The sequence below is a fragment of the Thunnus maccoyii genome, chromosome 16 (genome assembly GCF_910596095.1).
Source record: "Thunnus maccoyii chromosome 16, fThuMac1.1, whole genome shotgun sequence".
NCBI classification, from domain to species: Eukaryota; Metazoa; Chordata; class Actinopteri; order Scombriformes; family Scombridae; genus Thunnus; species Thunnus maccoyii.
Genome location: NC_056548.1, coordinates 28,547,675 through 28,669,570, shown reverse-complemented (window position 1 = coordinate 28,669,570; position 121,896 = coordinate 28,547,675). Strand labels below are relative to the sequence as shown.

The window sequence follows — 121,896 nt, the reverse complement described above, 5'->3', positions numbered from 1 at the left end:
AGTCCTTTTGGTTAACTGCCTTGGGCCCCGCACAGACTATCCCACAGGGGGGCCTGTGTCGGCATTCTGTGGGCAAGCCCACAGTAGCTATCCCAAGGGAAACCCTCATGGTGGCCCCAAAGGGCAAAACTGTTTTTGGGCCCTGCACAGGCTATCCCAAAGGGGGATCTATGTGGGCATTCTGTGGGCAAGCCCACAGTGGGTTTCCCACAGAAAACCCTCATTGGGGCCTGAAGAAGTAAAACTGCTATGGGCCCTGCATGGGCTATCCTACAGAGGGACCCGTGTGGGCTTTCTGTGGGCAAGCCCACAGTGGGTATTCCACAGGAAACCCTCATGGTGGCCCCAAAGGTCAAAACTGCTGTGGGCCTTGCATGAGCCATCCAACAGTGGGGCCCATGTTGGATTTCTGTGGGTAAGCCCACAGTGGGTTTCCCACAGAAAATCATGATGGGGGCCAAAAAGGGCAAGACTACTGTAGGCCCTGCATGGGCTATCCCACAGGGGGCCCATGTGGGTTTTTATATGGGCAAGTCCAACTGTGGGCTTGCCCACAGAAAGCCCACAGAGGGGCCCCAAAGGGCAAGACTGCTGTGGGCCCCGCATAGGCTTACCCACATGGGGTCCACGTGGGATTAGTGTGGTTTTGCCTTGCCCACACTTCCCCACAGTAAACCCACACATACCCACAGTGGGCCCACATGGGCATGTTTGCTGGGAGTGTTCAAGGATCTTTGGTGTTATTTTTACATTTGTTATCAGACACCTGTTTAATTCTCATACAGCAGTTCAGTGACCTGTTTTACATATATATAAAGACAGAAGCTGAACGAGACGTTCATTCACAAAATGCTAAACAGATTCATGCAGTTTTCACATATTACACTTTTTAATGTCACTTTATGCTTACTGTTGATTGTCTGTAAACCTTTCATAATAGTAACTAGAAATGTGTTCACAGATTTGAAGGCCAGATTGAACACTGCTGAAAATGTGGTGGAGGAGTTCAAGAGGGAAAACACCGGTAAGCTGCAAAACACACAGCTGCCAGTTTATTAGATACACATACAGGTATTTCGAGAAGCTGGAGCAAGAGAATACAGGTTCATTTACATAGTGCTCAACAGATTCATGCAATTTTTACATATTATAGATTTTAATGTAATTTTACACTTGCTTTACACTGAAAGACCTATCAACACCAACAGCCATTCTATCAAAGACCTTAACCAGGGTGCTGTCACTCGTCATATCTTACTAAAGTTAACGTAGCCTCACTGAAACACTGTAACCTAACTAAACACGGTGTGGTTCAGCACAGACATTGCAACTACATTAGTAAGAGTACACTACTAATAAGATGTGAAGTGCTTTGTGACTTTTACCCACCTGAAAGAATAAATGACAAATATAAAGGATGAGGTGGCTGATAACTGCTAACTGAAGAAGCAGCCAAACCACCACTTTAGAGAGCTGAACGTCGCCCACAAGCATCCTGATGTCTTTCATACTCAAACAGAAATGTATATGAAAGTGTGTGCCAGATAACATACGTAAAACCAGTAAACACACACTAATACTCACTGTATGGTATTGGCATAAAACAATGAATGCACGTTACTTATCACTGAAAAAAAACAAAAACAAGGAACAGCTCATAGAAAGACTACGTGCTCTTACTTTGAAATGCGGAAATGACATCATCAGCAGGCGATCACGTGCTATCCGAAAATGGCCGAGTGATACCAGTGGATTTTCGTTTGGACTGGCGGAAAATTTGTTTCAAAACTCTGTGTGTGTAAAAAGCAAATCCACACGCATAGAACTGAGATCCACAAATATTTTTTAGATTCACAAATAAATACTGAGTTCACAAATGCCTGTTGGACAGTTGTAAATATTAGGAAGATATTCACAAATGTGTTTCATTTATTTGCAAATTAATTTAGTGTATTCACAGATTTTTTTTTATTTGTGGAATTTGTTTGTGTATTTACAGATCCGTTTTATATTTGCAAAATATATTTTTGTTTTTTGAGTTTCCAAATCTTTTTTAGTATTTGTGGAAGGTGTTTATAATTACAGATTACACATTTACACACAGATTGTCGATCTGCTCACACAAATCATTATGAAACAAATCTATCTCCATACAAAGTCAGCCACTCTATTCATTTGTAACCCATCTGTATACAAACTGTCACTACTGGAGCAAGTGCAGACCTGAGGCTGGCTCCTCCATACACTGGCATGTACAAACATTACCTTTCCTGTGCTTCCTTTCCACATGGAGAACAGGTCCATGCACACAACCTTTCCTGATGTGACAGAGTATTTATTTCTTTAAGTATTAAAGTGAATATAAAAAGTGGTCAAGGAAATATTGGAACATAATTAATAATAATAATCATGTCTGTGATGTCAACCGTAGTTTTCTGAAGGAATGTTTAGAAGCCAGAGGTTGGGTTTTCTGCTTACCACCATCATTTGAAGCAAGAAAGAACACATTTGGGTTGAGCCATTCAGTTTGTATACATGGATTCTAGCTGCCCAGTTGTGACTGCATATTTTTGTCCCCGTTTGTGTGGTATTTTGGTGCCCAGCACACGGTGCACAGGTGGGCGGATAGACACAAACAGGTGGGAGGTTTATTCAAATGAAGCAGTGCAAAGCAAGAGAAGCTGAGAGCAGACCTCTCAGAATCACAACTGTTTCTTGTGGAACATCAATAAAATGCTGATCTGATTTTGTCACTGAGAGCAAACAAACTTAATTGGAGCAATTGTGCTGCAATAATAGAATAATGCTCATAATGCAGATAACCTATTATTGTATGTTTTATTAAACACTCCCCAGCCAGTAGATGTGTTTAAATTGGCAACAAAAATAACGTTTAATGTGGTTAAAGCAGGAAAGTCAGTAACATAGTTGATTCTTACAGTATCTCCTGTCCACAGCTGCTTTATGCTGTATGAAAAGCTTCTCCTTCAGTTCATTAAATCCTTGCAGCATCTGAAGGCAGCAAGACTGATATGTTGATAAATCTGCAGCCTCTGATTGCCTCTGAAGTGCTGCACCAGAGCGCGGTGCCATTGTGCATAGTCTGTGTTTACCTTAATTAAATCACATGCAAATAACACCAGAATAACCATGCACACATCTCTACACACATCTGGTTGATTATAACTTTGTATTTTTTTTTTTTAATGCAATCATATGAACAGCTTCAGCAACATTTTTATTGTTTATTTCTATCATCTTTCAACTATAGTTAACTGTTAAAAATCCACACCTGCCTATGATCTATATTCACCTTCACCCAGCCCTTTTGTACTTTTTTCTGCTGCACACATATGAACCAAAATAGCAGGTTTGCTTGGAGATGCCCTTTATCTTTACATTTCATTACATTCATCTGGTAGACAGCTTTGTCTGACTGTTTTGACAGTTTTGTGATTTTTGTGATATTGGGCTATATAAAGTTAAACACTGGCCAATATGCTTAGTCCCCTCTCTCTTCTTCTCAGCAGACATTCACCCTGCATCACCTTTTTTGCTTTTGAACTTCCACATCCCACACATGCATGCATGTTTTCAATTCTGATGTTACTGGCCTACACACACTATTGTTTTTTTGTGTTTGTGACTTTAGTTTTTAATGAATTACTTAGGTTTGAAGTATAACTTCTGTATGAACTCCCTCCTTGTGACCCTCCTCCCTCCAGTGCGACACCAGTAGTGGAAGAAGAAAAATGGCAGAAAAAAAATGGAGAAGAAAATATGAAGGTAATTATTTTTTGTTTATTTACAAACAGTAGTACTTGGACTATAAAAGAATGATAAAAATACATGATGTAAACAACAAAAAGACTAGGCTGCTAAGTCAAACAATATTTAAGAGTTTCCCTCATCCTTACATGTGACAATTACAGAATAACAGCGTATTGAGTTGAGAGGGAAGCTGTGTCCAAAATCACTATATTTACTTTCAGCCATTTTGTTGAGTTGTTAAAATTATCAGTATAAAGTTTATGCACTAAACAGTCCCTCCAAATATGTCCACAATAGATGGAAAAAGTAGTGTCCATAGCATGTGCACCACTTAAAGTCTGCTTTTGATAGCTGTGAAAATTACAATTATGTTCCATTACAACATTCCAATGATGACACAAAATGATTATGATATATAAGTGTCTGTAATATCAATTTATTACTTACTATTGTGTAAAGTCATGAGTGTTATTTATTATAATGAATGAGGGGAGTGACCACATTTCTGTGATAAATGGATTAGTGTAAAATAGCAGCACTGGAGAGAAGTAATTTCTCTTCTGAGGGACTTAAAATAAAACCTGATGTTTACAGTTGATATTTTAAACCACTGAGACTTGAATGGCATAGTATTCAGGATCATAGTAATTTTGATCCCTAGATCTAATCCACTCTTCCCACCGGTCCTGGTATTCTCTGTTTCTCTTCAAACCCTGTATGTTTGCAGCTATCACACTCTGCTGATCTGGAGAGGTAACACTCCCCATTATCCTGGTATATAGCTGTGGATCAACTGTTGGTGGAGGGCGTGGCTTCTCCTTGACTACAAGGAAAATTGGAAACACAAACAATAACATGTCATTAAAAATACTTTATTCCTGTGTAGTAAGCAGGGATATTGTAAATTGTAAAGTATACTGAGAGGCAGATTTCATGGCCTTTTTGTGCTGCATTTCAGGCACATCACACAACTACAGATGCATGTAGAGTGCAGATATTCTGTGTGGTACTCAGCTTTATGCCTACATATTTATTTATTTTAAAGTACGTTGTGTAGTAAAGAGACTGTACTTTCAATGTATTCTGTATTCAGAAAACACACTTGTTAATACACAGAATCTGACTTAATTAATTTTTGTAATGTGTTTTTTGTATGAGTTTTAAGAATGATAATAAAAATAAGAAGTCTTACCACATTTAAGCAGAAATATCATTCCACAAGAAATCAGAATGATCACAGAAACCGTAGAGCAGTGTGCAGTTATTACAATAAGAATATCCCATTTGTGTGAATCATAAACAAGGTGTCTGCCATCAAGGGTACTCCCATCTGAAAAGAAAGAAGATTCTGAAAACTCATTTTGACCACTGAAGTTAGCCACCATGTCAATGTAGGTATTTACAATCCTTAAAACTGAGATTAAGAGAACTCTAATGCCAAAAATCATACACAATACCACCAGAACAGAGAGTTTGAGGGGAATTCACTTTAAAAAAAAATACAACAAATACAGTGTGTATATATTCCCCCCACACCATCACCAGTTACATCATAAATTGTTGGTTTCACATAGCATCATGTAAATCTATGTTTTGATTTTTCTCAAAATACCATCTAAAGTATTTACATTTTTTGGAATTCTGTGATTAATTTGAGATTGAACAGATTGAACACATCAGGAAAGAAATTACTATCCCCTTCTATCCTACACTCCATTTACATGTTTATTATCATTCCAAATCACATGTTCCAGATCCTATTCCAGGCAACTGCATAAAGGAACAGTTCACTTTGCTGAGAAGTCCTGTTCCCAGGATCATCAACAAGTCTAATTTTTCTGGTATCTCATACTGAAAAGACTGATCCACACACTAAGCAATTCCCCATATCCCCTTCAGTTTGGACATGAAGGGGAGATTGGAAATCAGTCGATAAATCAGATATGAGCTGAAGATATGAACCAGGCAGCACCAGCTTCTGACAGAACACAAAGTGTTGTATATACAATAAAGCTGTTTCCTCCTAAGGTTAAATGCTTAGAAGGATATAGCATTTGAACTTGGAACACTTTTTCTGTGTGTACGTGCTTCCAGTTGATCACAATGTCAGAAAAATACAGCATATATTTTCATTAATTGCTATGCTGACAACAAATCTATCTTTCTTAGAGCTATATAGTAAAGAATTTGAGATCAGTTTTGATTGCTCTTTTACCTTATAGCCACATATCCAGTATGTTACAAAATCTTATGTTACAAAAACTTTTTTCATTTACAGAGCATAACTATAAAATCATTAATCATGATGCTCATCATCTTCCATAGCATACTGATAGAGGGAGCTGATAGTTATCTCACCCAAAACCTTTAAAGAAAAATCACTTCAGAACCTTTATAATGGACTCTTGTAAACCATTATTTTTAAGAGGTCTAACCAGATCTATATTTGATGAATTACCAGTTTATTAGATGCACCTGTAGAATCTATGGCAATTCAATCCAACTGCAATAAATCTAACTTTTTTATGAGTTTTAATAAAGTAGAGAGTATAGTTTTTGCTAACAGTATATGGCTGGTGATATGGTGTATATAAAGTAGGTAGAGTATACTTTTACTTATATATTGCCATTTGTGAAGCCTTAGTATCGGTGCTGAATTACCAGCCTAGCATCCAAAGAAGCATATTTGTATTTAGCTGTGTTCAGACAGAACACAAAGCAGATTTTTTGTGCAACTTTGACCTTGTGTTTATTTGCCCCAAACATCCAAAATACATTATGTGTATTCGCACTCACTCACACCGCCTGGGGCAAATTCTCATCTACTTGTGTCTTTGCATTGACTTTGTATCTAATTGTGCTGCACTTAAAATTTGGTCCTTTAAGTAGCGATGGAAATGGGACCTAAGTTTGCGTCCCGTCATGGACCACGTTTAATGTTTGCTTTTTTATAGCATAACCATAAGCTCTCCCTAATCTTAATCTTATTTTAGTTGCCTAACCCTAACCATATCTTTACCATAGTTTACATGCCATAATCTTTCCCTAACCTAAACCATAGGCTACTATGCCATGCACAGATACCGGTAAAAAAACAAAACAAACAAAAAAAAAAAACGAAGGCACTGAATGCTGGCATGTTGTCACTGAACATAATCCAGGGTTTTGCATATTTGTTCAATATCAATGTTTTATCAGTCATTAGTGTCAGGATTTATAGAATACTGAGAAAATATTAGAGAGATGGAACTTCAGAAACACATGTCTATTCATTTTTAAAATGTTAAAAGGTCTTACCCCAAAAGACAGAGATGTTGTCACTTCCAGTTTGTACTGTGCAGCCGTAGGTGTTGGTGTTTCGGCTCAGTGAGATCCCAGCTGTCAGTCTAATGATCACTGATCCATTTCCAGAAGGCAATGGTCCAGTCACTGTGATCCAACTGGCCCTGGAAACCCCGTCTCCAATCAGATGCACCGAGCTCACTGATTTGTCGATACTCGTCACGTGACATCTCAGTAGTACCTGGTTTGTGTTAGCAGTGGGCTTTGCAAAAACACACAGTTCTGGGGGGAATAAAACAATACATCAGCATTATATTTCATTAAAGAAGTGTGTGTGCGTGTGTGTGTGTGTGTGTGTGTGTGTGTGTACAATACGTCCCTCAAACCAAACAACAAAAAGACCCATATAAGCATTTTCTAGTCTGACACACCTCATCAAGGTTCACTTAGGTTTAGACAAAAAAATGACTTCAGGTCAGAATTAGGGTTAGGGTTAGGGTTAGGGTTAATCCCAAGGATGTTGGGGTTTCCATATGAAACAAAGCACATATACTTTTTAATGATAAAAACACCTAAGTGAAACTCAGAGTCAGATCTGACACAACAATAAGAAGCTAAGCTAGTAGAAAACAAGTGGAAGAAGCAGAAATAATCTGCTACAGTCCAAGAAGTTATATCTGACGGTGGACCATGCTGAAGTTTTATGGATTATCCAAGGTGCACAAAATTGAGTTACCTATCCACTGTCTCCAGCATTGATAGCATCATTTATCAGTCAGCTAAAAGCCTTGCTAGTGTCATTGGGCCCTTGGTGGGATGAACAGGACATCATGTTAAGGATAGTGGGGATTTGTCCAGAAGATCACAGACTTGAAAGTGTTTCCCTCACACAACATGGTATCTCTTGATAACAGTACATTGTTTACCAGCATTTCTCTGAGGAAGTGGTGAAGGTCCCAACCCTTAACTTGGATCAGATCATCAAACTGTTACATTTGTGTCTTGCTTGTCTAGCTCCCTCCATCCCAACAACAATGCAACAGAGGACTGGAGGGGTACGACTGTAGGGGGCATGGCCTGGTGGCTATGTAGTGTGTAACACGGATGGTAAGGGGACACCGACTAAGCACCGCTCAGTGCAGCATGACTTGAGATGTAGCGCTGGCAGTCACAGCTAACAGCCATGAGCAGCTGCTGTCAGACTCTCAGCACAGACACAGTAGCTCTACAGTAGCTCTACAATGAGAGGCTCTCTGGTGTGTGTGTGTGTGTGTGTGTGTGTGTGTGTGTGTCTGTGGGGGAGTGGAAGTATGTCGCCATAGTCCTGCTGTTTATCATGTTAATGTTACCCTTAATATCTTGTGAAGCTCTGAATACAGCACAGTTATGGACAGGAATAAAGGCTTGTGTGGTGTATGACATCACACCAGACCAAAACCACTCAAGAGGTCAAAGGTCATTGACCAGGAGTCAGTGGACGACCAGAGAGAGATCAAGGAGGACATTCACATCTGACACTGGAGACCATGTTTGAACAGAGACAGAGGTTACAATCTCCAACAGTGTCACACTTAGGTCACATGATAACAACTGATCCATCTCCATGACAACTGAGAAAACTCCATCAGCTAAGGAAGAACATGAGATGTGGTTGAAAGCTTGGAAAACAGCTTGGAAGTGGACTCCAAACTAAATGTCAAACTACTTTGTTCATCTCTGAATGTTGTGTATGAGTGTTTTCTGATCTCAGCCCCGATCAGCCAGACAACATTGTTTATTTCAGAAATAAAACAGTTTCTGATGTAATTTTGTTGAGGTTTGGTTGAGTTTAGGAACAAAAACTACTTGTTTAGGATCAAGGAAAGATCATGGTTTGGGTTAAAATTGAAAAAGACTACAGCATCTAGAGGGCTTTGTCTCTTGAACATAAACATATGCTGCTCAAACATCTGATGTCTTCATGTCTGCATTTTATCAGGGCAGCTCTAACCTGCTTTTCTGTTTCTGACAAGAAGTATATACATGTGTTTGTGTACATGTGTATATTTATCTGGATTGCTCCAGCTCTCACCTGTATTTTGCTTTATTGGTCTTAATTTAATCCTCTGAATCATTTCTGGACATTGGTATCTGATGAAGCCTCTAAATATTGAATTCCTTGCTTTTTTATTGTTCCAGAGATGTTCAACAGTTTTTGCAGAGGCAGACTGGGATGTCCATCTCTGAGATTCAGGGTCAAAGCTTATGAAGTCGATCCCATTCACTGCCCAGCTTTCAAAAGCAGAGACAGTCCCATTGGTTGACTGGATGCAGCCACGCCGCCGTTGCACAATATCTAGGAAGTATAAGATTCATTAGTTTTTGTTGCATAATATCTGACACCAAAATGTAATCAACATCTCACAGAAAGTTATTTGGAAAACTTACACACTGAGCTGTTGATGTATTTTGGAATGTCATAGAGTGTTTCTAAAATATCAACAATTGCATTATCACAGCGTGGGGGTAAATGTTTGGATTGCAGGGTTTGTTTGAACTCTTCTTTCTTGGTCAGGCTGTCACAGTGAGAGATTGGGGTTCCATCAAATACAGTTAGTTGCTCAGAAAATGGAGTATCTCCAGTCCTAACACGTCCTGTAGACAAGAACACCAGAGAGTGGGAACCTGAAAAAGAAAAGATATTTGAACAATCAAAACTCAGACACCCTGATTATCTGTGTTAAATGCACGGACACGTTTTGATTGAATTCATTCAGTGATGTTTTTAAGGTCTGGGCTTTATCTTGAGGCCATGACACTGGACTGAATGTTTACCATTGATCATACTGTACACAGGTTTGTAGTCTCTCTGAGGACAGTCCACTGTAGTGAGCAGGACCTCACAAGGCGAGTTGTCTAATCATGTAATGATGTAGTGAGTAGATTGTTATGTAAAAATTGGTAAAATAGTGTAGCTCTGATTGTAAACAAGTTCTTGTGACCTTCCTCCAAATCCATCTAAGCACACAGCACATACTGCTATCACAACAAGAAAGAAACAGCTCTAACTTAGTGATTTAACTAGTTTGACGAGCCATGTGACCTATCAGAATGATGCTTATCAATCAAAAGAAAATTAAACATAGTTCTACAGTCAAGACGTGGGTCATTTAACTCAAACAAACTTCTGTAGTTCCATAAAAAATAACTAAATGTTATGTTGTCTTCACCTCAGTAGGAGGCCAGTAACTTAGTACATGTATATGATGCACTGGCTGTTTGTCAGACTGTACTTTTCTTCCACATTTTACTTGACTGTAAGTTGTAATCAGTCTATGATGTAGCCAATGTTAGACACATAGGCTAATGTTTTGTTTTAATGATGAAGCATAGAAAACGTAGCCCAGTCAGTCACTATTTCACAAATCACCACCCAGGTGTTGCTCAGTTGATACAGGAATGAAATCATGTTACAAAGATGAAACTTTACTGCAGCACCACCTCGCCTTTTTAGCTTATTGGAGGTGTGGAAACTCAACATATGAAAATCTGAGTCTCCACAACTCCACCTTATAAATTTTGAGTAGATAATATGGTTCTGATGTGCAGCCTCTGGTATTCAGTCAGATTTATTTTAAAAAGAAAACAAAGAAAAAAAAGGAAGTTGTGCAACACATTTACTGATGTAGATAAAGAACATTACTGACAGCACTCTTACACTCCACTCCACTGCTGTACTGATCATTTTGCAAAGGTAAAAGACATTAGTCCACCCACCCATCAACCCCCTCTTTTCCTAAAGGGGGCTGAATTGCTGCTGGATATTCAATACATAAACATAAGACAGCAGGATATTGAGATTTTTTCCTTACTTTTCTTTACACCACAGTTAGTTTAGTCCTTAACAGAGCAGAGACAAAAACAATATACTACAGAGGACTGCAACCAAACAGGTTTTCAGAGAAAAGTACATCAGTGGGCAGACTGCCATGATATGTACTGCACTCTGCAGAGCACGAACTCTTTCGATTTGGATGTCTTCATAAGATTCATATCTAGGCCCCAGTCAGACTGTCAACATAATTTTTAAAACACACCCGCATGAAGAACACCATATGTGCTCACTGTCATACCACTCTGAACACAGCCAGCCATCTGATCTATGAAGATAATACAGCCCCACATTTAAGTGAAGTGAAGCACTAATTGTACAATTCTGAGCTTAGCTCATACTTGACTTGAGTGTTTACATTTTCTGCTATTTTATACATCTTCTCCACTACATTACAGAGGAAAAATAGTGTACTCTTTACTCAGCTACATTCATTATGTATTTATAGGCCCTAGTTACCAGTTGTTTTGCAGATTATTATTTTGTATAAAAACATCTGATGACAACAGAGCCATAACATAATGAAACTGATTTCTGCTTCAAAATGAGCACCCAGAGATCAAAATGCAGATCAACTTTTAAAATATTTTAAATCCTGCAGTTTACATCCATCTTGATTCTTTGTCAACACATTAATGTCAAACTGTCGATCAGCGGGACAGTCAGCAGGATGCAAGATTGCAGTACCTTCATGCTCATGTTCACATTTACATTTACATTTACATTTTTCATTTACCAGACGCTTTTATCCAAAGTGACATACATATGAGACTGATACAACACAAGCAGGGATCTAGTCAGGAGACAACAACATGAGAAAGTGCCATAAAGCTTAAGTTTGGGCCCGATAGGATGTAGATGCCAACAGGCAGTGTAAAAAGGAAATGATTAGAGTGCATATAGTGCATAGAAGTATATTTTTTTGTTTGTTTGTTTTGTTTTGTTGTTTTTTTCTCTCCCTACAGTTCATCAAGTGCAGAGGTGTTCGTGAAAGAGCTTGGTCTTTAGTCTTCTCTTAAAGATTGAGAGGGACTCTGCAGATCGAACAGAGTTTGGTAACTCGTTCCCTCACCGAGGAACTACAGAGGAGAAGAGTCTAGCTAGTGACTTAAGACCCTGTTGTGGTACCAGGTGCCTTTCATTGGCAGAGCGTAGTGGGCGGGAGGGAGTGTAGACCTGAATGAGGGAGTTCAGGTAGGCAGGAGCCGCTCTAGTTGCTATTTTGTAAGCAAGTGTCAGGGTTTTGAATTTGATGCGGGCAGCAACTGGGAGCCAGTGGAGGGATATCAACAGCAGGGTGACATGTGCTGTTTTGGGCTGATTGAAGACCAGATGCACTGCCGTGTTCTGGATCATCTGCAGAGGTTTAAGTGTACATGCAGGGAAGCCTGCCAGTAAGGAGTTGCAGTAGTCGATGCGTGATATAACGAGAGCCTGTACCAGGAGTTGTGCTGCATGCTCAGACAGGTAGGGTCTGATCTTCCTGATGTTGTACAGGGCGAAGCGACATGATCAAGCGACTGAGGCCACGTGAACCTTAAACGTTAGTTGGTCATCAATCATGACACCCAAATTTCAGGCAGACTTTGTGGGCATGAGTTGGGTTGATTCGAGCTGGATGCTGATGTTTTGTTGTATGGAAGGACTGGCTGGTATGACAAGGAGCTCGGTCTTAGAGAGGTTAAGCTGAAGGTGGCGTTCTTTCATCCATGCTGATATCTCTGCAAGGCATGAAGAGATCCTAGCAGAGACTGAGTGGTCTTCCGGTGGGAATGACAGGAAAGGCTGGGTGTCGTCAGCATAGCAGTGGTATGAGAAACCATGGGAGTGGATGATTGGGCCAAGTAAGGTGGTGTATAATGAGAAAAGGAGGGGACCAAGCACTGACCCTTGGGGAACCCCTGTGGATAAGCTGTGCAGTTTGGACATTTCTCCATTCCAAGATACTCTATAATATCTCCCTGACAGGTAGGACATGAACCAGCGGAGGGTGGATCCTTAGATATCAAGCTCAGTGAGTGTGGAGAGGAGGAGTTCATGGTTAACTGTATCAAAGGCAGCTGACAGGTCCAGTAGCAAAAGGGCTGAGGACTGACCAGCAGCTCTAGCTGAGCGCAGCAGTAGTGCAGTCTCGGTAGAGTGACCCTGTTTAAAGGTGGACTGTTCACACACTAATAAGAACATTTCTCCTTGGTGGACAAAAACTCCACACAGTACTTTTAATTACAGACCAAAATAATTTCTTCAGTGTTTCTCTAAAATACTAGATATAATTCTTTTTCATCTGAAACTCTATTCTTGGTGCAGCTCAGGGGCCTCCAGCTCATTTATGTCCCTTACTGGATGAATACAGCCCGAGCAGCACAGTACAAGGTAATTTTCATGGCTCATCAAAATGCAACTTCATGCAACAACTTAATGCGATTAAGGCCAGGTCTGTAACAGGCAAATTAAAATTTGGTAAGGTTCTTACTTTCAGCCTTTCAATGTTTAGTTTTAATGTTATGATTAACGAGGGGAATCACATCTCATAAATTAACATCAGAGTCCAACCAGTAATATCATCCACATGTCATTGGATGGATCTGGTGTGATCTGACCTGGGATTTTGCTGAAACATCAATACTTGGTCTGGTCTGTTTTACATACCAGGCTGACAAGCTATTTCCAGGTTTAACAGTCATTCCTCTGTACAGCAGTCATGATACTGTCTGAAGTCCTTGTTCCTGCGTATTTATAGTTTATACTTAATTACCACTGCACCATGAAGTTTCTCATTTGCATGTCGATGTCAATAAATCCAAGAATAACCAAGTTAGTACAGTGTTATCCTTAATGCAAACATCTTCCCACCTACTTCCATACAATTCCAAAATAAACTGATAAAGTGCCACGGATGCTATGTGACATGCAAATTATACACATATCTATTAAATTCACATTCATTTGTGAATTTGCTTTTGTGGATGTAGCTACTACTAGGATTTAAGTTATTGCAGCAAAGTAGTTTGATCTCCATACATCAATCACATCTCAGGACTCTCAGCCAAATATGGTTCTCTTGACAAAATGCAACACAGAAAAAGGTAGCATGATAAAGCATTTGCTTTAGTCAAATCAGCAATACCACAATGTAAAAGAAGACCTGCATTTCTAATTTAAAGATCCTGCTCTGAGATCAGTTTAAGAATTACATTTTCCTCTAAATACAACTTCTACTAAGTCTGAGACAATACAGTCTTGTCTTAAGTTGACTGCTACAGCTCAGTCTTTACACAGTATGCCTCAATTCTGCAGTAGCACTGATGAAATGTCACTCACCACATCCAGCCTTAGGACAGAAAGACAGAGAGAGAAAAGAGTGAATTAAACGTTTAATCCACTTCATCTGCATCCTGTGGCACCATTGTCTTGCTTTTCAAAAAGAGTAAAAGAGCGTAGGAGCAAAAATCAGAGTACGCAGTCAATCTGTCATTTGTTCACCACTGAGTTTAACTGAACAAATAAACAAGGGAGGGAGGAACAGACATGACGTGCTCATGCTGCCACTGTTCAACCTGCTGACAAGCTGGTATGAGGAAATTAAAATATTTTCTCAATACTTGAGCACCTACCAAACTATTACTTTACCCTGTAGGTGTTGAAAGACAGGTTCAGAGTTTTTTAAAGTCTATCTTAATACAACACAGTACACATGCTCTTATGAGAGATAAAAGTGTTAATGGTCACTGTAATCATCTCATTGAGAATTCACAAACAACTGAACATTAATACAGGAAGAGACTGGGAGGTGGAGGGAGTTCTGAAGCAGGCAGCAGTGCAGCAGCGAAGACATAACTCTGCATTGTTGTATGCAGACTGAATGAGCACCAATTGTGAGAGATAGGTCATGGACATACATAGCTGACTTCAGTGCCTGCCTGAACTACTGTGAGGCTCCATTTTCATTTCCTTTCATTTGCATCACTTCGTGGTCAGTATGGACAATCTATCAGTCTGTCCAACACTTTGGTCCAGATCAGGATGTCATTCTTCATCATTCCTTACAATCTAGGTGACTAACTGACCCTTCCTTTAGCATCACCAGTAGATCAATGTTTCTATTTCTGCAAAACAAATATCAAAATCTTGAAAGTTTATTTTCACAGTTCTTATATTACAAGAGTCTGAGAATCTACAGCCATGCTAACATCTCTGTGAGGTTGTATTGAGGCACAGTGGTGTTTGAGCTAACATCTGCATGCCATAACATGTTTGCAATGACAATGCTAACATGCTGATGTCTAGCAGATAATGTTTATCATGTTCGTCATCTTACTTTAAAGGACAAGTTCACAATGTTTCAAGTCTGTCTCAAAACAACAGTCAGGAGCCCAAATGAACATGTAAACATGTTTTTCTTGCTGTAATCATTCATCCTGTTCATACTGACCATTAGAAGATCCCTTCATAAATCCACAGTCCTCCTTCTGTGCAAAAATGTATTTAAAAGTTTATCTGAAGCTAATATGAAGCTTCAGCGTCCAAATGAGTCCAATCAAGTAGATATCTTTCAGTCTTTTTGTCACTATACTTCCACTGCAGCTCAACAGCGAATCACTGTCCGAGGAAACACGAAGAGGGAATCTGATGCTAAAAACACTGTAAATGTGTCAGATATCCACTTGATATGACTAACTCAGACTCAGACTCATATAAGCTTCACATCAACTTTTAAATCCATTTTTGCACAAAATGTGTGGATACACTGTGGATTTTGCCCTGAATCACATTTGAAGAACTTTTGAAGGTTTTTTTTTTTAATATCCAGTATGAACAGGAGGAATGATGACAGTGAGGAAAACCTCTTTCACTGTTCATATGGACACCTGACTGTTGGTTTAACTTGAAAAATTGTGAACCTATCCTTTAAAGTGGACCTATTATGCTTTTCCTTATTTTCAGTCATAAATATATATGTCAGATGTTCATGTTAAAAGTTGCCAAAGTGTCAAATAATGAGTAAACATATGTAGCAGTAATCCCTGTGAGCAGACAGTACCAGCTTCAGACTACTCTGAACACTCAGTTTCCAACAGTTTTTTCTTCTTTCAGCTCGAGCTGACATCAGCTCGTGATTTCTTTATAAGGTCATCTGCTCCATGCACAATGCACAAGTTCACTGCCAGTATAGGATAAATAAGGAGTTTTTAGAACTGTGAATCATGCAAAGCTACTCTAGTGGAGTCCCAGAATAAAATGTAGAGATGGAAATGAGCATAATAGGTCCCCTTTAAACATGTTCCTTACTTTTCTTTTATACACCACAGTTAGTTAGAACTTATTCTTAACAGAGCAGAGGCAAAAACAATATATTACAGAGAAAGACTGCAACCAAACAGGTTTTCAGAAAAAAAAGCACATCAGTGGGAAGACTGCCATGATATGTACTGCACTCTGCAGAGCACAAACTCTTTCGATTTGGATGTCTTCATAAGATTCATATCTAGGCCCCAGTCAGACTGTCAACATAATATTTAAAACACACCCACATGAAGAACACCATATCTGCTCACTGTCATACCACTCTGAACACAGCCAGTCATCTGATCTATGAAGATATGTAGGGTTGGGCCTGGTTATTACATGGATTAGGGGACATTTCCATGTTTTAGTGAAGTGTAGCACAACTACTAACTGCTTTATACATCTTCTCCACTACATTACAGAGCAAAAAAATATTGTACTCTTTACTCAGCTACATTTATTATATAGTTACAGGCACTAGTTACTGGTTATTTTGTTATTTTATAAACATCTGATGATAACAGTGCCACAACATTAAGACACTGATTTCTGCTGCATAATGAGTACTTTACAGCTTTTAAAATATTTTAAATCCTGCATTGTTTACATACATTTTTACCTTTAATTACAGACCAAAATCATTTCTTCAGTGTTTCTCTAAAATACTAAAAAGAATTCTTTTTCATCTGAAACTCTATTCTTGGTGCATTTCAGGGGCCTCCAGCTCATTTTTGTCCCTTACTGGATGAATACAGCCTGAGCAGCACAGTAGAAGGTAATTTTCATGGCTTCAGTTGCCAGAAGCTCAAACACACAGATCCCTCCAGAATCAGAAAGCACTTGTCTGTATATATGCTGAGTTTTGCCTCTTTCATTTTGCTGTACATTTTTTCATCTCCAACAGATTAACAAGTGCATCAAAATGCAACTTCATGCAACAAATTAATGTGATTAAGACCTGGTCTGTAACAGGCAAATTAATATGTGGTAAGTTTAACATTAGAACATAGGATTTGAAAGGTTCAAAGTACGTTTTGAAAGTGTAAACTGTGGTAAACTGAGCTTGGAAGACACAAATTTATAACACTTTAAGAGTTACATTCAAATATTCATTTCAAATGTTTAAATCCTTTTTTCCAATCAGAAATCATATGGGAGATGAGTCCTGAGCTCCATTAAATCTGCCAGAACATTTTTACTATTAGCAAAAGTCCAAACTCTGCTTCATCAGGGGGATAAAAATATTTTTCTGTCAAGATGATTATTAAGTTAATTAAGTGACTTTTCTGGTCTTACACTGGTCTGGCCACTTACAATCATGTCTCTAAATATCTGCAGTAATGGCTTTATTCTGCACATTAAAGCATATCCATACTGAACACACACACAATGCTTAAATAAGACCAAAATAAGACAGGCAGTAACACTGGAAACATCTTTTGTTGTTACACGGTTGCTGTGTCATTGCAGATATGCCTCATTACACACACACACACACACACACACACACACACACACACACACACACACACACACACACACACACACACACACAGGAATTTCAGTGTTTCCTCAAACATAAATTCGGTTTAGGAAAGGATGTTGAAGAGGTTAGCTGGTAATGTTCTGCTGATTGTCTTAAGCAGAATTAATTAACTGTTTCTGGAATTCTGCATCATTCTCCAATTAGATCCATACAGTTTGCAAACTTAATTAATTTATTTAGAGCTAATACTCAGTACCAAGTTTGTAAGCAGTCATACAGTATGTACAAGTCGACCACAGTTTTACTCTTCATGGATATAGTGTAGGTGTGTACTTATCATTCAGAGGGCATATCCTTCCATTGACAAGACAATACTTGGATTCTTTAAAAATCAATGATTGATTCCCCATGCCTGTTTTCAGAATCCTCCAAAGAGGCTCTCAGGGGCACTTCATCCACTTCTTTTAGATAATCATCAGAAGCAGCTATCCTGCTATTGAAATCTCTGCAACATAAATGGTCTCAACTCCTGAACATAAATATATATTTGACTCAGAAGATGATTACAGAAAAACAAAGCTTTCTTTCCCTATAATGATGTCTCTGGTGGCAAGTAACAAGTGAAAACAACAGACATTAAATCCTGATTTCAAATGTAAGAAATATAATACATTCCTGCTTTATTACTCCTGCTCCATAAATAATATGCATATAATAATATTTACATTAGCTCCTCTGTCAGTAGATTAAACTATTCATTATACTTGAGTTCACTTCTGTTACAGAAAGATGTCTTCTAGTAGTTCTAGCAGGCTGCTCTGTATTAATAGGATGATGTAATGTACAGTTTGTTTGTTTTAAAGGGTAAATGTGCTATTAATACACAATTAAGGTATTTTTAGTGAAAATCTGTATTAAAAGTGATAACCAATAATGGAGGGTCATGTGTTTTTATTGATATATGCTTTTATATGCATATTACTTTACAAACACAAAACAGTAATTCAATTAACAGTATTTGAAACACAATAACATCCCCTACCCAACAAACATGACGCTACAAAAAACAAAATACCCACAAGAGCCCAATCTCTCCAGATATGAATAGAAAGGATTCCAAATGTCCAACAATTTGTCTGACTCATGGTTCAGGTTGTATGTCAGTCAAAGGAAGTAGGGAGGTAGTAGATATTGTCAGGGATACCAGAACCTTCACTGCTTAAAATTGTTAGTTTGTAAAATTTCAAACTCCTTGCAGATAACAAATTTAATACATAGTTAATGGTTTAACCCCATTAAACTTGATGAGCCAGATTAGATTTGATCCCTTAATCTCTTAACCACATCCTAATGGTACAGTTTGGTTAAACTTTTCATTTGTGGAATCCTGCAATTAGGTCTGTCAAAAAAAGTGCCAGTCTATCATTTTGCATGATTGTGAACCTTGAGTCTGCTGGGCCTTAAAGGATGAGGCTGGTGATTTTCTTTTGTTTTCTTATTGTCAACCAATCTCATGTGCACAGATAAACCAACAATGAACTGATCTTCTAACAAGTATTGTGTGTGTATCCAAAGCCTGATATATCTTATTCCTCTGTGGTGTACAGCTCTCTTGTTGTCCAAAAACTATTTAAAAAATGTCAATGAGTCAAGCAGTGGTTACTGTAGCTTGTTGACACCTCCAGAGACTAATAACAGTGATAAGGTAGTAACTAGGGATGTGCAGAGAGCCCACTATTCGTATTTGTATCTGTATTTGTATTTGTATTCGAATAAAAGTGGAAAGAGGCTTAAAAATCCAGTTTTTGCTTTTATTACATTTTTAATTTTAGAAAATTAAAGTGTTATAATAAGTGTTTATGAATAAACTACCTTACGAAGGAGGTCCCCAAACTGAGTCTCGAACTGGAGTCTCTCAGATCATAGATGACTGTGCTGACTACTGAGCTAAAACTTTACTCTTCACCTCATTGCAGACAGACCTCTAATTAACAAATATTTTTTAAAAATATTTGTATGACACAAATTTTCGTAAACTATTTGTGCTTTGCCAAATAATGTATTTGTATTTAGGCACACCCCTAGTAGTAACTCTCAGGAGAGAAGATTCTCATACAGCAGACACCACTGAGCATGCACGGAAACACGGTTCAGTTTACAGAGCTTTGCTAGCTTGATGTGCTACATATCACAACCTCTTGACTTTGTACTGAAGTTCTTTGATTAATTTATGATGTAATACAAGGTCAAGTGGTTGTGTTGTGTTGCACAACAAGCTAGCAAAACTTTGTAAATGAAATGTTCCTGCGCATGTTCAGTGGTGTCTGCCGCACAAGGAACCTTTCAACTCTCATAAGGTGAGAGTTATTATTTTAATTGCTGTTTTTACTCTTTGGAGCCATTTCTAAACAAACTACAGCAACCACTGTCTTCAGGGATGAAGGAACATGTCACTCAGTGCAGCAGTGTGGCTCATTGATGTGTTTGACATCAACGGAGATCTACAGCACAGAGGAATTAGATATATTAGGTTTTGGATACACACACATGGAAGGGTGATGGACCAGGGGAAAAATGTGGTGCAGAACTTAAGTTGGAGGAAAAATATCCATGTTTATGCTTCTACTTTCAACCCAATGGATGATTTCACATATCTGGGCATAAAAATTGTCCCTGAGGTGAATAAGATTGCTCAGATAAATCATGACCCATTTCTGGAAGCTCATCAGTAGAACACTGGACATATTTACCTATTTCAATGATTGGCAGGATAAATATTCTAAAAATGAACATGCCCCCTAAATTTCTCTATTTATTCCAGAATATCCCCCTGCCCCCTCCCTCATCTTTGTTTACTAGAATTAAGAAATTGTTTACCAACTTTATTTGGCAAAGTAAAGCAAATCAAAACTTTACAGGTCCAGCTGGAACTTTTCATCAAATATAAGTGTTTGTATTCAGCATCACATTCATAGTGGCAGGGAGATGGACGCCAGTTTTCTTTGTTTGTTCTTCTGCAACATTTGTTGGATGGTGGATACAGACAATGAATAATTTCCTCTCATGCATGTTCAGAATGTTATAGGCATGTTGGTGGTCTGACTCTTTCTTGTGACTCTATCTTCAGCCAGCCTTACTGGGCTTTCACACATCAAGCGCAAGTGCAACATCACATGGAGAAGGCCATCAGCTACGCTCTCCTGGACAGCTGCATGAAAGAGTGTTGCACACTGCTCTGCCAGGTTTAGCAGCCCAAAGTATAACCAATCTGAACTTTGACCTCAAATACGCTGACCCCCAACACACATCCAATGGCATTCCAGAAGTGACAAGGGGCAGAGGTTATAATGGTGAAAATTTCACTGTAGGGCCAAACGGAGAAGGTCTCTGAATTCCCAGAGTTATACAAATTTACTTTGCAATCCTTGGGTGAAAAAACCTCAAGCTCTGCTTAAAATGTCTGAGAGGATGGAGACAACAGGTCAGAAAATTAATATTGTAGCATCATCGATAGCTGTGTCATACTGTAGTATAGCAACATCTGAAAACAATAAATGAACACAATAATACTGCTGATAATTCTTACTTCTTCTAGCTTCCGCCTTCATCATGTAATTCTAAAAAATGGTGCACTATAACATTTTGAGGTCACATTTTTTACCTCTGTTCAAGATAATATTGATGCTGACCTGTATCGTAACCTTTTTCCCCACTTGATGTTTTTAATCTCCCTATACAATAACTTCATGGCCTCTGTGACTCAGTACCTCCTTTAGTTTGCTCTATTTTTTATTCAAATCAAATATTATATACAGCAGCCTATTTGTCATTTTTTCAGAAACATGATTTTAAGATTTCAACTATTTAACTAGCGTGGCTGGTTCTCATAAAATCACTTCAATAAATGTATTGACACCAGCTCACTCTGGTCTCCCCCCACCCCCCACCCCCGGCTGCAGTGTGTCGGACAGGAGGCAGGGGGGGTGGAAGTTCACCAGCATGGCTCTCATATATCAGGTGACAATGTGGGAAAGTTGGACGCTAGAAGCGGCTTAAAAACACCAAAAACAAAACGACAGGAGAAGTGACGAGAACATGACGACTGAGAAGGTGTCCGTGCTGAGCGGGCAGGAGGAGGAGGACACGGCTCTGGGATATTACGACGACGAAGACGATCTGGAGGCGTTTTCAGATGCAGAGTTAGGCTGTGAGGACGGAGGTAGGCGGATATTTATGTTGCCTAGGAAGGTCACACACTAGCGGAGAGCGAGCAGAGACGCCACTTTCACTTCGGCTCTGTTGTATTCACAGCTGAAACGTCTCAGTGCGGAGTACTGCTTCTAACTTCAGCCAGCCTGTTCTCCTGCTAGCTTACTGAAGCTGCATTTCCGACTGTGTTCGTTTCTGCGTTAGCACGGCGTCATTTTTAAAAGTTACTTACCGAGGGGGAGTAACGGAGTACTTTTAGTGCAAGTTTTATACATATAACACTGACACTTAGTGTTTTTCTTGCCTTCTGGGAGACTCGTTTACCTCTCAGAAAGAAATACACATCTTGCTCCACCGACTAGCTAACGTTACATGAATCTGAAAATGACATTTTAGTGTAGTAACGTTAGATTAGCTAACGTTAAGTCAGGTTACTTTCTGCGTAGGTGCTGACATTTTACCTCCTATCAGCTTACAAGATATGAAGTTAGAGTTTAAACTAGATCTATTACGGATTCTTTATGTTGGCTTCAATTTGAGATTATTTACTTACTTAATATTTTCAGTTTTATAGTATTGCAGTTTTGTACATTTGAAGTTGAAGATGAAGTCTTGTGAAATCCTATGCTTTATGATATCCATCAAAATATGTTGCCTGTTAGAGCCATTTATTTCTGTGTGGTAAAAAACTGTAAGCTATAGCCTATTCATTTACAAATTTACTCCAAAAATGTCAAATTTTCAGTTACTTCCCTTTCCAAAAGCTTTAACACCAGCAGTTTATGAAGTAGACCACCTTAGTTACACTGTTAAACCACTAAAGTTCATAAAAAGGAGAAGTTGACAAAAATCTGAGAAACTTTTGAAAAAGTGTTCTGTATGCTGCAGTATTGTACCATTAAATATAAAAACACCTCTGTAGGAGGACATGGTACCAAATTCATTTGAATGGATTGAGAATGTAAATGTTTGTGTGGTGTGATTTGCAAATGACCATTGGCTTTCAAAAATCACAAGAACCTTTTAAAAGCACACACCTGTTGCTGATCATGTGATGAGAGAGCCTGAGGAAGCCACAGTGCCAAACATGTTGTTCACTCACAGATTTGTAATCATATAATCATATGAAGATGATGTAGACATCCTTTGTGTGCGCTGTAATTCCTAGGAGTATTTTTCCATATTATTCCTGCTCCAGATCAGCACCCTGGTAGATGAATGAGCTAGAGCTATGCACAGGATCATTATCTGTTGATTTACTTGGATGACTCTACTGCTGTTTTTAATGACTATTGCTGAATCTCTGTATTTTTGAGCAGGGGTTCACTTGCTGCTCAGTCTGTGAGTGGGTCAGGAGTGCAGAGTGATGAAGTGAGTCTTTGAGACAGAGGTTAGAGAAGTGGGTTGCCAGCAGGATAAATCTGCCCCTTCCTCATTCCCATCACTAAGCAAAGCTGTTAACCTCCAGTAGCTTCAGTGAGGCTGCTCAGTGGCCAACAGGACTACTTTCAGGTGTGACTGAGTGTAAGGGTCAGGTAATGTTAGAAAATAACAGGTTCGTATGACATATGTAGCTGTATGACAGAATGTTACAGAAACAGCCACCCCCAACATTAAGGGAGGGGGTTTCTGAAGCTCTTCAAGCACCCAACAAGCACTTCTGATGAAGCATACTAGCAGCTCAACTATGTGAGTGTGAACAGAGCCTTCCTGAAAAACAGGGCATTGCTCTCAGAGAAACTTCCTACTTGGATAAATAAAACAAGGCTGAAACAAACAATTATTTTTATTAGACACACAAGCGGTGCTGGTCCAGACTGAAATATCTCAACAACTATTGGATGGATTGTCATGAAATTTTGTACAGACATTCATTGTGCCCAGAAGACGTATGACATGACCTTTCTTTTAGTGTCAATATGAAATTAAAACTATTGGATTGCTTACTGACATTTATGTTCCCATCTGGAAGTAAGTTGTGATTATGCTTGATTTTTCATCTAGGGCCATCACATACCATATTAAAAACAAAAGTCCAATACTTTGGTTTATGACTAAATACCAAATCCTCAGTAGACATTTATCAGATTAATCGTTTCAGCTCTGAAATAAAGGTTAATAGGATAAATGGATTAATAGGTTTTATATGATAATTTAAATCCATTGTACTGTATGTAAAAAAAAAAAAAAAAAAAAAAAAGTTTTGTAACTCTTTGTTTTTACCATTTATATGTTGTGATTTTAGTTACAGTTTACTTCATGTTGAAATTCAGAAATGAAAAATGAAAATTGTTTGACTTCCTTTGCATTAGCCTTCAACTGTATTGCATTAGTCCTCTGTGATCGGCTTTTGGACCTTGGATGTGGATTTTTATGATGATAAAAGCAAAAAGCTGTCTGTAGTCTGTAGACTTCTGTCTTCTTCACTTTCCTGCCCTCTTTGCCACTTCCAAGTAAATTCCAGTCAGGAGACACATGGCAGTGAAAGAGGCATGGAAAAGAGTGCGGTAATTATCATGTAAAGTTGAAACTGCTTTTAGTGATCACGGTTACAGTGATCATCTGCTTATATGGATCAAAAATCTCGGGACAGAATCATTCCTATATAAATGCTGTTTAAATAATTTGCTTATAGAAATCAATAGTCCACTTACAGTTCATTTTGGGTCTTTCCATACATGAAAACTTATGGAAAAAAAAAAAATTAAACTACAGTAATTCTATTTTCTTTTTACCTTACTACCATAGTCATCAGGTTTTGCGGTGCTCCTCTGCAGGGTTGTGTGGAGGTGTGGGATGCGGGTGTGATTATTTGTAACCGCTGTGAAACAATCTGAAAATAACGTTTTATTCCTCTCATTCACCGGCTTTCTAGCTACAACTGCTCGCTGTCCTCATCCACTCTCTAACTCGCTTGACCACTGCTTCTCTCTCTGTCTCTCTCTGTCTGTCTCTCTGTCTGTCTCTCTGTCTGTCTCTCTCTCTCTCTCTCTCTCTGTGTTGTCTTTTTTAAAATGAGTCAGGATGCCGTCAGCAAAGCCTAACTTTACTTTTAACGTTATCAAACGAAGAGAAATGTCCTCCCCTCTTCCTAGTAATGTCTTTGTCTTCCCTCATGGCAGGGTTGTACAGTGTTACAGGTTGCATTTCTCCAAAAGTTGATTCTGGTTCAACTTTCTAGCTGCGGCCCCCACCCCAACAGCCTAAATGCATGACCCGTATGCTTTGGGCTTGGAGGCTGGTGCTGCATGCACATTGAAATCATGATGGGGAAAAGAAAAGGAAAAAGTCATTTTCTCTCAGTGAAAAACATAGTCTCCTTGAAGCTTATGACAAAACTGCCAAAAAACGAGCCAACGAGATGCAGCAGTGAAACAACAAGCATTTGAAACAGCTGTACTGTAAATAGCGAAGCTGTCCATTTCATTACTTTATATTCATGTAATAAATATACAGATGTCAATCAGATGTTAATCTGCATGAGAAATTAAGAAAAAGAAAAAAAATTTAGTATAATAATCATCCGCTTATAGTGACCCAGATGGACGTGATGACTATTAAGCGGTTTCCACTGTAGTTGCAGATTCAGTAGCCTGGAGTGCTGCAGTTGTTTTTGTCCAGACTGGAATATAAAATGAGAATAGTGCATTGGTAATGCAAGGGAATCAGCAGGAGTTGAGATACAGTAGGAGCTGTTGTTTAAATCAAACACTGTGTTATTGACTCATTTCACTGTTGGGTGACTAAAGGTTAATCATTTGATACGCAGCTGATAGAGTATGTGTCTTGCTCAGTCATTTACAGCAGAAAGACTTTTTGTTAGAATGCACTTGACATTCTTCAACAGGGAGTGATCAAGGTCACAGTGTCAAAGGAGGAATGTGAGAGACACACACACACAAACACACACACACACATCAGCTCATGGTCACTTTTGGGGACATTACATAGACTTACATTAATTTCCTGGAGACTTACCCTAACTCTTTGTTTTCAATACACCCCCGTTTTCACAGGTAATTGTTAGTCTGTCCCTCCCGCTGCAGGAAATAATGGATTAATCCTGGAAGGCTGTTGATGTAGCACTTTTCTCCTTATGAAAGTAACACGGCAGTTATTCGACCAATGAGAGTCAGACGAAAGCATATTGACCAACTAATTGACCAGTCAACCAGGAGACTACAACCCTATATGCCATGTACACAACTCCTGTCTTTAAGTGGGCACTCATGCAACACATCTTTGGAAAGCTAAGATTCTTGTGATTTGATTTATATAATTCATTTCAAGATACAGTCACAACAGCAGGTAAAATCAACGCCTCTGTCAGACCACTAACAAACAAACAAACAATTACAAAATTCACGCTACTCACCTATGAAGCCTCACATTACTCCACTGACTGACACAACTCCAACAAAAATGGTCTTGTTCCATTGGCAAAGGTCTAGTTGACCCAATCCAGTAAAACATTTAGTCCAAAACACATTATTACATCAATAAATATCCACAAACAGCTGTTGCATCATTTCAAATTAGCCGGCAGATGTCCTAATCTTCCAATGTATTGTCCATCATAACTCACGTTAGCATGTAAGCATTAGCCACATCTTGGTATCAAAAAGGCGGCTCCACTCTGTCCTTTTGATTGACACCTCACTTGACCTAATAGGAGCTTCTATGTCCTGTCCACAGTCTACAATAGCCAACGAGAATCTGCGCTGAAATTATGTAAATATAAATAGTTTGCTGTGATTTACTTTTTATATGAACTGCCCTTCCACCATAGCACTTGTTTTGACTCTATACATACAAAGTTTCAACAGGGGAACAAAGGGCTATAATGTGTTTATGCTTCAGTTACAGGAGTTATTTGGTGTCTCTAAATGGCCTTTTTTTGGAAGACACCTGGACATACCTTTAGAAAAATGTGTAAAATATGAATTTTCTGTGGTATTGTTTGAACTTGGACTAGGTAAGACTCCATGCTGTCGTCCCATTGTGTTTTCCAGCTAATCACAGTCACAGCTATAGACCATCTGCACTGATCTGTTTGCAAAAAAATATTCAGGTGGAAATAAAAACCTTATACTGAAGTGTGTTCAAACTTCTTTCAAACTTTGCACAGTTATGTTTACCAACTCTCTCTCCACCTTCCTACACTCACATTTTGAGTGTAATTCATTTACCAGAAAAGAGGCAAAACACACAATAAAAGAAAGTTAAAGATGATTTGACTGATAGATTTTTTTAAAAAAAAATTCTATAGATATTGCTATAATATCGTTATTGTGAATTCTTTTGGCCACAATAATTGTGTTGTGAAAATCTGAAAAGATCATTAACGAGTAATGTCTTTAATAAAATTCATAAATTGAATCATTTATATCTTGACACTGTTTGGATGCTTTCAACTGTTTGTTTGTCTGAATTCTAAATTCTGCATTCTGCATTTCTAAACAAAATGAAAAAAGTAAATAATAATCATTTTTACCCGGACAAGTGACTTTTGTGCCTGGAGGAGTAAATTTACTTGTCAAGTGCCAAAAAGTTAATGTTGAGTCCCGATATATAATTCATTCATTCATCATACTGTTACAAGAGCTGCCTTCTATTAAAAGGTACAGAATTGGTTGGGTAACTTAATTTCCAAGTAAAGCATGCAGTCAGTTTTCCATGGCCAGACAACTTGAGAGGCTTTTCAGCCACTGATTAGCAATGTGTGCTTTTTCCATTGAAGGGCTGCACTCTTTTGTGAACACAACACTTCAGTAACTCAGGATGTCATTTGTTGGGGAAAAGAGAGACAGATTAAAAGAAGAGGAGTCAAAATTGAAGCTGCAGAGTCTGAGATATCCTGACTCTAAGTCCCTAGTAGAAACAAAGAAAGACTGAAACATACACTATCCATAATGCAACTCAATAGCATATTTTCTCAGACCATTCTTGAGTGGTGAATGGCCAGATCTTTCAACACAACAAAGTATATTTCAATATTTTATCACATTGTCATGAATATTGTTTGACAAAATGCAGCGTTTCCCACAGAATTAGATTTTAAATGTGGTGGTAGCTGACCAGGAAGGAATTAATTATTAAATAATAACTAATTTACTGTCCACACACACAAACACAGCTGTATTCTTACTGTATTAGGTGGTAGCACTGGTGCTAGCAAGCTAAAGATTTCAATAGCACAAAGAAAAATTTAGTAGCACACAGGATGGTTAACCCTTACATACTGTTCATATGCTGACCCTTCATAATATTGAGTGGGTCATTTTAGGTCCGGTTCAAGTATCCCTTTTTAATTAGTTCCTGTACCAAATTTCAACCAAAATTGTATTTTGCATCCATAAATAAGATTTTTGGGGCCAATACAGATAGTAGGGAGTAAAAAAATTCCAATAATGATATATCAGCTGATATTCTTATAATACACAGAATATACATTCACTGGCCACTTCATTAGGAACACCTCTGCAATCTAACGCAGTCCAGTACAACAGCTCTGCCATAAATTCTACTTTTATGAAGCTTATACATTTTCAGTTTTTGTTGACATTGTCAGAAAGGTGATAATTCTACTTTATGTTTATTATTAAGTTCGTAGTGGGTGGCCATGGTGTCCTGCACTGAGTTGCACCAGCTGTGCGTAAGTTCAAACGTAGCCTAGTTTGAACGTAAATTCTTACTTTGGTCAGAGCTTACGCGCTACTAACATTTTATTTTCTGAGACGATCGCAATGTGGTAAATTACAAAGTAATGATAATGAAAAATGTTCAGCACAGATGTAATGTGACAAAGTTACAGTCTATGGACCTAACGAATAGCAATAATGTTATTATTTGGTTAGTGTTAATGAAATATGAAAGCCCTAAATTGTGGTAGGCAACAACCTTATCCCAGATTGTCAGCCTGACTGTTTTGGCCACAGAAAGTGAAACGTCATTTTTTGCAACAAAATTTTGGTTAGTGTGGACTTTACGCCAGTGTAGGTAAGATGAACCTTACGTCTCCATGGTACAACCAAACATTGACACAGATTTGGTATCAACTTTATAACTAACTAGTTTCAACATATCATTTAGTGTGGACTTTACACCCTAACTTAAGAGAGAACTTATGCACAGCTGGAGCAACAGGCTAGTGAGGTGCATTATGTGGAATGGTATTCCTAGTATTTTGTCCACTCCATTAACATACATGAGGAAGGCAAAGCATTAGGAACACTTTTCAACTCCAGTACACCACCCACTACAATCTCAATAATAAACATAAAGTAGAATTATCACCTTTCTGAGAATTCACAGTGAGCAAGTGGGCTACAACTGCTTGCTACCATAAGTTTAACAAAATCCGGCAGTAAGGGAGATGATATGAGCAATTATCAAACAACTGTTGAACAAGCAGAGCATAAACTTAAATACAACGCCTTTGACTTCCAGCAGTCAACTCCTCTCTCATCCTCAGCTGCTATTTTACACCTCCTCTGTTTCACCACGGGTGGGGCTGAGTGCTCCACACACACATGGATCTCAGCGAAGCAGAGGAGAGACAAAGAAGTACTCAAGTTTATGACAACTACACTTGTTACATTACTGTAAGTGCAGCAAAAGTTTTGCGAATAAAAAGCAAATAAGTGTAATTTAATCCAGGTTTTAAGTCTTTTTCCAAAAATGAGTCTCAAAAAAGGGGGAGTCGTATTATAACAAGGGTCGTCTTATATTCAGGTCATTATGGTAATGTTTCTTTTGCTGATTTCTACAGATATGATACCAGCGCAGCCCACTCGCATGTGTGTGGATTATTTCTTTTTGCACAGAATAATTTTTAATAGCGTATGCGATCAAAACAGTCGCTCTGTACAGTCCTGACACACACACGCACACACACACACACACACACACACACACACACACACACACACACACACACAGGCTAACATGCTAACAGGCTCAGAAAGCTGTCCAGAATTGGACTTGTTCGGTTTTTGCTCAGTTTGTCTTTTTTTTCAACTCTCAAATTCTCAAATTCGTCCCCTTGAGCCCTGCATGCTTGTTAATAACTTATTTTAAGAGTTGGGTCTTTGAGATTGTGTTAAGAACATAGAAAGACTAACTTATTAGAGTTCATATGAATGCATCAGTTTTGGGCACATCTGTGCAGAGGTGTTTATGATAGAAAATCAATATGTAGCAGGCAGTGTTGATATTGTGGTGGGCCGCTACAAATAAATGAATGTATGTGAAACCCTGAAATTACCCTGCCATATCATGATGTTATTTTAAGGCACATCAGACATCACTCAACTCTGCTGAATAGAAACCTATAACTAGCAAATTGACTTTGACTTGTAAAATCAATGTCTTGAGTTGCCTAATATAGGAGTTTATTTACAGTAATTTACTGTCCCTCTGTTGTCTAGTGTTGGGCTTCAGTGACTCACTGAATGGAGAGGTCAAACCTCGCATCCTGCTGATGGGCCTGCGGAGGAGTGGGAAGTCCTCAATTCAGAAGGTGGTTTTCCACAAAATGTCCCCTAATGAGACCCTGTTTCTGGAGAGCACCAACAAGATCTGCAGGGAAGACGTCTCCAGCAGCTCCTTCGTCAGCTTCCAGATCTGGGACTTCCCTGGCCAGATCGATTTCTTCGACCCCACCTTCGACTATGAAATGATCTTCAGAGGCACCGGAGCACTGATCTTTGTCATCGACTCACAGGTCAGGCCACAAAGGCTGCCATAGAGAAGTGAATCATCTCCTTAATTATCTACGATGACCCAGCTGCTGTGATACCATTATTACAAAAGTAGTGGGGTTTAGAGGGTGACTACCAGAAATGCTGCTGACATTAGCATTCATGCCAGGTGTAGGTCCAGGAGTGGGACTTTACAAGCAGAACACGGTCCTCAGCAGCAGGAGCTGACAGATGAGGAGGCTTGCCCTTTACAGAAACATACACTTCCTGCACCAAGAAACTTATTGTTGAAAGGGCCTTACGCAAGTGGTGCCCAATAGTTCATGATTGGCAGATCAGCTCCACAATTGATGGTCAATAGATTATTTGGAGTACTTGTGTCTTTTGGCATATGTATGAGTTAAAAGATAAGTTTTAGGGGTACAGTAATGTTTTTTTTTTAGATATAATATTAATGCATCTCTTTTTCAACATTACACATACAGTGTACACAAGATGTATCTAAAGCTGATTTAACAGAGCTGACTAAAGAATTTTGAAATATACAGAGTAGCACTTGGCAGTGTCCCATCCTATCATGGGAATGGTGCGCCTTTGCTGCAGTTAGTACATTATTTTTCGCATTCCACGAAGACCAGCCCTACTCTGCTTCTGATTGGCACGTACTCGTTGCCCTTCAGGTGTCATGTATTGGAATATGCAATCCTGAGGGAAACTGCTAGGGTTGGTTAGGTTTATGTTTAATTATGAGGAGAGGGTTGGTTAGGTTTAGGTATAATTATGAGGAGAGGGTTGGTTAGGTTTAGGTATAATTATGAGGAGAGGGTTGGTTAGGTTTAGGTATAATTATGAGGACAGTGTTGGTTAGGTTTAGGTATAATTATGAGGACAGTGTTGGTTAGGTTTAGGCATAATTATGAGGAGAGGGTAGGTTAGGTTTAGGCATGAAGAGTGAGATAGTCAGGATAGATCTATCAGGGTTAGGGCAATAAACAATGGAAATTGATGTGTTGCGTCTCTCACACCTACACATGAAACATCATCACAAATGCAGGCAGAAGACTGAGCCAATCAGAGGCAGAGTAGGTCGGGCCTTTGTAGAATGCAGGTGGGAGAAAAAATAACATGGGGTTCAAGCACTTGTGCCACAGAATAGCATGTGTTACAGTATGTTGTCAGTAGGGGGCACTCTGCTTACACACAGCTTCATACAGGTAAATAGACTACTGCACTGTGGGTTGGGATGTGATGTCACATCATACTGCATTGAGAGTGTAGCAGCAGTGGTGTCATAAAATCTAGTGGTGTTCCTCTTTCCAAGATGAACCCTTTGTTGCCCATGGTGACAAATATCCTCGGACTGGTTGACTTCTAGCCTGGTGCCGCTGGTTATAACATAATGTTGATGTAGTGATGTGATATACGATCGAGAGTCTGCACACAGTGTTTTATTTTGAAAATTGAGCGGATGCTTTATGCTGTTCCTGTGTCTGACTTCCTGCCTGGCTCGATCTGCTCTGTGCAGCTTGATGCAGCTTCTGTCAAAAATAGACCAGGCGCATATGTTTAGCAGAGCTGCTTCTGGGATGCTTCTGAAACTAGAGTGGCTGCGATCAGCTCTAGTGGCCGTGTCGCACCCGGAATGCGACACAGACACACCCAGTGGGTTCAAGCCGGTAGTTCAACACACTGTCAAAATCGGGATGGCCAGTTTAAATGTAATAAACAGCTGTATTCAGTGTCCTAAAATCTGATGCAAAGTGAGGGAAATATCAAACTCTGTTTATTCATGGAGAAAACATTTGTGCATGACCACCATCAGAGACAAAGAGATTCACATTCACACCTATAGCCAGTCTTTAGTTTTGAAAATGATCAGTGCTGCTTGTAGGGAAGGTCTGGGGGAAGGTCTTAGGAGTAACAGCTGAGATCCAGCTTTCCTCTGATATGTACTCATGATGCGCCATGACACACACTGACGGTCACTTCTCTGTGAACAGTACAGCTGCTGTCATTGACCTTTATTGTTTGGTATGTTAGAGGACTTCATGATATTCAGATACTTGATGATTGTTTCAGTCAGCAGTGTGGGAGTTCAGATCTTTTGACACAAAAAAAGCGTTTTTATTTTTTCATTTCACTAGTTAATGTGAATGAAGAGGCAGTAATGCTCACACTGTAGAGCCCTGCTGTAGGACTCATCTGCTGTACCATGTTGGAACATTCCAGTCTCTCAAATGGAAACGTCCATTTGGTCTAGAGAGATGGAAGGGGATCACATATATGTTGTTATTAAAAAGTTGTAATAATGATATGTAGTGAGTAGGATGCTGAACGGTGTAAAAAGAAAATATGTAATGGAGACAGTTTTTAAAAAACCTCAAACATACATGTCTGCCATTTCTTTACTGACATATCTTGTTACTTCTTGGTCAATATACTCTGATAACAAAATCATACAAATCTAAAATTACCCACAAAAATGAGTGTAGTTCAGATCAAATAACCTGAACTGTAAATGTTACTGTTTTTTTAACAGCATCATTTTTTCCTTTCCCTCCCGCCTGATAGGATGACTATGTGGAGGCTCTGAGTAGACTGCATCTCACAGTGACCAGGGCTTACAAAGTCAATCCAGACATCAACTTCGAGGTGTTCATTCACAAAGTGGACGGCCTGTCAGACGACCATAAGATCGAGAAGCAGAGGGACATTCACAAACGTGCAAATGATGACCTTGCAGATGCAGGTCTGGAACGAATACACCTGAGGTGGGCTTTACTTGCAGCTTTTGGACTGTTTTTGACTTCAGGAAGGATTATAGATTAAATAGATACAGTAATACAAGCTAATTTAAAATGATATAATGAGTCATAAATCTTTACAGTCCTTTAAGCCCAATGGTTCTAAGTATTTTGATGTCATGGAAAATGACAAATAACACTATAGGACCAAAGCCAAAGTTTTAACCTTGAGACCCACATAATCTGGAACAGGCTTAATATTGATTTAGTTCTGAATTGCAGAGCTTTCTTCACTGTACCTGGTGATAGTATAACTTGTGGTTAATGTAGTCATTTCCACACTTTCTTTGGATAAATCATTTGTAGCTAAATTAAACTTCATATTCAGGGGCGGAGCTAGACTCTCAGCACAGAGGTGGCAGAGCATTCTTGAGGAGCCCTTCTGATAAAGTTATTTTAAAATTCACAACTGTAACATAGCTGATATATCCTATCCTATCATATCCATTAACAGAAATTGTCACGTAGTGAGCCAAGCAAGCCTCTGTTTAAGAGAACATACAGTGAAGCCACTTTGTCAGACAAGCTTGCTCTGATGAACAAAAAAAGAAAACAGTTTGCCAGTTGCATGAAATGTTTCACCACCGAGGACAGCAAGCAGAGTCTACATGCATTGATTGACGAACGGTTCAGCACCACCGCCGATAGACAGCGACAGGCCAGGTGCACTGTCTCAGTACCATGTCTTTCTTACATGGGAATAACATAAACATAAAATTTGACAAGGCTTATTCAAATATAAAATAGACACAGTGGTCTACAACACTATACAAGGCCTATTCATTCAAACATAAAGTAGACAAGTCTACAACACCACAGTCAGTGACACTGACAGGTGCCGAGATGCGGCAAGCATGGAGTTAAACAACACATTAAGCTAACATTCTGACTGAAAAGTATCACTACATGTATCAAATACACAACTTACTCACTCTTGTTTCTATATGCATGAATGAATTATGACAAGCAACAAGCAGACAGAGCTTCTGCACAGGCTCATTGTCAAACCACACAGTGAACAGGTGACTGAACCACAGCAAAACTGGGGAAAATCCACCTTATTCAAAGCCTCGGCAAGCTTGTCAGTCCCAGTACAAAATCCAGTTCATAACAGGGCCATACAGTGCGACAGTTTTGATCACATGTGCTATTAAAAACTGTTCTGTGTGATGAAAAATATTGCGCTGGTATCATATCTGTAAAAATCAGTGAAAGAAACGTTACTATTCTGCCCTCTGTTTGAGTGCAAGTAGTTTTTATGTTCTGCAGTGTCCCCTCCTGGTCATTCAACAGAAGTAGTTACACAACAGGGAATTTCCTTCAGCGCTAACCAGACAGAGTAGAGAGCACATGTGCTGGCATCTGCTGCTGCTATTTATTTTTAACATTGTTGCCTTGGACACTATTGGTCCGTTGGTATTGTGTGTTTTGTGATTTCTTTACACTATATGCATGATATATTCACTGTGTATTTGTTTTGTTGCAGATTAGGTCTAGAGGTGACTTAATTGATGGCTAGCATAGCTGCAACCTGTTAGCTAACCTGCTTTACTCGGTGACACAGCGTTTTTTATTTCTTATATAGTTATGTCAGTGTAATGAATATTGTTCAGATTCTGATTCGTGTTTGCATTTTGTGCTTTGTAGCAGTTTTACAGTAAATGTGAGTCTTCATTAAACATGCAAGAAAAGTTACGCCTTGTTTTTAATGGAGGACTGCAGACTGTTGGCTAACTGTCTAGCTTTGGATAAAGACTACTCATTGCGAGGACAGTATAATTACCGTATTGACCCGAATGTAAGACGACCATAAGATGACCATCACTTTTTCAAGACTCATTTTTGGAAACAAGACTTAAAACTTGGATTAAACTACACTTACTTTCATTGCACTTACAGTAACGTAATAAGTGTAGTTGTCATTAACTTGAGTACCTCACCTGGTTCACTGTCTCTCCTCTGCTCCGTTGAGCTGTGTGTGTGTGTGTGGAGCACTCAGCCCCGCCTGTGGTGAAACAGAGGAGAGGTGAGAAACTCAGCATGACCATAAATGATGGTAAAATGCAGTTTATTATGCTATGTTATGTTATTTACCTAATTTCTGTGCACTTGTTTCATTTCAGTTCAGTGTGAGACTCTACTGCATTTTGCTGTCATTTATGGTCGTGCTGAGTTTCTCTCTATAGTGGTGGGCAGCTTTCATAGGACTATAAAAAGCACCTGAGTGCCTATTTCACTGATTTGGTGGATTGGTTAATCTAAGATGGAAAAGGAGACAATGAGTGGAAGAGAAATCAGAGAATCAGTAAATATCAGTAAATATGATCATTAGTCTTCTCCTTATATTAACATATTATCTAGAAGTTTTTCAAAGAATCTGATGACCTTGACATGCTATTGATTGGTGACTGTTCTCTTGTTTTCTGTCCATTTCTGTAAGCAGCTATGAGTGATGGAATTGTAAAGTAGTGGTGCTGTAGTGCTGTACTCATTCTGATTCAGATTATTTCCTCTTACCTTTCTAGCTTCTATTTAACCAGTATATACGATCACTCCATATTTGAGGCTTTCAGTAAAGTGGTCCAGAAGCTCATCCCACAGCTGCCCACGCTGGAGAACCTGCTCAACATCTTCATATCTGTGAGTAATCCTACTGCTGTGGCAAACAGTCAGCCTGGCACTGCAGAATGCATTTAGACTAGTCTACTGTTAAGCGGTGCAAATGTATCTGAATATTGAGACATCCTTTAGTCATATCTCCATGGAAACCTTGCACCAGTGTGCTTCTGTATTTCCCCCACATTTTAATAGTGGGACTATGCACATTATAGTTGTATGCAAAAGTTTGTGCACTTTTTGACAAATAACATATTTTGGTGATTTTTTTTTTTTTGAAAAGATGTGAACACAGCCTTTCTAGTAAATGGAACATAAAACACAATATTTTCAGCAAATATTAATGCATATTTACTTTTTATGTCATAAATTGAACAAAAAAAATAAAAACATCATAGTACATAGTCAATACATAGTAACACCCCCTCAGGCAGATATTGCAGCCTGCCAAATGCTTTTCGTAGCCAGCTAAAAGTCTTTCAGTTCTTGTATTAAGAATTTTCTCCCATTCTTCAAGGCAAAAGGCTTCTAGTTCTGTCATAATCTTGGGCCGTCTTGCATGCACAACTCTTTTAAGATCTACGCACAGATTTTCAGTTAATTTTAAAGTCTGTGTCAAGTAGTAATAAACATGTGTTCTGAGTCTGTCACACCACAGAAAAATATGTAATTAACCACCCAGCCAAATTTGAATGATTGAAAAAGTTGCTAAGTATATAAAGTAAGGTTTCAAAATCGTGGAAAAATAAGCTCTGAAAGGCTGGGGGCGTGTCTGCTGAAGGCGCTGAAAGCACGACCCAACTGAACAGCCTCTGAGTTAACAACGCTCATAATAAACTCCTGTATAGAAGTACACTATTTAAAACAGGCCTTGCTTGTAGGTGTAAGGCAGCAACATGGATGATATTTTAAAAATTAAGTAATGTTAGGAACCACTGTTTAATTCGGCACATATTTTGTATGTAAATGTGGATTTGTTTCAGTAAAAATGTAACTTAAATGACTAGTTAACAAGCAATCCATCACCAACCATTGTTATGTTTCATTACTCACTTCTTTGCTGAAATGTCCTTGACCGTCACCTTTGGAGCAGAAGCCTCTCATGCTGTGCTTTTTAGTGAAGTGCTGCCCAACAAATGGTGTCAGCCACTGCTGCATCAATTGACTCGCCTGTCCTCCCAGCTGAACAGCTGGTGCTGAAGCTGAAGTGATGGGTGGTGGCCAGTGTTGGCTGCTGCCAGCGCCACGTGCGTTGATTCTACCCGTCCTCCCAGCTGAACAGCTGGTGCTGAAGCCGATGCCGCTGGTGGCTCCACCCATTTAAGTCAGGGGACTGTGAAGGCCATTCCAAAACTCTCAGCTGGAGTCTCTTGAGGTAGTCCATGGTGGATTTCGAGGTATGTTTAGGGTGATTATCCTGTTGTAGAAGTCATCCTCTTTTCAGCTTCAGCTTTTTTTCTACAGATGGTGTGATGTTTGCTTCCAGAATTTGCTGGTGTTTAGTGGAATCCATTTCTCCCCCCACTCGTGCAATGTTTCCTCTGGCTACAACACAACCCCAAAGCATGATAGATCCATCCCCATGCTTAACAGTCGGCACAGTGTTCTTTTCATGAAATGCTGCTCCTTTTTTTCTCCAAACATACCTTTACTGATTGTAGTTTACTGAGTGTGATTTACTGATTGCTGACAGTTTTCTTCAACTGACTCTTCCATGAAGGTCTTGTTTATACAATCATCACTGCAGAGTGGAACAGTACACCACCACTCCTGAGTCTGCTAAATCTTCCTGCAGGTTTTTGCAGTTAAATGGGGGTTTTGATTGAGCTGTCTGACCAGCATATGAGCAGTTCTCGCTGAGAGTTTTCTTGATCTTCCAGATCTCATCTTGACCTCCACAGTTCTCCTAAACTGTCATCTCTTAATTACATTTCACACTGTAGGGACTGCAAGCTGGAAACACTTTGCTATCTTCTTGTAGTCTTCCCCTGCTTTGTGGGCATAAATAACTTTCATTTTCAAGAGTCTTACACAGCTGCTTAGAGGAACCCATGGATGCTGAGTGTTCACAAGGTTTGAAGAGTCAGTCAGAGTCTTTGAAACTAGTACCAGCTGACATTTCCTAATGACAGTTGTTGACATGCCTCAGGCCTGATGAAAAAAGAAAGGAGAAAAAAAAGTATCTGAGACTTTGGAACTCTTAGACTGCCCAAACTTTTGCACATGCCACAAAGATGTTTTTATTTATTTATTTATTTATTGTTCATTTTATGACATAAAAACTATCTATGCATTAATGTTTGCTGAAAATATTGTGTTTTATGTTACATGTTCTAGAGAGGCTGTGTTCACATCTTTTCAATTAAAAAAATCACCAAAATATGTTATTTGTCAAGGGGTGCCCAACCTTTTGCATACAACTGTATATTGCATGTGCATGTCCTCCTGCACGCCACAATCCAGTCACTAGGTGGTAGTGACACATAACTAATAAACTGGTCATCCTGCATGAATGCAGACATTGCATGGAACACCGTAATAATCATTCATGAATGAAGGAAAACCAAAGCATCTAAACTAGATTTGCCCATTGACATGCCTGCATCACTGACTGTTACATGCTGTTGGCCACCACATTACCATGATGCCCCAACTCCTGTGGTACATAGTTTTCCAGAATCTCAATGATTCCAATTTTTATTTTCATTCATGTTCTATATGCCATACTGAATGAAATATTTGCAAACCCTTACTGATGCCATTTGTTCAGGCTCTAAATTTTCAGGTGAAATCTTATTAGAGTGTCCATGTAGTATGTATTTGGCTTGGTTTACACTTTGTCTGTGTTGTTTACTCTCCCATGCAAATTCACATAAGTGCCTGTCAGGTCAGTGTCATGTAAATGAGCTGAAATGATAATGAGCTATAACTGTGTCTATTACTGAGATTCTCACTGGGCTTTAAACCAATCCTCAATATACCCATGTAAATTATGTTATGTTATGGAACCTATACAATGTCCTCTTCATGTCACAATAACGTGCCTTGCACAAAAGTTAAAATAAATGAAAAATGTATCTTTTCTTAAAAAATACAGCTGGACAGCCTACAGTAGGCCTTTATTAAAATTATTAGTAAAGTATGTGTAATAGCAGGATAAGTCTACATTAACAAAATACAGCCTGTATCACAGCTTTTTTACAACGTAATTTAGACAGTTTGAACAAAATTACATCAACAAAATACTAAATTCCTGATGCAGTCTTATGATGAACAATAAAATGTTATATTTCATGTGAGAAATTGTGCTCTGCAGGTCACTCACTTTTAACAGAGTTTACAAAGCAAACACACAATCAGAAAAGCATTTGCACTATATGCTGTAGCTGACACTGTTGCATCAGAACATACCTGGATTGGCCTTGATCCAGATTGGATCAGGATATCTCTATTGGTTTGTTTTCATCAGCTGTTGAGTTTTAAATGCTTTCTTATTTCCGAGCTGCGGTATAAATATTATTTATTTATACTGCAGCCGTATTCCACCCACACAGGCATTGATATTGACATTGATTGATTGACTGAATAAGTATCTGAAAATTAAACTGCAATTCAGGTTTGCCCTGCTGTAGTTACCATGATGGAGGGTAAAAACACAGTACATTGCCATTGTGATCCACCACACAATTGATAGATCAGAGATTAACAAGAAGTGTTAATTAAGGATACATGCTCTTTATAACACAGGGCCGTCTCTTCGGCTTTTGAAGGGCTCTACATTCACCGTAAAGTAGGACTGTACCCGACTCAGAATTTTGTCAGTCGAATCAGATTTGGCAGTTCAGTACGAAGATTTGACCATTCGCTCCTTTTTTCCCATATAGTCTATCTGGCAATCAGAAAATCTATTGGCATGAGTTTCAGTGAAGATTTCAGCCATATTAACATAGTCTAATACAATCATGGGAACATATTTTTTAGATTTGAATTGCCAAAATATTATGTTGAGCTACCTTATGGATTTGTCGGAATAATCAGACAGGCAACACGCATGTATTTCTGTTTAAATCAAGCTCTTATAGCCAATTGTTTTTATTTCACTTTAAACATTAAAAACAACGTGCAAATTTATAATCAAATGAAAGTGTTTAAAATAAATTCACAGCATTACCTGCTATGAAATAACTGACACCTCTCCTTCAACAGGATAGGCCTACTTCTTTATTTCTCTTTAAACATAAAAACTAATAAATACATCCAAACAAGAATAAATTAACAGATGCAATTATTTAAAATTGGAATTATTTTTAGATGAAAATTAAAACAGTTATCTTCCTCTCTCATTGTAAATTAGGGCTTTGAGGATTGTTTTAACTGTCATATGAAAAGTTTCGAACTTGAAATTAAAGTCCAAACTTTGCATGATGTTTTGACAAGCCACAGAACAAGAGATGTCCTTGCTAATTGAATATTGAGCTGTGAAGACAACAGATGACAGTTCAATCTCTCCTCAAGGGAAATTTAATTGAAAAAACAGTAATTAAGAGGCAATACTTAACTGAGCAAAGCTTTCCATTCGGTGATTTTTCATTACCTTTAAACATACCTGCACATTTCAAGGACTGCTATTGAGTTACGTCCTAAATAGATGTGAAGTGGTTCACAGTGAACGTGTTAGAGTAGCCATCATGTGTGCATTTTATTATAACAAAAAATGATATCTTACAAGATTTACTCTCTATCAGGCTTAGTAATGCAAGAGTGCAAATGAAATAAACTTGTTCCTTTTCATAATGTGTCAGACCTCTAACAAACCTGTTTAAGATGTCTTAACCAGGGGGAGAGTCAACCACACGTTCATATAAACAGATAAACCTGAGCCCCAAGACCTGTTTTTTGTCCAAACACATTTCATAGTGCTTCATGTGTGGACTCTTGAGGCTGTTGTTGTAGAAATTTGTGTTTTTCTTTGAGATTGTACTAAAGCCAAATGGTATATCTAAAAAGGCTTTGCTTACTGTTTATATTCTGTACGGCTGACATTAGTTGTCAAACTACATTATACTGTAGTTATACTCAAATATGTTGATTGGATGGACTGTATGCTGTCTACTAGGGTGTGAAAAACATATTAGAGAAAAAATACTACGACACTGAGACACAACCACAGATCTGTAGCACGTTTTGCGCAAACATTGTCAAAAATCAATATGGCAGTCAAAAAAAGGCAGCTTCAGGTATCTCTTTCTGTGCTCGTGTGCCTCCAGCACGTCTTTGTCTGACTGTATGTGCAGCCCATCCTTCCCTTGCTATGTTCTTTCACCCTCCGAAAGAAATAGCAACAGACTCCACCGTGTGCAATGTAGCATCGCTACTATCATATACACCAGCGTGGCACCACTAAACTCACTACTTGGACACACAACCAAAATGAATGATTCAACCACTAACAACACAACAACAGCTGCAACAAAACTCAAAGAGTCAAGAGCCTCCGATTGTGAACCCACTTTGGCTTTCTAGCTAATGTCTTCTTCTTATCTACAATCATGAACTGTATGATGATGTCTTATAAGAACTGGGTAGCGGACTCTAAGATGGCACCCATTCACTCAAATGAAAATTGCTTGCTAGGCGCATAAGTAAAACATTTTCTAGTTTGCTTATGGGTTTTGTGGTCCACTGCACATGCTCATTAGTGTTTCCACTGGCCCCTCCTGAGCTTTCCCGCTCAGCCCATAGACTTAACATCAGTATGATGACACTTTAAATTTGCTTTTCTAGGTTCTGGGAAAGTTTTACAAACATGAAGCATTCATGCATTATAAATTGATAATACAAAGAGAAATAATTGATCTTGTATGTAGTTTGAAGTGTCACGTATTTTACAGACATCGTTTATATAATGGAGGGTCTATGGGGAAAATGATTTTTGGGCAGCGGGAGATTTGCGAGTGACCACTGGGACAAATTGGCGGTAAGGCTGAGTGGTGGCATGCTATAGAATAATAGAGTACTGATGGTAAAGTTTTTAGCAGACAATGTTTTGATCCTACTTGGATCTTTGTCAAGTCAGAATGTTTTAAAAATGGAAAACACACACATATTTATATAATGCACACCAATAGGCTGACAAGCTCTATGATGGCAGGTGTGGTTAACCATCCAAACTGCCCAGGGTCATAAACAACCCAAAACAATTAGCAATTCAATAAAATACATAGAAAAAAGCAGTAATATGAAAGCCATACTCTAAAAATCAATACATCAAAAACTAATATCAAACATTTATATATAAACATTATATCAGATACATCATCCCTTTATCACCTAGCTTCAAAAATATATTGTAGTAAGTTAGGAAAAAAGAGAAGAAACCTTAAATTCTTCTACAGAAATTGGGTCTTAATATCCTTCTATGGGAAGTAGCACAACATTTTTTCATTTTTTCAAATATGTGTGTCATGGTCTAGAAATATAAAAAAAAAAATAGAGAGAGACATCATGATACTACCATCATTTTTGTTTGATCTCACACTCTTGATTCAGACCTCTAGGTGTGAGAGTCTGGAGAGTGAAAATATAAAAACTTTCTCTTTGGAGTAAGAGGGTATTTAAATCGCCTCCTCTTCTTGGAGATCTAACGTGCTCGATGCCAAGGTATCAGAGAGGCCACTGGGTGATTTGCCTCTCTGAAATGCACTGACACCGGGTTATGCTGCAGCTCCTGTGCTCTTGGTGTTTTTCCTACATATGCTAAACCACATGTGCATTTAATAAGATAGATCGCATGTGGAACAAGATATAGTGCATCTTACTTTCATTGTTTTTCCTATTATCGGGAGGGTGTATGTGGAATACTTATGAAAAATTGCATTAGGTGCATGAACCACACCGACATTTCCCCTTTGGGTATCAAGGAAAGTTGTGTTTTTAGCAGGGATGAGATCAGATTTCATCAGCATTTGTCTCAAATTAGGGGGACGTTTGTACACTATATTGGGTGCATCTTTGAATTCATTTCACTCAAGTTTTGATTAAGGTTTCACAAAGATATAAGCAGAACAGCACAACAACATCAACACAAAAAATAATACAATAAGTTACTCAAAAATAACAGTGGAGTTGCCTTAGAGTATATCAATATTCATACAAATATATTTCAGTCATGTCTCATATAAATGTTTCATTTTTTCCAGTTCTTTTTTGAATGCATTCTCTCTGATTCTCAAGAGGTATGTCAATTTTTCCAAAAATGTCGTGGACAATTTCCAACCACTGTTCCCATTTTGGAGTGTCTACATTAAGCCAGTTTCTGATACAAGTAGAACTGATCAAAAAGAGATCTTTTTTCATTACAACATCCTCAGTGTTCCAAAGATACATCACAGGCCAAGTATTTTGGATCTCATATCCCAAAATATTTTAACACCTGCATTTACATTTTTTCAATACATTCATATCTTTGTAAAATTCCAGAAAATATGTGAGTGGTCAGCCTCCATGCTCCCACACAGCCTCCAACAATGTTGTTGTGCAACAAGTTGCCTTCTTTTTATTTTGGGTGTTATATAAACGCAAGTTAAATGGGTGCAAGGCCAAACTATTTATTCATTAAATTAAAATGTGCTATTTTGTGCTATATTGGGATAGGTATCATTATTGGGATATGAAATAATCATATTGGGATATGAGTTTTCAAATTGTTTTTTCAAAATCTTTACCCAGAACTGAATATTTTAAATAGCACCAAGGACCATTATTTGGTTAAGGTTTTTCTTTTTTGATAAGGCACTCTTCCTGTGTTACAGTGCTGAACCTGTCTTGGGTAGCTTTTAACCAGTTTTCATTATACCTATCTATTTGTTTAGTGCAGGTTCTTCTTATACGACTGAACTCGCTGAATGGGAGGCTTTTTTCAGGTGGAGTGAATGGAATGATTGCCCGTGTTAGAAAGAAACATTTGTTTCTTTTCTATACAGGTCTGTCATTAATGTCCTGCCCTCACATTTTACAAGAATGTCCAAAAAACTGATTTGTTGTACATCATGATCAATGGTAAATTTTAAATGTTCATGGCAGTGATTGAGATACTCATAAAACTGCAATAAACTATCAACAGGATCATCATAGATCATGAAAATGTCATCTGCATAACGCCTCCAAAGTTTGATGTGGGTATGGAAGGGAATTTCAGAGAAGACAATCATTTTCAAAACAGGCTACACATAGGGAACTGAAGTTTTGCTGCCCGTGGCAGTCCCTCTGCATCGCCTATATAAAGAAGACACTTTTTTTTTTTTTTTTAGAAAGAACAATCTCTCCCAGTTCCCTTAAAAAAAACAGTGAGAGCTGCATCCAAACGCATATTGTTCTTTGCAGATTGTCACATTCACAATCCAGTGGGATTGTGTACAGCATGCGTGCGTGTGACACAGACCAGCGCAGAATATCTAAACACAGAGCATTGCTCAACTTTTGCTCATAGTTCTGAGTGACAGACAAAACTTTGGAATTCATCATGAGGGAATAACAATGGTAAGATTTATATTATTGTTCTTGAACAATATAATCAGTGAAAATGAGTTAACATAAACAGTGAACAGATTAACAACAGTTTGCTACAGATGGTAGCTGGCCAGCTAACTTGAGACTTGCATTTGGCAAGTTCACATTTAGCCTACCAATTGAAAGTAAATAACATGTTATTATTAAAAGAAAATAACACGCAGAGAGATGTTTAATTGTGTCCGATTGGCTGTAGGCCTAACTGTTAGCCTGTGTGCCCGGCAGTTGTATAAAACAGTGAGAGTGACGGTTTTTTTACCATTTAATATTTATCTCATCACTCCTTGCACTCTTCACTTCTTTGCACTAATTGTATCCTGTTTACAGAAGTGGTTTCACCTGTATAGTCATTCCTTGTGTATATTCCTGTTATTCTGTATAACTACATTGAGAATCACTAAACCGGAGTCAAATTCCTTGTATGTGTAAACATACTTTGCTCATAAAGATGATTCTGATTCTGATTTATACAATAACGCTGCAGGTAATTTACTATTGAATGCTGCAGTAATTTTGATTAAATGTGAATTAATTGTTAGATATGTCAACATATCTAATCTGATAATGTCCTCTAATGAAGCTGTAAGTTGTGCAGCTGTTTGCTGTGTTTAATTCTTTGGATTTTTTTTGGGCCAGTTGTTGAATAGCGACAGAGGGGAGCTCTTGGCTCTTGGCTCTTAGCATCATTGGGTAAAAAATCCATAATAACCTTTCAGCATATTGTGATTTAAGTGGTCTCAGAGAACACTAGATGTCTGCACCTACTCTTGACTCTGGATTCAGGCTTTAGAAAATATATCCTATGACAGGATATTTAAGCCAATCACGGGTCATTTCAGAGAGCGGGGCATTCCTATTGGTTGTTCTACAAATGCCATTACACATGTTCACGTCAGTTCAGATGGTGAAGTCTGATTCAATGGTGGCTGAGCTGGCCATTCTTCTCCTGGACAGGTAAGCTACTAACTTCATTTTACTATAATATCTAAATGTGTTGTTTACCTTCAGTAAAGACCGGTGCACAGCAGAAACTATCTGAAACTTTTCAGTGGGCTCATGCAGGGCTGTGTACAGTTATACTGGCAGTGTGTTTATGGCAGCAGCAGGCTAGGCTAAGCTACATAGCTGCTATGTCACTTTCTTTTATTTCAAGTAATGAGAATCAGTCAGTCAAATGCTTAGTAAACTCAATCAGCCATGCTTAGTAAACTCAATCAGCCATGCTTAGTAAACTCTGTCACAAGTCCCTCGTTCTGCTGTCACTATCTTGTATTAGAGCAGAATTGATTCGTGATCGGTGAGTTCGATTTTTTCACCAGCTGAATGTGTCTTAGTATCCACTAATTAGGCACTTTTCCCCTGGGACTCTGGTTGTTGGTCACCAGTTTGTGTCGCTCTCTTCAGTTTACACAACGATCTAGCCACAGTCAGGAGTAAGTTTTATTCCTATCAGATGTATTTTAAAACAGCGAGTGTCAGTTTTAAGGGAGACAACCCACTTCCAGTAAAGACCGGTGCACAGCTGAAACTTCCCAATCTCATGCAGAGCTGTGTGTCGTGTGGTGGGAGAGTCAGACCAGACTTGTGCTGCACAGCCTCCCGCAGTTCAAAAACCTCCATAAAAATGACAAACATACCTGGACACACTGATAGTCAGAGAGAACACGCAGATGGAAAACAGAACAGCTGCATAACAGCACAGATGTCTGTGTGCGTAATTTCCTCACCTATGTTTACAATCAGTGCTCATAATACAAGCAGTGAAAAATGTCATGCCAGCCTGGTATGTGGTGTTTGCTTTCTCTATTGTAGACTAGGGATGGGAATCGAGAACTGGTTCCAGTTGACAACCGGTTCCAAATTGTCCAGTCAGTTGGAATCGATGCCTCTGAATTTATCAATTCCTCATATCGATGAGTCATGTGATGTTAACGGAACGAAAAAGGTGGAACTCAACTGGGAGGGAAGTGCAGCCTCTGGACTGTCTACAGCGCACACATACTTAGAGTTATCTTCAGCTATCTTGTAATTTCATCTTCAAAAAAGGCAGCGGTTACAAACATTTTTTGATTTATGAGTGAATAATTACCTTTGCAATACGAATGTGAACTGTACTGTGAACTTTCTACGCTGTCACTCAGAGAGTAATGTTAGCAGAGCAGAGCAGCGATCAGCTGTAACAAACGAGACCAGCTGACCAACACACACTGCAGCATTAAACAACTTAACCGACTCTGAGGTGAAGAAAATAACTTGGTGCTCAGTCTGTTTCACCTCAAAAACCCTGCGCCCGCTCAGCGTGTTGGACAGCGATGTCTTTACCCGGAGCTAACAGTGCAGCAGAGAGGCTGCTCTCCACTAAACTGTGGAGATAATAAAACAGTAGCGTTAACTCAAACCCTGTGCAGACCTACTTTTTTTCCACACAGAAAATTGATTCGATAATGAATGATAATCGATAAGGGAATTGATAAAGAATTGGACTGATAAGCAGAATCCATATTGGCATCGGTATCAATAAAATCTCAACAATTCCCATCCCTACTGTAGACGTGATGTCAGCCCTTGCCAGCCCATGTATTGCATCTTAGCATACACAGTATAACAATTTTCAGCATATGCTATAAACTACACTGTGTGTGTATTAACAACAGAGATGAAGACATCCTGTGAGGAACCGAAGGATTAGCAGAAGATGTTCTACTGCAACAGCTGGGAACAAGGCTGGTTTGGTTCAAGTCTTACTATTGCAGATATTGATTTTTATTATTTATTGATATTTACTGTTGCTTTACTTGTCTTTTTTGTTTTGCCCAAATTGTCTGTGTGATTTTTAGTCATGGTGTTTTGCACCATGTTACCTGCCACCACTGAACGCTGCCCAAGAGCCACAGCAACATCTGGACTGAGCAAGACTGCACATCAGACCCTGATCTGTGGCTGAGGGATGTGGAAAAGTTTTTGCCTTTAAAGTAAGTAAATAGTTCTGCATTTTTAGTAATAAAGTGTGCGTTCACAATCACATGGTTCACTGTGGACATATCAGGTGAAGAAATCAGAGAGTATTTTATCCCTCATCTATTAGAGAAAATATGTTTAAAGTGTTTTATAATTTGCCATTTGTATGACATGTAGATCAACTGCAGAACTGGAGTCAACATCTTGATGTACACTTCCAAGAAACCTGGATCATAACCATCATGTCCACAGGCCAGCAATGACAAACCAGGATGACTTTTTGCTGTATGTTAAATACAATTACCTTACTAAACCACTGACTTACATGTATTTGCAAATCAATTGCTTATTTATCTCTTTTTATGTGCCAAATATGTCAAAAAATCAGTACCAGAGTATTTTTACATCAGAATTCCCGTCTTTTCTCTCCATGTAAAACGGTTTCAAATGTTTGATGATTCATCCTGCACTCACTTCATCCAGTCAAATATGACTTAAGGCGAGTAGCAGCCACACCGGTCATATAAAACCACACTTCACTGTTTGTGGGCCGTAGTAGCTAACAGAGCAATATGGAGAGAGATGGGAAGAGATGTGCGTTTGGATATTAGTGGTGCAAAAACTTCATTCATCTCTCCCTCATCGTCCTCCTGATCTAACAACAGGTGAGGGAGGTGTGTGTGGAGCCAACAGTCCTCTGTAGCTCACTTTCTCTCTGCAGCTCCATATCACACTTAACTCTGTAAGCCCACTTTTATAGTGGTCCAATCAAATGCAAAGGGTTTGACTTAAATCCCTCTTAACTGTGCAAAGCTCAAATATTCTGTTTCACTGGGAAATACGTCACAGTACAGAAGCTAAAGATGCGCTAACTTCTGTTTCTATTTGCTCTGTACTAGTAGGCCCAATTTAGTCAACACAGTCAAGCCTATGTGAAATTTCTTAATAACCTAAACATGGGTGTGGATGGATGTGTTTTAAGGCCAGGCACCACAGTTGATCAGATTCTTCTATCAGAGTGAAACTCATAATATAGACCCTTTTTTTTTTTCATTAAATTATGCAAATTAGGCAAACTCATGAAATAAGTCAGAACAAATGGTGCGTTGTCTTCCCTTAATCTTATATGTATAATAATAACTAATAATAAAATAAATATAAATAATGAAAAGTTATGTAGATGGTTGATTATCTGAAAGAAAAAATGAGACAAGCTTTTGCAAAAAAGAAAAAGTGAATCTGTTTCATTTCATAGATTGAAAATGGCATTGAAATGACAAAAAAGAAAACTGGCAATAGAAAAGCTGTTCAAAATCATCTTCTTCCCTTGAAACACTATCGGTTGAGTATTTAAACTAGGCTGCATTAGAGAACAGCAGCAATGGTTATGTGTGGAGTGATGCTTAAATCTTTTACATATTGTGGTATTTGTATAGCAGGTGTCAAGTAATGTAACCTGTAACATGTTTTATAAATTGCAGATGGGGAATATGACTTGGCTGCAGCTGGAAGAAAAATTTCAGTCAAAAGATTGCGGGTTTTTTTGGGGGGGTTTTTTGTAATCCTTGTTTCTAACTTGCTACAATATATTTTTGAACGTAGGTGATGTAGATTCTGATATGTGGGTTGATGAATCTGATGTGTTTATATATAAGATGTATGTTTGATATTTGTGATGTCTTTGGTGTATTGTTTTTTGAAGTATGGCTTTCGTATTACTATTTTTTTTCTATCTACTTTTTTCTATGTACTTAATTGAATTGCTAATTGTTTTGGGTTGTTTATCACCCTGGGCAGTTTGGATGGTTAACCACACCTGCCATCATAAAGCTTGTCAGCTCATTGGTGTGCATGATGTATGGATATGTGTGTGTATTCCATTTTTAAAACTGACCTGACGAAGATCCAAGTAAGATAGAAATCATTAAACTTGTGTGGCTTGGAGTAAGTGTGCAGGCATTACCTTTTTTTCATTGATGCTGTTTTGTGATAGCCTTGCACCTACGTGATGTGTGCATAATTACTCTCTTTCAACAAAGTTTTAGGCAGAACCAGTCAACCCAAGCCAAATGTTGCCAACTTATTGGTTTGGTACATTAGTAAACCGCGGGGATGTGTTGCTTTTTCACAGTGATAAGAAAAAATCCATACCGCCACAGCCCTAGTTCCTATAGCCCGATCCATTTTCAATTCAGTTAATGCTTGACAAACACTTCGAGTTAAGCTGTTACAATGACAAATCTCTTGTCAAGCCCACCAATTGTCACTCTTTTTTATTAGCAAAGAGTAATGTAAACGTGTGTTTGGAGACTCTTCTCTAGAGAAATGATCGGCTGATTACCTCACGTCAATCTCACAGTTAAACTTTAATTCATGTCATATCAGGTGCAAAATTGCCACGGGAGATGGGTGGTCCCGTTATATTTGTAAATATTGTAACTGACACATCATCAGATTTCCCCAAAGGCTGAAAGAAAGCTAATTTGTTCCCCTCAACATCAAGTGTTAGACTGACTCCAAGATGCACTGGATGTGTATCATTCACAGAAAACCTGCCTTCTGTCTGTGTTAATGTCAACCAGCAACAGTGAACACAACATCTGTTAGCGCATGTATCAAAGTTTTGGGTCTGTTCTGTTTCTGTGTGCACCATTCACAGATCTCAGATCTACACAAGTTCTCACACGTAGGGGTGGCTATCATTTGATTTTTATCAATTCCGATTCTGCTTATTGATTCTGGTTCTAATTGATTCCGGGGTTTCACTTCCAATATGGTAAACAAAAGGTCAGATGTTTAGATAACAAAACTATCTTTTTTCTTTTTTGCATTTAATTTGACTTTTATTGTTTCATTAAAATAAGTAAATTCAAAGTCTCTTGTTATGTGGAATTTTCAGAAATTACTTCTCATTAACACCAGTGGTTGTTAAGTGAGCTGCAGTCAGCATCCTCTTGCTCGTGCATGTGCTCACACTCCGTTAGCACAAGTGAGCAGCAGCACTAGACTATTGCAGGTGATGTCTTTTTCTTTGCCCATTTTCATTGTCCATCATCCTGGGCAGCTGCCAAAACAGTGATGTGACATACATGAGACTGTTATGATATCATGTTGATAGATGTGGTAAGTAAAATTAAATTAAATTGTTATTATAGTTTGACTAACTTTTTTTTTTTTAAATTGGATTTATAAAGCGTAATATCATTATCAGCTTGCTAGCTAGCACCATATAGGCTAGTGAAGTTGAACATCTCGTTGCATTATATAACAGAAGATGTAAATACATTAACTGCATTTACATGATATGTCGTCATTAGCTAGCTAGCCAGCTTTATCAATCGCTGTTTTTGAAGCTTTCACCGAGCGGCCCAGCAATGTCAGCATAGCTAAATTTGCTGGATGATAACACTAAGGGTTAGTGAACTAGACAGAATATTATAAATAAGAAATGTTATGCTCTTTATTATTGACGTGCTTGTTTCCATCACAGCTCTTGTTTCGCTGAATCAATGCGCTAATGTTTAAGCATAATAGAATAGACCTTTTTATTGTCAACTAATGTTACTGTACTGAATGGGTCTGGCAGTTGGTTGAGACAGCGGTAATCTTAAACTAACGTTAGTTATAAACAGATGATAAGAGTGGGATGAGTAATGTTAGGCTTGAGATAATGCACATAAAATGTACAGTGTACCAGATTCTAAAGAACAGACATTTTTGGCATTATCCTGGAACATAGTCATGTATCATTGTAGCTTACCTTGCTGTATCATTTGAGGTTACCATTGTTTCTTTCACTTTCAATCAGCATACCTCAAATATGGAGTGTATGACAATAAAACTAGCCATTTTATACATTTTCATTATTTTCATTTCAGGATTCCAGTGCTGAAGGCTTTGCAGCTCTACTAGATGAAAGCAGTGACATTGATGCTAGAGGGGGAAGGGGGAGGGGGAGAACAAGGGAACAAGGCGCAGAGGTGCAGATGGAGTGCAAGGCAGGGGAAAGGGCAGAGGCCAGGGGAGGGGAAGAGCAGTAGTTTGTTCTGTCACTGAAGAGGACAGACTTGGTTGCTCAGCTGGCTACTGCCTGGACAGCAGAGATGCAGGTTGGTCATTCATAGATCTTTGGTAAAAAGAATATATTCATAAATAAAAAATAAAAAGTGCACACCCACTTGAAATGTGAATCTAACATTGAAACAGATTTTCTTGCTCAATTTTCAGACAGAATTGCAACAATTGACCCAAGCAGAGAAGGATGAAGTCCTGTAGATGATGGTCACCTGTCATCCAGGGGTTTTCCTTGACATTACGGACTTCCGGCAAGCGACACCAGGAGCACATATTCCAAATAGAGGACAGCAAGCATGGTACAGGATCCAGAGAGGTGTCTCAGCAGGAGGGCCCATATGGAACTTAAATGTCTCAAAGAGGGCATCCTGCGTCTGGCTCAGCAGACATGGACATTCTTGCACTCAATGACTGCCAGGATCTAGGGGCCGACAACAGAGACTATCGATACTCTGCATACCGCCAGTTCACCATCTGGCAACGTGGACATCTGGGAACCAGGAAGCGGGTGGTGATACAGAGCTGCAGCGTGTGGAGGATTAGAGAAAAATACCCTGACCCCTTTAGTAACTATGTTGGCTTCAAGGAAGCACCATTTAGATGAAATGATAAACTGTGGTCAGTGTTCCTGCGTGTGAGTTCATTGCCTCATAGTAAACTACATTTTATTTGTAATACAAGGTCTTTTATTTTATAAAAGTACAAACTAAAAAACTACAAATGGTACTGAAAACCATACTCTCAGGACTTCTCGCTTTCTTGCCCATTGTCTCTCATTGCTCATGTGGCTGAAGCTATGTCCTTTATGGAGAGAGAAAAAATAGCAAGAATTAGAACCAGTGTTTCCTCAACCCAGTCCTACAAGACGCACCTTCCAGGAAGTAGTTGTTCCACCTCTGCTCCTGCCTGCCTGATCCAATTAAGGGCTGCACTATGTGCAGTGAATCAAAACAAAATGAACTGGTGACAACTGAAACGTGCTTCATTTTAAATTGGTTGTATTACCTTGTGAAAGGCCATTTTGCTCACCATGATATCCTCTCAATTGTCCGCCTTCTGGCAACAAAACCAAAAATGTTTGACGTTATTCTTCAAACAGACAAGTATGGCTGACCGACCAGATATCATCCCAACCTGTGAACAAATTTTAAAAAAAAAAGCAGGCATTTTCATCGAAATTCAATTTACAGAAGATAAAAACAATAGGGCAAACATGTAAGGAAAAAAAACAATGGTACACCGGTACTCACTGAAATGAACAAAGTAATGTCAACTTGTTTTCACTTATATCATATGAAGTTTCTTGGTCAGATTTTTGGCCGCATGCCAGATGTCCAGTGAATGGATTACACCTCAATCCTTGTATCTTCCTTTCTCTGGGTCCGAAATAAAGAAAAACATTCAATAACAGCACACACTAGAAGATTTTTTAAATCCTATTCAATTTTGAAACTGTGTTAGAGACTACACACTCTTTAACACCCCAGACTACAGGATAATCTTGGCAGATAATCGTTTCTGACCAGCCTTAAATGGGAACGCCCCTGCTATTCTCAGTAGGGGCAAATCGGCCTGATAATCCTTTAGTATGCATCTAGCGTTAGTTATTGTGTCAATCACAATCAGACATTTATTTGGCAAAAAAGATATACCATGGCAGTTTTGTCCCCCAGACAGTGTGCCTGCTGAACAGCAACATTACACTACCACTGCTATCACCCACATCAGTCCTGCCCAGTACACATTACTTCCCCTCACAGTCCGCTGCTATACAGCGGGCGCACACCCAAGACCATGCACACACAAGAGGAGGTACTGTTTTACACACAGACACACACACACATTTCAAATATATTGTAATTATATTCTGTAATTATTTATTGTAATTTATTTTGTAATTTTGCACTTTTAGAGATAGAAAGTGATTGGAATAAGCATTCCAATGTACCAGTACTTAATACAAATGGCAATTGAAACTCGTGAATCTACACTCACTCATCAGTGATGAAATCTGTGTGAGTACATCTGTGACAATCTTTTTGATGTTTAGTTCCCCCAGAAGCCTGTCAATGTCTGTATGAAGGCGCGCTTCTCCATGACCACACTGTTTTGGTTGGACTGTCGACTGTAACTACACTGATTATGTCCATGGAGTCATGGTCCATGGTCATGTAAGTGCAATATTAGCTAGCAGGTAGCAGGCAGCTAACAGACATTAAAATATCTAGTTTATACTAGTTAATACTATCTAGTTAACATCTAGTTAATACCCACCCAGTTATGCAACCTATTGAGAGAATAATTAATGATGGAGAGCTGGCTGGGACCTAATACAGGAAGGAAGGATTTAAGAAGAAATTTAGTAGGGCTTATAGGACTAGAGGGAAATAGAAGAAAATTCAGAAAGTAACATTGAACGGCTGAATTGAGCGTAGGGTAACAGTAGGGGTAAAATGCGACCTCAGACCATCGAGCTTGCCTAAAAACAAGAAGTTTTTACAGTCGGTAGAAGGTGAGGCAGGAATGGGAGAAAGAGGGATTTACAAGCTGATTGATAGTGCTAAACAGAAACCTTGAATTATTACTATTACTGTTAATTAAGTCAGAAAAATAAGCCATTCGTGCATCTTTAATAGTTTGATTCAGTTCAAGCAATAACACCTTCATATGAAGATGATGAAGTTTAAGATTAGTTTTTTTCCATGTACGTTCTGCCTTCTTTGCTGTCTGACACTGTCATTGATCCAGGGAGTTGTGTTAATAACTGGGACAGACCTGGATATGAATGGAGCAGATTAATTAAGAGTTGATGTACATAAATCATTAAACTGTGGTAGCAGCAGCAGAAGAGGTGGAACCTTTCTTTACTCTGCTTATCCTAACTGCTGAGAAGACCTTCACAGCTTCCCTTAGTTTTTTTTAGTTTTAAAACACATCCACCAACACCTATGCTTAGGTCATTAAGAAATTTCACATAGGCTTTGCTATGTTGCAGATTTGGCCTATTAGTACATAGAACATAGATGATATGAAGTAGGGATGTCAATGATTAATCGATTATGTTAATTACTGTTAATAATTTTACAAATTAAAAATATATTAACTGATAATACAGAGGATGAAGGACATAGGGTGTAACTGTCAGAAACTGTTCTGCAGATTTGCTTTAGCGCTCGGTTGCGCCACCAGGTGGAGTCTCTTACTTTTCATTGACATTGAGTAACAAGTGTGTTAGGTGACTGCCTGTAAGGGCCACCCGAACTGTAAAACGAATGCACCTCCCTACCCTCCGAGGAAAAAAAAGTCACAATGTGCCCGTTAAGATAATTTTTTACACTGTTGTGTGTACATATTGGTAATGTTGACATTGGCACTGACTCATCTTCAAAATTAGAGATTGAAAACAAACTAACTGGTCAGATTCTTTTCCATTTGCTGATGCTGGATGGTGCAAAAAACCCGGTCACTTACATGGTGTCGATGTAGTTGGACCCTGACTTTGCTGTGGTTGGCTTCTTCTAATAGCTGGGAAAAAATACAATCATATTTAGAATGCTGATAACATTAGTGAGCAAGCAAGTCAAGGTTAGCAAGCTAGCTGTAACTTAGCTACTTGGATATGTTGGTTGCTTTGTAACCTGTAACGTTAGCTGATAAAATTATTTGCAAACAGCAAGCTAGCCAATCTACCAGCCAGATCAGCCCCGGGAGTCTTGATGAATTAGCTAACGTTATCCACTGAAGACAGTACTTTACGTTAGCTAGATAGCAATTTGTCCACGTTAGCAAGCAAGCTAATGTTAGCTAACATTAGCCAGCTAAACCCACAATGTCACAGTATATTTCACATTCTTTGCAGTAACATTAGCTTAGCTGTCCAATAGGAAGAAGGCCAGCTCGCGGTCAGTTTTGATCCCCAAAATCAATGAAAGGCCCTTAATGTCTCGAATGTACAGCTGATGTTGACCCTAGTTTTCCCCTGACATCAGTCACATTGCCATTTGGCCAAATGGGCTTCACTAGATAAAACTTTTGTTGTTGTTGTTGTTGTTGTTGTTGTGCTGAGGTCGACTTTGTATTGAACTCTGTGTTGTGGTGGGTGCCGGTCCTTTGTTGACTTTTAGCAGACTCAACTTCTAAGCTAATGTTAGCTAGTGTTAGATCCTGTTGGCACTGTAGGGGGGGCGGGAGTCTTTTACATAGAAATCAGTGCACAGGCTGTTATAGGCAACCAAAAAACTTGGGCAAGGTCTCATTTTTTAAGCTATCAAATAATTAACTTAAAAACCACTCTTTTGTTACACTTTTCAGCAGACTTTGATCCTATCGGCTTTATGAAATAATTTGTAATTGTTTTTTTTTTCCGTTTTTATCCCAGTCTAGACACACATTTGATCACATTTTCTCAATCTGTGTCATCTATTAGTTATTATAGCTCATTATCAGCTGTACTGTAGTTTATTCCTACAGTGATAAGACACAGAAGGAAAGTGATAAAAGTAAATTATAAAAACCAAAAATGAGATTCAAACAACCAATTTATGCAAATTAGATTAAAGAATCTGATGTCCTGGTCTGTCATTATCCCAAACATTGTGAAATAAAATATGCTAATAATAATAATAATTATAATGATAATAATAATAATAATTCAGTGTTGGATCTTGAAACTTGAATATAAGTTATAAGTATAATGTGTGGGTGAAAGGTCAGAAACATGTCTTTTAAATCACTGTTGGAACAATGACATAGAAAAATGCCAACACCAACATACTGTATTGGCCTGTTTGGGAACCAATGTGGACAGTAAAACATAGAACCATCAGGAAAGAAAGACCCAATAAAAGCTCATAAAATGGGCTGTTGTAACACCAGTTACAGGTATGGACTGGTATTGCCTTTGCTCCCAGTTTTCAGCCAATATTAGTTGGCTAATTTACACCATTAAATGTATGCTGAGTTCTCTATTAGCAGTTCCTGTTTGCACTGCACTCATGTTGTGTGTATGTTTACATGTAGCTGCTTCCTATGAGGACTTAATGTTGATCTTCACAGATAACACTGTGTTTCTTCCCAGCATGAATAACAGAAGTCATTTGACAGCCAGCTTATACTTATACTACAATGTTAGTCTGAATGATTGTGGTTTCTTTTATTTGTAATCACCATTATTGAACTTTTTGCACAGTTTCTCATTTGCTTCCAGTAATTTATTGGAAGTGTGTTTAACTGGCTGCAGAGTTGTGCACCTACACTCATAGTGAGGGCAGAAAAAGTCACACTGAATAATAACAATCAAGTGTTTATGTCTGAAACATGTGTTGATATTCATGATTAGGCTTTGTCCAGCTGGATATTCATGTCTATTACAGACCACATCCTGTCATACAGTTGTTTTTTATTTTTTTATTTTTTTATTTGTATTTTCAACAGGTATTTGTGATCAATTGAGGTGTAATTTAGTAGTTTCCAATCAGCCTAACCTGCATGTCTTTGTGTTGTGGGAGGAAACCCGAGAGCCGGGAGAAAACCCACGCTGACACGAGGAGAACATGCAAACTCCACACAGAAACAAGCAGAAACAGGCAGGTGGAGGTGTTTCTGTGAGGCTGCAGTGCTGATCACTGAGCCCGCGTGCTGCCCTGAAGAGGGAAGGAAGGAGGTTAGGAGAGGTGGAGGGGGGGTGGGGGAGAGGGAAGAGAGGTAGAAGGGGAGAGGAGAGAGGGTAGGGGTGAGGAGAGGTTGGCGGAGAGGGAGGAAAGGTAGAACGGAGTAGGAAGAGGGAAGGAAGGAGGTTAGGAAAGGTGGAGGGGGGGTGGGGGAGAGGGAGGAGGGGGAGAGGAGAGAGGGTAGGGGTGAGGAGAGAGGTTGGCGGAGAGGGAGGAAAGGTAGAACGGAGTAGGAAGAGGGAAGGAAGGAGGTTAGGAAAGGTGGAGGGGGGGTGGGGGCGAGGGAGGAGGGGGAGAGGAGAGAGGGTAGGGGTGAGGAGAGAGGTTGGCGGAGAGGGAGGAAAGGTAGAACGGAGTAGGAAGAGGGAAGGAAGGAGGTTAGGAAAGGTGGAGGGGGGGTGGCGGAGAGGGAGGAGAGGTAGAGGGGGAGAGGAGAGAGGGTAGGGGTGAGGAGAGAGGTTGGCGGAGAGGGATGAAAGGTATAACGGAGTAGGAAGAGGAGTCGGGGGTAAAGGAAGACGAGGAAAGGGGGGAGGGTGGGGGTGAGAAAGATGGAGGAGAGGAGGGAGGATGGAGAGAGGGAGGGAGGGTGGAGAGAGGAAGGGGTTCTGCTTGTTGTTCGGCCTGCGCTGAACAACAAGCAACTTCTTCCACCTTTCTGTCGCTGTCGCTCTTCTTCCTGCGTAACCAGCCCCAAAAACCTGTTTTCTTCTCCTCGTTTTCTCTCTGTTTCTCTGCCATTTTCTCCTCTTTTTCTTGTTTCTTTTTTTCCATTTTCTCCTCTTTTTGTTTCTTCTTCTCTTCTTTTGCTCTTTGTTTCTTTTCCTCCTTCTCCCGTTTTTGTCTTGCTTTCTTTTGTTTCTTGTCCTCATTTTCTTGTGGTCTCTCTTCTGTCTTCCACTCATTTTCTTCTTGTTTCTCTTCTGTCTTCCACTCATTTTCTTCTTGTTTCTCTTCTGTCTTCCACTCGTTTTCTTCTTGTTTCTCTTCTGTCTTCCCTTCATTTTCTTCTTGTTTCTCTTCTGTCTTCCGCTCGTTTTCTTCTTGTTTCTCTTCTGTCTTCCCTTCATTTTCTTCTTGTTTCTCTTCTGTCTTCCCTTCATTTTCTTCTTGTTTCTCTTCTGTCTTCCCTTCATTTTCTTCTTGTTTCTCTTCTGTCTTCCGCTCGTTTTCTTCTTGTATCTCTTCTGTCTTCCCTTCATTTTCTTCTTGTATCTCTTCTGTCTTCCCTTCATTTTCTTCTTGTTTCTCTTCTGTCTTCCCCTCATTTTCTTGTGGTCTGTCTTCTGTCTCGTTTTCGTGTTGTTTCTCATCTTTCTTCTCCTGGTTTTCATGTTGTTTCTGTTCCGTCGTCTGGCTGTGCAGAAGTGTCTCCTCTCTCAGCTGGGCAGAAGCTAACAGTATGACTTTTTCTGCCTCACATCTGGCTGTGACCTTCATACACTCCTCCTTCCAGAAGTGTTCGATGGTGTCGGCCTGCCTGCTCTTGTTTTGGAGACTATCTCTGAGGGAGGAGATGAGAGAATCTCTCTCAGAGATGTCCTCTCTACACTTCTGGAGCACCTCTGTCAGTTCCCTCTCCTTGGACTCCAGACGTTCCTCCAGCCTTCTCATGGCTTTGTTGCTGGCATGAAGCCTGTAGTTTGTAGTTTGGGACCAGTCGTTCCAGTCAGCAATCTGCCTGTAAGCCATGTCGAGGCAATGTTGCAGATATCCGCAGTCGCGGCAGGGAGGCCTTCCAGCCGGTGGTCTCTGCCAGTTCGGATGCTGATCTGGATGCTGATTAGGATGCTGATGTGGTGCAGCATCAGCAAATCTGCCCTGACGTCTTGGGTTATCTCCTCTGTTCATCATTTTAACAAAAACAATGTCCAGAGGTAGTAAACAGTAAGATGTCTGTCGTAGACTGTAGTGGTAGACGGTAGTTGTGCGTGAAGGATGGCCTTCGTTCTTTGTTCTTTGACAGAATGTCACTCTGGAACACTATACTCGTGTGCAGGTGTGAGATGAGATGAGATGAGATGGTCTCAGCTTAACTAATAAACTCCCAGAATCTTGCATCATAAAGCCGTTTGCCTTTGATGTGTGACAGATTAACAAAGGTCACATGTCTGATGACATCCGGAACTGATGACATCATGAGCTCAACCATGGAGGAGGTCATGTGACCTGACAGCAGATATCAGATTAAAAAAATAAAAGATGGATTAAAAAATAAAAGTTGGATTAAAAAATAAAATATCAGGTTAAATCAGATTTAATCTTAAATCTCTTTATTTATCAGATTTAAAAATATTGAAATCTTTGGAGCAAAGTTACATTGATGTTGACATTTAAATTACTGACTAATGATCACTAAACCAGCTGATTTCTACTTTGTTTTGGAAGCTGATTTATCAAACACCTTTAAGTTGAACTTGCTTTGTGATACAGACCCCTGAATAATTTATCTAGTTAAAGGCTGTTGTCAGTGTTGGAGGGATATTAAAAACACAAAAACTCAGTCAGTGGTCATCATAATGCAAAAATGAGTGCAATAATTTCTGTTCGAGACCTCATTGTCACATCAGCTTGACAATATTTACTGCAATATTTGCATTGCATTTAGTGGTGAAACGCATCGTAATTTATGTGCTGCAGCTGAGCAGCTGATTAGCTACATAGCTGCTAACTGACGTTAGCAGTGCACTTTTCCCCAGTGAATGTTTGTTTAGTGGCTCGTTCAACAAGCTGCAGGACACGACGTGTGTTCATGTTTGTAAGTTATCATCAAGTTTTGATGATGTGGACACAGAATGTTGTTTCATTCACAACCGTGTTTAAAAGAGGAAGGTATCAGGCCTCATATTGCAGTTTAATTTAACAATTGAGCATTGAGTATTTTATATATTTTAAACATTAGACATCTTGAATGTTGTTTTCATGTAAGACCATGGGCTAAAGTTCCTTGGTGTAAGTGTTTGACAGAATATATGGAAAACAAAGTTTTATTTGTCCCTCCCCCCCCCCCTTTTTTTTTTTTGGCTGATCCATAAAATGATCCGATCCGTGACTCAAATCCGTGATACGATCCGAACCGTGAGTTTCACCCCTAACTGCATGTATGTCAGAAAGATTAGTGTCAGCCTAAAAAACACGGCAAACTGTTTAGCATGAATAATGTAGTGTGTAGATTTCATTTAGACCCCCATGACTGCCTGTGGTTGCAGAGAGAAACAGTCTCTAGCTACAGTGAAGCAGCCGCGCCGATGAATGAATATGAATTTGGTGCTAATTACACTGTGAATAATAGTCACTGAAATGTTATTAACACAACAAAACTTGTAAAAAAAAAAAAAAAGTTAACTGACCCCTCCCACCCCACGCCACCATCAATCAGAAACCAGCTCACATAAAAATGATGTCTGACTAAATGAATTAAAGGTTCCATGTGGAATTTTTTTTGTAAACAAACAAAGCTTCTGTTTGCATTCAGTGTTCAGTTTCTCACCACAACACATTGATAACACTGAGTAACTAACAGCCACTAACAAACATGTTACATTACTTACATCCATGTTCACTAGCTGCAGTCTTCTTCTCTGTCTTTGCTCACACATTTTTGCAGTACTTGGTGTGTTACCACCAAATATTTTAATGTTTGTTTACATTTTGACAAACTGTCTCCATTAAAAGTCTGCCGAATTAGCTTTTAGCAAGTCCTGTTTGTAATGTAGCCATCGATGTCCAGACAGCTATCACTGGATTACTTTCATACTGAAGAAACCTTGTAGGAATGCAGGAATGTCAATACAGCAGATATTGTGAGACACTGCATTTAAACAGCAAAAGTGAAAACTGTAATTATAAACTCGACAGGACAGAGGAAATAGGGTTTGGACTTGATGGAGCTCAGGATTCATCCTGAGAAGGGTGGCTTTATTCCAAACTATGTCACTGTATAAACCTGGAATCTGTGTTGGTGTGTGTGTCTAACAGCTGAGCTGCCTGATGTGAAGAACACAGAACATTAATTACAGATAAACAGGTATACCAATAGAATCTTTGTATGTGTGTATGTATATATATAGAGAGGAATTTCTCTATTCACTGATTAACATTTAATCAACATTTTTTATATTATAATGCTCATCTGGTGTTCAGGTGGTGAACATTAATTAGACTGCTGTAGTGTTTCTGAAAGCAAAAGATTACATCTTTGGGTTGTAGTTATTTTAGCCTTCAGTAACTCACAAATGTTGAAAGATAAACCTAATAAGATTCAATAAGGGATTCGAAAGGAGTCTGATTTGATAAGTGAATTTGATACTGCAGTTGAGTTCAATAAAATGCTATCGAACCCCATCCCTACTCTGATTGTATCTCAAGCAGCTGAGAAAAGCTGCTCGTACAGGAGGCATGCACAGAGATGTGAGAAGGCCTGCTGTGAAAGGAGATATCCAAGAAAGGATGAATATCTGTCTTATTCCACCCACACAGAACAGGGTCCTCACAGGTCATCATGTGGCATATTTCATATTTTCATCATTGTCTGTGAAAAACTCTAGAAGTGTCGTCTTGGGCTTCTTGAAGGTTTGTGGCTAAAAAGAAAATCTAGTGATTTATTCAGTTTGTCTTATATTATTAAGTCACATTAGTTTGTTGACATTTATTTTTAATGTAATAATGAATTTAGGCAAAATTGCAAAGGACAGTGTAGACAAATCTGATGGCTGATTTATATGTTGCATTCTCAAGCACTGCCACCATTGCTGCGGTGGCAGAGTGGAAGTGAACACATATCCACTGACTTAATCACAGTCAGCAGTCACCCTCTTTGAGGGAGCATGAATGTGTAAGTTACTCTGAAAACACTATTGTGAAATTAATTATGACACAGGCTTTGTGAAAAATTAACATGAACGCACTACTTCTGTCTGATCTCCAAGATCTGGATGTTAAAGTGCCATGGTTTCTTGCCTCGTAAACAGAAGAAATGCATCATTTACAAAAAAGAACCTGAAACACTTGATATTGTAAAAGTGGAATTCTGTCCAGACAACATAATGCTCATACCAAGATCAGAGGGGTGGCAGCTCACCATATAGATTCAAAGGTTCCAGTGCACACCAGGAGCCTTATTTATCAATCATTTTTAACTCAACAGACACACAGACCATCTCTACTATCAATCATGTAATGGACAGATTCAGGTTTATGAGTATGTACATTAACGCCTCTGTCTTGTTTCTCTGCGTCACTGATCACTTGTGGCTTCTTATAAAAGATCTAGAGGATCTATTATTGCCATTCAGTTGTTATTCATCTGCATTAATAATGAACTGTTATGTTTCGGTACCATTCGTTAGTGTGAATGCTGAATCAACAATTGTTCTTCTAAGGTTAATAAGTCTTTTGTACGTTTTTTGCTTGACTACTACTTCAGCATACTTTCAGCTAGTGCTGCCCGATAAAACAATCTCGATAATTATGATGATAAACTTCAGACATTTTTTATTCAATATGGATAGATCTAACAGCCTATCACACAGCAGAAATAAACGCAACAACAGCCAGGTAGTCTGCAGTTTTTGGCTTGCACGTCAAAATACACCATACCATTTCCTACTCAAAGCATTGTTTGAGCTAGCAGTGAAGAAAGTGGATGTCCTCTGGAAAAGAGGAAAAAAATGAGTGGAACCGAGGGGCACGAAAGCAATATGATGATACTGCAGCACCCTCAGAATAGCCTCAGTCAGAGTCTGTCCCTGGGTTAACAGCAAACCCAGGCTAGTGAAGAGGGACATCTGCTGACAAGGTTACGCTAGCGCTGACATTAGCAGGGCTACAGCTAGAGTGCCTGTCACGGCTAATGTAACTTTAGCAGAAAAAAGCTTCTCTAACTCACGGACACTTCTCTGCAGTGGACATCCTGCCTGCAACTTTGGAATGGTCATCACACATTGTTTTAATGCGGCTGTCTTGACTGTGGATTCTCAAAGCTAACTGCTAAGCTAGGCTAAGTACAAAGCTAAGTAAACAGAATAGCAGCGAAAGGCTAGTTACCTGTTAACACTAGTCTTGTTTCATTAAAAAAAACTAGTGAATCTAATGATATGTGAGCAAAGCACAGAAAATAATGTAGTCAGTAAGATAAATTAAGAAGATTTTATATTTATACAGTCAGACTTTTGGACCGAACTGTATAAATAAAGTCGTAGCATAATGGCTGGTTTACAATTTTGCACTTTTTACTCAGATTTCTACCTCAAAAACTGAGAGATGGCAAGAGGAATTTGTTGTGATGGTGGTCACTGCTTTTAGTTTTATTTAAATTATTTTAATAAGATACAAGGCAAGCTAACTTACAAGGCAAGCTAACTTGTATCTGCTTTATTAGGCAGATAAAGCATGTTTCCAAAGTTAAATGTTTACAGTTAAATGTTTACATTGTGATATTCTATTTTTTTCTGTTAATAAACAATTTTAAAGTTTAACTAATGAACCTTCTGGTTTATTCAGGCTTCAATCATTATCAGGATACTCTTCAAGCTGGAAGCATTATCAAATTATACATTGTGATAAATATTAATGTTGATCAATACAGAAAAAATCATTGTGATCATATTTTTTTTGCCATATCGGCCAGCCCTATTTTCAGCTACAGAAACCATTCGAATATCACATTGTTCAGCTCTTTAAGGACAATTATGCTATTACTTTTTCTTCTTTGTACCTTTTGTACTTTTTTAAAATACTAAGCTTTTTTCAACAATTTTTTACAATGTAGATCAATGGAAGGAATGTTGAAAATTTGAACATTCTGTCAAAATTGAACATTCTCATTTTCATTTTCAACTGTTATCTGCTGATTCATACTCTTCATCACGACCTTCCCGTTCACCACTATGCTCCTCTTCATCACTACCCTTCTCTTCAGCAATACCCTCCTCTTCATCACTACCTTCCTCTTCATGACTACGCTCCTCTTCATCGGGGCTTTCCACAAGGATATAGAGTAGCTAGCCAGCGGAACATAGTGGGGGGATCTGGGGCCATGAAAAAATGTGTCTGTAAAAGCACAAATTTGGTGGCCTCTGGTACATTCTAATGCCACTATTCCATCATATACAATGATCTTAATTACATATTTTAATGAGTTTGACTACCCAATTGTAAACATGCAGTGAATTATTGTAGAGGAGAATTAGGCTTCTTGTGCGTTTTAGCCCATACAGTCTGTAAATAGCTATTAATATTTAAAACCACACTTTTGTAATTAAGAATCATTAGACCATATTTATTTTTTAATCATTTATTACACCTTCACTGTAAGGTTATCAAGCCATGCCACAATGATGGTTAATGTATTGTTTTACTAGAAACATAAATGCACTCCTATTCAACGAAAATAAACAAGGTTATTTTAAGGGGGGACATGTTTTTAATCTCTCTAATGTCTCTAATGTCTTATCTAGCCTATTTATTGGTTTTAAATGAAATTATTTATAAAATAAGGCTATGCCAAAAATAACTCTAAAATAACAAAATGTGTATCATTTGACTTGAATCATGTGAATCCACTGAATCAACTCAACTTCTAGTCATCTTTGTCTTCATTATCATCCTCACTATCATCCTGTGTGTGAGGCTGAGGTGTAGCCCACATTTTCCTCATATGACAAAGGCCTGTTACCTTGACAACATTGCCTGTTTTAGTGTGTGTTTGCAATGCACCTTAGAGATGGCTCTGCTGTGAAAAGCACACTGTAAATAAAGCTTTCAGTGGACTTTTTAATAGTTACTGCGCAATTGTCAAGTTGCTGCCACCCGTGTTTTCCAAAGTAGCTCATCTAATCAGGATGTCCCGTCTGTGCAATCAATGCAGTTCTTGAACATTTTTCAAACACTGAAGATGACTCTCCACTCTACTCAGCATGACACAACCTCTCAGCTGAGCGCACACACACATTCATATAGAGCATGTGGGGGCAAGACTGATACAGACAGACAGGCATGTTTCTCTATCATCATGCTTACTTTGTTTTGAAGTGGAGGCTAATGGGCATAAATGTACATGCATAGCGAATCACAACTTGTAGTCAAAACTATTTTATTAGAATCAAAAATAAACATAATTAAGTGGCCTTGTATCTTAACTCAAACTCAGGATGAGGCTGTTTTTTCAAAATAAAAGCCCAAGATGGTTACTTTATTATAACAGGTAAGTCAGGATGAGTCAGACTTTTCAAAATAAAAGTTTACAACTGTCACCGAATGGTAACCTGGAAATTAGGAATGGACCCATTTTTTTCAAAATAAAAGCCTCAGATGGTAACTGTATCTTAAAAGGGAACTCAGAATGAGGCTGCTTTTCAAAATAAAAGCCCCATTGAGTCACTGTATCTTAACAGGAAGCTCAGGATGAGGCTTATTTTTCAAAATAAGTAATTCATTTTAAATGTCTGTTTTTCGTTCGACTGCATACGCTAAGCTGCAGAAACTATTCAAATTATAAACTTGTTCTTTAAGGATATTTTACTTCTATTCAACTTTTTTGTACCTATTTTATACTTTATCTATACTTTTATAATATTAAGCTTTTTTCAACAATTTCTTACAATTTTTTATACTATTACAATTTATCTTCTAGGTTTTTTAGTATTTCAGCTCATAGCTTCCTTAGATAATGCCGTTCAGCTTCCACTTCTAGCAATGCATTTCACAATTCTGCATTTCCAGCAATGCTTTGCAACTCTTTGCTCTTTAGGCTGATGCCTTCTAAGTGTTTAGCAATTCAATTAATCTGTGTGATATTAATACAAAGTATTTCTTGTTTCAGCCTTTTGATGCAGTTTATTTCAACCTCCAGCTTTGACATTATCAAAGTGTAGCTTCTAGCTTTTCTAGCTTTTCTAGTAATTCAACTCAGCTTTTTAGGTAATGCAGTTCAGCTTCCAATTCTGCCAATTTTACATTTTTCAGCTTCCAGATTTTTCTGCAGTGCAGTGCAATACATTTGAGCTTTTAGCTTTTTAAACAAAATTAATTTCAGACTTCTGCATTTTCAGCAATGCTCTGCGATTTATTTCAGCCATCAGCTTTTGCAGGAAAATGCAATTTTCAAGTTTTAATTGATTTAACCAACCATGTAAATTTTCTGTTATTCTGACATTGTTAAAAAAGTGCAACAATTGAAATGCTAATTTGGAATCGTTTAAATTTTATTGACTGTTTCAAAATACAGAACAGCTGTTTGAAATGCTTGTTTTTCGCTGAGAGAAAATTACTTTCTTTTTCCCGTCATGATTTCAGTGTGCATGCAGCACCAGCCTCAGGTAGCCAGCCTGAAGCGGATGAGTTGTGCGTTTAGGCTGCGGGGGTAGGGGCTGCAGCAGCCCGCAGCGAGAAAGTTGAACCAGACTCAACTTATTCAGAAATGTAAACTGTAACTCTGTGGTGGCCAACCACAGCTGGAGATCTGACTGATTAGAGATGTACAACCCTGCCATGAGGGAAGACAAAAACATTACTAGAAAGAGGGGATGACATTTCTCTTCATTTGATAACTTTAAAGTAAAGTTAGGCTTTGCTGATGTCTTCCCGACTCATTTTAAAAAAGATGAGAAAAGGAAGAGAGAGAGAGAGAGAGAAGCAGTGGTGGACCGAGCTAGAGACTGGATGAGGAGAGCAAGCAGTGGTAGCGAGAAAGCCGGTGGATGAGTGGAAGAAAACATTTTTTTCTGATTGTTTCATAGCAGTTACAAATAAACACACACACACACACACACACACCCACCACACACCTCCACACAACCCTGCAGAGATAACCCTGATAATGGTGCTGCAGCCACTTGCAGCGTGTATCATGGGAGTAAAATTGAATTACCATAGTTTTAATTTTTTTCCCATATGTTTTCATGTATGAAAAGACCCAAAATGAACCCTGTAGTTCAAGTGGACTACTTGATTACTGTAAGCAAATTATTTAAACATCATTTGAGTGATTCTGTCCCGAGCTTTTTGATCCATATAAGCAGTTTATCACTGTAACCGTGATCACTAGAAGTGATTTCCACTGTAGTATTTTACTCTATGTCCTCTTTACTTCAATTCTTTATCTGAGCGTCACGTAAAGTAACTTATCTGTCAGTCACCTGTCTCCATACTGTATCTATATAAACAATGAGAGGTTAGAGTGACACTTATTTGTGTAATTATGTCATTCTGTGTGACGATATTCAGGTAGCGTCCTTATGTAGTGCTGAGTGCTGTAAGATAGTGACCAAGTTCAGCATAATTACTGCAGCAATGTAGTAGTACATAAGTATATTTTGTTTTTTGCTCATCATATATCATTGTTTCCTCACAGCCTGGTAAATGTTGGGTGGCCTTTTACCTTTTTAGCACCCTGGGTTAGAGACCACTGTCTTATATCATAAGCTTTGATTAATTGATTTTGTGGTTTGTGTGTGCAAAGCAGCCTAGCTTACTGAATGTAAAAAAAAATGTTATTACTACATCCATGTTGTCTCTGACATCTACAGTAACATCTTCATTTTGCTTCCTTATATTAATTCAAAATGTCATCCTTAGAGTTTGACAAGATAATCTTAACGCGAGGTCTACTCTCTATGTACACAGACAGTGTTTGTTTTGAGGACTATTTCTGAGGTTTCTTCAGTAATATAACACACAATAAATTTAATCTAATGATCTAGTAAATGCTTGACTAATTATCAGAAGTAACTTTTCTGACATTTTCAGATCAGATATTATTTTTAATTTGTTCTCATTGTTCGATGTAGGAATTAAACAGCAGAACAGACTGTCCCTTGAGAGAGGCTGGTATTTAGGATTTTCTCCCTTGTTCACTTCCATGGAATAAATTTGAATGACATTACCTCAGCAAAGCATATTTACACTAAATACAGCTAAGCTAAAGTACACTGTAATATCAGGAGTAAACAATATGAACAATTAAAAAACAGGAGACAACTATTTAAATGTATTCTCACTGTGTTTTGCTGCCCTTTCCTTTAAAAGCTGAATGGAGTTTCTCTGTCAGTAGCTCTCCTGGGGCTGAACTGAATTACACATTGTGTTTCTATGGGAATCTGCAGATTTGTAGTAGATAATAGATTTTTAGTTACTTTATTTATCATCACTTCTCACAAGAGTAACTGGAAATCAAATTGGCTCTGCACACTGGCTAAAGCTACAGCTGACCAGACTTCAGCTTGCTTTCAACCTGTCGACACATCTACCAAAACAATTCCACCCTAATAGTTCCTGGACCACAGGCACATACTGTCTCAGGAGCAGGGACTTTTAGGGTGGCAGGAACTTCAGCTTAGGAATGGATTGCACCTAATATGCCATTATGGGTTATTTAGGTTATTATCGTTGGTGTATATTTCTGAGTAGGTAATGTTTATCATTTGAATGTTGTAAAATGCCATTTTTAAATGACACAGGTAAAGTGATGCGCCATTCACATAAGACGCAGGTCTGACCTGGGTCTGCTACAGTATTTTGCACTGATGTATGCATAAATACGTACAGGAATGAACATGGCGACTATGTGGAGCTGTTCCAGGCAGTTATCTATTTATGAAGCTTTATGTTCTTTGTGCAGCCACCTTATGAAACATTGATCAAAAAAAGATTGTGGGGCCCAGCCATTTTTAACAGTCAGTTAACTGGGATACAAACAATATTCAGAATTCTCCCTGCATGTAGTAGTGGCCACCAGATCTCATGTGTGCTAACTTCAAGTTCTTCTTTGTCTCTGCCTCTATTATCAGAACTCAGGTATCGAGAAGGCCTTCCTGTTCGATGTGGTCAGTAAGATTTACATCGCCACAGACAGCAGTCCGGTGGACATGCAGACATACGAACTTTGTTGTGACATGATCGATGTGGTCATTGACATCTCCTGCATCTATGGGTAAGCCAATGGACACTCTTTACAAACCATAATAACACCAGCCATGTTTGCTTATAAACTTTGAAAGGTCACATAGGGCTTCCCCCTGAAAGTGGATGAGTTGAATCGTGTTGGAGACCCCTCAGTTGACTGAGATGCTAGTCGAGCAGTTGTCTAGCAGGTCTATCCTGTTGAAGACGAGATGTCTGTCATTTCATAGTGGGTAATGCTGTGAATTTATTTTAAACACTTTCATTTGTTTATTCATTATGCATTATTTTAATGTTTAAAGTAAAATTTTAAAAAATAGGCTATAAGAGCCTGACCTAAAGAGGACATATTATGCTCATTTCCAATTCTAAATTTTTATATCTGGACTCCACTAGAGTAGTTTTGCATGATTCACAGTTCAAAAAACTCCCTATTTATCTTATACTGGCCCTTTATGCAGCCCCTCAGTTCAGCCTCTGTCTCTAACAGGCAGTCTTAGCTCCTGTCTCTTTAAGGCCCCCCTCCCAACTAGCCCACTCTGTTCTGATTGGCCAGTTTTCCAGAAGCCTGCTGAGGGGCAGCCATATCAGAGTCCTGTTAAGTTACTGTTGATGCAAACCCAACATTTCCTGCTTTACTGCTTCAAATTAAAAGCTTTCAAATGACTAAATAACAGGAGACTTTTATTGTGAAGAAGTTACAGGAAGTGAAAGTGTTCCTCACTGACACAGTGGAGCTTTGTTAAAAATGCTATAATGTAAAGCAGATGACCATATAAAGAGATCCGTCACGACCCGATGTCGACTCGGGCTGAAAATAGAAAAAAATGTTGGAAAGGAGTGAATGTTCAGAGCAGTCTGAAGCTGGTGCTTTTTGCTCACAGGAGTTACTTCTACATACGTTTACTCCATTATTTGACACGTCGGCCACTTTTAACATGACCATCCAACACTGTGACATTACATATATGACTGAAAATAAAGAAAAGCATAATAAGTCCCCTTATTCCGACAAATCCATATGGTAGCCCGACATAATATGTCAGGAATTCAAACAGTCTGCAATTCAAATCTTGCCTTGTATGCAGCTGTCTTTTATTGTTTTTAAATGCTCAAGTATATGTTCCCAGGACTCTGTTGCATTTTACTATGTTAATGTGGTTGAAATTATCACTGAAACTCATGCCAATAGATTTACTGATTGCCACATAGACTATATGAAAAAAAAAGGAAAGAATAGTCAAAACTTCATATCGAACAGCCAAATCCGATTTGACGATCCATGAGAAACGGTGATGTTTGACCTCATAAATGTCAAAAGAATGTAATGCAGGGAAAATTGGAAAGTCTCTGAAGAATTGAGTAGTATTGGACATGCTGTTTTTGGTCTTCAGTGCCAGTTAATGCTTCATCTTTTATATGAAGATGAAGATGAAAACAATGTTGTACAACCATTTTCTACATGTTATTAAAACCAATATGACTCTCAACTGTTGATCATGAAACAAACTGGACACATGTTTCAGAGATAAAAAACATTAAATTCTCTTATCACAGAATATGCCATTTTAGATCATAATATCAACATGTACATCAGAGATATTTAGTAGCTTGTTAATATAGTCAAATGTATATCATTTGATGGTGTACATTGTCCTTTAGCTTAACTGCAATGCTCAGTAAATTTCCTTTACTAACCAAATTTAAGAGATCCTTGAAAGAAAAATGACATTAAAATATATCACTATCTGAGTTTTCAAATATCAATATCAGGATCAGCCAGACTCTACTTGTCTCGTGGGTTGAAATCTTGTTGATCAGTCCATTTTTTAACAACATTGACAGGAATAATGATCTTAATTACATACACCTTAGTATTCTTGACATGTTACTTTATTGAAGGAATCTTGCACTTCTGCCGGCATCCTGTTGCTTAAAGGATAAGCTGACGATTTTCTATATTTTTATTATTATCAACAAATCTCATGTGCAGAACCCAAACAACATTTAACTCATCCTACTTACAAGTATTGTGTGTGTATCCAAAGCCTGATATATCTGATTCCTCTGTGCCGTAGACCTCTGTTGTTGTCCAAAAACTATTAAAAACACGTCAATGAGTCACACAGCTGGGTGACATGTTCCTTGTCCCCATTGAGCGTGTTTACAGTGGTTCTTTTAGAAACAGCTTGAAAGAGTAAAAACAGCAATCATGTTTTCATCCCTCTCTAGGAGCATTTCCTGTAAAGCAGACACCACTGCACATCAGTTCATTATTGGTTTGGCTCTAAACATTTCTTATTGTAAGGAAAATACAGGAAATTACCAGCCAAATCCTTTCAAGCAAACCAATCACAGAGCAGCTGAAATTCCATTTCAGTCTAAAACCAAATATATAATTGGCACATAAGATAACTGCCCTTTGAAAAACACTGTGGTAGACCACAGGTAGATTTGGTAGTAAAATGAATGAGGTCAGCACTATTTGATGCAGTAATAATGACTTATACGTGACCAGGTTCTCTGCCAATAAGCCACCTGTGTTGGAACTGTTCACACACCATCCTCCTGTAATTGACTATTTTGGTTGCATATATGAGGTGTCAGAAAATATGACCTGTCAGTATTCCTGCTAAATGGACCTATGTTAAGTCACAAATTTGATCTGTCATTCATTCCCAATTGAACACCTGTCACATCAGAATTTGTGTATTTGAGAGGTGTTTTAGAGAGAAACTTCATACATGAATGATGGCTTTGATGTGTTTGAGGACAGTAGAAGGTTTGTTTGGTATACTTTCTATACTTAACATATACAGCCAATAGATCCTATAGAAGCTGGACATGATAACCTTGGAGAGATGTAGCAACTTAACAGTGTCATTTATCACTGGGGCCCTGTTTTAATCATGCAAGCAGAGTGGTAGGTGTTGTATTATCTTCACAAACTGCTGCTGCTGCAGCAAAATCATGTTTTGATTGCCAAATAAAATAATCATAATACAAATTTAGAAATGAATACATGTAAACATATACAACCACTGATTTGAACACTTATTCTTAGATGAAAGAAGAAAACCTTGTATTTTCCTTATATTATAAGTGTCAACATGGGACTTAAAAAGACATTATTGAGATAAATCAATAAGTAGAGAAAGGATTTTATGAGCATGAAAGGCTTGGGATTTTTTTCATATAGCAGCACATAATCCATCACTTTATCTGAAATATGTAAAGCTCGGAAAGATGTGTGTAGATAAATTATAGTCTTGAGGGTATGAGCATATGGAAAGAGACTAAAAGAGAAATGATCAGGATGAAATAAATTAAAAACATGAATCAATATCAATGTGTTTAAACCGAATGTATAAAGAAAATTAAGAAAAACTATATGTGCAAATTCTTGTACATATACAGGACAGGAGATCTGCTCATAGTCACACTGATCCATCTATAAAAGTTCATATAATATGTACAAAATGTGTTGAGGTAGATCGATAGTGAAGTTATTACACCTTATCAAATATATACACAAAATTTTCCACTGTGGATCTTTAAAAGGGTGCTTTAAATGCTAGCTGTTCATAATTAAAACCTTCATAGAAGTAATGTCCACTGAATAGTGGCGGCTTGCACAGATATCTGTACTGTTTTACTTGAAGCAGTAGTTATTAGTATAGAATAGATTTTATTGAGATGATGCAGTAGTTGATGACGTATCTGAAAGCGCTGTCCTTGTCAAGGTGAAGTATGCTGGGTAGCTGTGTGAATTGGCATACTGGAAATAATAGTAGTACAGAGCTGAATGTCCTCTGATCCCCCAGCAGATCCTCTCCGATCTGCTCTATATTCTCACTTCAATTATCACTCCAGCTGGGAGTATAATTAGGTCCTAATCTAGATCTGTGTAATCCTGTAGGATAGGGTTCAATTAAAACCTGAAAAGGGAATTAGTGTGCTGTGGCACGTAATATAACCTCCGCAATCATGGAGGGATCAGGGGAAAGCTTCTCAATATATCTCTCATAATCAATATCAAAGACAGACTCATGTTTTTGACAATAAAAAAATACTTAAAAAGTTAAGTAGCTTGAAGTATTCCTCCTTTTGCTTTGGGTGTCAAATGGCCCCATATCCACATTTCTAGGGGATCACTGATCCATCCAAGGGTCATTTAACAACAAGATGCTAAAACTGTACATCTTACATCCAGAGTGCTACAAAAAGATTAAAATGATATAAGAATTGGTCTATTATAGGAGACACAAAGCTAATGTTTTCAAAAACCTAAAATATATGTGACCTTTTAGGAAATTGTAACATAATTTAGATTAAAAAATAAGGTTAAGTTCCACTGACTGATATATTTTATCATTAGTTTACTTGGTACTTCAAAGTTCATCTGTATCTAGGAAACTAGACCAATTAGCCCACATAGCGCTAAGCAGGGTAATGGATAGTAGGATAATAGCTACATTACTGGGAAACAGATGTATTTATCATTCTCAAAGATAATAATCATTACATTCAGGAGTGTTATTATATTCAGTGATGATTACTATAGTTTTCCACTTACAGTATTAATGAAAAACTACTGGTTCGTCACCTTAAACACTTAACACTGACTGCTGAGCTAACGTAACATTAACTAATGTTAGGAAATGTTACAGGCTGAAGACTGGCAGGACAAGCTGCTGATCAGTGCTGAATGTTCAGGAGGTCCCAATTAAAATGTTGACCTTCTAATATAGAAAAACAAAAGTATGATGAAGATAATAAAAGTAATGTAAGTTTAATTAAGGGATTGCAACTTATTGTTCATTATCCACTAGCAGTAGCATTTCTTGGTCACTGCTCAACTGCTATCTAGTGAGAACATATGGGGCTAGAAAATAACGTCACTAAACACTAGATTGTTTATGTACTGACACCTGTACTGTTTGCTTGAGTAAGATCCTGGATGGTGTGGGTAATGTGAACTGTAGAGCCTGCAGAGGGAGTTGTAGGGGAGGGAATGTTAATGTCTCCCTCGGGTGACACACAAGTGACGTCATCAGCCGCTAATGTCAGTCACAATTATCAAACGTGTAAAAGCCATAGACTGTATAAAAATATGGACGTAGTCACCGTGACGTCACCCGTTGATTTCTGAAGAGCGGTTTTGAAGCTCAAAGTGAGCCGCTCCGGCCATCGCCATCTTGGCAGTGTGTGACGCTGCCTAACTCCCAGCCAATCAAAAATGGGCAAAGAGGCGGGCTGAGTGGCTGAAACAAGCCACCTAGCGGCTGGCGGACCTGTCACTCAAAGCAGCCATGTCCTTCATTATGCATAACTTTACGACTTAATAAAATTTAAACGAGTGAGTTATAAAAAAATTCACCCCTCGTACAGTTGTCATGAAAGGGGAAATTAGCTACAGAGACCAAAACCATTTTTTGTACCAGGCTGTAAATATGTTTATTTCTGCTGTAAAGTTGGGCATTTTAACATGGGGGTCTATGTTGATTGACTCGCTTTTGGAGCCTCAACTGGCCATTCAAGGAACTGCAGTGTTTTTGGCACTTCCACATAGGCTTCATTTTACAGCCCTGGAGGTTGCTGCTTGGTAAAAACATCTTTATGAGAGCGACTGGCAGTGACTGGATCTGAAGACTTGAGATTAGAATCTTTACATATGACACACTACATGATTTTATCTGCCGATTCCCAACACCAGCTGACCCAGGCTGGAACAGACTGGCTCCAACTTGGCCAAGCTGGTAGCACTGGAGCTGGAGTCTCTGCGGTGGTGGAAGCCTTTTTCAGTAGTTTTTTTTTTTTTTTATTCTTTTTAGACTCAGTCAAGAGGACATGAGGTGGCATGCTGACGTGTTTTTCTTAGAGCTGCACTAATTAATTAATCAATTAGGCAGTCAAAAGAAAATTAGTCTGCAACTATTTTGATAATTAATGATTTTAATCATTTTTCAGTCAAATTGCCAAACATTTGATGGTTCTCAAATGTAAGAATTTGCTGCCTTACTTGGTCTTACGGTATATTAAATAGAATGTTTTGGGTCTTTTGACTGTTGGCTGGACAATACAAGAAATTTAATGACGTTGCCTTTGTGCTCTAGGATATTGTGATGGCAATTTTTCACAGTTTGCTGACATTTTATAGATGAATTGAGAAAATAAACGGCAGATGAATCAATAATGAAAATAATCATTACTTGCAGCCCTAGTTTTTCTTAAATTAAACAAGGAGCCAGTCAGAGATAGGGAGAGAGAAGAGAGGTGGGGAGAGCAAGAGGAGTACTTGATGGAGGGTGACTGAGACTAATGAACTGTGTGTTTAAATAAGATTAGGCATATTTTTACAATTGATTTTTATTAGTATATTTATTCTCTCCATTCATGTATGAGAGAATCATGTCAGTTACAGAGCCAAGACATGAAAGAGCCACATCATCCCGAAGTCCTAAGCAGCCACAGAGACTGAATATAATGAAGGTGGGTTAATTTATCATGTGTAAAGATGTGCAGTACATACAGTTATTATTATAGAATTGGAATTACAGCTTCAGTAGAACTGTTTTAACTGTTGAATGTTGTAAATGAACAGACAGCTTAAATCAATAATGGTTGATACTTTGTGGACTTTTTGAAAAAGCACAAATTCACCTTAGATTAAAATTGGTAGGCTATACAATATGAAGTTCTGCAGTCTGTGGTGCACCACAGAAGCTGAAGTTTATCTCCCAGCAACACTGGCTCTCAGTTGCCAGTCAGCCGAATGGGAAACACCCACTCAGAGGCTGGATGCTTAAGGGGCTGGTATACTCATTCAGACGTGCTTGTTGGATGGTCGAATAGCCTCAGAACCCCCCCCCCCCCCCCCCCCCCCCCCCGCATCTCTCTGTCGGCAGATAAAGGGGTGGCTGTGCAGAGCCATTTCTGTAACTTCAGCTGTGTGAAGGTGAGGAAGGAGCCAGGATTTTATCTTCTCTCTCTAAGTCTCCTTTTTCATAACTATTTCTGTCACTTTCTAGGTGAGCAACACTATGCATGTCTACACGGAGAGACTGTCTGAAAATATGCACCATTATCCCTGTATTTATCAACCTACAAGACTGTATCGACTGAGCAGTTTGATACAAAAAGAGTGCATGTTGTTTTTATCATACAGCAATGCTAGCAGTGTTGATTGATGGTTTTCACAGTTATATGAAACCCACCATTCAATGAATGTGAAGAATGCAAATGTTGCATTCTTCACATTCAGTACATTTCATTGAAATCATCAGGGCTGTTATGCCCCATCTAGGAGTGTCCAAGACACACCGTGAAAGAGCCCCATCTTCCCTGAGTCCCAAGCAACCACAGAGACAAATAACTGAATGTAATGAAGGTGGGTTTGTTCACAATGTTAAATGCACAGGGAGCAGGATTTAGTTTCAGGGTGGACAAAGACCAACAAACATAACAAACAAAAACAAATCTCACTGAGAAGGTAACCAATATAACCTAGCAAAATCAAAGAAACTAGATTACAACAATTTATCTCAAGGTTAACCAAAACTGGCAGCCCACCCCTATTAACTCCAAAACAGAGGAGCAGAACCTTAGCTGGGTTTAACTACATCATCAGAGTGAGGCAGTTTGGCTGGTCAGGAGAGGAGGGAAACGCCATCTTGGTTCCTTATATGGCTTCCTCTCAAAGCAGCCAATCACCTGCCATAGCTGGAAGCTGGTGCACTATTTGCCTCCTTGTCCCAGTGCACACCTATTTACATATATGCACACACACACACCCACACCTGACACACATCATATACACATCCACGCTGACGGAATAACTCACATTATTGAAAATTACAACCACGGTCATGACACCCGCCTTCCCAAGAACCACACATTCCCCTATCATGTTTAATTCAAGTGAGGTTTGGTAGGTCTGGACAAAGCATCATCATGAGATTTTCTGTACCTCGCTTATAATAAATCTGCAGGTTAAAATCTTGCAGAAGGAGGAACAAGCGCATAAGTGCAACTGAGAGAGAACCTCTAAAGGTTTTTTGTCAGTAGAAGACTTGGACAGGTTGTGAACTGGGCCCAGTAAACACTTTCTTTTAAATTCTTTAGGGTGAACATTAGATCGAGAGCTTCCTTTTTGATGGTAATATAGTTTAGCTGATATTTGGTCAACTTTTTGTAGAACTAGCAGATGGGATGATTAGTTGCCTGCTCGTCTTCCTGCAGAAGAACAGCACCTGCACCACACACACTGGCATCTACCTCTAATTTGAAGGGGCATGCAAAGTGTGACAGGATGCAGGGGTGGGCGCACTACACAGCAAAGCCTTCGCTGATTCAAAATAGCCTGGCAAGCAGGGGACCAATCAAAGCTATTTGAAGGACTAACAAGACATGTGAGAGGAGCCACCACATCAAAAAAAATCCTATAAAATCCCTGATAACAGCCACACAGTCCAAGGACACAGCGTAATGCCCTTTTTTACTGTGGGACTTGGAAATTGAACCTGCCCTTGTCCCACCTGTTAACCCAAATGCGTTACAGCACCCTCTGCCAAATTCAAACAGGTTTAGGGTAAGAGAGGCCTCGCAGAGATGGCTGAAAATAAGAGACAGTGTTTTTAGACAATAGACAAGTAGACAAGTAGGCAACCACATCATCAAAATATGCTTCACAATTTTTCATCCCAGCTAGGACGTTATGCATGAGGCGCTGGAATGGAATCAAACAGATGAGACAAGAAAAACTCCAAATGAATCAGTACCTCTGAATTTCTCATGCAAGCAACTGACAATGAAGCACTTTTTTCTGTCAACCCTTCAGTAGAGGGATGATATTGAGGAGGAGCGGCACACACGGATACAATCAGCTCAGCAGGGATGGCTGAGGGGCCCACCCTCTGGAAAAGTAACATTTGAGCAGATTGACATACTCTGGATTTTCTTTTCCGATCTAGTGTGCAAACATAATCTGTATCACTGATTTTTTTTGTTCCACTACATATGGACCTGAGAACTGGGCTGGATCCTGGTAGGGGAAGCAGCACCAGAACTTTTTCACCTGGTTGGAAAGCTCTTAGCACAGACTTTTTGTCATAATGATGATACATTTTGGATTGACCCTGTGCCAGAATATCGTGGGCCAACTGACACGCATGATGGAGACGCTCCCAGAAAGCACTAACATAAGCACATTATGTGCGACTCAGACAACCGTTTTTCCTTGAGGAGCGGAAGGGGAACACACACTGTATGTCTGAACACAAGATCACAAAGACTGAAACCTAAGGATCCCTGGGTGGTTTCTGTCATAACAAATAGCAAAAGGGGGAGATCCTCATCCCACTCTCTGTCGGACTCAAGTCAGAATTTTCGTTGCATAGATTTTAGCATCTGATGGTACCTTTCCGGTGTACCTTGGGACTCTGGATGTTAAAGAATATGTTTTTGTAGTTAATTTTTAGTTCTGTCATAACCTGTGAAAAATACCTTTGACAAGTAATTTGTGCCGTCGTCGGTTTAATAGTTGTGGGTAAATGAAAAATTGAGAAGAACTTGGTGAGGACTTTCACAACGGGTTTGGCTTTTAAAGTGTTTCCTCCAGGTTGACTGCTTTGGGCTGGCGGGAGATGGGAGAGACTCAGCACCCAGACATTTCTCCATTCTCTGTTCATGAGCAGCTTAGAGTGACACTAAAAGGAGAATAGCTGGTCCTGAGAAGCTGCAGCAGTTATTAACTGACACACTGTAGTCTGTACTATACATTTACTGCCAGACTGACAACTTACTGCTAGCCTTTTCCTCTGCTCCACTCACATTCACCCTGACTTTTCCACCACTCACTCTACTCACTCAACCACACATTCACTATGCACACACATTATGCACTGCCCTAAAGGAGCTATGCTACTCTTATAACAGTACCTCTCACGTAGATGTCCATAGATGTCCTGGATTTGATGCACTAGTCAATGACTCAAAACAATTCCATGATAACGTACGGTGTTATTGTGCTCGCACAGTGTGTGGGTGAAAATCATTCATTGCCCATTGATAATAATGATTGTGTGAAATTTTAGCAGCAGTGCTCATGATTCTGCAGCGGTGCACTGACACTGCATAATGAAAACAGGGGAAACACTGGGGGTAATGAGATGGCCTCAGGATACTGCGTAGCAGCGCACATCACTGTCAGGATATATTGATGTCCAGATTTAGTTTTTGGCAAAGGGCCCATTCAGTCTGATAACTGTCTCAAATGGCTCCCCAAGCACCGTGATGGGATGCAGGGGGGCCGACAGTTTGATTGGGCTTTACCACAACTTGACATGTGTGACAGGAGCTGCAGTATCAGCAGTATCAGCATCTGTTTTTAATCCGGGCCAAAAGAAATTATGCAACACACAGTGGTAGGTTTTTTTTTTAACACCGAGGTGTCCAGCTAAGCTGGAGTCATGTGCAAATCTGAGTACTTGTGGTTGGTGTTCTTTTAGCACTACCACCTGATTTTATTCATTTCACTGGAATCAGGTTTCCACTTTCTCATCAGAACACCCTTTTCTAGTAAAACAACAGTGAGTTGTTGGTTTCCCTTGGTGGCTATGGCAGAGCACAAACACAGAGCTAAGAACAGGTCATTTTGCTGAGCATACATCAACATCTCTTAAACTCAGCTCTGCCTTAGTGGGCAACAGGTCAGACTCATTTTCACCTTCTGACACTTTTTCACTCACAGTATTGGAGGAAGCTGAACAGGGGAACTCACTCTCATCTAATGTAGCCATGAAGGACTCAGTTTACTGCTTATGTTATGTCATCCTGTTTCAGGTAACATGAGACTATAGAGTGATGGTAAATTTTTTTTTCTCCAAAAACAAACCTAAAGAATACAATCTCCCTGCTCTCTGAGAGACTAATGAAAGATTGATCACCCATTTATTAATGACTGAAAAGGTATTTATGAATGCCAAATACATTTGTGGTTCAACTTTTGGTATAGAGACTAATTATGAAGAGATACTTGGACTGGGTCATAGAGTGAGAGGTCAGAATATGAACAGTATGTAGATGTGAAGTTGATATGTTGAACTTGTTAGCAAACAGTTATTTCCACATCCAGCAGTTATGTAGCAACATAATCATTCATTTGGAGTCGTGTTTCTGTCCAACTGGTGAATTTAAGTCCAAAAATTACTCTCTTTCAGCTCAGTTTTTGCTCTCAACAAACTCCTCAGGGGAAATATGTGGCTCTTTAGCTCTCTTGAGCTTTTTCTCAGCTGCCTGCTGTGGCTGAAAATGACGCTATGAGAGCGAACAGCAAAGCAGTGAACTGAAACTCGTTACAAAACTCTGTAAAGCCGAGGGTAACTGCAGAGTCATTCACTATGAGTGACTCCTCTCACATTACACATCAACAATTGATATATTATTATTGATTATAGCCACTTTATGGCTCCAAATAAAATTCCCAAATGCCCTCTTTAGCATTTTCTTTTGTCTGCCTCATTGCTGTATTTTTGTCAGCTTAGCTGACTCATAACCTGTGTGGAGAGATGTTCTCATGGAATTCTCTTTTTGTTAGATGCCAGTCATGCGCTCATGATATGTCAACTGGTACTATTTAGATATGTCATTGATTTCTATATAAAAAATAAGGATAAAGGAATAACATAGACGTGAGGACCACACTATAAACTTTGTCCCGTTAGAGATCTCCAGATTTAAAATTCACTCTTGTGACAATTGTAGATCTTCAGAGAATAGGTTGAAGCTGCTTTTCCACTACAGGAACTTAATGACCTGTAACCTGGAGCTTCCCATACTCTAGACCTATTGGAACTTGAAGGGTTAAGGTGGTTGGTTCTGTGTTGCTTTTCTACTATTTTTTACAAACTGGGAAGGATTGGATGTATGTCTCTTTTTATTTTCTTTCTTGATCAAAACAAATTCCATTTCATCACTATCAAATACAAAGCCAAAATTTAGACATCGTAAATTGAAATTACAATGAGGTCTTGTGAAAGACAAATAGAAAGGACAAGGGAAATGACAAGAAGAGGAAAAAAATACAGTCAATAAAATAATACATTAAAATAAAGTAAAAGCAGATTAAGCTCTAAATGTTACAACATAGCTATAATAATAATAATAATAATGATAATAATAATAATAATAATAATGATAATAATAAACTGATTAAATTTTAGAGAGTTTTGTAAAATATTTATTCACAAAGAGATTGGTAGTCTCTTTGTGAATAAATAGGTTCCCATTATAACTATTACATTTACTAAAAATGTTAGGGTCTTTGCATTTAAAATGTGTTATAACATGAAATCATGTGTATGTTGGAAACGACAACTAAAATCTGACCAAAATTTGGTGATATGGTTACAACTGAAAAAGTGATGTGATTCATTTTCTTTCCATTTCCAACACTCCATTATTATTCTGTCATTTAAAAGTCCTCATCGATGTACACACAGAAGTGGAATGGTGGTTACTGCTGTGTTGTGTTTATTGTAGTTGAGCTGTGATGACACACAATCACAGACAACATCCCTGTGAGCACCCCCCACCTTCCATGCGAGTGTCCGGAACTTGATTTAGTACAACCTCCTGAGGGATGCCAAAATGTAGCTCCTGGAACCAGGGACAACGGGTACAAGTTCAGTTAGGGGTCGCTAAGTTCCTGTAATGGAAAAGGCCTCTGAGCAACTTCCTGACTCTCTCCCCGGCCTCAGTCTGGCCTTCTTTCATTGACACTCTGGCTTTCCAATGTCATCTCTCTCAACAAGTCTTGTCTGTAGCTGAAAGCAGCACTGGATGGTTAGCCTTGATCAAGCCACATAAGCCTCACTTTCACACTCACCTGTCATTATTTCACTTGTTTCCAACATCAAAGGCAGCAGTGAGGGAGCAATAATAGACAGAACACTCTTCCCATTGGCAGACATTAATTAGATAGACTGAGAAAGGTATCTGTCTCCAGGTTGATCAAAGAATTTTCCAAGTCCAGGACATTGGTTATATATATGTAGACTTAAGTGGCTTAAGTGATTAGTTTCTTTCTCCAATACAGCCTCCTATGAGAAATATATTCATATTTCCACGGAGTTACTGCAATTACAGTAAAATCAAGCTCACCTGCACCACACTATCCTTACAACATGAGTCACATATACCTGTAAGACCTGTGTTTTCATACTGTTGTTCATCATTTGTGACGTGAAAACATCAGATTTCCACAGTCAGAGATGTAAAAAGTGTGTGTCTCTCCTGCTGGCTGCTGGCAGTGCTGTCAGCTGAAAAGTCAACCACACTGGACAGTAGAGGAGGAGACAGCAGAGACGCTGGTACGCATCTGTTTAAACACTAATTTAGCCATCTTCACTGCATTTTACACTGTACAGCAGGAAACAGTCAGTCTGCAGCGCGCTATCCTCCGTTTCCATCACAGTTATGGATTTAGGTCATTTAAAGACAAGAATATGTAAAAGTTCACAGCCTGTCATGCTGCATTATTCTGTATATAATGACTTGTCGAAAAAAAAGGCAGTGATTCGAGTGGAAAAAAATGCCAGTCAACTTGGGGATCTATCGACTGATGCATTGACTCAGTGACTTTTAGGGGGCAGCCATAGAAAAGACACTATACATTGAGTTAAGAACATTCGTAGACACAGTCACGGCCAATGCTACTGTCACATCATATGGAAGAGTAGAGACGGGTAAGCTGACCGTGTTTACAACTCAAGAAGGTTGTACTGTATGATTGCAGAAGATCAATCATGCTGTGTATTGACATTGAAATGAATACAGCATTATATCCGTTAAATTAGGTTTGAATTACCTTGAACAGTTCCGTGGTTTGGTTTCCAGGCTCCTCTGTATTATTAAGGTGAATATATGGCAGCTTTCAGAAAGATCAGACTGTCCCTGTTGTAATTTCAACTCGGATGGTGATGTGAACACTGTTTTTGTCATAGCCAGGAGTAATTGGGTACTCCCATATGACATGAACACAGCATAATTGTTGTTTGTGTTTTATGTAAGTGCATCATTTTTTCCCCTAAATTCGATATATGTGTTGTTGAAATGTTTTCTTTATTTCCTTGTGTTTTGTCTATTTGCAGTTATTTCAGTAAACTTCTGAGGCTTCACAGAATCTCTCTGAGTGGAAAGAGTTCAAGATCAAGTCACTGAGTTCAAATACATTTTGGTGACACTTTTTGGGGGCACACAGGCAAACGTAATAAAACCACCCAAACTGAATTCTGAAATGACGTATGGTCATGATGCCTCCCCTGGGCCAGGTGATCCTTGTTTGACCCGTGTTTGTTGTCGAGATAATAGAGGGGAGTGTGTGTGTGTGTGTGTTTGTGTGTGTTTGTATGTTTCACCCAAGGCAACACAGCTGGGGGTTTTAACTGAACTAGGCCACACTTGGCCTGAAGTGAGGGAATATTTAACCCATCACAGCTGTGTTGGGGAATGTGTGGCCAAGGGGACAAACAGGACTCCTGATAATTTCACATTTTGGCCCTGGATAGAGGTGGATGCCAGATGTCTGGAGATTATGTTTTCTTTTTAAACACAGGCCACTTAGTTAAATGTTCATCTAAGTAGCTCCTGATAATGTATGCACTCACCTGTGTCCTGGAATTGTTCGACATTAACAAATGTGGAAGTGTTGCAGGTACCAGTTGGACCTGCTCAACCTAAATCAGCAGATTGTTGTACAGAAGGCTGCCATCATTATCATGACAAAACAGCTGGGATATTATCCTTAATTAGAGGCTTTAGTAAATGGAGTCTTTTTTCACCTCATTTAATTAATGAGCTCCTCTGGTTTGAGAAGCCTGGCATGCACCACACTTGGAAAGCTAAAACATCCCTTGGCCAGCAAACTGAGCCAACTCTTTTGTCAGTGAAATGCAATTATTTCTTTTTCTCTTTGACAACAATGATGAATTCAGAATTCTCTAAACTCACATTAGCTGTGCATGTTTCTCCTCTTTGGCTGTTTCCAATCTGTGGAGCACTGTGACTATTCTTAGCTCACATATGTCATCATGTCTAGGCCATTGGGCATGAAAACATGAGATTAAGTATGCGAGAGCGTTTTATTCATTTTGATAATTACATTTAATCCGGCATCTGTTGCATAGAGATGCTTTTTATCATATTTCTACTGTATGATGTGTTTGTTGCCAGCAGTGCCTCAGGTATAGATATGAGTGATTTATTATTAATAGAAGCTGAGCTTGGTGCTGTCTGTTTGCCCTTGTGAAGTGAGGATTGATGCCGGATGTGCAAAAATAATTCCCTCTGAAAGTGTTGTATTTTTTCACAGCTACTCAGACAGGTTTTGTGAAATGTATTCATTTCCCCAAATTGTTAACACAAGGTTCCAAAACAAATCACTCTGCTGAAACATCTAATCACTCAACTAAATACTTCAAATAACAAAATCTTCCCACAAGTGTGTGATGGGTAGTCGATGCTCCACATGTCGTCTGGCTGATCCGATCACATTCTGATCACAGTGTGTTCTGAGTGCATTTACACGTGCATTAACATGTGTTTTTCCTCATCCAGATGAAGTATCCAGATACAAATCACATGTTAATGCCAGGTGTAAATGGAGTATAATAGTCACAAAGCACCCAGTGGCATGTTGTGGGGAAGTTGAAGAAAAATTTTTGCAAATGTCCTCTGGTACATGGGAGTGACAACCGGGAAATAACCAAACAAAACGCGGAAAAAAACCCAATCGTGATGTGCAATGGATTCTAGACAATGGGGCTTGAATGATAACAACAATGTAAACACATTGCTCAGGAAATGAACTGCTTTGTTGTGTGCCTGTATAGTTGTACTGTGAGAAACATTCGGAGTTCAGTATAAACTGTATATTACACACTAAACTTCACTTCAAAAGCTTCTTAAGCTTCAGGCTTATTATAGAGAAGAGACAGCGTACATCTGCATACAAGCATCATTAGTGTTTAAACTCATGGGTTGATGCTGCGTTCTACAGATGCTGCATTCAAATTAATCCTGATGTTTTCTGATGGACTGATGGCAGAGATTGTACTGGTGAACAGAACAATTGTGTCATTTCCCCCTGAATGTTCCTTGAATCATTTTTGACACTGTGATGGGGAAGATTGACTTGTTGAAAGTACACATCATCTGCCAGAAGGGACATGAAGGCCATGGATGGATGAACACGTTACAGTGCACTATGGCATCAAAGTGTCCCTGTACAGGTGCAAGGCAGTTAAAAGAAGGTTTTTATTTAGTTTGTGGCAGTCACAAGCATTAAAAACTTGCTTTTGGAAATATTTCATGGCAGCATGTCTTTCCCAAAACAATGGGCCTCATGCAAGAAGCACTCATATGAACAGATTTGTTCTTAAGAGGCATGTACAAGCGATTTAAGAAAATCTCTGGCATCAATTTTCTCATACTTTTCTCTTAGGTACAGACTACATTTATGAGTGGTCCAGAGCTGTCGCACAAGTCATGAACCAATAGTCTCTGACTTTCTTCACAAGTGGAGAAACACTTGTTTGACTTAGAATTGTAATATCTTAATCTGAATGAATTTGGAGTTCAAACATGATATGAGCACACCTCACAGAGAAAGTTTGGATACGAATACAGAAATGTTTGTGCATTAGGCCTAATGTTCCTGTTATACCCAGCTCACACCCATGTGCCACAGCCACATTTTTAGCGGCTCGTCCCACACATCTGATGTAACAGATACTCTTCAGTTTCAGTCAAAACAGCTGTGTACAATCATGGTGTAACAGCTCAGGTTTTACTTAACACATGTAGCTGCAATCAGAAGTGTAAAAAGCTTCAAGTATATGTTTTTTCCAAATTACCCCTCATGTCCACTGGATGTAGCTGCATTGTTCCAGTTGCTCCAGGCCTGCATCATGCTTTCAGTGTCTTCCATGTATTTGCAAAGCTGTGAGCGCCACAAACTACATTCCATTGTATTGGGGTGAAGGCAGAAAGTTCAAAACCTGGAACACTGCATTAAGAGATACCACTAGAGGGAGAGGACAAAATAGGCCTTATTTATTTGATTGAACAGACCCTTTTAACACCCTCAAACTATTATATCTCACCAATCAGCCTGTGCAGCATTACCCATATGTGATGGGTTCATGGCCTTATGTTTTTCACATACCAGTGTGAGTCTACCAATGCACTTGTGCAGTTGGAATCAGGATTTATCAGACTAGACAATATTTTTCCAGTGGTCCTCTGCTGACCACACATTCAGGACTGCATAGCATGTGCTGCTCTACCCTATTGTACTTTGAACTGACAACTATGAACTGAGTCCTCCACTATTATTCACAAACATCATCCAAGGTCTGCCTCTTTCTGATGCTCATCTTTGAGATCGCTGCCTTTAAAAAAGTCAGCAAATGCTCTTGGTTTCCTGGCTCCCACAGTCATGTCAGATCAGGTGGGAAACCTTCTCTGGGTCAGGTAGCCGTGGGTAAATAAGTATGTAAATATTCAAATTCTGGTTGCTGTTTGAACTGTTATTGCTACTGGCAATGTAAAGGAGAAAGGTGGATTCAAAGTCAATATGTTAGATTGCTAAGAGTGCAGATAGTATCATGTCCTGTTTGTTTTTATTTCTGTATAGCAGAAAACAGAAGTTAACAAAGGACTGGCCCAGTTTAGGAGTTGTGTGGGAGTTTTCCTCATTCGAACTGAGGGTCTGACATCAATCATTTGGGCAGTTGTAAAGCCCTGTGATGAAAGGGCTATACTGATAGAGTTGACTGTTTATTTGGCTTTTTGGGATTCATTTTGTAACAAGAGTTGGTGCTACAGTGAAACTATGTATTTGTACTATAGAATGAGAAATCCCAGGTGATTCAAAAAAGGAATATATAAACCAGGAAAATAAAATGAATGTTCATCAGGTGGAATGAAGAAAAAAAACAATGTTATCTTTTGTTTGTTGGCTTTTTTCGTTAAAACAGAATAAATTACAAGTGTAAAGAAAAGAGCAGCATGTCCTTTCTGTTCAGTCCTCAGTTTCTCTCCATGTCCTCCTGCTCTGTTTGTTTAAATTCTCAGACTCCCATAACCGCCTTTAAACTGCTCTTATCACTGCTCCCTCTGTTTCTCCCATCTCCACCTTTCTCTCTACATCTTTACATTCCTGTGGTTGAATGCTAAAATCAGAGGTCTGTTGTTTTTCGTAATAGCAACTACTGTGTGCTTCCTTTGAAATTGTCCAAAACAAGGAGCTGTGATAACAGGCTGAATGAAGTGTATAATGTTGCCTCAATAGAAGTCTTCCCTTTGTGAGAAACAGGGCCAGTATCGTGTTTCAGATGATGCATTATTTTTTTACTCATTGGAGTTCAGTTAAATGTGTTTCTTTCTTCTTTCCTCCAGTCTGGCTGACAGTGAAGCTGGGTTGCCCTATGATAAGGAGTCTATGGCCATCATCCACCTGAACAACACTACAGTCATGTACCTGAAAGAGGTCACCAAGTTCCTCGCCATGGTCTGCTTCCTCCGCAAGGAAAGCTTTGAGAGGAAAGGTAAGTCAGTTTGCAGTCAGAACACATGCACAAAAGAAACTGTTTTTTTAAACCTTTATTTTAGGATTTTCAATATAAAACACACACTCAGTACATCTCTTGAGTAACTGAGCCATGATTATCTTCACAAATACAGAAAAAAAAAAAACAAATCATAGGACTTCAACATTACTATTAAAATAAAATACATATAAACAGCGATAGAGGGTACACAGTTACACTGTCAGTCCACTAACCTTGAGGTACTCTAGTGCAGGGCTCCAAATTCTGAAAAATAGTCGACTCTTATTCTTGTTAAAGAATCTTAACCTTTCTAAGTGCAACACATTCATCAACTCTCTTATACACATATCATATGTTGGTGCGTAGTCTGACTTCCACAAAAGTGGAATATGTTTTTTTTGCTACAACCATACCACATAGTAGCCTATGTTTCATTTGCCATAGGTAACACACTCACCGCACCTAAGACAACAACTAGTGGGTTAGATTCCTAATTCTTCTCAAAGCTTTAGAGAAACATTCAGATACACTCTTCCAATAAGTTAACAATTTCTGACATGACCAAAGAGAATGTGTCAGTGAGCCGTCAGCCTCTTTACACCTGTTACAGAAGGGGGACACATCAGAAAAAATCTTGTGTACTCTGTCTTTGGAGTAGTATAGCTGATGTACTGTCTTGAATTGTATCAGTCTGTGAGTTAATTGAACATTTATGCACACTTTCAAGGTTTTCCTCCCAAGTCTCATTATCTATCTTTTCGCCCAACTCGGTCTCCCAATTCTGCTTGAGCATACTTGTGTTAACATCAATATGTCTTTGTATGTTGTATGTTGTTTGATAAAAGTAAGAGACTCCCCCCTTGCTACGCGGATTGAAGTTGTTGATACTCTCAAAGGAGTTATGGAAACGAATTTTCTCAAAATTGGGGATATTTTTCCTTACATAGTCTCGGATTTGCAAGTACCTGAAGATATCTGAGGCTGGGACATTATATGCTCTCTGTAGCTGCTCAAATGACAAGTCAAGTGGCCATCAAAGTATAAAGCGCTTATATCTTTTTTACCCTTAAGATTCCAATCTGTGAAAACTGACTCAATTAAGCCAGGAACGAATGTATGATTTTCACGTTTTGGACTATCAGTGTAGGTATTTGGTGCTTTTATGTGTAATTTGATTTGCTTCCAGACTTTAAGAGTATTCTTAATGACAAAACTATTATTGTAATGTAATTTGCCTGTTTTCGTGGGGCTGTTAAGAAGGGAAGAAGGAAAGTCTTATTACAAAGAGTCTGCTCTAATGATAGCCAGACTGGGCAGTCACTTTAGTCATTGGCTGGGCCCTTTTTCCACCACAATATAATGTTTAAGTGAGCTACCCTGTAGTAAGCTTTAAAGTGTGGCAGTCTGAAACCACCCTTGTCTTCTGATTTAATAAGGTGTTTTTTGGTGATTCATACAGTTTTGTAGCTCCATATAAAGGACACAGTGATTGAATCTAGCTGTTTAAAATAAGAAAGAGGGATGAAAGACAGGATGGCTTGGAAAAGGTAGAGAAATCATGGAAGAACTACCATTTTGATAGTATTGATTCTCCAGGCCATGGAGATATGGATTGTTTTCCAGAATTCCATATTTTGCTTTAGTTGATCATTTTTTTCCACCAGTTAACCCGTAGAAGGTCATCTGCTGTTTTTGTTATTGTAATTCCAAGATATATGAAGCTGCTGTAGGCTTTTTTGAAAGGAATGGTCTGCAGAAATTGTTTGTTAATATTTGTGGAAATGGGCATTGACTCACTTTTTTCCTAGTTAACTGCAAATCCTGAGAACAAGCTGAAGCTGCTAATCAGTGAGAGCAGTGGAGGTATTGATGTCTCTAGGCTTGATAGATAGAAGAGGATATCATCAGCATAAAGAGAGAGGTGTTGTGGGGTCCTCTGTAGGTCTAGGTTAGTTATTTCAAGGTTCTGTCTGATACAGATTGCTAATGGTTCCATCATAATTGCTAACAAAAATGGGGAGAGAGAGCAGCCCTGTGGGGTTCCACAGTGTATCTCAATTGGGCATGAGATGTTTTGGTTGGTAATGACTGAAGCAACAGGATGCAAATAAATAACCTATCGATTTCCTAAATGAGGGTCCAACACCAAATTCTTCCAGTGCACATAGCATATACTGCCATTCAACCGGATCAAATGCATTTGTATGCTTTGTATATAGGCCATTAAACAGGCGACGTAGGTTGAAAAACTTGTGTCTCCCTGACATAAATCCAGCTTGATCTGGATGTATAATAGTGCAAATAAATGTTTTGAGTTTTTTAACTAGTATCTTTCCCATAATCTTAGTTTCTGTTGTCAGCAGTAAAATAGGGCAATATGATGAAAACTCTATCGAATCATCACCAGGCTTTGGAATTAGTGAAACATCTGCTTTATGCAAAGATGGTGGGAGTTCAGAAGCTTTCCTTGAGTGGTTGAACATTTGGAGGAGCAAGGGTGTAACCATAGCATCATACGTCTTAAAAAATTCAATGCCGATCCATCAGGACCCGGGGCCTTATTCGGAAAGGAGGAGATAGCACTACTTATCTCTTTTAAGGTAATATCTTCATCCATGGCTCTATCAACTTATTTAGAAGGGGGGGGGGGGGGGGGGGGGGGTCAAGATGGTGCCATTTCTAGATTTTGTGGATGGCCTTTGAGGCTGTGCCTGTCTTAACTGTCTAGCTAGCAATCTATGTGTTTTGTCTCCCAGCTGAAAGTATTGATGTCTAACTTGAGTGAGTAACTTTTCAACATTCTTTGAGATTATGGTGTTATATTTATATTGTTCACTATAGTTGTGGTTTCCCTGTCTATCAGTAGTCTCTAAGGGTGTTAACTCCTTTTCTATTTCAGAAAGTCTCAACCTAGAACGTTTCTTTACTACCGCCTCATATGATACCTTTATCATTAGTGCTTAAAAATACAGAAATTTGCTCTGAGAGGAATGTACAAACTGGATTATTTTATATATATATTTTATGCAAAGATATTCAAACACCAGGTATAATCTCTCCTATTGATCTTCAATTCAAGATCCAACGAAACAGGGGTGTGGTCTGATATAAGAATGTTGTGATAGGTACACACGGAAACAGCTGATAGCAACGTTGAATCTAACAAAAAATAATCTATCCTTGAGTAACTTTTAACAGAGGAGAAAAATGAAAAATCTCTTCCTGTTGGATGGAGTAATCTCCAAATATCTACTAGGTTATAGGATTGAATAAGAGTATTAACAATGTGCTGCTCTTTGATGTGCCTGACTGGCTTGGTTGCTTATCTAATTTTGGGTCTAAAAGGCAATTGTTATCCCCTCTAATTATCACATTGGAGTTTGATAGATCAGGTTAAGTGCTGAATAATTTTTTTAAAGAAGATGGGGTCATCAAAATTCAGACCATATATGTTTACCACTGTTACTGGTTTTGAATTGAGAGATCTGTATACCACTAAGTATCTCCCGTTTTGATCAGAGATGGCTTGTGTGTGGATGAATGGAACATTTTTCCGTATAAGTATGGCCACCCCCCTCACTTTAGTTTGACTGGTAGACCTGTTAGCCATCTTACTGCTGACTTTTTGATGTGTGTTTCTTGAAGAAAATAAATATCTCCTCTCAGCGATTTCAAATGTTTAAAAACCTTTCCCCTTTTGACTGGGCTATTCAGCCCTCTTACATTCCAACTGATTAATCTGATTTTTCCATTGTTATGTATACTTACATCAGCTCACATCTCTGAGCCCTATTGTCATAAATAAATGTGTAACCATGACTGAGCAGTATGGATTGAAATAGCTTACGTTTCTCCGAAGGGAGATCCACCACACTTACATGATGCAATAACAAACAAAATAAAAGAAAAGGAAAAACTGTCCTCGCCACTGAGCTGGAGAAAAGTTTGCATGGAATTGCTAACAGGAGAAGTTCTACAACAGATAACTTGGAAAAGTCCCACTCATCATTTTAAGCAGGGACAAGCTTTAAGGCTGACTCTTATGGAAGCTACAGTGCTAATAACATTGTGTATTACAGTCTATTATGGGCTTGTTTCTTAGCCGTCGCCCGACAGCTGCTTGCCTGCTTATCACAATGTCATAAACTACCAGTTAGCTATATATTGCTTCAGGAACCATTCTGCTTTGGCTGGCATTTCAAAAGTGTCAGTGTTGTTACAGACAGTGACGATGAACCTGGCAGGGTGTCAAAATCCATATCTGATCTTCCTTTCCTTGCACTTATCTTTGATCTCATCAAACTGGTGACATTGGGTCTGGGAGGATGTCCACTGTAGCACTTTCATAGGTAAGGGGGGACTTATACCTTGCCAGCCGCAGCACAAGCTGCTTGTAGTTGTGCAACCTCGCTATGATGGGTCTTGAATTTCTTTTCTGGGCAGGTTGAAGACATTTGTGGGCCCTATCCACTTTTACTGGTTTAATAAAATGTTCTTTGCCTAAAATCTCAGGTAGAAGTTTGGCCACAAAGTCAGATGGTTTACCTTCCTCAGCTTTCTCCTTGATGCCCATTATTCAGATGTTCTGTCGCCGGGAGCACGCTTCTAGCTTCTGATGCTAGGTTAGCACACCATCTTTCTGGCTCTTCAATCTGTTTCTCACACTATTGAGCGGCCTCCTGTGTTGACATTAAACAGACATTGATCTCAGCAAATGCAGATTTCAGACCAGAGAGGGTTGCGTTGATTTCAACAAATCTTTTGTCCTCAGAAGAGTTCAGTGTGGTGATAGCCACTAATACATTATAATTTGTAGCTGAAGAGGAGCTAGCACTACTTATCTGCTGCCTTAGCTAATATATCGCCAACAGATTTGTCATCTGTAAAGTCTTCTTTGGGCTTTTTCCTCTGTCTGGTTATGTCATCTTGCTCAGGGTTATGTATACCACAATTCATGAGCGTTTTTCAGAAAGAATATTGAATATTTTAAAGTGAGTGTAAAATTAGAAATGTGGCGGAGCTCCCAAACTACACGCTGCTGCACCTCTATCAGTATTTCAGCAATCATTTGCCATGCCCTCCTACACTTGCCCTCAGCACTTGACATTATGTCGCACCACACGTCATGCAAGTAGCCGCGCAAGAGCAGGGTCCGAGGGGAGCGCGAGATTTACAAATGAACACACTTGCTTACTCATTATTAATCGTCAATAAATTAAATGACAAAAAACAATACTGTTCAAAAATAATTAATATATTTTATAATGTGAAAACTCTGTGGTTAAGGTTTGGTTTGGCATAAAAACCAATCAGGTTAGGTTTCAGGAAAGATATGTGTTTTTGGTTAAAATGACTACTTTGTCAAAATCCTCCTCCACTCAAAAATGTGTTTTGCTTAGTTTCACTATGAGCTTCACTGTGCAGAGTAATGTATGTGCATGTTTTCACATTCATCTGCTGAAGGAGGAGGAAACTTCTCTGAGCTCATCTTAAGTCTGAGTGTTATGTGGAACCATGAAGCCTCCAGTGCACATACACTGAGAATGGACTTCACAGTGAAGTAAGAGACATCTTGTGTTCAGCAGTTTTTACTTGTTTACTTTTGAAATTAGCAATGTTTACATATTCATAGATTTTTGGATTTTTCAATGAGGGAGAGGGAGGAGATGCCATTTTAAGAATTTCTAACTAGTTAACTGTTGGGTGCAAAAACCATATCAGACACAATTACTATTCAAAGCTGAGTATGTTTATGTCTTAAAACATGTCTTGAGGGGATCATTAAGGTTAGGGGACCTTTGTCGTCATGGTTACAGTGTATGGTTAAGGTTAGGGGATGATCGTGGTCATGGTTTTTAAAAAACAATGTTGACTCGTGTGTTGAAACAGAAAGCGAACAGTGATCTCTCAAGTTAAAGTCTGATGTTTTGTTGATCCATCCATCCATCCATCCCGACCTCCTACATAGATTTAATAATTAGTATGACCACAAGGGCTGTCACTTTTTCAAACAGTCAAGTTCGAATGATTTTGAACTAACAAGTAATTTGTTCAAATTAATTGGAACTTGACCCATACACTGAAATGTGTCTGAGATACAATTTGCTGTGACTGTCATCAGCATATGTGGCCAGCGATGTCTATTCATCAGTTGTCAGAGAGGGCGTCTTTAAAAAAAAAAGGATAAATGGTTGAAATATCCAGCTTTTTCCACTCCATGTGGTTGTGTAAACTTGACCAAACCAAACTAAACATTGACAGTTTAATTGTATGAAAATATTGTATATCTACTTCTATATGATTAATAGTTAAATAACATCCAGTCTGAAACCAATTCAAATGAACACATTTGGAACATAAATGGTGGCTGTGAGGGTACCTCTTACAAAAAAGGTTGGGAACCACTGTCTTAGCAGACACACGGTCGTAAAGGTACAAATAAATACTATTTATATCACACTTTTCTGAAAAATCAAGTTAGTTTATTTCAACTGATGCTGCTTCTCACAGCCACACAGTGCATGGTGTATCACTGATCTCACAGAATTCCACTTGAGTACTGGAATGTCACTTAAAATAACAACATAGATTCCCCACAGGGAAAGTGATCGAAGGTTTGTTAAACCACCATTATAATGTCTTGCAGGCTACTCAGAGAAATGAGGTCACGCTGGTTATGGACAAGGCTCTTACATGCACTATAAACTGGTTACTTTAAAATCCTAGCATTCAGAGCGATGGCACACTGAGGAAGCAGGCGCTGTAGTGAGAGCACAGTTTTCCCTTACAGGGCGAATGTGTCTGAATGTTACAAACAGAAGTTCAGCACTGGAAACGGACTTATTTACACTTAATGTCAGCTTCAGTTTTAGTCAGACTTAAATTATTTAACAGTTTTGAATATGAGGATGACTCTCTATGTGTGATGATCTTTCCTTTCATCCTGCTGTCATAGTGACACTTTTCCTGTCTGAAGTCTTTCAGCAAATCTACACAGGAACCGGCTGCGTCGCAGTTTCAGTGTTCACTGGAAGAGGAAGTGAAGCTTCTGTTCTTCAGCAGACACACTTATAATGTAGTTTAGAGTTGTTTTGCCCACGTTTTAAAATGTTTTACAAGCACAGATACACATTTGTAGCCGCTTTAGATGGTAACAGATGCTTTGTGATGACTTATTTTAAAAGTCAATACAACAAATCTCACAGCACTGCTGCTGTCATTAACTTGTGTTTTTGTTCATTTCATCTGACAATGCTGTGATAATGAAATAATGATTTTATCTGCAGCTTGGTAATGACTGCTGGTTAACATAGCCTAGTATTTTTGAGCTGTGATTGAATTTCATATTAGTTCTACTAATAACAGAAACAAAAAGTGAAAATGAGAGAAACTATATTGTGAAATTTGCTGCAGTATGTATTTGCAGAGAGCAGGGTGAGACCTAATGAGCTGTCTACCTCCCTCTCTTCTCTCCTTCTCTCTCTCTTCCTCACAAACTACAAACAAGAAAAACTAGTTTTTGTATATGTATGAAGACAAAGTCAGAAACAAATGAAATGCACCAATGAAAATACATTAGAAATCAGTTACCAATAATACAGGTATTTAGCGCGTGAATGTAGCAGAGCAAGAGCCAGGCGTGATTCAAGGACCCAGTAGACACACACACAGCAGCTAGAATGGCAGAAGATCATCTCTGGCAGCCACAACGCAGCCGGATGCTGAGTACAAGCTGTGAACAAGAAATCAAGCTGACTGGAACACATAGTTAAGTGCATGTGAGCTGCTCTGAGGCAGTGACTAAGGACCAATCAGACTGGATTAAACAACACCAGTCACATCCTCCTCTGTGACTCCTCTGGTTTCTTTTAGCATCAATCATAATAAGGACACTCTTAACTGCATTATCAAACTATAGATTTATTGATAAATACTACAGAGACACATCAGACATTGGACCTCAATTTCATTAGATGATGATCCAAATGGTCTGTAACACCACCTTTATTCTTTGATCAGAGAGTTCCTGATTATAATCATGAATTTGGCAGTTCTACACTGTATTTTATATAGACAAAGTTCTTGTACTGAATTTAAAAAGTACTCATTTTGGTATTGGTATGAAAACTTAGGTAATGTATTGGCACTGTATTGAAACTTATAAATCATACCAATCGCTATTAATGGCAAAGTGTTAATCACACTGATACACCCCTTTAGGTGGCGTTTAGACTGAAAACAGTCCTGCCTTAAAACAATGCAAGGGGCTACAATGGTTGGGTCATGTTGTTTGAGGTACTGGTGAGACAACTGCTACAGATGCATTTAAAGGCTTATCAAACCCTGCACAGTGGTTTGTAATACTCACAGACAGGATTCTACAATTCTGGAAAGTTATCACAGCAGCAAGTGACCAACACAATGCCTTGCCAAATGATGTTGGGTTGTGTTGCAGCAAGGGTTGTGCCAGGTTCAACTTTTTTGCCAGACGACCACTACATTTTTTTGGCGAGCTGTCTGCGTTGGCACCCCCCCACTGCGACTGCCCCCTTTCAAATGAATGGGAGGACTGCATTTTTTCATGCAGAGCTGATGTTGGTCTGAACACCCCTTTCTATAAGATTCTATACAAATAAGCTTCTCACATTGTCTCTGCTTGCCTGTGGACAGACAGCCTAAATAATATGAACAGATTCTTTTGTTCCTGAAGAAACCAGACAGATATCAGTGAGGTTGTGTGTATTTTCTGCTGCTGTAAGAGTGAGTGGTTTGTAATGAGTGAGCAGGCAGGTCAGATGCTGGGAGCTGCCCTGGAGCAGTGGGGGGGTTCACTGCCTCACTGAAGGGTGCTTATCCACTGGCTGTCGATGGAGTGAAGGGCATTGCTTGTTCATCTACCCACATTTGCATACAGGCTTGAGGGATTTGAATCTGCAATTATTTGGTACCAGGTTGACTTCTCCACCCTCTACAGCAGTGGTTCACATACGGTCAATGCAATTATCTGCATTGAGCTCTGTTAGAATAGAAAACCAGCTTTGTTTGCACTCTGGCTTCTGAATGTGATTGAAACACACGATGTCCAGAGTACATAATAAGCTCCAGTAAAAGGTGTCTGTGTCTCACTGACTGTCAGCCAAATGAATCAGAGCTGCTCAGCAGGTATGAGGACACGTGCTTCTGATGTCCTGAATGACGCTGGTGTTTAATCTGATTGCTGTGGTAATTATTTTTTCATGAGTACATGTTTTGTTCTGCAGTGTAGTTGAGGAGCCACTTTGAAGTCTGATACATCTCTCTCAGTTCATATTAACAGTCTGTCTCTTAGAATACAGCTTATGAAATGTTTTTTCATCTAAAGATCTTCAGCTGTTGAACACAAATCTTAAAATAAACAAACACAATCTATTAAGGATTGGAAATTATTTTTCACAATTCATCCAAACAAAGCCGTGTAGTAAATGAATCTCTGTATTGACAGTGGATATGGATGGCTAGATATCAAACCTCAGTACCAACTAAAGTGTCCCTAGTATATAAATGCATGCTCAGATTTGTACTTTTCTTTACTGAGTCTTTAATTAGGCAGTTTCTCAATCAAATCAGAATTTTGGCAATTTTAGAATGTTTTATTTGGGAAAGTTTCTGCTGCTTGTGTTTAGCCAACATTTAACATTTGAGAACATCAGCTTCTTTAGTTACTAAATCTAGAAAATTGTTTTCTGGAAAACAAGTTTATATTCCCCAAAGGAAGGTATCAAAAAAAGATATCTTTCTGGCATCAACACTAAAACTCAAAAAGGTTTCAATTAAATTAAGACACTGAGGAGAAAATAAATCAGGATTCACTGTGAGAAGAGGTGACCAGTGTTCCTCACACTCACAATCAATCCAAAATAACTTTTAAAATCCATCAGTAATGCAGATTGAGAGAATGTTCTCCCTCTATTATATCATTACTTTTTTGGTCCCCAGAAGTGACAGCGCTCCCTCCGTGGACCAGGTGCCAAATATCGTGAGTGTTGTGTCCTATGACCTCCATCATGTCTAAATAAAGCCATTACAGAATATTCACATAACAGAGACCTAAAATATGTCTGAATGACAAAACACATAGATCAAGCCTGTAATCTCACATATTTCAGGACAAAAAAGGGTTGTGCTGTAAACAGCAGCACCATGGTAACATCCCACAGACTTTGGCACATTGTTGGTGTTAAGAATACATATCCATCCATACATAGTTCATCATTTTTAGCTGAAACATGAAGTGGTTCTGTTCTGTGCAGTGGTGACAGAACCAGTCTGATTCAGCACATCAGTGATGGGATGAATATCAATTAGAGATGATTTCTGAGCTTTTCTTATTCTCATGAATGAACTGGTCAAACTTGAATCATGTGTCATAGCAGGAAATACACCAGAGATGTAAACCATCAACAGGATTTTGTTGCCTGTGCCTCTGAATCGAAGGGCAAAGCTTCTTCCTACGACTGCATTTTTCATTCTTCTTGAACACTCTACAGTCACACAGGGTGAACTCTGCCATTGAAGGGCCAGAGATATCAGTTTGTGTGTTTGCTGCAGTGCAGATCTGTCCTCAACCCTTTGCACTGGCTTTTATTGTAATTGGAACAACTAGATGTAATCCACCACAGCTTGTTCTCTCAGTTCTCATGCTTTTTGGATTTTCAAAATGTACTTATTAAAAGCTTATGTAAACGCTCAGCCACTCAGTCCTATTTATATCAAAGTGCAGGAAAGAGTTAATCTTCAACATAGCTCCCAGTTGTTATGACAGCTGACATTACTGCAAACTTGAGTATCAGAGCTCAGAGTGCAATAACAATCAAATCAACAAGTCCTCCAAATTAAACTACAAAATATAAACCTGGTCTATTCACTCCAGAACGAGTCAAAGAAGCCTTTTCTGATCTGACACCCATATCAGCTGGACCACATTGCTATTTCAAAAATAAAACAGTTTTATGGTCTTCGTTTAGTCCATCTTCCAAGGTAGTGAGACATAGGGCCCTATCTTACACCCAATGCAAAGCAGCACCAAGCATAACACAAGTGTCTTTACTAGTTTAAGACCGACGCATTTTCCCGTCCAGCGCCCACGTTGTTTAAATAGCAAATGCACTTGCGCCCATCTGAGCACCCATGGACGTGTTAATATGAGGTGTGGTCTACATATGTGCGCCTACATAGACGGGTGCACAACACGCGCAGTGCATAAACATGCAAAAGATTACAACTAAAAGGATTACAATGTGAAAGATTATTATTGTGTACATTGACATATTTTAAAAAGTACATGTCATAATGGTCAGTCCTAATATTTATCAGAATTAACTAATCGCAGTAATGATGGATGAAATGGTCTAATTATTTGACCGAATCATGACAATACATGTAGGTATTTAAACAGACCCGTCAGGTTGATGGTGTCTGTCAAGACCCAGCAAACAGATCTCAACAAGGGATCAGACACAGATCAATTTTCCTGCTGCATCAATACATGAAGACATGAGGAACACATGAGGAAATAAATGAGGTGAAAACAATGATTCAACTAAAGAAGGAAATAAATCTGCACAGCTGCAGATTAGTTGCTGCCAGCAGCAGGATCAGAACCTTGGAGAGCTGATCAAGACCTGATAACTGTGTTGATGATTCTTTACATGATTAAAATTAATGACTTAATATTTAACAAATATTCATTAACATGTTTGAGAGTACAGTGATCAGGTTTCCATACTTTCAGCAACTAAAACCCTGCTGATTTGACCTGTCACTCCATGACTGAACAAAATGATTTTAAAGAAACCAAATTAAAAAAATAAACTTTTTCAAAAAACAAACAAAAATAAATTTGCAACAAATGAATGAACAGGATCTTAAAGTGATGGTCTGGGGCCACAGGAGGGTCCAGGAGCAGCAATGTGCGTGTTATGGATCGTGCACTTTCATTTTGCGCACAAGCAGATTGTTTCCTCTGCAGAGAAGTGCTCCTTCTTTCTACTTGAACAATGCACCATTATAATAGCAACCCACCAAGGTGCAAATGCACCTGGCTTTTAAAGGGAATGGGAGATGACACTCTGATTGGTTTATTGCATGTTGCACCCAAAACATACCCATGATTAATTAGGAGACTAAGTACAACCCCTTTGAACCATACGTCTGGCGCTGCAACCATTTTTTCTGCCGTTAAACTAGTAAAAGTGGATTTGGACACACCATAAATGCACTTGCACCAGGCGCTTCAGACTGTGCGCTTAGGTCGTTAAAATGGGGCCCATAGAGTGGTTGCCTTTTCTTTATACCATAATTAAAACATACTTACAAATATTATATTCCATTTCTGCCAAGTCTGTTCTGCTAGATGCGACTAAATTCTACACATTGCATCTTTAAGTGAATACCACCAAGGTGATGATCGTCACAAAATTGTTTTTCACATTTGCTGTGTAGCTAGCTACGTGATGGAGTGGGTGCTCGAGCACATATGCGCCAATTACGAGTGCTCCAGATTTAGCACCCACAGGGAAGGCTGATCAAGAAATAAATGAATAAATAAATTCATTTTAAAAACTGCATCTTTCAAAAAACTGTATCTATTATTTCTATTATTACTATTACTGGTGAATATTTCAACTATGAATCACATTATCCAGTTAAAATTGTTACAGCTCTGTGCGTGTGTACGCTAAAGGTGCTGTAGGCAACTTTTATAAACATTACATCAAAAACACTTGTTAAATTTGCTGAAATTCTCATCATATCCTGATAGATATTTATGAGTCAAGTGCTCTGTGGAAAAAAATCAAGTCTCTCTGGCTCCGCCCAGTGTTGTAATCCCCATTTGTAAAAATCCACCTGCTCCTCATGAAAACACAGAGCAGCCCAAGAATTAGCACAACACACTGGATCTCTCTCTCACTCACTCTCTTTTTTACCATCTCCTCCTGCTGGAGCTAAATTAACAGAAAGCAGCTGTTGGTTGTTTTAGAGGCGAGGCAGCTGTCTGGCAGCTCAGGGATCCCGTTTCGTCGTTTTCTTTCTTCTTTGTCAGATCTTGTCCCAGGACTGCTGCTGCTGCTGCACTGAGGAGCTGTACTGCTACACAGATAGACATGTTGCTCTTTGAAACGCAGTTTCGGGACGTTTTGGAGGTTTGCACCATCCAGCAGCTCCTAGCACCAACACCACACTGTGCTGCCCTGTGATTCTTTTTTTTTTTTTTTTTTTCTTGGACGGTACAAACCAAATGTCAACATAATCAATTGTATTTTATGAAGTAAGAATAGGCTACTAAACACAAACATATTTACAGTATATTGTACACTAAACTAATTGCAATTGAAATATGAAAGCAGACGCTACACCCTAATACAGATGAAACTGTACTGTCTGTGATGCTCTGGATATCAGAAACAGAAATTTGGGAGGATAAATCTATGACCTGGACCAAAAGTTCCACACTGCACTGTCATGCAGTGTGGAACTGTGTCTGTTATGCTCCCCTACCCTCCCTCCCTGGTGGTACCAGGGGTGGTACCCCTCCACCTTTTTTTAAAAAAACAAAATTTTCTCTGTATTAACTTGAAACTGACAGAAGTATATGGCATTCATCATTTTGTATTTCACATTGAATATAACTGAAGCTTTGCTTTTAACACATTATTTAATACAGTAAAAGAAATGAAAATGGCATGGCCAAAAATATTGGTACCCTTAACTTTTGTAGCACAGCCTTTGGAGACAATAACTGCAATCAAGCGCTCTCTGTAACTCTGAATAAGGATTCTACACTTCTCCACTGGCCTCTTCTTGGGCAAACTGCTCCAGTTCTCTCAGGCTTGATGGGCGCTGTCTCCCAACTGCAAGTTTCAGCTCTTTCCACAGATGTCCAATGGGATTCAGATCAGGACTCATAGCAGGCCACATCACAATGGTCCAACATTTTCTTCTCATCCACTCTTTGGTGCTTTTTGATGTATGTTTGGGGTCATTATCCTGCTGGAAGACCCATGACCTGTGATAAAGTCACAGCTTTCTGACACTGGGTTGTATGTTTTGCTTCAAAATGCTTTGATAGTCTTCTGATTTCATTGTGCTGCACAGATTCAAGGCACCAGTTCCTGAGGCAGCAAAGCAACCCTAAAACATCACTGAGCCTCCTCCATGTTTCATGTAGGCATGGTGTTCTTTTCTTTGAAGGCTTCATTTTTTCTTCTGTAAACATAAGGTTGGTGTGATTTACCAAAAAGCTCTAATTTTTTTTCATCTGTCCAGAGGACATTCTCCTAGAAGGATTGTGGCTTGTCAACATGCATTTTGGCAAAGTCCAGTCTGGCTTTCTTCTGTCTCCCTCTTACAAGTGGGTCTTCCTGGGTCTTCTATCATGGAGCCCACTTTCATTCAGATGCTGCGACTTGAAACTATTGTACCTTGAACTTGAAGATCAGCTTGGATCTGTATTGAAGTTTTCCTTGGTTCTTTCTAGACCATTCGAGCAATCCTTCTGTTCAATCTCAGGCCAATTTTCCTCTTGCGACCATGATCAGAGATGTTGTCTACAGTTACATAGGTCTTAAACTTCTAATAATATTGGCAACAGTGGTCCCAGGAACACATGCTCTTTGGAGATGGTCTTGTAACCTTTACTTTGACCATGCTTGGCTATTACCTTTTTTCTATTGTCTTCAGATCACTCGAGTTTTCCTTCTGTTTTCCATGTTCAATGTGATGCGCACAGTGACACAAAACAGCAGAGTGAGTAATTTTCTCTTTTTAAACTGGCTGCATGAGTGATCATAAGATTAAAAACACCTGTGATACTAATTATAGTCTGCTTAAATTACCACTAGAAATCAATTATTTCTTACAACTTCTAAAGGCTACCAATAATTTTGTCCAGGCTATTTTAGAATGTCTTTGTAGAATAAGCATGAATTCACTTATTTTCACTACTTTTTTGTTCTGTTCCACTGCAAACCAAACATAGACATGTATTGATAATAACATATCTTTTAATTTCAACACTATTTAGGGTGAATGGTGCATTATTTTAATAAAATGCGAGGGTACCAATAATTTCAGCCACATCTGTATGACTTTGCTCTGATGAGGCTGCTTCAGCTAAGGGAAAACTTGGTAGCATCCAGCCAGCATTTAGAGCTTTTCAGGCTGAAGTTTGATGAGGCGGAGCATTTAATTCGCCAAACAGGTAACATTTCAGAGATTCAGCCCTCTCTTGACATACAAAGAGACCAGTTACAGTTGCAGATCTCCCCTGGAATCTTGCGCAGGGAGATAGCAAGACGTTTTGGTGTGTCTTTGAAAACTCTCCATCACAGGATAGTGATGGAGAGGCCCTCCATAGTGGCGGACAGAAAAGGCTTCAGCCTTGATTTAAAAGGAACTGAAAGCTGCAGTTTTCTAAGAGTTTGTTCTGATATGTGGCGCAATGAACTGAATGCTGCTTTGCCATGTTTATTTTTGACTATGTGAACAGAAAGCAGACCTGTCCCAGATGATCTGAGAGGTGTGGACATTTCTAGCAGCAGATCAGAATGTATTTTTTGCCCTGAAAGGATAGGTTCACAATTCTTTAAATATCAGTCAGGTGCAAATATGAACAGTAAAAGAGGTTTTCCTTGCTGCAATCATTCCATGATGTCCACACAGTCATTTTGTGCAAAAATGCATTTAAAAGTTTATCTAAAGCTTATATGAGGCTTCAGCAGTCTGAGTTAGTCATATCAAGTGGAAATCTCACACATTTACAATCTTGTTAGTATCAAATTCCCTCTTTGTGTTTCCTCGGACAGTGTTTCCCTGTTGAGCTGTGGTGGAAGTATAGTAACAAAAAGAGGGACTTTGGCACTAAAAAGACTGTAACGTTGAAAGATATCTACTTGATTTGACTCATTTGGACGCTGAAGCTTCATATTAGCTTCATATAAACTTTTAAATACAGTTTTGCACAGAAGGAGGACTATGGATTTTATCCTCCATCACTTCCATTGTAAATGCATTATGAAGGGATCTTCTAATGGCCAGGTATGGTATGAACAGGAGGAATGATTACAGCAGGAAAAACATGTTTCAATGTTCATTTGGGCTCCTGACTGTTGTTTTAAGACAGTCTTGAACCATTCAGTGTTTTATAATCCAACAGTAGTAGCAAGTTCATTCTTTGACAGACAGGAGGCCAGTGTAAACACCTGAGAACACTCTTCCTGTCACAGTCTGATTCTAAAAAGTTGGTTCACGCATTCATTTCCAGTCGACTAGACTACTGTAATGGACTCTTTGCTGGACTGGCAAAGCAAACACTTAATAAACTCCAGCTTATTCAAAATGCTGCAGTCAGAGTATTAACCAAAACCAGAAGGTGTGAACACATCACTCCTGTTTTAATCTCTCTTCACTGGCTCCCAGTAAAGCAGAGAATTGATTTTAAAATACTTCTTATGGTTTTTAAAGCTATGAACGGCCTAGCTCCCTCCTACGTTGTTGACATGCTCTCTGAATACATGCCAGACAGACCCTGGAGATCATCAAATAAAGGTCTCCTCACCATACCTAGAATAAATACTAAATCAGCTCATGGTGCCTTCAGACATTATGGTCCTGCCATCTTTTTTCACAAGCTTTAAGTGAGGTTAATGGGTGAAACCTTCTTTTTAGAAACAGTATTAATATTGTTATTTCTTTTAACAATGATAATGATATGTATATATATTTTTTATACTGTCATATGTTTTTATATGTTTTTATATATGTAACATCTTCTTATTTTATGTTTTATCTTATTTGTTTTCTATATGTAATGTTAATGTAGTATATTTGTTATGTATGATCTTTACTTGTTTTTAAGCACATTGAGTTTACGCTTGCCGTATGAAATGTGCTGTATAAATATATTTGACTTGACTTCCTGCTGAACCAAGTCTTGATCTGATACCAACAGTGAACTAACTGTATTTGCTGTCATGGCAACTAAACTGTGGATTGAACTACCATTGACACATACACATTTTCAAACTGTCTTTAATTAATAGTAATTATTAGTTTTTAGTAGTATCATTACCCTGCCCCTGATGTTCTTTGTTTAAGCATCTCAATCCTGTCCTTACTTCATTATGACTTTTTAAAATCACCAGCAACTCTTAAATTGGAAGAAATAAAATAACCTACTGTATATGGAACCATAACTTCCCGTGAATTAAGTTTATTCACTTTGTATTTAAAAGGGAAGTTGTGACTTTTTGAAATGTTCTGTGAACAGGCCTGCAGCATTGACCAGTAATCAGTTAAATACTGCATAAAGAGATTATCTAAAGCATCTTAATCACTTGGTGTATTAAACTCTGCACCATTGCTCAAGAATAATGACAATACATACAGCCAATGACATTCCTCACAATCAAATCTCATTATGTAAGCCTGTTTTGGCACAGACACAAGTCACATTTGTGTGTAAAGAGCTGTCTCATTATCTCCATCTCTTGTAGTGTTGCTGGAGAATTTAGTGTCAGCTGTTATTGTTTCTGTGTCCTCCATGTGTCCCCTACCATCATATTTTATTTCATATAAGATCAGTATGACTTCACTGTCAATGTTTGTGCATTAAATTGTGTTTATGTGGTAGCTGTTTCTCCTCTCCTACAAGCAGTTTAGCTCCATTTCGTTCACATTTTCTGTACTTCTATAGTCTGCCTTATGTTGCTTGGTAATGAGCGGAGAGTAATGCTCAGTGACTGACAGTGGAAGTCTTTTTTTTTCCCTTGAGTACTCCCCATGGAGATCATCTACTGTTGAGCCTCACAACTAAGGAGATGTGTTTGCAAAGTCAGGGAAGCACAGACCATATGCTGTTTATGCCTTGAACTTTGTATTCACTTTGTTTTTTTTATTGTATTGCTGCACACTGTGTTTTGACAGTCCCTAGGGTAGTTAAATATAAACTTGAAAACAGATTATTTGCATCTCTTGATCTGACATCCACAGGAACTGATATCATCTGCCAGTATTTCAGATTTGTATTCACCATATGTCATTATTATTATTGATGGTATAGGTTGTAAATTCAGTTGCCAGAAACGACCTATAGTTACATTTGAGTTAGAGTCGTCTAGCTGCCGTAGTAATTATGTGCCGGGGAAGAGATGCAGGTCAGGTGACTTTCTCATGAGGAGGGTTGGATGGATGGCTGGATAGTTAGTTAGATGGCAAAAAGTGGACTTAGCTGTAGGAGACCGATATTCGCGTCCTGTTTCCAACCGCGAGTGTCATGTTTTCAACCACAAGTCAGGACATTTTTTTAAAAAACATAACGTGGTGTTTACTCTTGCCAAACATAATTATACAGTGGTTCGTAACGATTTTGGAAAGCGGCATATTACACTCCTATAGGTCGTTCTGGAGTGCAGGTACAATCAACCTGTGTGGTTGTTGAATGTGGAGGACTTCTTGCAAAGTATAGGTGTTTAAGAATGTTTAAGAATTTAAATATATAGTAATGATAATGGTTATTTTCCACTGTTGAGTTTTGTTTGTCTCTTATGCAGTTGACACACTAGTAAACTCACACACTAATTTTCTTAAAGTAACCCCAGTCATTCCCATCCTCTCTGACCCTGGCACAAATGCAGAAATGTTTTACCATAACCATCAAAAAATCATATCTGTACAGTATCTTAAGGGGTGCTCCACTTATTCAGTATGTCTCTTCCATAAATTTGGGGGGCTCACAAGGGACAGAAAAACCAGAATGGTCAAAACCTGTGCAGCAGTACCCGAGACGTCTTCACTTTTATTTAGAGGTGTTTTAAGTCTTTTGGTCAGTCTCAAGTCTTTCAGATGTCTTTCATTCTATCAGGACTGTGTATGCAGATTACAATGTAGCCTTTTCATCTGAACACATCCCTGCCTGATCACACTAAAACAAGGATAAGTGCTATAAGCTATAATGATTAGACAGCATCGTACACTTAAAAGTGATTTACTTTAAAAGTATAAAGAAACATAACTGAACTTAATTTGAAGTTGTTTTCTTAGTTCAGTTGACTGATCATGTTTAACATTATACCTACTATTCAGAACTAATGCAGTGTTAACTCATATTTTCATGTTAAAACTGATGTTTTTTACAGTATAATGTGGAGTGCTGTCTGATGATAATTAGACTGAATGCACACAACTGACCCAAACACAACATGGCTTTAATTTGAAATGTCAGAAGGATAACAATTTATAGAAAAATTGAGTTATTACTGTTATGAAGATCAGTGTGTACAGATCTGCACACTAGTGGCCATGATGGACAAAAACACTTATAAGACTAATTCCAGAGCCCTGAAAGACAAATTCTAACCAGAGAGCACATACAGACACACCATGTTGTATTCAACTTAACTAATAAGTTTAACTTCAGTTGTAATAGTTAGATTAGCTCTCAGGATAATATGCAGCAGTGTCCTGGCTGTGTGTAAAGGACACATGAACCGTTACACACAGGTGACAGATATGTTACGATCATTTTAAACGCCTTTTCAGCAGCTGCAGGAGCTTACAAAAAACATTTTTAGATATTTTATCACAAATTTCTTTCGCAGGAAGCGGCTGCACACTTCATTGTCTTGTTTAAATCAGCAGGATGGCATGAAAATTTGGTTATTTCTAATAATTAGTGCAATAGACAAGTGAAAACACATTAATAACACTTGTTATAACTATTAAATACTTAACAAAATCAAAAAGGATAATTTTTGATTACTAAAAGCAGGAACGAGTGGATACATAAGTGATTTGTGTATCAGAATATTTTCACGGAGGAAAATAAACAATATACTTGAGAGGAGGGAAAACTATTGAGCTACATATTTATGTGTATAGATAGGCTAATTGGTTTTTAACGAAAGGCCTCTCTCATCTGAATTTAGAATTTTCTACATTTTATTCTGGTGTCAGCGGCTCCCTATCTCCTTTATGTTGTTATTCATGACAGCAAAAGGCATAATGCATTCAGTGTAGCATTTTTCAATATTCATGAGTCACCAAGTCAAGTCTCCTCAGCTTTTTATCTTCAAGTCTCAAGTAAGCTGAGTCTCAGAGCAGAGGAGTCCAAGTCTCAAGTCTCATATCTCCAGCTTTGGTCCCTGGTATGGGTCAAACTCCAAGACACTGGATCCCACATTTCCCCTACACACCCACACCCCCAGTTTAAACAACTGATTGTTTTTATATCGAAATCATTTAAACAAGACGTGATAGCTATCAGCTATTATTCCAGCTGTTACTCAGCTGTAGGTAATTAGTGTTAATTCCATGATTTGACCAAACAACAAAACATGAACTGTTGGTTGTTTTGTGGTTAATATGCTCTCTGCATGCCTGTGTCTGTAGTATTTAAACTCAGCAAGAGATGTTTTTATGAAAGAAGAAACATCACTCTGTATGCATTTGATGTTTGAAAAAATAAGGAGTGGGCTGTTTTTTTCCTCTCGAGACCAACAGAGGGGCGAGTCTCCTTCTACATATAAACATAGTGTGGAGGAGATCTGAGAGGGCACACGCACCTGTAGGTGAGGAGGAGAAGAGGTAGAGTCTGTGATGTCATGGAACAAGTTGTAGTGAAAATCCTAAGGCAAGACAAGTTTGTTTGTGTAACACCTCTTGCAATTAAAGGTGCCTCACATGAGAAATAAAATGGCATTAAGAGAAACATGAGATAATACAGCCGTGGTCAAAAGTGTTGAGATTGACAGTATTGGTTTTCACGAAGTTTGCTGCTTCAGTGTGTTTAGATCTTTTTGTCAGATGTTACTATGATATACTGAAGTATAATTACAAGCATTTCATAAGTGTCAAAAGCTTTTATTGACAATTATATTAGGTTTATGCAGAGGGTCAATATTTGCAGTGTTGACCCTTCTTTTTCAAGACCTCTGCAATTCGCCCCGGCATGCTGTCAATTAACTTCTGGCCCACATCCTGACTGATGGCAGCACATTCTTGCATAATCAATGCTTGGAGTTTGTCAGAATTTGTGGGTTTTTGTTTGTCCACCCGCCTCTTGAGGATTGACCACAAGTTCTCAATGGGATTAAGGTCCAGGGAGTTTCCTGGCCATGGATCCAAAATTTTGATGTTTTGCTCCCCGAGCCACTTAGTTATCTCTTTTGCCTTATGGCAAGGTGCTCCATCATGCTGGAAAGGGCATTGTTTGTTACCAAACTGTTCTTGGATGGTTGGGAGAAGTTGCTCTCGGAGGATGTTTTAGTACCATTCTTTATCCATGGCTGTGTTCTTAGGCAAAATTGTGAGTGAGCCCACTCCATTGGCTGAGAAGCAACCCCACACATGAATGGTCTCAGGATGCTTTACTGTTGGCATGACACAGGACTGATGGTAGCGCTCACCTTTTCTTCTCCAGACAAGCTTTTTTCCGGATGCCCCAAACAATCGGAACATTTTCTCTGATGAATAGCAGAGAAAATGATTTTACCCCAGTCCTCAGCAGTCCAATCCCTGTACCTTTTGTAGAATATCAGTCTGTCCCTGATGTTTTTCATGGAGAGAAGTGGTTTCTTTGCTGCCCTTCTTTACACCATCCTCCAAAAGTCTTTACCTCACTGTGCATGTAGATGCACTCACACCTGCCTGCTGCCATTCCTGAGCAAGCTCTGCACTGGTGGTGCCCCAATCCCGCAGCTGAATCAACTTTAGGAGATGGTCATGGTGCTTGCTGGACTTTCTTGGGCGCCTTGAAGCCTTCTTCACAACAAGTGAACCTCTCTCCTTGAAGTTCTTGATGATCTGATAAATGGTTGATTTAGGTGGAATCTTACTAGCAGCAATATCCTTGCCTGTGAAGCCCTTTTTGTGCAAAGCAGTGATGACTGCACATGTTTCCTTGCAGGTAACCATGGTTAACAGAGGAAGAACAATGATTTCAAGCACCACCCTCCTTTTAAAGCTTCCAGTCTGTTATTCTAACTCAGTCAGCGTGACAGAGTGATCTCCAGCCTTGTCCTCGTCAACACTCTCACCTGTGTTAACGAGAGAATCACTGACATGATGTCAGCTGGTCCTTTTGAGGCAGGGCTGAAATGCAGTGGAAATGTTTTTTGGGAGGATTAAGTTCATTTTCATGGCAAAGAGGGACTTTGCAATTAATTGCAATTCATCTGATCACTCTTCATAACAATCTGGAGTATATGCAAATTGCCATCATAAAAACTGAGGCAGCAGACTTTGTGAAAATTAATATTTGTGTCATTCTCAAAATTTTTGGCCATGGCTGTAAAAAGACACACCAATAGGTTTTAGAATAAAATAGAAGATAAAAATAAACTAAAAAAGAATAAATAATAATAATAAATAAAATAAAAAAGCAGCTCCAGTCTAGTCAAGAGTACTTAAGAATGTAGCTCAGTAATTGTTGAGTATGACTGACAGCTTGTCTGAATCTGTGAGGTTTACAAGGTCAACAAAACATTTTTTTTTCATTTTAGCCACATTGTGTTGCCTTTAAGGCACTAGTGCATTGCCTGTTCAAAACATGTCTGTTCAGAACGGGCTGATTGCTTATTATTTCTTAATCGCATATGTATGTATCAATTGACAAACATATAAATTAAAACGATAAGGATTTAATTAATTAAATGGTTTAAATCCAGACAGAAACTTCACCAGTGAGACTAAACTTAGGTTGAACCACAGAAGCAGTTTACAGCCTTTCATTGGTCGATTCTGCTGCCAATCAAATGTGTCCGCGCTCCTACTACTCTAGTTTTACTGCTTTCATCTTTGTTATTATCTTCTGTGTGCACTTGTTCTTCTCTCTCGGACAGTTTAACTGAACAGGGTGCGCCACCCCGCTGTGGTGTGACGGTGTTTATATCAAACAGCCCCCTCTGCACTCAGACACGGAGCTGAGCGGCTTGCTGTTCACTTGTTTATTTGACGTTAATTAAACGTGCCATGTGTCCAAACAACTACACACTCAACACTACACTTCCTTGGGTTCTGAGCAGTACACTCGCCAAATGGAGTGGCTTGCTGATTGCTTGTTTCTTTGAAATTTATTAATATTGATTGTGTGTCCAAATCGCACTAAATTCGACACTGCACTTCCTTGGGTCCCCAGCAATGCAACTACCAAGTGTGAAGTAGATCGGATGAACGGTTCTCGAGATATGCAAAGGACAAACATACATATATACAGACATACAGACAGAGATTCCTTGAAATACATTTTTGTATTGTGGATTTTGTCCCCCATCACTTACATTGTAAGTGCATTATGAAGGGATCTCCTAATGGTCAGTATGAACAGGAGGAATGATTACAGAAAGAAAAACATGTTTCAGTGTTCATTTGGGCTCCTGACTGTTGTTTTAAGACACACTTGAAAAATTGTGAACTTGTCCTTTAAGGTCTTAACCAAATTGCAATTTTATGGTTGAACTACTTTGGCTTATATTTTTCTAAAGCATGCCCAGTCTTTACCTCTGTGACTTGTGATAAACTTGACTCTGTCCTCTCTCTGACCCTCACAGGACTGATTGACTATAACTTCCACTGCTTCAAGAAAGCCATTCAGGAGGTTTTTGATGTCCGAGTGAAGGTTCAACAGAATCGTAAACTCCTCAGTCAGAGGAGATGGAGCAAACTGACTATGACCAATGGAGTGCTCAACAACCAACATTGAAGACTGGCAGCCAAATGTACCTGAACTGCACTCTGACAAATACAGTAGACTCAATCTTCATTTACAGGAACATCAACCTTTTGATCTTACTTGGAATCCACATCTAAAGTGATACATGCAGTAAGCACTGCTGAAGCATTCTGTACATTCAGTCTACAACTGAACCTGCGTTCACTGTCTATGTCCACAGAACCAGCTGTCTGTCTTGTCAGCAGCAGCTCCTGACAAGCTGAGAGTACAGCAGGAGGACAAATTGTCTTCACAGTATACAGGAAGAAACTCATTCATTTATTTTATTTGTTGTCCCCCTGTAGTGGTTGGGGGGAATCTACCTACAGCATATTGAAATCAGAAAACTCATAGCAAAACTGGGGATCTTGATCAATCATTATAGATACTGTTAATAATGCTTATAAACAGCGGCTGCTAGAGATTACACTTCACTAAATGCACCATAGAAAAAATATAGACTCGGGGCGAAAAGAAAAAAAAACGCAGGGAGTCCTGCAGTGATGCATGTGTCTGGGAGGCAGTGTGGATTGTTACACTCTATAAAATGGAAGCTTATCTGTTCTGTGAGACAGTGAATGACACTTTGTGTATGAATTCCCTTTAAACACCAAATCACTCCTGAGTCTCTGTGGAGAGCAGTGACTGCAGTGCTCCATGTACACACTGTTATTAGTGTGTTGGTTTCATCTGTATGGCTCACCTTTCATCACTGTTTGAGTCAATCTGAGAGGCATTATGAGCAGTTAACACCCTTAAAGGTATATTATGCAGGATTTTCCTAGAAAATAATATATAGACTCATACAAAAGTAATCCCCTCATGGCTTTGTTCTCGCCAGCGCCGCTCGCTCTCTTCATTCACTCTCTAGCTTGCTCAACCACCACTTCTCTCTCTCTCTCTCTCTCTCACCCTCTCTCTCTCTCACTGGTTGAGCTGAGGGGGAGGGGCCATCTTTGAATGCTGTGTTTACAGTCACCAACCAACAAATCCTGCATAGTACACCTTTAAATTATAATATTTAGCACCATTAAGTTGACTTGATGTTGGAGTTAAAAGTCACATATGACCCAAGAAGGTATTTAACCAGTTTAACACAAACTCCTTCCAAATGATTTGAAGTCTGATAATAATGAAGACCATGCAGAATGATACCATCTGATTGTACCTAATACATTTAATTTGTACCGCACTTTTCATTCATGGTGAAATTGAAAATACTACAGTACTAATAACATAGAACACACGACATAAAGAAAATAAGACTGAAGATGAAAAAAGCCTTTCTGAATAGAAAGTTTGAAGCCATTTTTTAAAGAGTCTAGGGTCTGTGCTGCCCTCAGTTGGTTAGGAAAGCTGTTCTACAAGCACGGTGCAGCAGAGCAGAAGGCTCAATCCCCCATGGTGCAGAGCTTAGTCCTGGGGGGCCTGGAGGAGCAAGCTGCTGGCAGATCTGAGAGTGCGGGTGGAGGTTTGTGGTGTGATCGGTTCCTGTAGGTAGGGAGGCACATGTCTGTTGATGGATTTGTATGTGAATAGCAGGACTTTGTAGCCGACCCTGAGGGAGGCAAGGAGCCAGTGCAATGAAAACAGAATTGGTGTTATATGTTTGTGTTTTCGCACTCTCATCAGGAACGAAAACCTGACTGAAATTTCTCAAATAGGTTGTTATGTTTAAGGTGGTCCTGAAGCATACAAGCAACCACCTACTCCATCACCGTGGACAGGAAAGGGAGATTGGAGATGTAGCTGGCAAGAATTTCTGGGTACAGGGTGGGCTTCTTGAGGAGGGGGCGGATGACTGTGACCTTGAGGGCAGATGGAACATCACCAGTTTTAAGGGAAAGGTTGACAGTTTGGGTGATCAGGAGGCTGAGAATGGGGATGTATGATTTGAGAAGAGCTGTGGGAATGGGGCCCAGGGCACAAGTACAGGGTTTCATCTTCCTGAGGATTTCCTCAATGTGGCTCTGCCTAACGCCAGTAAAATGGAGTAGACAGTGAGCTCCCAGACAGAGGGCTGATGACAGTAGGAGGCAGAGAGGAAGAGCTGGACATCAGAGTGGATGTTGTTGACTTGGCTCTGAAAAAGTCAATGAAGCTGTGAGATCACTCGTCTGTAGCCTCAATTGTGGCGGATGATTGTAGCTTCAGGAGATGATTCATGGTGGAAAAAAGATGCTTAGGGTTGCCAGGATTGTTATTAATTAGATTGGAGCAGAACTGTGACCAAGCATCTTTAAAGGACCTTGAGTAAGTCCTTTGATGTTCATGGAAGGCCAATTTATGGACAGCGAGCCCAGAGCGTCTGAAGCGTCGTTCCAGGACACGTCAAGCTGTTTTTATTTTCCACAGTTTGATGGTGGCGAAGTCAGTGGTGACCAGGTCAAGTGTGTGCCTCCTGGTGTCAATAGGGACATCAACATGCCGCTTCATGCCAAGACAGTCAATCAGACTCAGGAACTAAACTGCAAAACAACAGGAGGGGTTGTTGACATGTATATTCATATCACCAACAATGTCAATGTTGGTTGACATGGAGCAGAGTGAGGTGATGAGGTTGTACATCTCAGGGAAGAAAGATGAGTTTGGTTTGGGGGGGCAGTAGACAAGAAGCACTGTCATGGAGTATGGAGAGCCACCACCACGGCCAGAGCTGCAGGCTTTTCTATGTAACTATAGCAGGAGGGCAGGCCTCATTAAGCACATAGTACAACCAGGGGACCCTGGTTTATGCCAGGTTTCAGTTAGGCACATGAAATCAAGCCCCTTGTCCAAGATGTGGTCATGTATGAGGACGGATTTATCAGTGAGAGACTATGTATTAAATAGTTCCATGGTGACATTAGACAGAGCTGAGGATGGATGTCTTTGCAAACTCTGCAGTACACTGTGATCCACTCCATATTTTGCATCTCACCTGGTATAGGTAGTCTCGTGATGTTTCCAACAGTGACACCCAAGTTTGTTTTGCTTCTGTATTCCACATTGAAACCACGGTGCGAGCCTATATGGATGTAATGATATCTGTTTCTTAAAAATTCCGGACTCTTGGCAGCGGGTTAAAAACCCCTTGTCAGGTGTAAGTAGGAAGCTGCGTAAACTTTGTAGCTGTGTGGCGGTGTAGGACATCATAATTAAAGCAGTTGCATTGTCTAGGCAGAATGGCAGCGTTGGTAACAGCCAGTGACAGTCACACAGTGGAGATCATTACAGCAAATATGAGAGGAGCTCCAGCTGAAGAAAAACGCCAGTCACTGTCAGTGACAGTGCAGCTCAGGGTTATTTTCGTGCTGATAGAGAGTTCAGGGTAGCCAGATGGAGCTATGTGGCACACCTGAGCCAGCAGGCTGGAGCAAGAACCACCATTGTCCTCCAGAGAAAAGGGATCCCAGTAGAGAAGATAGGAAGCACTTTACATTAAATAATCCAAAAATCCACAAATCCCAGTAGAGAAGATAGGCAGTACTTTACTTTAGGTAATCCAAAATCCATCAGTTCAATAGAACGTATTCCAACTCAGAGAGTGATCATAACATGCAGACAGAAAACGGAAAAACACAAAAGCTTGAGCAAAAAGCAGGAAGACCACGTTCACCCAAGCAATGAAGTTCAGTCAATTGTCTATTTAACAAAGAGGAGCGTCAGTCAGTATGCCCAGCGTTCCCTTGTAATGTAGAGTAGCCTCGCTCCCACCACAACACAAGCACCAAAACAAATCTATTTATGTCATGGGTTTGCTAATGTCCATTGTTTTTGTACCAGCACTAATATTCATAGTGCTATATTAATTCATACACAATTTACCCTAAAGCAAAAACACATCTGAATTATACTGATAAAAAAAAGTAACTTACCACTAAATCCACTTTTTAGAGTTAGTAAATTGTGTGTACAGTACCAGTCAAAAGTTTGGACATACCTTCCTATTCACTCCAATGAGAAAATGTGAACAGACCCTTGACTGGTACTGTACATTCACTTTATTATACTAACTGATTCTGGTCCCAGTATAAAATGCTCATTGCAATAGAAGTTATTAAATCAAGTAATGCTGCCCTGAGACCAAAAAGAAACTCACCATGAAGTAAAAAATATCACCAAGTTCACACTTGTGAAGTAGTGCTCAAGCTATAACAGGGTGTTAAGTTGATCTTTAAGAAGGGAAATGTTTGTTTAAAAAGTAGATTGGATGGTTAAAAACTCAAAATTATTAAATTACAAAAACTGTTGTTGAGACAATCAAAGCTGTAAAGATCTACATGACGTCACATTAAAAACAAAATAACAGTCTAATGGTCAGACAATGAACTCTGTGTATTCAGATGTGTTTTCATTGCTGTTGACAGCATTTACATTTTCTACTTGTTGTTGACATAAAAGGATGTTTGCATATATGAGGAAATGAGATGGAGGTGTTTCCAGTTCATTAACATTAGTCTGGTTTCCATCCAAATTGTTACAGAATTTACAGAAAATCTCCAAAAGAAAATACAAATGAATGCATGTTTCTATCCACTACTCTTATATGAATATTAGGAGATTAACAGCTGGTGGCACTATTTCTCCAGTCAGGTGCCATTAAACCAAACCAGCCAGTGGAAGCTCAAATGATTGAAAACCATGTGGAAATATGACATTTCTGTTCATTTCATGTATTAATCTGAGGAACATTACAGTTTCCTCATCGTTCCACACAGATCTGAAGTCTGTTTCCATTACACTTTGTTTTCCTCCAGCTAAACATCAAAACTTTTTTGCGATATTTCTTTTTTTTTCACATTTAAAGCATTTCCGCTGGAATGGAGACACACTTATTGGCCTTGTATTAAAAGAAATAACAAAATGTTCATGTAATATAACATGGTCATTGTAATTTAATGCTAATATAGCAGCAATCAGTTTGGTCTGTTCTACACAGGGGGAAGAGCTATAGAGCTTGTAAGACTTCATTCTATATCAGAGTAGATAAGATGAAGCCATAATTGTAAAAATAATGAAAACAACCTTTCGGTCTGGACCTCCTACAGGGTCACTGAATATTCTGATGGCTATCAGGAGCCTTTTAAGACAGAAATATGCACTTGTTTGACATATTCTAGTATTTTGATGATAAATAGGTTCAAAGTATACCGCATCATCATTTTTATGTAATGTATGTGGAGCTCCCTTGTGTTCTTGAAAGTAGAGCACAAAGGTACTCAAATTCACATGACAACTTGACAGCTCTAATTACTGTTATTAAGAGAATTTTGGGAGCTAAAAACAGGGTCACAGGCCAGAGAGAAGTTTAGTAACCCTCATCAGAACTGTCAGAATCTGTGTATGTGATTAAACATTTCAGTTCAGTTTGTGTCATGTACAAAGACGTTTGCACTGTAAAACCAAAGTGTGTTTTTATTGGTCTGAGGGTTTTTTAAATTATACATATGTTTTCTGAGCAGGAAATATAATCTCAGTGCAAGCCCAATGTAATATATTTCAATTAACACAATCAACATTATTTTTTTTGCCAAGCCTTTGATCATAAACCCAACCAAACCTGCTTTTAATTGAACACACACAGTACTGACACTGCACTTTACTTATTTTGTCTGGTTTGCTGTGTGATCAAAGACATTTCAGTTCACTGTTTGATAATGGATTTATATTTACTTTATTTATGTATTTATTAATGATTGTCATTAAATCTATTTTAACACTACCCTGACTCTGTTTCTTAAGCTGTATGAACACATGTTGAATGAAAGAATGAATGTTGAACCTCAGTTTTAAGCGAACAACATGGATGAAAAGTCCAGAAACCTACAGTTGCAGTTTCATAGCAACTGGTCAAACCCCATCTGCTGGTGAAGATCATGTGATATGACTAAAAGCTCCAGAATACACTAAATACACTTTATGGTGAGATTGTTTTCTCAACTACATTTTCAAAGTTAAAGATTTATCTTTGACCTCAATGTTGCAGGTTATTTCTGGTAATTAGCAGAAAACTAGACAGAAGTCTAGTGTTACCGTGTTACCAGTTTCATCAGTACATTTCTGACCTGAGGGAATCAATGCATGGTGCTCTGGCATTGGACACCTTAGGGTTGGAAGCCTGGAATTTGAATTTGTATGCAATACCCCCAGACCCTCAGGGACCCCGAAGGCCCCAGGTTCCCTGTGTCACAATTACTTTGTTGAAGTTGACAAAACAATCTAACCACTGCATCTGTACATTCATGACCTTAAAAACAGTAGCTTTCACAGTCTCACGTAAGGTTCATTTAGTAGCAGTTTCTGGAGCTTGAAATCATATCACAGACAATAAAAACAATATACAGCTGCTCATCTAGCTGATCAATCTACAAGCTAACTATAATCAGAATATCCGCAACGACTACTAATTGGACCTTGTAGTGACAATTTGTTTGTCAAATTTGATTAATTGCAAAAGTGATTGGAAATATGCACCACTAAAAACCAGTAAGAAGCAAAAATGGTTAGGCCCACATGGTCAATGTTGCATTTTTTCCCCTAACACCAATTTATTACACTAATTCTAGCCTCCCTTTATTGGCTCCCTATCCATGTTAGATCAGACTTTAAGGTGCTTCTGATGACTTATAAAATCCTAAATGGGCATGCTCCTTCATACCTGTCTGATCTTCAGCCTTATATTCCATCCTGAGCTCTCCGCTCCCAGAATGCAGGGCTCTTGTGTGTGCCCAGATTTTAAAGAAAGTCAGCAGGCTGCAGGGCCTTTTCTTATCAGGCCTCCTTCCTCTGGAATAATCTCCCTGCTGACATCTGACAGTCTGACTCTGTTGAGTCATTTAAATCTAAACTTAAATGTAGTCTAAATATGAATAACAAACTGACTTTAGCAGATCTATCTGCTCAGCAACACAACATAATACAAAAGAGCAAGAATACAATTTTATCTTTCTGTTTCCCTCAGGTCCCTCCTGCATATTTTTCCTGACTTTTACTGGCTCAGATATGATTGAGAGAGCCAGTTATAGTTATTAACTATTATAGTAGGCTATCTATCCAAAAGTAGTTGAAAAGGAGTTTTACCAAAAACTTTCCACTGATTTTTCATAACTCATGAAATCACTGATCTTTTCGTTGAGCTGAGAACATCAGAATAGTTGACTCAAATTTCCTCACATATAGTATTTCCCTTGCGGGATGAATACTGTACATGCTTGCAGTTACAACAGTGTCTTCTCTTCAACCAGTGTTCCAAGTTGAGCAGCAGAAAATCCCTTTCAATGGCACTTCAGACATGCTGGAAAGGAATTTGCCAATGCATAAAAAATGTGTCCCCCTGATGGTAACTTGCGACAGGCTTACTAAATATACCCCCTTGTGTGAGAATATCTTAAATATTTCAGGTGGAGTTTAGTCGGGGCCCACGAGCTGGTTTATCAGGTCTGTGTCTCTCAACCCAAAGCCCACTGCTTCCTATGGAAGACATATGTAAATGTAAAAACAGCTCACAAATACATCATTTTTCATTTAAAGACTCATTTCCTTAAACAGCTGGTCACTGCAGTGTTTATCCAACGTTACTACAACAGGAGGAAATAGTGCATCTGTTGTGAACTATTTTCAGCGGCGGATTAATCCACATTTGGTTCTGGTGAGTATATCTGGCCGCAGTAAGGTGTATGTGTGAGTGAAAATAAACTACAGTGTGTGTTCATGGGAATGAAGGAACATGTCACCCAGTGCATCAGTGTGACTCATGTCATTGATGTGTTTCTAATCATTTTTGGACAACGATGGAGGTATTACATTTTTAATTTTTAAATTAAATTTGCAGACAACACCACAATAGTTGGGCTGATTTTAGACAATGAGGAGACGGCCTACAGGTTTGAGGTTGAACATCTGGCTGAGTGGTGTAAGGACAATTAACACCTCTAAGACAAAGGAGATGATTATTGACTTCAAGAGAACAAAGGAGAGTGTCCACCTCCTCCTGCACATACATGGAGAAGCAATGGAAAGCGTTGAGAAGTTCAATGTGTCAAAACAGCTGACATGAACCCCCAACACCTTACACCAGGTTAAAAAGGCCCAACAAAGGCTCTTTGCTCAGGAAACTGAAACAGGCCCAGCTCCCACAGAAACTGCTGCTAAACCTCTACAGGAGCATCATTACCCATCATCATCCTCACCCTCAACCCTAACACACCTTCCTCCAAGACTGAACCACTCACTACTCACCAATATTTACTATTACTATTCAAATTTATACTACTGTCTACACTGCCTTTATCTGACCCATAGTGTATTCATATTTATTCATATTCACATGTATACTGCTTATGACTGACCTATAGTATATTCATATTTATTCATTATTGATACCACACTTATAACACTGTCAATACTGGTTATATCTTCTATTTATACTATTGCATACAGTGTTTGAGCACACCCCTACTATGTAGGTGTTTGTTCAATAAGGATGTTTTCCAACAGTGCCCTCTCTGACTCTCCTGTTAGCTCTGTTTCACCTGACAGCAAATATTAAACCTTTATCATTATGATTAGCAGATGGAGTCTGGTGAGCTCATGTAAGTCAGGGCAGAGCTCCATCCACCTTCTACCTGAACAGAGCTAATGAGCAGAACAAGTGAAATCACCTGTGTGGGAGTGCAGTGCCTAAATGGAGTGCGGGTGAGACACAAAGCTGCAGGTATGATTCTGAGTTGTACTGTTGTTGAACCAGAAACAATGTGGACAAAATGATAAACACGTTTAGCTGCAGTTTGTTAGTGTGTATGTAAGCTATGCAACTATCATTGAGGCTGAACTTTGTCGTCCCTTGAGAGCTTTTTAGTCCTGGCAGAGACGGCTCATTATCTTTTTCATCTGGATTCAGCCATGACAAGCTGTGTCAAATGTGTTTACTGCTCTATTGTTTAACTATGCTGTTAGTACTCATGCTTTTTGTTTACGTGTTGCACAAGCTGTCCTTTCAGGTTGGCATTAGTGAAACGTGCAATTTTGTGTGCTGAACTGAAATAGTGTGTAAACCACAATCACCACACACACACAAACCAGCACTGTGGGGGAGAAAACCCAAAACACATCATACAATCAGCAATCAACAGGAAAACAGTGACAGGCTCGTGAGGACCAAAAGTGGGAACAAATTCAAAATTAACCAAGTGCTCAAATCAGCTGGTCATACAGGAGCAGGAACATTTTTAACATTTTGTAAATAATTGATTAAAATATGAATGATATATACTGTATAAGGTACAGTACTTTTCATTATTATTATTTTTTCTTAACTTCTGATGTGGAAACCAACATATTTAATCCACACTGCTGTTGTATGACTACATTCTCAAATGTTAAGACCAAAGAAGAAGCAATAATGAGCCCTGCAAATAAAGCTGGTTAATGCGCCCCTGCTTAAATCCAACCTAAAGGCCAAATGTTTCATATGACGGTTTTCTGATGTGTGACCTCTACAGTTAAAGATAGTGGTCATGGTTTAAAGAAACCAATGACTGTTGAAGACAGAGTCAGACACAAAAGGGTTTTGCAGGTTCCACCTTTGCTCCTGACAAACTTCATCCTCATGGCTTGACAGGAAAACCAAATTACCAATGCTGCTGTTTCCTGATGAAGACATTTCCAGTAATTAAACTGTCAATTAGAGTTAGAAATAAGTTGAGAAATGAATAGCCTGCTGATGGGTGAGAGAACGACAGGTGACATGATGAGCCCCTCACATCATAACATTACAGGCATTTGCTATAACTTTACCACCGTTTACAGATATAGACAGGTTCATTTGGCTTAACGAGGTTTCACACATGTCCATCAAATCAATCCTACACTCTTTAATTAGACTGTGGAGCTAGAACGCCTCATTAGTGTCCTCAAATGGTAATGAATCCTAACACAGGGACAGCAGCAGCATGATGAGAGCCCGTGCTGCTGTTAAGACTGTGAGATTTACCAAAATACATCCTCACTGACAACATACTTTATCAACTGTCGTTTGGATGTGTTCAAAGGCAAACTAATGTAGCTAACGCAAAGCATGGAACAATATGATTAAAAATATACTGCTGTTAGATGAAAACCTTCTATATCTCTTAAATACCAACTGTTCTGGAGCTTTAAGCTTTAACTCATAATCCTTGTGATTTTTTATATAAATCCCCATTTGTGATACTATTCATGGCCATTATAGCCATTCATTTGCTTCTGTAGTTTCTCTCTCTATAGCTTTAATTGTTACCGACAGGGTACGTCTCTTGTGCAGGATTCACAGGAGCTGTGTGTGTGTGCATGTACTGGAGGATGTATCAGGCTCAGGGTTGGGTTCAGC

The 121,896-nt window shown here is 38.9% G+C and overlaps 2 protein-coding genes and 2 long non-coding RNA genes across 11 annotated transcripts; 2 read left to right on the top strand and 2 right to left on the bottom strand.

Moving 5' to 3' along the window:
* Nucleotides 1–3,884: 3,884 nt before the first annotated feature.
* LOC121914031 lies at nt 3,885–9,708 on the bottom strand. The gene is made up of 5 exons (XM_042436976.1): nt 9,481–9,708; nt 9,125–9,388; nt 7,069–7,335; nt 4,964–5,101; nt 3,885–4,594 (listed from the first exon to the last, which is right to left on the bottom strand). Exons 2-5 carry the CDS (start codon nt 9,165–9,167, stop codon nt 4,374–4,376), a joined length of 669 nt encoding a protein of 222 aa, XP_042292910.1. The 5' UTR covers nt 9,168–9,388; nt 9,481–9,708; the 3' UTR covers nt 3,885–4,373.
* An 11,929-nt stretch (nt 9,709–21,637) lies between these two features.
* On the top strand, nt 21,638–112,381 carry rragd (ras-related GTP binding D). Of its 5 annotated transcripts, none has more exons than XM_042436972.1 (8): nt 21,830–21,915; nt 23,225–23,417; nt 30,335–30,630; nt 33,179–33,378; nt 35,937–36,051; nt 69,083–69,225; nt 87,654–87,802; nt 111,388–112,381. In XM_042436972.1, exons 3-8 carry the CDS (start codon nt 30,388–30,390, stop codon nt 111,537–111,539), a joined length of 1,002 nt encoding a protein of 333 aa, XP_042292906.1. In that variant the 5' UTR covers nt 21,830–21,915; nt 23,225–23,417; nt 30,335–30,387; the 3' UTR covers nt 111,540–112,381. The 5 variants fall into 5 exon arrangements, with proteins under 5 accessions (XP_042292904.1, XP_042292905.1, XP_042292909.1 ...); XM_042436973.1 differs by having other exon boundaries at nt 23,225–23,440; XM_042436970.1 differs by lacking the exon at nt 23,225–23,417 and having other exon boundaries at nt 21,638–21,915.
* LOC121914033 lies at nt 46,810–51,492 on the top strand. The gene is made up of 5 exons (XR_006100440.1): nt 46,810–47,322; nt 47,433–47,567; nt 47,731–47,838; nt 49,035–50,676; nt 51,432–51,492. It is a non-coding gene; the product is annotated as an uncharacterized LOC121914033 (long non-coding RNA).
* On the bottom strand, nt 51,588–61,337 carry LOC121914032. Of its 4 annotated transcripts, none has more exons than XR_006100437.1 (3): nt 55,099–56,759; nt 51,840–53,003; nt 51,588–51,679 (listed from the first exon to the last, which is right to left on the bottom strand). It is a non-coding gene; the product is annotated as an uncharacterized LOC121914032 (long non-coding RNA). The 4 variants fall into 4 exon arrangements; XR_006100439.1 differs by lacking the exon at nt 51,588–51,679 and adding an exon at nt 60,848–61,337 and having other exon boundaries at nt 51,764–53,003; nt 55,099–55,152; XR_006100438.1 differs by lacking the exon at nt 51,588–51,679 and adding an exon at nt 53,902–53,954 and having other exon boundaries at nt 51,764–53,003.
* Nucleotides 112,382–121,896: the final 9,515 nt, after the last annotated feature.

Coding starts and splice junctions, on each gene's coding strand:
- LOC121914031 (XM_042436976.1), bottom strand. CDS start 9,167: ATGATTCAGAGGATTAAATTAAGACCAATAAAGCAAAATACAG. Junction 7,336..9,124: donor ACCAATAAAGCAAAATACAG/GTGAGAGCTGGA, acceptor TATTCCCCCCAG/AACTGTGTGTTTTTGCAAAG. Junction 4,595..4,963: donor GATATTTCTGCTTAAATGTG/GTAAGACTTCTT, acceptor TTTTCCTTGTAG/TCAAGGAGAAGCCACGCCCT.
- rragd (XM_042436970.1), top strand. CDS start 21,792: ATGACGACTGAGAAGGTGTCCGTGCTGAGCGGGCAGGAGGAGGAGGAC. Junction 21,916..30,334: donor GTTAGGCTGTGAGGACGGAG/GTAGGCGGATAT, acceptor TCTGTTGTCTAG/TGTTGGGCTTCAGTGACTCA. Junction 36,052..69,082: donor TGCTCAACATCTTCATATCT/GTGAGTAATCCT, acceptor CTCTATTATCAG/AACTCAGGTATCGAGAAGGC.